The 144179-nt window shown below is 37.6% G+C and overlaps 1 protein-coding gene across 3 annotated transcripts; it reads right to left on the reverse strand.

Annotated features, from left to right (window-relative positions):
* Positions 1-4707: 4707 nt before the first annotated feature.
* On the reverse strand, positions 4708-79253 carry FBXO34 (F-box protein 34). Of its 3 annotated transcripts, XM_079121039.1 has the most exons (3): positions 79092-79253; positions 50572-50654; positions 4708-7957 (listed from the first exon to the last, which is right to left on the reverse strand). In XM_079121039.1, the coding sequence occupies exons 1-3, from the start codon at positions 79236-79238 to the stop codon at positions 5812-5814; spliced, it is 2376 nt and encodes a 791-aa protein (XP_078977165.1). In that variant the 5' UTR covers positions 79239-79253; the 3' UTR covers positions 4708-5811. The 3 variants fall into 3 exon arrangements, with proteins under 3 accessions (XP_078977165.1, XP_078977166.1, XP_078977167.1); XM_079121040.1 differs by lacking the exons at positions 50572-50654; positions 79092-79253 and adding an exon at positions 78678-78814 and having other exon boundaries at positions 4710-7957; XM_079121041.1 differs by lacking the exons at positions 50572-50654; positions 79092-79253 and adding an exon at positions 17761-21670 and having other exon boundaries at positions 4710-7957.
* Positions 79254-144179: the final 64926 nt, after the last annotated feature.

Consider the following 144179-nt stretch of genomic DNA (forward strand, 5'->3'; position numbering starts at 1 on the left):
CATACTCAGGAAAAGCATGCTCCCACCCAGTGTGTAGAGAGACTCCCCATCCCAAGTTACATCCTGGCTAATGCAGGAAGCAAATTTGCAAGTGGATTCATACAGGGCCATCTGCACCTTGTGAAACTCTCAGTAAGGAAAACCCATCATCTCCCCCCATTTGGGGGGTCTGGTGAGAAAATACCCTGCAAAGTTACAGAAATGAAGTGGAATTTCTTAAACCAGGAAAAACCAGTAGGACAAACTCTTCTCATACCAGTGATTTTTTTTTTTTGATGAGCCTTTGTAGGAAGGAGTGGTGGGGAGAGTGTAAATGTGATGGAGACTTTAGCCCACTGCAGAAACTGGTAGGAGGCATTTGCGGACACCCAATAAGCAACACACAGGCTAGAGCCAGGTGAGTGAAAAATCCTCAGGGGTTGTAAAGGTTCCAGGGGCTGAGGCGTCAATCCCTCATTGTTGTTCCTTATGCCCCTACCCCTTGAGTATGCCATTTTAGAATTTTCTGTATGACTTAAAAGATGAGGCCTAGATTTTGAGGAAAAGTGCTTTCCTGCCCTTTTTAGCAGCTTATTTTCTGGAACGAAGTATATGGGGATCCATTTGTAAGTGCTGTGGTTTGTAAGTATTAGATGGAAAGAGGCATCTCCAGCATAAGGCGATTAAAGAACGATAGGAGCAGAGCACCTGTGATCAGCAATTTAATAATTGCCTTCCAAGTAGGGAGGACTATTTAGTGACCATAGGGAGAAATACCTATATTCTGGTGCAGGGCCACTGGTACTATCTTAAGGGAATTCTGCTACCCCTCTTGATGGCCTTCAAGGTGCCATTCCACTCACCAGAGCCTGAGCATCTACAGAGTTCGCCATACCAGAGCTCTTTCATCTCTCCAGAGCCTTGCTACCCGGTGGTCCTTTGAACTGCAGAATCGGCATCACCTGAAATACAGGTGTTAGAAATACAGGTTCTTGGGGCTGCAGTTGTGGCTCAGTGGCAGAGTGCTTGCCTAGCATGCATGAAGCACTGGGTTCAATCCTCAGCACTTTGTAAAAAATAATAAAATAAAGGTATTGTGTCCACCTACAACTAAAAAACTAAAAAAGAAATAAATACAGGTTCTTGGGCACCATCTCAGACCCACTGTCAGAATCTCTAGCAATTCACCTGCACATTCATGTATAGAAAACATCAATATAGAGCTGCACTGTCAGATGGAAACAATGTAACCCATGTGTGTGGGTCTCATTTAAAAGTTGAGAAACATGAAAATTATATATTTTAACATATCCTAAAGTATTGTTTCAGCATATTCTCATGTTAAAAAAAAACGGATAGCTGGTTAAATATTTTACAATATCTCAACATGGAACTAGCCAATTTCAAGTGTTGAACAGCTACCTGTGGCTAGTAGCCTACGCAGGGTGGCACAGCTTCTGCTAGAACTTGGTGAGCACCTTCTCAGGTATGCATTAAGGGCCTCCCAAAGCTCAGGTTTTAGGAAACAGGTTCTCTTTGCTGGCATTCGTCCTTTCTCCTTTCCCAGCTGCAACTCTAGTGGCTCTACTCCCCTCAAATAGCACAGGGTTAAAACCACCATCTAGAATTGGGCAGTGGTGGGAGAGGAGGGATGATAACTTGCTGAGGTTTTGCCTAAACCGATTTGATATAAATACACTAGACATCACCCAATGGTGCCTAACCACAGTGTTTGCTCTTCCCATGATCTTGTGCAAACATTGGCTATGACCACAAACTTCATAGTGAGCGAATCAGAAGGGACTGCACCTTTCCTGCACAGGTATTTCCACGGACTCACAAGAGACTGCATCACTAGCTTATCTGAACCCCCAGGAAAGATGGGGCTAGAAAGGATCTGATTCCACTGGTCCCTGATACTGTGCAGAAGAGAATACCTTTAAACATGACATTGTACCTGATATACTATGATATATGATAACTAGTTCTTATTGGTGCCAGCTACAGTGTACACAAAAGAGGTTTAGTACAGACTGTTTATGAAGCAGACTGGATGAAGGAAGACACACAGCCAGTCTGTTGAGTAAAGGAAGGATGACAGCAATTGAAGCTGTGGAAATGCCTGGGAAGACCCACATAAAAACTGTCCTAGGCAGGCCCACAGAGGTGCTGACAAGTCCCAAGTTACAGGGGTGGCTGGACAAGGCTTAGAAGGGACCCCCAAGGTCATGCCATAACCATCAGCCTGCAGCTACTGGCGATAATAGAGCCTAGATTATACCAAATGCTTGACAATGACTGTTGAAGAACCACCACTTCCCTCACCCATGGCTGCTGTGGGAGCTTCCCTATACACAAGAGGCTCCCTCGACCAGTGATGAACAGAAGATCACCCAAGACTCCTCTGTCCCCCCATCCCTTGAGCTGCTCATCCTAGGTAGAAAACTAGTATGGCCCTGAGCAGTGCAAACCTGCCAATAGCCCTCACATTAAGAGGGTCACTAACAAGGCATGCAATCATTTCACGGAGTGTACTAGCTGTTTCCAAGTCAGTGCAGTGGTCAGAGCTTCATATGCAGTGATAACATCACATGTGCATGGATATGTGATGGTCCATGTGCACAAGGTGCTGGAAGGAACCAGTGACCATGGTGAGTGGAGGTATGGGGTAGGTTTCAGGAGGTACCTCCTAAACACAGGGCCATCAGGGGGCTTAGGCAGGATATAACAGTTACTTTGAGAAAAGGCTGAAAAACCAAATTTTAATTGTAGCCCTTGTTCCTTTCCAATCCACACCTTCCTTTTGTCTCTGGTCTCATTGGCTAGGCAGGGGAAAACTGAACTGCCCCAGGGACAGGAGGAGGAGTTGATGACTTTTTTTTTTTTTCTTTTCTCCAAATGATCGAATGAGTGCTTCACATGGGAGATGGGAGAGATATGAAGCCAGTATGTCAAAAGACTGAGCAAAAGCTGAAGGGGTGTTTTCTTTGGTGAGTATGGCGAGGGGCTACAGTCTTCGCCTTCCTAGCGAAAGTCTTAAGACTTTGAAAGTCTTAAGATTCTACAGCAATGGAGGAAAGTAGCACTGTACTGTGGCAGGTATTTTCACCACTAGGGGGCCCTGAAACAGTCTCAAAGTGGGCAGCTTATACTTGGCTAGAAATGAAGCCCAGTGAGGGTGTGCTCTCTGATGCCACCTGCTAAAAGCATCTACCATTTAAACAGAGCACTGGGAGCCAGATCTTGGTGCACAGTTCAAAACAGGTCAACAGTGACTTTTTAGGCCCCAAGTACTGCATGCCAAGTGCGGTTGGGGCATTCCTGCTGTGCCTCTACTCTTGGGCAGTTCAATCCCTTAAGAGAAGCTTTTGTGTTCCACGTGATAACCAAATCAGGAGTAGCTGACTTATGAAGACCATCCCAGAGTTGTTTATCCTGTGTCCACATTGGGCACATGATAAACCACAAACAGCAACAATGACAGCTGATGTTACAGGGCACTTTACATGCAGCTGAACATGAGTCCTGTGTATGTTATCTCCTTTGATCCCAAATATAAATCACAACAAACTTATTAGGCACTTCTGAAGTGTACTGTTCACTTGAGCCAAGAAGACCCTACGATTTAAAGCATTTTTCAACATACCTCAACTGGGGTGAGACGAGGAAAATCACAATCTCTTGAAGGTAAGGTGAGCTGTTCTTAAGTCTCCTGCTGGTCCTAGATAATGCCCATGAACCTGCAGGCCAGCCTAGCATGGTGTGTGCCTGTCGGGAAGATTCACTCACCAACAGACACTGTGTTCAGTTTTAGTACCCCTTTTTGAGGGAGGAAGCAGCTACTACTAAGAAATCAAAATAGATCCCAATCTGGACGTCACTCTGCCCACCCGCTGCCTCAGCCACAGGTTAACATGGCTGAATGTGGTCCCTGCCAAATTAACACCCTTCTCCTTTGAGACCATTACAACTCTCGCTCATCACTTTCCCATCTGTTCTTCTAAACCCTGCAGCTCCCACTGGCTGCAAGCATTTGGGGTGAACTCCTAATATCAAGCCAACCTAGTCCCCCCCAAAAAACAAAGAACTTTTTTTTTTTTTTAATTGGTGCAATTTAGCTTTTCATCTCCCCACCAACCACAACTCTCTGGGGCCTATCCTTTCCCACCCAGCGCCAGCAAGCATTATGTGACCATGGCCGGCAGAGATCTTTAATGACTTCTAAAATGATTATGCCTGAACACATTGTAAGGATATCTTAGGAAACATGATAGGTGCTGGGCAGACAACAAATTCAAAATGTGTTAAGACTGCAAAAATTTAAGCTTATGTATTAACCCAGGAGTACTCTACCACTGAGCTACATTCCCACCCCTCCCACTTTTTTGAGACAGGGTCTTGCTAAATTGCCAAAGCCGGCCTCCAATTTGATCTTCCTGCCTCAGCCTCCATAGTTGCTGGGATTATGGGTGTGCACTTCTGTGCTCAGCAGATTTTTAAAAATTTTTTTGCTGTGCTGGGGCTGAAACCCATAGTGCCTTGCACATGCTAGGCAAGCACTCTACTACTGAGCTACAGACTAGTGGGCCCAGATGCTCTCTTTTCTGTGACAAGGAAAAAAATTTTATCTCTACTTTCCCCAACAACTCAATAAAAGCTTACAAAATTTCTTCCAACTCAATCCACAACAATCTTTTTCAGCATTATATAAATTTTAATTTTAAGAGGTTGAAGAAATCTTTGCAAAACAGATTTCATTTAAGATGCAATTTTATTAAGTTTAAAAAAAAATTGTAACCAGACAGAAAGGATAAAGTGAACAAGAATGTTATAATCTGGCTATATAATATTCTCTCATTCTTGGTGGATCACTAAAATATAACAAGGGATTGTTCTTTATGCTAATTTTAAGGTCGGTCCAGTTAAACCATTATTTGGTATCCTTTCAACAGGTTAACCTCTTAACTATTTAGAGTTTCTTCTCAGAAACATTCATATATTATACAGGAAACATTCATAGTTTGAGAAACATTCATATTTTATACAGGATGTACAAATTTTGAGACAAGACAATTTAAAAAAAAAAAAACAATTATAGCCGCAACACCATCCTAGCTGCATTGTGGTGATTATGTTGTTTAGTCAGCTGTCCATCATATACAACTGTATTTTAATTGTGTTATTTACAGCGGGGCTAAAGCACTCATCTAAAGGTAAAGGCACTCGGGTTTAATGTGCACTTTCACAGCCCTATGCAAACACAACCATTATATACACTGTAAACACCACAGGGCATGATATCCATCTTCAATCACAAAACATCAATCTCACAGGACCAAGCATACAAGGTCTAAAGTAAGGTGCCTGACTCTTCCTTTTTAGGTATACTTTTCATCCAAGGGTATGTTTTTTCATAGAACACTATTCACTTATTTCAAATATGGCGCCAGTGCTAGAAACATTTCTGGAACCTCTGGGAACTTCCTGCAGAGCCTGCGGTGAACTCCTCTGAATGTCCTTGATGGTGGCAAGCCGTCATCCTTTGAAAAAGGTTTTGATGACAGCAAACAGGCATAGTTATTCGCAGCTGAGTGAATCAAGCTGTGGGATACCACCCTGGATCAAATGTTGAGGCGCCACTATAAAACCATGAGACCAGTTTTCTTATACAGCTGGTAAGTTCAGAGTTTAAAAAATGCCTGAGTAATGGCAGTCCTGATGGAGTAAGTACAGACTTCTAGAGTGATAACTGAGGCAACACTCACATGAACATTTTATCTAGGTGTTTCGTGGTTTAAAAGATCAGTCCTTTTGTTGCCTCTCCCCTGGTCTTTAGTATTCCTCTTCGGTTTCAGTTCCTTTTGCTTTCTTATGGATTGCCCGATTAAAGCTGTGACAGGCAGGGACCCAGTGGTTGTCATGAAGCCCCAGCTTACAGCCAGGAAAGCCCTTCTGAGACCGGTGGCAGCACATCCAGTACCCAGGCCCATAGGGCAATGCTTGGCAATAGGGCTTGGGATGCCACCGGCACAGGGATACATCCCCTTTCACATATTTTTTCTTGCACTGCTTGCACGGGTCTTCTCTATACCGTGGATCTCTAACCCAGCGAGAATCTGCTGGCCTGATGTTGTAGTACTCAATGATGAACTTGAAGTAGCAGCACGTACATTTAAGAGCCACTAAACTCCTGGTGGGAAGTAACCTGAAGATTTTCACCATAATGTGGTGGGGCAGAAATGCCATGTACTGCTGAGGCTCCAGAAGCTGCTGGATTTTAAACCTAGTCTCCAGAAAGTCATGAGACACTTGCTTCTTCCAACTGGATACCTCAAGTACAGGTAATGTACCTTCTGCTGCAGAGGTTGGTGGTGCAAGTGGCTCAAGTGAAGCACTTTTCTCCTCAGATGCACTGTCGACTTGAGCAGCATCTTCAAGCTGGCTGGCCTCTGAAGACTCTTGTGCTGTGCTTTCATTCAACTGGGAACAGTCTAATTGGTGCTGACCAGGTGGCAAAAAAAACAACATCCCTGGAAGTGGCTCCTCAGGGGAGTTTAAATTAGAAGGCTGGGCTTTCTCTACCTTCGACACAGTGATGCTGATGCACAGATATTCTTTTCTTCTCTGATCAGGATTTTGGTTAGTAAGAGGCACAAGCTCTCTACTCATACGGCTGATAGCATCTGTGGGCAATTCAGTGACTTGGGGGTTGGTGTGAGAAGAAAAAGATAATTCATCAAGTTCCTCTGTCATTTCCACATCATACCTGTTGCTGTTTTTCACAGCAGTATGCTGACCTGGCTCTAATTCTGCCCTGTCCATGTGGAAATTCACACCTGCCGGCAATGAGGGACAGCTCTGAGAAGCACCATCCCAAGACTGATCCCCCTTAGGAGAACAATGGTCAGCTCTTGAGGGGCCACAGTCTACAGACACAGGCTGCACAGGAGTCACCTGAGTGTCAGGTGCCTCTAAGATGCCTTTGTTTGTTTTGCCTTCATCAGCCCGAGTGCTTGCAAGCAACACCCTGCCCACATTTCGACGGAAGCTGTTATTCCGAGACAGGCTTCCAGGCTCACGCTGGCTCTGCTGCTTGAGGCACTCGGACTCCAACCTGGCTACCATGTCTAGGACACGGACTGGTTCACTCTGTGGTTCACCAACCTCAGAATTTCCCCTTTCTGTGGGTTCTTCACAAGCTCCTGGGGCAGAGAACGGTTCAGGGGCAGGAGGCATACTTCTAGATTGGCCAGAAAACCTCACAATGGCAGGTGAGTTTGTGCAGTTTTTTGCACAGCTAGCTAACAGAGCACTGGCTCTTTGTTCAAGGAAGGCAACCATCTGTATAACTGACAGAGGTCTTCCGGCATAGACTCCATCCCCACTGTCATTTACATAATGCACAGAACAGTGCTCGATGCCACAAGCAAATGGCTCAGGCTGGTAGCACCTGCTATTGACATCCCTCATCCTTTCTAACTGTATCTTAGTTTTTTTAAGATCTCCTGATTTTTTCCTTCTTTTAGTAGCTCTCCCATCAATATCCCAGGAGCTTTTCACTTTCATAGATCCTATCCTGTTGCTACACTGGTGAGCTGCAAAGAATGCAATTTTCTCCTTGGTATTTCCAGGTTTCACAACAGCCCAAATATCAAGTGGCCCTTCTTCTTCACCCTGGTGGATTGTTGCAGGTGGCACATTCTTTTTAGTTTTAACATTCAAGCTGTTCTCTGCAGGGCTCTTCCCACTCATACTGCACAGAACATTTGGAGAAAGGATCCCAAAAGGTTTTCGAGATGATGCTTTGTTACAAGAAGCTGAAAGAAAGACACTTGGTTTTATGTAGCTAGCTTTGCATTTTTCATCATTTATAGCCTTTTGATGGCTCGCAGGAATTCTCAGAGTGTCCCTGCAGACTTCCAGAGGACACTCTTTCTTCTGGAGTTTCCAGTATGGCTTTAGGTGCATAACAGAGGCCCTATAGGAGAGAAATACATAATTGATTGGGACCAATTTTTTAAAAGAGGTTTCTTCTATAACTTAGACTCATAGTTCTAGCAAGTAAGAGAAACACTTTCTACTGTTTGCTAAATCTTCAACACTCATTTCAGATAGGTTTTTTGGGGGGTCAGGGTACTAGGCATTGGACCAAGCGGAGCTTTAAAAACTAAGCCACATCCCAAGTCTTTTTAATTTTTTACTCTCAGACAGGGTCTCACTAAATTGCTTAAGTCCTCTCTGAGTTGCTGAGGCTGACCTCAAGCTTGCAGTCCACCCACCTCAGCCTCCAAAGTCACTGGGATTATAGGCATAAGCCACCACATTCACCTTCAGCCAGTTTTTAATGCATAGATCAATTATAATAAAACCAAAATAACCACTTTTCATGGTGTCTCAGCCAGAAAATAAATTCGTTTTGGCTCATGAGTTTCAGAAACTGATATTCACATTTTATACAATAATCCTTTAAGAAAGCTGAACTTACTTAAAACACATGATAGGCATAGTACATAAGAAAGGAAAGTATAAAAGGAACTCCTCCACAATGCCTGGATTTCTAAACATTTTTTCCAGGTCATCACAACTAACATTTCATTGGTTGTATATAAAAAGGTATTATATTGCCTTCTAAACTATTCCCATAGATGTGTAGTCACAGGCTGGTGGGAGTGAGGCCACAGCACCTGCAGATCTAAGAACAGGGCAGTTTTACCTATTCTGGACCACTGGGACAATCTCAGGTTTATATCTTGTGTGACTCGGCATATTCCTTTTGATTTTCTCTATAACATTTAAGTGGCAGGACTATGGCAGCTTCTGCATAACTCCTCTCAGATATTGCTCAAGAATGAAAGTAAATATGTGAGCTGTTCTGCATTGCACAAAGTAAGTGACTGGTTCAAGTTTATCCTTCATTTCAACTTGTAATTCCATGAGTCCAGTCTCGGCTAAATGAGGAAATATGGATATGCCGTCTTCTAGCCAAGTAAAAAGCAAGCTTATATTTAATGCACAGAAAGTTTTTAAAAAGATACCCCTAAAATAAATGTGTGTGTGTGTGTGTGTGTTTGTGTGTGTGTGTTAAGGTGGACACAACACTGTCCAGGCTGGAATCCAGGAGTGCTCAACCAATGAACAACACCCCCAAGCCCCCTTTTTTAAAGTTTTATTTTCAGACAGGGTATCACTTAGTTGCCGAGATTGGCCTTGAACTTGTGATCTTTCTGCCTCAGCCTCCAAGTCCCTGGGATTACAGGCATGTGCCACCATTCTCAGCCAAAATTTTATCAGGATCTTTCTGATCTTTGACAGTTTATATCTTAACCCTCTATACTGATCTTTCCCCTTTCTGCATTATAGCATTTTTTAACATTTATATCATTATATTCTATAATTTATTTTCCAAACAGAACCACTCAGATGTTTTCAAGAACAAGATGATATAAAAATGAATAAAAAAAGACACATTGAATGCTGTCTCACTTTGCCAACTATTTTCTGGTTCTTCATATCCCTTCAACCACACTATAAGTAAAATGGAAGAAATGAAGGTTGTTGGGGGGAAAAGCAATAAATTCTCACATAATGATCTCATTACAGTGTGTCTGTGAATAAATTTAAAATTTAGCAATATCTGCTGCTCTGCATTGCACAATATGTTCTCTTCGCCTTCCTCCCACACACACTATTTTAAGTGCTATTATTGACAGACAAGGACATTAAAAAGAAACTAGGGAAAGTTTTTGTTTGCATTTAACCTGTAAAGTCAGCTCAAATGGCAATTGCTGTATACATGGTTATAGCAAGAATGAACACAGGACAGGATCCCAGGGAAGGAAGTGGGGAAGCAAAGGTACAATGAAGGAGAAAAGCCAATAAAGATACAGCAGTCAAAAATGAAAGGTGACTGCTCGAAAGTAGGGGTGATTCTGTAGGGCCCCTAAAGGAGGCACAATGTTTAGACACTTGACCACGTCTTCTGCTGATTGAAAGCTGCCTGGGATTAATGTTCCCCTTTCCCTTGCTGGGATTGAAGGTCCTTAGGCAGAAAACAGATACGTAAGACTTAGAGAAACTGCAAAAATCTGAGTTTTGGTTGAAATCAGTGGTGGACTAGAAGGACATGATGCAGAGCAGCAGGGGTATCTGCTACAAAAAGCCATAAAAATAAAAACTTTAGCCAGGCATGGTGGTGCATGCCTATAATTGCAGCAGCTTGGGAGGCTGAGGCAGGAGGATTGAGAGTTCAAAGCCAGCCTCAGCTGTCTCTAAATAAAATACAATAAAGGGCTGAAGATGTGGCTCGGTGGTTAAGCACCCCTGGGTTCAATCCCCAACACAAAAAACAAACAACAACAAACAAACAAACTTTTTAACAGATTACAACAGATGATGGCACATTCCTCACACCCACCTCAGCCCCTATCCCCTACCCATCAGATAGGCACAAAGTTTCAGCTATTTCCATGGTTGCCAATCTTCACTATTTATTTTGCAGTACTGGGGATTGGCCCTGGGGTGCTCTTATCACTGAGCTACATCCCAAGCCTTTATTTTTTTTTTAAATTTTGAAACAGGCTCACACTAAATTGCTAAGGTTGTCCCCGAATTTGGAATCATCCTGCCTCAGTCTCCTCAATCACTGGAATTATAGGAATGCACCACCACACCTGGCTATTTTAAAAGTTAACTATAATGAAGTTCCACTTTCTTGCAATTAAATAAAATGCACACTTATAGCACCTATATATCAGTATTCCTTAGACTTCCAAAAAGGCCCTTATAAAAATAAAATTAGGATCCCTGGGCCCAATGAATCAGAATTTCTGGGATTGGACCCAGCATCTGCTTTTAACCTTACACTGAAATTGAAAGGAACTTTGATAGTAATTTGTTAGAACCAATGCAAGAGTGTCAGTGGGGCTCTGTATCTGGGCTGGGGTGCTGGGCTACAATATGAGATAAGTGGAAATATCCAACAAGAAGCCAAGCTGGTCAGACATAGTGATGCACATCTGTAATTCCAGAAACAAGTGGCTAAGGCAGGACAATTCCAAGTTCAAGGTCAGCTTGGGCAACATGTTGAGATCCTGTCTCAAAATATCACTGCTGATAATGATGACGATAATAATAATAATAATAATATAAAAAGAATCTTGAAACCATTACTACTAGTTGATAACTTCAAAAACTTAGTCCATCAAGTTATAAACCTAAGTCACTCTCATGTAACTCCTGATATCTAATCACTAAGACACTAAAGTGTGTGCTCCTTTTCATCGCTAGTACAACTGTTAGACTTCAAGCAGCCATCTTATCTCTGCAGCACTGTTGCTAGTTATAGGAGAGGCTACCTTCTATCAATGCAAGGTAGGGTGCTGGGCCTACCACAGCCAAACTGAGCTTCACTCCTGCTTTGCCCTACTACACTTCTTTGAAATCTTGTTCACAGAACCATTACCACAGGACCAGATGTGTGAAGGCCAAGTCTCCAATAACCTCTATTCCACAAAACATTCATTTCCTTCTACTCATTGATCAGAAATTTACTATCCACTCTGAGTCTGTATACTTCTGCCAGTTGTTTTTTGTTGTTGTTTTGTTTTCTACAGTTATAAGACATAGTTGCTGCTTTGAAAAAGAAAAGTAAAGACAGTTACGACAGAATGTGTTGTGTCATTAAAAGGTAGAACAAGTGTTGTGAGAGTTGGGGCTGGGGGGGAGACAGAGAAAAGAGGAGTGCGGGGCTGTCAGCATCAAGCTCAGTCTTTTATTTTAACCACTGAATCATACATCCCTAACCCTTTTTATTTTTCATTTTAAGATAGGTCTCACTAAGTTGTTTACAGCCTCACTAAGTTGTTGAGGCTAGCTTCAGACTTACAATCCTCTTGTCTAAGCCTCCTGAGTTGCTGGGATAACGGATGTGTGCCACCATGCCTGGCCCAAGCTTAGTTCCAATGGCATAGCAATAGGTCTGAGAAATCCTGACTTTCTAAGATAAGCCCTGAGGAAGATCTACAAAATTCAAAAATAGGTGATACTTCTGGGAAACTCGGGTAGGTGAGAAACAGTCTGAGCTAAGGCACTGAGAAAGGAGAGATGACCAGCAAATAAGCAAGAATCTGACTATTCATTAAAACTGAAAAATAAAGGAGAGTCATCAAGGATGAATCTTCATCTTATGGTTTCTGTAATGTCATGAAGTGTGATTCCTCCAAGTAAATGGTGACAAGGTGGCTGATTAGATTTGGAACGGAAGGTTCCATTCCATTTCTCAGAAATGTTGGGCCTGAGTGCCTGCAAAATAGAGATACCAAATAGGCAGACTAGTCAAGAGAAATGGGAGGAAAGAAGAGAGTTGTTACAGAAATATTTCAATAAAGAAAAAAAGGTTTCTGGATAGAGAACACAAGTATTTTTTTTAGATTTCATATAATGAATGTGTTACTTTTTATGATCAGGAAAAAACATACATAAAAGGAAGGAGCAGTCAATTGTAGACTCTGCAGCAAGGTCAAATACGAATAGTGTCGAGTTGGTGGTGGAGCTCTGGCTCTGGCTGTAAAGGAGAAAGTCTCTGCATCACCTTGAATTCCTTCCAAGAATATGGTGAGATTAACAATGAATTAAGACTTGAATAACTTTACTCTAGTGATAGCCAAAATTAAACCATCCCAAATTTAAGTCACAGAAGATAATCGAACTTTGTATTTTTAAAAAAAGAAAAAAAGATGCATATGGATAAATGCCAAAGCCTAAAGAGTCAGAGAGTAACTCTTGCAGGTAGAGGGGTAAACCTGATGGACAAGGAATAAAATGGCAATGTGTGTTTACAATAGGGAAAAGAACTGAGATTTCTCAAAGTGTTAGTAGGAAGCCATAACATCAAAGGCAAATGCCAAGTTCCTAACCTGTCTTTTAGTCTTCAGCCCTATCAAAACAGGTTAGAAAAAAAAGCATTTGAAAGAGAGAGTTAAAATTAAGTAAATTCACCAGTTGTAAACACTTCTAGAGAACATCTTTTAACAGCCTTCTTCACTGGACTACTACACAAATGATTAGCAATTCCAGCAACTACTTTCATTTATATATAATGAATTCTTATTTTTGCAAATGAGAAAGCAGGAGTAAAATTTTGAAGACCCACAGCTAGGTCATGAAAAAACTAAGAATTAGATTTACAAAGCAGTATCTTGGAGCTCTATGTTCCCTATTTTAAAAAAGAGGGGTCAGTTGTGTAGAGGGAAATGAGGGGTAGGAAGGGGGAGGAGGGAAGGAAAGATTATGTGATGAGATAAACATCATTACCCTATGTACATGTATGATTACACAAAAGATAATCATACTTTGTGTACAACCAGAGAAATGAAAAGTTGTACCCATTTGTGTACAATGAATCAAAAAATAAAAAAAGAGGGGCCAGGCACATGCCTATAATCCCAGTAGCTCAGGAGGCTGAGGCAGGAGAATTACAAAGCCAGCCTCAGCAACTTAGTGAGTGAGGCCCTAAGCAACTCAGCAAGAGCCCATTTCTAAATAAAATACATAAAAAGGGCTGGGGATGTGGGTCAGTGGTTAAGCGCCCCTGGGTTCAACCTCTAGTGCCAAAAAAAAGAAAGAAAGAAAAGAAAAAAAATGGGGGGGGGGTGACCATGTATTTTAAAAAAGCAAGTTTGCTAGTCACAGTGGTATACACCTGTCGTCCCAGTTACCTAGAGGTTGAGATAAGACACCAAGTAGTTGGGACTAAGGTGTGTACCTGGATATAGCAAGACCCTGTGTCACGAAATGAAACTAAACTGCGTGCAACTATGATACAAAATTAAATAATTCTGATAGCATCATTTTAAAGAGCTTCTATCTTTCAAATTAGGTCAGTTTTTCTTAAATACCACAGAAAACCCCTACACAGAACAATGATACATTAAAGTAGACATATCCTATCACATAATAGTCTACAAGTATGTGAAAGCTACTTCCATGGCTATTAAATGGGAAAACATGCCAAGACCAGGAGGGTGTGAACACAGGCAAAGACACAAGAAAAGACTCCCCCTTCCATATGCCTCCAAACACTGACAGAATGCACCCAACTCCCACAGAGCACTAAAAAAAGCTGGGGGTGCTGGGGACAAAAAAAAAAAAAAAAAAAAAAAAAACTATAGGTGAGAAACGACAGCTCTTCACTGAGCTCCAAAACATTGAGGGATAATTTTTTTTTTGTTTTCAGGAAGAGAATTCACTTTTTCTCTTTTGAGAGTGCCTCACTATGTTGCCCAGGCCTGGTCTTCAACTTCTGGGTTCAAAGGATCCTCTGCGTCACTTCCCTGAGAAGCTGGGACTACAGGTATATATGCCACCACACCCAACATTAAAGAAATATTCTCTTTGTAGAGAGAGAAATACTCTCTACAAAGGAATATTCTCTAAAGTCCTTTATTATTATCTGTTAATAGGTACTGAATAATATCAAGAATTGCCTTTGGAAACATGCAGTTTTCAGTAACTCTTTGTTCATTAATTTCTGTCTTAGAATTCATAATGGTATTTAAACATAGTATCTTCGAGGTTATTTATGGTATAAATTCTATATCATAAAGACCAAACAACTCTCATTTCCAGAATATAATGAAAGATTTATGATGAAACTGATGGGACAACAAAGTATATAAAATACATTAAAAATAAATATGACAAGTTGGGGAAGAGCAATTACCTTGCTCTTTACCTTGCTCTTCCCAATTTGATCACGTAGAATTGACACCCAAGTATTTAGAAATACTAACATTAATGAAATTATTCAGGTAAACGAGGGTCACCTCTGCCTTTTTCTTGAAGTAGGGAGGAAGGCAGAGAGCCTGGAAGAAAGAATGCTTGGCTCAGGCTATTGTGAATCATTACATAATAGTTCTGGATAGGGACAAATTGAAGTATTATGTTTGGTTATAACTTACCATTGCTTATCTAAGTTAAACCAGTGCGGTTATTTCCTATTGTTCCTATGACATAATGCCAAATACAAACTCTAGCATATCGAAGTTACCTAAACAGATGAGAAATTATAATTGCAAGATGCTGCAAAAATTAACATCAAAATCCAGATAAAATGAAGAAAATTAAAGTCCAAAAAATCATTAATATATTGATACATGGGGGGGTTGTTGAGTTTTATTTTTTAATACATTTTTATTTGTTCTAGTTAGTTATACATGACAGTAGAATGCATTTTGACACATCATACATAAATGGAGTTTAACTTCTCATTCTTCTGGTTGTACATGACGTAGAGTTACACAGGTCGTATAATCATATATGCACATAGGGTAACACTGCCTGATTCATTCTATCATTTCTATCCCCAGTTTCCTCCCCTGTTTTGGGTTTTTGTTTGTCTGTCTGTTCTAGGGACTGAGCCAAGTGGCACTCTACCACTAAGCCATATTCCTAGACCTTTTTATATTTTATTTGAGACATGGTCTCACTAAGTTGCCCAGGCTGGCCTTGAATTTGCAATCCTCCTGCCTCAGCCTTCCAAACTGCTGGAATTATAGGTCTGCACCACCACACCTGGCTGAATGATTATTTTAGATGAGACAACCTTAATATGGAAAATGGGGGAATGGTGAGAATATGGTGTCCACCCATACTATACAAAGTATCTCAATCAGATCGCTAGTTTTGTGTTGAATCCAAAAAAGTGTCAGTGACAAGATGAAGCACCTGAAAACAAAACTGCTATTTATTGAGATTAATAATACCATTCTTTTCTTTACTTTTTTTTTTTTTTTTTTTGTACTGGGGATTGAACCCAGGAGCACTTAACCACTGATCCACATCTCCAGCCCTTTATGTATTTTATTTAGAGACAGGGTCTTGCAGAGTTGCTGAGGCCGGCTTTTGAACTCTCAATCCTCCTGCCTCAGCCTCCCAAATTGCTGTGATTATAGGCATGTACCACCATGCCCAGCTAACACCATTATTTCCTAAAATTACTTAAAAATTAAATGTCTGGGGCTAGGATTGTGGCTCAGTGGCAGAGCACTTGCTGGCATGTGTGAGGCACCACATACAAATAAATAAAGGTTCACTGACAACTAATAAAAAAATTTTTTTTAATTAAATGTCTGAAGACTTACTGGTGAACTAATGGTGAATTTTATCTCCACTAGTTTGTTCCCCTTTGGTACTGGGGACTGAACCCAGTACCACTGAGCCAGTTCTTTTTATTTTGAGATGGGGTCTTATTAAATTGCTAAGGATCTCACTAAATTGCTGAGGCTGGCCTGGAACTTGTGGTACTCTTGCCTCAGCATCCTGAGTTACTGGGATTAAAGGCATGTGCCACTACTTTTCTCCACTTGAATTTGTCTTCTATATCCCTTTACCCAATCAACAGTCCAAGTGTATTTCCAAAGTAGATTCCAAAAATTAAGGAAAAATGATAATCAGACTTATTCACTGCACATATATGTGAAAAATTAAGAGTGCCAGGCATGATGGCACATGCCTGTAGTCCCAGCAACTCGGGGAGGCTGAGGCAGTAGATCGAAGATTCAATGTCAGTTTCAGCAAGATCCTATCTCAAAATTAAACACAAAAAGGGCTGGAAAATGTAATGTGGTAGTAAAGCACTCTTGGTTTCAATCCCCAGTTTAAAAAAAAAAAAGAATTGAGAGAGAAGCCTGCTCACCTAGAGAGCACTGAAGCACTGAGCTTAATCAAGATCTGAAGAAAGAAGAAAGGCAATAAGAATGCATGAGGGAAAAGAAGTTAAATACCTGGACTACTGAAGAAAATCTCCCCTAATCTCATCCCAGATATTCTTACATGCCTCGTTGAGCAGGTCAACCGCTAGTCCTTACAGTAGATTCTGATCTACCATCTCTCAACTATTTGCTTTAAATAAAATACTTATGAAAGGTTTAAACATTCAAGAAATGAAGAAGCATAGAATTATAAATAATAGAAAACTATATTAAACATTCTAGAAGATACCAAGTGGTCTTAGACACTGCTGGATAATAGTCAAATGTAAAATGCAGCATTTATGAAGTGAGATTTTACTATAACACCACACAAAGCCACATTACTGTCAAGCTTTCCTTCTACCTCACTACCACCCCCCAAATTGCTCAATTTATAAATCAAGGTCTTTAATAATACCAAAATTACCTGTAATAATATTTTAGTAGAGACATATTTTAGACTCTATTGTTCCAATTCCAAATCAAGCCTAGAAATGTTTTTAGAAAATAAGCACATGAATTCATTTTAAAAACTTACATAAGCATGTAAGATTTTAATACACCTATTATATATTATCCAAATAGTTTGGGAGTGCAAACTAAACCTGATTATTTTTAGCTGGGAAATAAGCCCCAGTAAGCACAGTAAAACAACTTACTTATCAATGAACTATAATAGGGACCTGAAGTTATTTGGCAGTAACTGATTACTCAATATACTGCAAATCTCAACCCTAAATCATATACTGTGTTTTAATCACTGCTACCAATGCCATAGAGAATAGTAATTCAAATGAAATTACAGTTAAAGTCATCGACTATCTTAAATAAAATTTCATTTAAGGTTTTGATTAAACATAAATGAGCTGGCCATGCAGTATTCCATGTCTATACTCCCACCTACTCAAGTGGTTTAGTCAGGAGATTTCCACGTTCAAACCCAGTCAGATGAGACAAATTCCAACAAAAGAGAGGGAGGGAGGAAGGGAAGGAGAAAAAGAGAGAGGGTGGCACTGGGCAGGCTGGCACACACCTGTAATCCCAGGGACTCGGGAGGCTGAGGCAGGAGAATCACAAGTTTGAAGCCAGCCTGGACACATTAGTGAGACCTTGTCTCAAAATAAAACATAAAAAGGGAAAGAGATGTATCTCAATGATGAGAGAGACAGTCAACCAACTATACAATTTGTGGATCCTGAATCAGATGGACATGCCAAAAAAAAGTTGTGTTTGTGTATGCATTTTAAAGTCCTCATCTCTTAGAGATACATCCTAAAATATTTTCAGAGTATATGATAAGATGTATGGAATTTTCTTCAAAATAATACTGGAGAGAAGAAATGATTGGGAGTATAGATCAAACTAAACTGCCCATGAGACAGGTTGTTGAAGCTTGAAAGCTAAGTAGGAGTTTATCATTCTACTATTTCTGTACAGAGCTAATTTTTTCCATAATTACTAGTTTGTAAAAAAAGAGAAATATATAGAAGCAACTGGAAAACACTGAATGAATGAACCTTGAAAAGGTCATTATGCACACACAGGGTGATGAGCATGCCTACTGATTTAAAGTGAGGAAATCTTGGAATTCAATGGTTTCCTCCATGGGGCATCTCTCTAAGAGCTCATTCCAAATCCCTCCCTACAAAGCTCCAGGCTGTCTGATGCACTCACTCTTTCCTGGTTCAGACAAAGGACACCAACATAAATTCCTGCCCTACTCCACACCAGTTACTGAAAACCAAACAGGAAATAAGTCAGAAAGCAACTAAATAAAATGAATGAGAATAACATACAAAAGTCAATTAAAAAAAAAAAACTAATAGAAAACCATGATTAAAAGCAATCCATTTCCTAAATGCATGACTTTCAATCCTTCATTCTAAGGATTGAAATGAACAATCTAGTTAGTAGTGAATTACCTTGCTTGAGTACACTAACTTTCACAACTTCAAGATAAATATAAATTAAGCATTTAAATGAATGCATAGGAAACTGAGTTTCTTGTAAAGATACCTTGTAAATTATTTCATAACAGTTGTTGCCTCCCACATTCATCCATGGAGGAGGAAGTGATATTACCATTTAAGTATTAGTAATGATTTATTCATTAATATTCATTAAGCACTTACCATGTAGCTGTACACTATTCTAAAGAGCTTCATTATTTATGTGTATGTATTAATTTCATCTTCAGGACAACTTTATTAAATATATTATCATTCTCATTTTATATATGTACAAATGACCAATTAAAGTGTATGAACATTTTTAAATGATTTACAAGGGATGATCCATCTTAGACTTCTAAGTGCTGGGTCATTTTTAAAACAACTTTGTGTGTGTGTGTGTGTGTGTGTGTGTGTATGTGTGTGTAATTTTTCTTTTCTTTTTTGCATTAGGGAGCTACCACTGAGCTATACTCCCGGCCATTTTTTTCTTCATTACTGGGGACTGAACCCAGGCACTTTTTTTTTTTTTTTTTTTTTTTTAACCACCAAGCTACACCTCCAATTCCTTTTTATATTTTATTCTGAGACACGATCTTGTTAAATTGCCCAGACTAACCTTGAATTTGCAATCCTCCTGCCTTAGCCTTTGGAGGAGATGGAATTACAGGCATACACCACTGCACCTGGTTACAGTCTCCTTTTATACTACTTTAAACAAAGCCATATCTGTGTGTTATGTACATCTATATACATATCCATAAATGTAGTAATTAACAGGACTCAATGGTAGAGTGCTTGTCTAGCGTGCATGAGGCCCTGGATTCAATCCCCAGAAAAAAATTAAGAGTCACAAAAGTCAAATGAACTGGGCACAGCTGAGGCAGAAGAATCACAAGTTCTAGGCCAGATTTAGCAATTTTCCAAGGACCTAACCAACTTACCAAGACCCTGTCTCAAATAAGAAGGGATGGGGATGCAACTCACTGGTAAAACACCCCTGGGTTCAATATTCAGTACCAATAAAAATAATAATAATAAATAAAAAGTCAAGTGAGTTACCTAAAAGATAATTAGCTGTACAGAGGTTCCTAATGACAGTACAGTGTATTTATAATTATATTTCCTAAACCCTCTAATCCTAGAGGCTCTCTCTCTATTCTCTATTCTCTAAAAAGAAATATAACAAACAAAAGTCACTTCAAATTCATTTTAACAGAAGTCTTTCTCTTTGGCCCTGGAAATGATCAAAAATGACTGAACATACACAAATCCACACTGAACTAAAGTCAAAAGAAAGCACTGAATGCTATCAACTCCTTAAAGGCAATGTTTCTGTCTGGTTGTTTTCTTTGTTTTGTTTTAAATATTCCTAGCCTTTTGAGACAGCATCATGTAAAGTTGCTGAGGCTGGTTTTGAACCTACAATCATCCTGCTTCTGCCTCTCGAACCACCCATCTGATCTTCTTATGGATTCTACACAGGATGAAACACAGAACACTTTTCACCTGAAGCATGTTTCAATGAAAAGTGAACACCAGAATCTATATACTCTACAAGAATATTCTAGTAGCCAGGCAAGGTGACAACACAACTGTAATTCCGGGGACTTGGGAAGCCGAGGACGAAGGATCTCACTTGGGTGACGCCTTAACAAGACCTTGTCTTAACATAAAATGAGCTGTAGCTCAGGCGAGGGGCACCTGAGGGGTGGAGTCGGGGACAGGGGACAACAGCATTCCAGGCTCCAGCTTTGTCAGCAATCTGGTCTTTAGGTAAGAAGGGAAATAATGCTACTAACGAACTCCTTTGACTGAAAATACAGACCCTTCCCTGTCCCTCAACCTGCTGCAATGGATCAACTTAACTTGTTGGGTAGGAAACCCATTTTACAAGGCAAGCCACTTCCCTGTGGGAACCATTTCATTAAATCCTATTCCCCAAATCACACCCTACCTTCCACAAGAAAAGGTTTGCTCTATCACAAGTCTTCCCTATTTCTTTATGAAGTCTCCCCATCCTCTCAGTCACCAAAGGTTGGTAATAACAATTGTCAATCTTTTTTGGACAACAGACCCTTTTTGGAATCTGACAAAAGGTCCAAGTTTTCTTGGACCAAGGAAAAGAAAAAATAAAGCACACACAATTTTGATAAGGTTCTAAAGAAATCTCAGGGCTTCCGATTAAGAGCATCCAGCCTTAGTTTTTTAGTTCACGTTCAAGGTGTCCTGGTCCTGCCCATTTGACCTTTCTCGTCTCCCCTGTTAACCACTCTACCTAATGGAATTTCTAAAACTACTCATCCAACTGGGCCCTTCCTTGCCCAGGTCTCATCCATTACCTCCATCCTATTCACAGTATTAACGAATGGCTACTATATGCCTCCTTTGAATTCTCAGAACTGTGTCTCCCCTGGGACACTTATCCCAGGGATTTGACCTTTACTCCATAGTTGGGACAATCTTATTCTTTTCAGTCTCCTTCACAGAACATGCAGCACAGTGCCCTGTACACAGCAAGCATTCATTAGTATGAATCCATGCCAAATCTAAGAACTTCAGTCAATCACCAAGAATCTCAAGTAAAACATTATGAGAATCCAATACTTGAGCAGCCCAGGACACTAAGGCAATGAAGCAACTCTACCCATCACTTCCTGATCTAGCATTCTGCATTCTCAGAGATGAGAGGCAAACAAGATAAACAGATGATGGTGTACAGGCCCCATAGCTACCAATCTTGCAAAAAGCAGTTGGGCTTGAGTACAAGCTCCCCCAACCTTGACCCCAGCAGTCCAGTTACCTAAAAACATTCCTTTACAGTATCAGATTTTAAAGAATATCCTACTCGCCAGTCTGTGAAAACAAACACTTCCACAATAAAGTTGTTTAACTTAATACTATTAGTTTAACTAGAGTTAAAACCCAAAGTTCACGTTGCTAATAACCTCCAGGACAGAATAACCTAGACACGCATTCAGTTGTGAGTTAGGTTACCTCTCTCACATTTTTAAAGTTCCAAACCATATCCTTTTTTTTTTTTTTTTTTTTTTTGGGGTGCTGGGGATCGAACCCAGGGCCTTGTGCTTACAAGGCAAGCACTCTACCGACTGAGCTATCTCCCCAGCCCCCATATCCTTTAAATATTAAAATAAGTTCCAACAAAAAACACTCTAAAGTCTCCCCATGATTCTTTTTTGTGTATTTTTAGTTGTAGATGGACAGAATACCTTTATTATTATTATTTTATTTATGTGGAGCTGAGGATCGAACCCAGTAACCTCATGTGGAGGAGGCAAGTGCTCTACCACTGAGCTACGGCCCCTCCCCATGATTCTTTACTATATTAAACACAGCTGTCTGGGGTTATGTTTACACAGTTTTTTTTTATTTTTAAAGCCAGCACTGGCACTAATAAAATTTCTGATAAACAGATTTCATACATCCAAACCAAAAAGGAAGATGACATCAAGAAGCTTAAAAATACTTCTATCTTTAACATTTGTGTTTTAAAAACCTAAGTAAACTATGTCATATGTTTTGGGTTTTTTTGCAGTGCTGGGGATCGAACTCAGGGCCTTGTGCTTGAGAGGCAAGCACTCTACCGACTGAGCTATCTCCCCAGCCCTTGTTTTGGCTATTTCTGTGTAACACTTTTATACATATGTATTTTAAGACCACATATTTTATTAATTACTTCAATAGGAAACCTCAACTTCCTTAGTTTTAAATTAATTATAAAGTATACATAGCTCATATACAGAATCTTTAGTATTTTAATTACTAACAAATCAAACCACAAAGGAGAAGTATATAAATCAAATTTCAGGGCTAGAATCAGAGATGGCAAAACATATCAAACAGCAAAGGTAACAATGGTGTAAAGGGAAATGTAGTAAAGTCAGAAATTATTACACTCCCTTTACCCCAAATTTCTAGTAATAAGCCTATTCCTCTTTTCTATTGCCAATCTTACAGAAAAGGACTATTAATGTAAATAAATATCAGTAATCATGATTCACAAACTGCTGGAATTTTTGACTCATGGGTCTAACCTCTTCCTCTCCACTGCAAAGCAGGGGCTCCTACTGCTAAGGCAAGGTTGCTTTATAGCTAATTACAGCCCACATGTGGTAAGAGAATGAGAAAGCACGAGCACGTACACACACACCTTCCATAAGCACCATAGTACCTGGGCTGAGGCACGTTTCAAACCTACAAAGTATTTTCACAAACATCTCATGTGGCTCTCTTTTCTGTTCCTAAATTTGGATTGGTGGGTACTGTACCAGCTCATGCCTCCTCCTTCCCAATCTCTATCCACTAGTGGTCCTCAGGTCAGTATAAATGATGTCTTAACCTTTCAATATTTTTGTATTCCACAATCTGCAACCATTATGCAGAAAAGGAGATAAAAGCTCAGAAAATGATACTTGCTCAAGATGATAGTAGCCACAGATGTTGCTATTACATTAAAGGTCAGCATTTTCTGATACACTAAAAATTCAAAACATAACACATTTTACATTAAAAATATGAAATAATGAGGCACACCAAGTTCTTGATATGAAAACATTCAGCAATATGTCTTACTTCAGGAACATTCAGTCCCATCACAAATAATACAAAACCCCTCCTCCCCCAGTTTTAGAAAACAAAGTAAAAGACTATGGGCAAAAGAGCTTTTTTTAAATGAAAACGTCTTCTACAATGACTAACAAACTTGAATGGGAAGTAAAATAGAAGCTAACCTGTGTTACCTGGGATCTTAGAGAGGTGATAGCCTAGCTGCAAGTTTCTACTCAAGTAGACCCCTTAAAAGTCAATTCATAACCTGATGGCTTGGAAGGTTAAGATAGGAGGATCCCAAGTTTCAGGTTAATCTCAGGAACTTTTAGCAAGGCTCTAAGTAACTTAGGGTGCCATGTCTCAAAACTAAAATAATAAAAAGGGCTGGGGATGAGACACAATGATAAAGCACTCCTGGGTTAAATTCCCAGTACCAAAAATAAAGTCAGTTCATTCTGTTTTATGTAACACTTTGAAGAAAAAACTTTTTTTTTTTTTTTTTTAACTGAGGACTGAACCCAGAAGCACTCTACCACTGAGCTATATCCTCAATCCTTTTTATTTTTTTTTAATTTTGATACCCGATCTAAGTTACTAAGACTGGCCTGGAACTTGCAATCCTCCTGCCTCAGTCTCCCATGTAGCTGGCATTACAGGCATATACCACTATGAGAAGCAACACTTACTATTTCTACGAGAATGGAATATATATACAGTTAAAGTATTAATCTTAAGGACAAACAGGATGATCTTAGTTCCTAAATATGTTTAAAAATAATTAGATAAGCTTTAGTATGCTAGAAATCCTGATTTAATGAAGGCAAAATGAAAGTCAAACAATGCAAAGAAAGGTTTCAATATCAGTTCAAACAGAAAAAAGGGTGAGAGTTACCAGAGTATCTTTTTAAAATGACAAATATACAGAGTGGGTGTTAGTATTTATACTGCATGTATCAATTTAGTTTGTCCAAACCAATATTAGTTAAATTAATATCAAAATATTTAAGTATTATATGTATATTATATACAAATAGATTTTTTATAGTTGCATACATAATTACATAATAATGTAACAGAAAAACTAGAAAATTGTATCTACATTGAAGGGATACTAGTAAAATTTGCAAAATACTACTCTAGATCACAAATTCTTCAGTTCAGAAAAGGATGAGAATAACATAGAGAAAGCTATTAATATATTCAGACCACAGAGATGTAATAAAAACCACAAATAAGGTGGCAATTTCCAGGCTTAGCCTCCTTCAGATCTGTACTAATGTAATGGTGCTCATATTCAATGTACATAGTAAAACCTACAGAGATTAGGTTATTTTAACTCCAACTCTTATCCTTGCTGAATTTTCTTCCATTTCATATTAAAAAAATAAAACAATTTTCAGTCTCTAATTTGCATGTTCCAGTAAATAATTTCTCGTATTCATACCACAGTTTGGGGAACTAAATTATCAATTAAATCTTTTATTCATTATTCACTGAACATCTACCTATGTACCAAGCACTTTTTCCAGAGATTGGGGATACAGAAATAAAGTACAAAAATCTCCATCCTCATTGAATTTATATTCTAATTGGGAGAGAAATTAATAAAGTGCACAGTATTTAAAAGCTCAAGGGCTGGGTTTGTGGCTCAGTAGTAGAGCACTTGCCTAGCATGTGTGAGGCCCTGGGTTCAAACCTCAGCACCACATAAAAAAATAAAGGTATAGTGTCCATTTACAAAAAAAAAAAAAAAAAAAGTTTTTTTTAAAAAGCTCAAGGGCTATGAAGAGAAGGGTATGTGTTATACTACTCACAAATGATAAATTTAGGTAAAAGATTTCAGAAAGCTATTTTATAGTCAACCAGTTCTTAAAATAAAAATTTTGAAAGAGAAATAAAACTCATTTAAAAAATGAGTGCCTATTTATATATAACAAATCCAGAAATTGAAGGATAGCTAAATAATAGACACAAAATGGCACAGAAGTCAGTCTTTTGGAACTGAAGCTAAACTGATCCTGATCCAAATCATTACTAAAGAACTCAAATTTGAAAGAAATTTTAGAAGAACATTTATGCAGTCTCACCCAAAAAAACTTAAATGGTAGGGTGAAACAATATAGAAAGCAAATACCCAGCAATCAGGTTAAAAATCAAAATGTTTTTAGGTCACGCTTGTTAGCAAGTGATTAGTGTAGAGAATTTCCCAAGTTTACAACAATAAAACTAAACTTGAGCAGAGTGTGTAATCCCAGCAACCTGGGAGGCTGAGGCAGGAGGATCGCAAGTTCAAGGCCAGTCACAGCAATTTAGTGATACCCTATTTCAAAAATTTAAAAATAGAAAAAGTTGAGATACAGCTCAATGGTAAAGCACCTCTGAGTTCAATTCCAAGTACAAAAAAAAAAAAAGAATATTGGAAAGTAAAAAGTGATATCATGGATATCTGATACTCTAGGATCTACACTTTTTGCAGGGAGACCCCCAGTAACTTAGTAAGACCTGTCCCAAAATAAACAAAAAGAGCTGGGGATGTACCTCAGTGGTAAAGTGCCCCTGAGTTTAATCAGTTTAACCTCCAATACCAAAAAATAAAATAAAAATTTAAAAAGAATTTAGCATGAAAATGAAGGCTAGCTCTCGGCACAGTGAACCAAATCAACTTTGCAAGACCCTGTCTCAAAATTAAAAACAAAAGTAACACACACACACACACACACACAAAACCTGATTAAACATTCTTTAAGATCATCTACCTGGTTTATTAGATATTTCCTTCAGTTTATGAAACAATGGATTTTCATATTCTTCTGAGTTGAACTAGTTCCCTTAACAATTCTAAATCTTTCCGGGTGCTGATTTGTTAGATTGCTTCTCCTAAAGATGCTTAATCATCCATCACTACCCAGTTCTCCCAAATTTCTGCCAATCATCTCAAAGTTGACTACACTTACTGAATAAGGGAGCCTACTTACTGAAGATCTACTTTTGCAACAAGTTATTCCACTGAATTAATTTAATTTTATTTTTTGGTACTGGGGATTGAACCCAGGATTGTACCACCACTTTTTTTTTTTTTTTTTTTTTTTTTCTTTTTTTTAAGATAGGCTCTCCCCTAAATTCCTCCCAAAAGCAGACCTGGAATTTGTGATCCTCCTGCCTCAGCCTCCCAAGTAGCTGCGATTACAGGTATGTACCACCACACCTGGTTTCCTCTACTGAGTTTATTTCAAATAGTTTTAAGGTTTGAGAATGGGAAAATATATGAGGAAAGAATTAAAAATACATATTAATTTTAGAACTAAACTGCTTTTTATGCATAGTTTGCATGAATCTCCATCAGCCCATTCCTAGACCTCTAGGGAGTGGTTCTCTGGGTTTTATGGTAATTCTCCACTCCATCTTCCCAAGAGCTTCTAATTAACTTTATAATCAGTTCTAATAAGACTGAATGATATATTGGGGAATCATTTGAGGAAAACGCTAATTTTGTTTACTTTTTTTTTTTTTTTTCTTTTTTTTAGTACTAGGAATTTAACCCAGGGTGTTATCACTGAGCTGCCCACCTCCCCACTGCCCTATTTATTTAGGTACTTGGGACTGAACCCAGAGGAGCTTTTCCACCGAGCAACATCCCCAGTCCTTTTATTTTTTAGACAGGATCTCAATAAGTTGTTTAGTGCCTAAGTTGTTTAAATTGGCCTCAAATTTGCAATCCTCCCACCTCAGTCTCCCAAGTCACTGGGATTACAGGTATGTGCCACCTTGCCCAGTTGCTTATGATCTGTGAAGAATACTAAGTGCACAAAACAAAATGTGCACAGCTGAACCTAGCCCCAGACAAATATACAAAATACATGCATGCACACATTCCAAATATCTTTTTAAAAACACAGATGTTAAGCACACACCTTGCCATAAAGTTTTCCTGGACAGTTTAAATGCCCAGTAAAGCCAGGCACCGTGGACACACCTGTAATCCCAGCTTCAGGAGGCTGAGGCAGGAGGATCACAATTTCCATACAGACTCTGCAACTCAGTGAGACCCTGTCTTTAAAAAAAAAAAAAAAAAAAAAGGCTGGGGATGTAAGGATGTAGCTCAATGGTAAAGTGCCCCCAGGGTTCAATCCCCAGTACCAATAGACAAAATATTAAAACTAAGTGACAAATATAAATAAAGGCACATCCAAAACTATAACACACTTAGAACAGATGGTACAAACTGGGACCCACCACTTAGGCAATTTGGACTAAATTTAAAAATCACTTTTTACTTGTGTCTCACACCCTAGACCTTCTCTGCCACTTGTCTTCAATATCAATGGTGGAGGGTGGTAGAGAGTAATGAGCCTTAACAACAAGCTACTTGATTATCCTCAGGCAAATGTAAAGTCCATCTGGATTTGTTTTGGAGTCTCTGAAATGTGATAGAACCCCAACTCAGGGCATTTTGCTTCCTCTACAATATATCTGAGCAATGATTTCTGTAAACTAAGTATGTTTACGCACGCATTGAACAGGGTGTGGGGTCTTACAAAAAGGATTTTGAATCTAGAACCTTCTAAAACCAATGAACCAGAATCCTGCCCCACGTCAAGAATAAGCTGGTTCCTTGTTACCATGGCAATGAACATCCTATGAACAGAAATAATTTGCCATTTCCCTGAAAATTCAAAGCATTCTATATCTTTATTTTTATCAGGAATGAGGTGGGAGGAGCAGGAGAACCAATTGTGGTGTATATTTATAAACATATAAAGAAGTATGCTTCTTGGCTCTGAATAACAGGATTTTAAACTGTTAATGTACAGTAAAAAAACAAAGGAAACAGAGAGGACCAAAGAAAACAAGTATAATGAGAACTAATATGTACAATTCTACTCCATCACAGTACTCAGCATTTTAGATTTTTCAAAACAAATGGAGGTTTTCAGATTGGTGACAAGTATAGAAAACACATTAAAAAATCCAGAAGGTTCCTGAGCAGTAGTCTGGCTGGGAAGAAACATCCACTGAAGTAAGTAGGAACCAACAAAGTAGTGTGCTGGCTGATGATACTGAAATGTAACAATTTAAACACAAGAATCCATATTTATCTAAGTTCTTAGAGATAATATTCACCTCTGCTGTACAGTGAATATTTGTGCCCCACTCCCTAATTCTTATATTGAATCCTAATCCCCACTGTGATAGTATTTGGATACAGGACTTCTGGTGTATGACTGGATCACAAGCATGGCTGCAGCATGGATGGGCTGCTGCCCTTATAAATAAAAGACCCAGAGAGCTCCCTTTTTCCTCTGAGAAGACAGCCATCTAAGCACCAGGAAGCAGTCTTTTATCTGTATTTGCTGACTCCTCAATCTAGAACTTCTCAAGTCTCCAGAACTGTGGAAAAGAAATCTGTGTTATTTATAAGCCACCCAGTCTATGGTATTCCTCTACAGGAGTGTGTGTGGGTGGAGAGGTGCTAAATTCATCTTTTCAAAGAACTCACTCTAATAACTGTGGGGCCTCATCTTTTTGTGTGTATGTGCAATACTGGGGATTGAACCCAGGGCACCCTACCATGGAGATATATCCCCAGTTCCTTTTTTATTTTTATTTTTGGGGGGTACCAAGGATTGAAATCAGGACACTTGACCACTGAGTCACGTCCCCAGCCCTATTTTGTATTTTATTTAAAGACAGAGTCTCACTGAGTTGCTTAGGGCCTTGCTTTTTGCTGAGGTTGCCTCTGAATTTGTGACCCTCCTGCCTCAGCCTCCTGAGTCACTAGGATTCTAGGCATGCACCATCAAGCCCAGTCCTCTTCAACTCTTAAAGGTCCCACCTCTCAACAGTGTTACATAGGAGAGTATTTCCAACACATGAACTTTAGTGGATACATTCAAACCACAGTGAGCACATATTCCCAATAAAAATTCTTAGCAAACCAGGGATAAAAGGAAACTTATTTAATAAAGGGAATCTACCAGAAACTTACAGAAAAAGCATACACAATGACAAAATATTTTAAAATTCCTATATAGAACCAAAAATAAAAGGTGACAAAAATCACATTACCAATTAAAAAAATAGCAAAGGAGATAGAGCTGTCATTACTTCCAAACTACATGTTAAATATAATTGGAAATTATTTGGTCTACTAGTAATACCTCAATAAAACTTATAAGATAAAAAGATTAACATTTTTAAAAATATTTATCACAGGACTCAGCAATTTCACTCCTACACACAAAAGAACTCAAATATTTATTATAGTAAAATTTACATCAGCACTATTTAAAATAGTCAAAAGGTGAGAACAATTTAAAACTTCCATCAGCAGATAAATATATAAACAAACTGTGGTATACCCATTAAATGGAAATTATTCAGCCATAAGAAGGAACAAAGTCTTTACTCCCAGCTATTTGGGAGGCTGAGACAGGAGGGTTACTTTAGCCCAGAAACTGAGGACCAGTCATGGCAACACAGTCAGACCCCCTACTCAAAACAAAAGGAGGATTAAAAATGGATACACACTGTAACATGGATAAACCTTGAAAACATCACATAAAGTGAAAGAAACCACACACAAAAGTTCCTGTTATATAATTCCATTTGTATGAAATGTTCAGAGATAGAAAGTAGGGGCAACCACTCAGGATGGAAAGGATGGACTAAATTGTTGTGGAGTGATTTCCTGAGTTTTGTGTTTGGGGTTTTTTTTGGAGGGGGAGCACAACAGGGATGAAAATGAAATTCTAGAATTAGACCGTGGTGATGGTTGCAAAATTTTGTGAATTCACTAAACACTAATGACTGTTCTCAATAAAAGGATGAATATTAGTCAGGCACAGCTGCACACACCTGAGCAACTTGGGAGGCTGAGGTAGGAGGATCACAAGTTCAAAACCAGCCTCAGCAACTCAGGAAGACCCTGTCTCAAAATAAAAAATAAAAAGGCTGGGGACATGGATCAGTGGTGGAACATGTCTGGGTTCAATTCCCAGTACTTAAAAAGAAAAAAAAAAAGTATGGGAGAATGATTTTATATCTCAGTGAAAACCCCTTCTTTAAACAGACACAAAATACTGACCTATTTGACTAAACACAAATTTTAAACTACTATTTGGAAAAAAGACTCCATAAATTTAAAAGACAAGGAAGAATCAGAAATAATATTTGCAATACACACAAAGGATTAACTTTCATATTAAGTAGTTTGTCCATGTCAATGGTAATAGAAAAACAAAATATTTTAGCATAATACCATTGGTATAAAGCAAACAAAACTGAAAAGAACATAGGTTGTTTATGAATGCACAGAAAGATGTGCTATCACTAGCAAAATGGATATTTGGGGAGGCAAGGTGTGGATATATACACATATATTTGAATATACATAAATATATGCATTTGTTTCAATGTTGTTTGAACTTCTGACCATAAACATGTTAATTTTATAACTTAAAAATTAATTTTAGATGAGAACAAAATCTGCATGCAACTGAGGGAGACTGAAAATTTTCTCCACAGCTTTACAGAGAATGGATATAAAATAGGTACTCTAGAAATAGCTATTGATTCATTTTCTACATTAAAAATGATGAACACCTGCTAGGGCCTGGCATTGAGTTAAGCTCTGGGAACCATTTAGAAATGCTGCAATGTGTCTCAAAAACTTAAAAAAAAAAAAAAAGTCACGTGCCTATTTTGGGCAGCCGTTCAAGGAAGCTATGCTTTCCCCTTTTGGGGGGAAGGGATGCAGAAGAGTAGATGTGTCAAGCACCTGCCATTTATAACATGACCTGGTATATTCCTGATAATTATGATCTTTTTTTTTTTTTTTTTTGACACCTCACTGAAAAGAAAGCAAAGAGCCTTGCTCCTCTAAGTAACTTTCTTATTTTTAAGATTCTTTGACTTCAAAAAGTCTATGGTCTAAAAATCTCTAAATTTAAAAGTTCCAAAGTAATCCTTGTTCACTTTCTCTACTTTTTACTGTTTGTTTTTTTCAAAAGTTGACTAAAAACAACTATCATAACATTATTAGTTAATCAAAGGAAAAAATATTTTAGTGAATCACAGATATTTTTAATTATGATTTAATCCACACTGGTCTATTTTTACAGTTGACAAGTTCTCATTTTATCAAAACCATCTGCTATCTGAATGGTACCCCAGTTTTTATGTAAGTTTTGACAAAGATTATGACTGTGCATTAAAAACTAAATTTTCTCATCTTAAAAATTTATTGAAAAAAAAAAAAAAAAAAAACACCCACTATAAGAACATAGAAAAAAAGAACATGCTGAAAGTTTGGCCAAAAATTCACCCTTCCATTTCGTTTAGGGCATTTCAAAAAAGTGAGAGGGATGGCAGCAACTTCTGGTTATTCCACCACTTTGAAGCTGACTGTGTTATAATCTAGGGTTGAGAAACACAGCTTGCTGAGTTTTCAGGTCAAGCAGGCAATCACCAAATCTGACAAGGTCCAGTGCCTAAGTGAGCTTTTCTAACACCTATATAATTCCCCCCAAACTATGCCATCAAGACCCCTCCTTATTCATATATTTCCTATTTCACATATTTCTTACAAGCAATGCCAAGGCAAGTGCAGTTTAGCATCTCAGGAAGAAATTTTGGCAACCCAGCAATCACAGAACCTAGATAAATAGGCAAATCAAATTTTTCACTGACATGACTGTTTAAACATCCAATAAGGTGATTTAACAGTTGTACACTTGAAATAATTTTCATACAGCTACAGTTCAGAAAAAAAAAAGTGCTTCCAGATGCTACATATATTTTTCCTGAGCATACAATCATATAGAAGAAACCTGGCCCGATTCTTTTGCTCCAACCCTTGATAAACAGAAGCCTGTGCTTCCAAGGCAATCACCAGAAATTACAAAGGACTAAAAACAAAGCAGCCATTAGCCCACATAGAGTCGGGGAGAATGGGAAGTTGAATGGAGGAACAATGGAAGACCATTTTGTATAAATGGTTAATAAAATTAAGCAGCTGCATATTCCTATACACTGAAGCTTTAGAACTATTATCTTGAAGCTGGGCACTTTGGCACTGGCCTATTATCCCAGCTACTTGGGAGGCTGAGGCAAGAGGTTTGCAAGTTCAATGTCAACCTGGGCAACTTATCAAGACCCTGCCTCAAAACAGAAAATAAAAGGGCAGGGGATATAGCTGAGTGGTAGAACACTTGAATATCATGGGCAAGGTCTTTGGTTTAATCCACAGTACTGCAATTAAAAAATATTACCATCTTCACAACTCTGAACCAGGAGGTTCACCTAGACATCTACCTTAATTTACATGTCCAGTGTCAAAAGGAATTTGATCGGATATTTGCTCCTTTTGTAACAACTATCACTGTCTTGAACCACACACACACACACAAGACTAAAAATGTCTGTGTACATACACACACACACCTGTCTACACACTGGTGGAAGGAGAAAGAGAAAGGGCTGGGGTATAGCTCAGTGGTAGAGTGTATGCTTAGCATGTGGTAGGCCCTGGGTTCAATCCCCAGCAGCAACAACAAAAAGTAAATATATACATTTCTCAAAAGAAGGATTTCTTTTCAGGAATTTCAGGAATTTCTTAATAGCCTCCAGGACCCATACCCACACACCCATCTTTCTGAGGGATCACAGTCATTTTTTTCTATTTTTATTTATTTATCTTTTTACTTAAGTTCTGCCTTGTAGTCTATAACCTTTCTTCACTAGGCTTATAGATAACCATCAATGAACAAGAAAGGAGAATTCAGAAGAATATAATTTTGAGGCCTACTGAGAAATTAAAGGTAAAGAGGGTCTAATCAACCCAATCAAATCAAATCCCACAATCACAAGACTGGAAGACATAATATATGAAGGAGTAATAAATGCCTACTTCAGAGTAGATGAGACTACCAGGTTATCAAGCCCAGTTACTCATGGACAACTGGAATCGCCAAACAATTTAGGACAATGGATAGGTATTACTGAAACACTGTTTTGTGTTTCCTTTGTCCCCTTCACATTCATAAAACAAAACAAAAAAAATAGTCATTTGGTTCGACATCTACGGATGGTTACTTCTTTCTTTAGAAATGAAAACTACCTCAGAATAAGTAAACCTTTCCCTGTCTACATCTATATGATTTGCAAGCCAACAGAAGATTTTAGGCCAATTTTGAACCCACTTAAATTGGTAATGTTATTTGTTTACCTACTTTTATCAAGAATTTTATCCCAGACTTCTGGGTAAAGATATCTGTGTTGATCCTTCCCCAAAGACCAAGGGAAAAAAAACAACTTTTTAAATTTAAGACATAAACCCATAGGTCCCAGTGTGGTGCATACCTGTAATCCCAGTGATTCAGGAGGTTGAGGTCAGATGATGGAACGTTTGAGTCTAGCTTTAATGAGACCTGTCTCAAAATAAAAAATAAAAGGCTAGGGATGTAGCTCAGTGGTAAAGTGCCTCCCACTCCCCACAAAAAAGAAAAGCTGGAGATTTCCAGAAAACTTTTTGAGGCAAGAAAAATAACTGAATAAAGAACTCAGGAGACCCAAGAATACTGAATTTTAAAGCAACCACCAGGAACATTCCACCAAATTTAAGTAGCAGGGATAAAATGAGTAACATTTTTCTGACATGCAGTACACAATTCTCAGATCCTCTCTCTTGCTCTTGTAGCCAGGCAGGCAATTCCTCTTCTCTCATAATTGCAAAAGGCTTAAAGTTATCTCCAAAGAGCACTAAAACACAGGGTAATCTAGGCTAAGGATCACTAGGTAAAGTGAAAGCAGTTAATGGTGTTGGGAACTCAGAAAACCATTTTGGGAGACACACTGAGTACCTTAAACTAAAAAAATAAATCAATCTCCAACCACAGTTTCTCACCACACCCTGTCCTCCCAAAGCACAAGGACAGACTTATCCCACTAAAGAAAGTTCTTCTGAAGGGAATGAAACTGTCATGAGCCCCACCACCACCACCACCACCTACAATTTCATCAAAACAGGGAAGACTAACTTTTTAGACGACGAGTAATACTATACCCAGAGCGCCAATTATGCCACTGTGCCTGGCATAATTTATACTTTATATAATTTTTAATAATTGTCACATTTAGCAGCTGGCAATCAAAATTTCTGAAAATTTAAACATTTCTGACAAGTTAAAATGAGCTAGCTCTAATACACCACAACCTTAGCCCCATCTACCAACACCCTTACCAGTAGGTTGACAGTCTTCACTTTCAGGCAAGAGAAATTGAAAGAATCCTCTAGGGAATATGAGAAGTCATTAGTATAAGAAGAAAAATGTAAGGACACTGAAATTTTCCCAAACTAAATTTGCCCAGCCAGATCATCCAATACTGAAACTTGGTATGTAAGCCCAACTCGCATATTCAGAGCTTCCAATCAAATTTCCAGAACCACACTCTTTAATATGAGAAAATATTAAGAGCTGTTAGACATCCCTAGCACAAAAGACAGATAAAAACAAAAGTTGGAAAAAAGACCAGTCAGTTTTATTGCATGTGATCTGGGCAACCCCACAGTTATCTTGACTTAGAAGAGCCTCATCTTTGATTTAATGTTCTGCTGTTGCTGACCTCTAATTTGTCAATCAATATTCAACTAGGAGCTCCAAGTTTACATTCTGTTCTAAGTCCTGCGAATTATGTAGCCAATTCTTAGAAGACTACGCAGCGTAAGAAAACTGAGTAAAACCAGATCACCAATATTCTCAGAAGCATAAGACACACAAGAACATAAACTACCAAAAAGAAAAGAATAAAAGGAGCCTAAAAGTAAGAGTGAGCCCAAGCATGCTTTCTTGGTGATTAAAAATCTGTCAGAAAGTAAGGTTCTGATGATGTTCTTCATGGAAATAGAAAAGGCAGTCATGAAATGCATTTGGAAAAATAAGAGGCCTAGAATAGCCAAAACAATCCTCAACAAGAAAAGTGAAGCAGGAGGCATCATAACACCAGACTTTAAATTACACTACAGAGCTACAGTAACAAAAATGGCATGGTATTAGCACCAAAACAGACATGAACACCAAAGGTACAAAAGACACAAAGACAAACCCACCTAAGTACAGTTATCACACATTAGACAAAGACCATAAACATACATTGGAGAAAAGATAGCCTCTTTAATAAATGGTACTAGGAAAACTGGAAATCCATATATAATAAAATGAAGTTAGATCCCTATCTCTCACCCTGCACAAAACTCAACTCAAAAGTAGATCAAGGACCTAGGCATTAGAACAGGGACCTGGTGCCTACTAGAAGAAAAAGTAGGTCCAACTATCTATCATGTTAGCTTAAGAACAAATTTCCTCATAAGACTCCTAAAGTGCAAGAAGTAAAATCAAGAATCAATAAATAGGGGTTGGGGTTGTGACTCAGTGGCATAGCACCTGCCTAGCACGTGTGGGGCACTGGGTTCGATTCTCAGCACTGCATATAAATAAATGAATAAAGGTTAAAAAAAAGAATCAACAAGTGAGATAGTATCAAACTAAAAAGCTTCTTCTCAGCAAAGGAAATAATCAAGAACATAAAGAGAGAGTCTACAGAATAGAAGAAAAATCTCTGCCATGTACACCTCAGAGTATTAATCAACAGGATACAGAAAGAACTCAAAAAAATTCACACCAAAAAAACAAATAATCCAATCAATAAATGGGCAAAAGGAACTGAATAGGCACTTCACAGAAGAAATATAAATGGTCAACAAACATGAACACCACCACTAGCAATTAGAGAAATGAAAATTAAAACTACACTGAAATTTCATCTCACTCTAGTCAGAATGGCAATTATCAAGATCATAAGCAACAATAAATGTTGGCAAGGATGTGAGGGAAAAGGAACTCATACATTGCTGGTAAGACTGCAAACTGGTGTGACCACTCTGGAAAGCAGTATGGAGATTCCTGAGAAAACTTGGAATGGAACCACCATTTGATCCAGTTAGCCCACTCCTCAGTTTATACCCAAAGGATTTAAAATCAGCATAATATAGTGATGTAGCCACATCAATGTTCATAGAAGCTCAATAAATAATAGCTAAGCTATGGAACCAGCCAAGGTGCCTTTCAGCAGATGAATGGATAAGGAAATGGTGGTATATATACACAATGGAATATTGCTCAGCAATAAATAAGAATGAAATTATGGCATTTCCTAGTGAATGGATGGAGCTGGAGACTATCATGCTCAGTGAAATAAGCCAAGTTCAAAAAACCAAAGGCCAAAAGTTCTCTCTGATATGCAGACTCACAATAGGTGTGGTGGGGGTGGGAACTGGAAGTGGGCAGTGGTTGTGGGGGTGTAGGTCACTGGATTGAGGGGGGGGGAAGGGAGGGAGCTGGGAATGGGAAAGACAGTAAAATTAATCAGATATAACTTTCCTATGTTCATATATGAATACACCACCAATGTAACTCCACATCATGTACTACCACAAGAATGGGAAGTTATATTCCATGTATATATGATAGGTCAAAATACATTCTACTGTAATGTGTAACTACAAAGAAAAAAAATCTGTGTTAGGGTTAGAGTTAGGGTTAGGGAGGGGGGCAAGTATGGAGGAAGAAAGTACTGTATAGAGGGTAAAGAGGGGTGGGAGGGGTGGGGGGAAGGGGAAAAAATAACAGAATGAATCAAACAACATTATTGTATGTGGATTTATGATTACACAAATGGTATGCCTTTGCACCATGTACAAACAGAGAGGCAACATGTATCCCATTTGTTTACAATAAAATAAATAAATAAATAAATAAATAAAGGGAAGGTGGAAGTCATAGTGTACTTCAAAAAAAAAAAAAAAAAAAAAAAAAATCCAAAAGACGAATAATCTCACTGATAAGCGGTTGATGACACATAATGGGGGGTAGGAGGGGGGGATAATGGAGGAAGGAGGGACTGTATAAGGGAAAAGAGAGGTGGGAGGGTTGGAGGGGAGGGAAAAATAACAGAATGAATCAAACATCATTACCCTATGTAAATGTATGATTAAGCAAATGGTATGCTGTTACTCCATGTACAAACAGAAACAACATGTATCCCATTTGTTTACAATAAAAATAAATTTTAAAAAAAAAAAAAAAAAAAAAAAAAAAAAAAAATCTGACAGAAGAAATAAAATTGTTGAATACAGTGGCTTCTTGGAGGCTGACACAGGATAATGGCTTAAACTCAGGAGTTAGAAGCTAGCCTGTGTCTCCATCTATTCCCCTCCCCCGAAAAAAAAAGAAAAAAGAAATGAAAAACTCAATAAAAAAGGATAAAAAAACTGGAAGTTCAGAAAATCCATTATCTGAATAACAGTCCACGAAAAGAACTGAGAGAGATAATAATTTCCAAACTGACAAAAGTTCATCATTAATTACTGACAACAATGAATGGAAGGGCTCATTCAAGTACTCAGCATCATTTGCCTCATCTACTTTAAGGCACATTATTTAAAGTTTCAAACACTGAAGGACAAAGAATAGAACTGATCACAAGGAAATTAGGAATTTAAATGGCTTTGGGCTCCAAGAGCAATTCAGAAAGCAGGGAAAAAAATGGAAAATAATGAAGCATGCCTTTAAAATTTCACAACTTTTCAAGCTAGAATTCTATACCCAATCAATTAAGGATAGAATAAGACATCTTCAGACATTCAATGTTTGGAGAACTAAAACATCCTGCCCCAAGTGTATTCCTTTAACATATTTAGAATTGGTTATTCAGCAAAACTTCAGACCTCAGCATATACAGAACTGGCTATGAAAAGTTTTCCTTCGTGAAAGAAATTTACACAGGGCTGGGGATGTGGTTCAGAGGCAGAGCACTTGCCTGGCATGTGAGGCCCTGGGTTTGATCCCAGCACCACCACACAAAATACACAACATTAATTTCATCTTTAAAAAGGAAAAAAAAAAAAAAAAAAAAAGTCACGTCTACCTACACTAGTAAACAGGGTGCCAGCACAGGTTTCCCTACCTGATACTTCCCTGCCCTATCTGCCTAGAAAAGATGACACTGGATAGATAGTCTGACACCTGACATAGATTACCAGAGATTCCAGTTACCTAACATTTCATCTGCAAACAAGACAACCTTTCCTTGCTGTGTACACCCTTCCTCTGAACCTTCCATAGCCTGTTCCGCATCCCCCACTCCCCAGAAGCCCAAGCCTCCATCCCTTTTGTTAAGACATCTTACCCCTCTCTTTGAAAGTGCAGGATTCCTGTGCTTAGGCATGTAATAAAATTTGTATGTTCTCTTATCTTTCTATTGTCATTTTTTTCATAAACTAAAACTATCACATTGCAACCAACCACCATGAGTTCACATCTTAGTCAAGTGCAAAGCCCAAAGGCACAATCAGGATATAAAAAGAGTAGAGAAGGTTTTATTACCCATAACAAGTTAAGGAGAAGACAGCAGTTATCCACAAACCAATGCTCTCCCCTGAACAAAGGAAGTGGGTGAGATTTTATTCAGAGAGTATACATATAAAGGAAAGCACAGGTAGGGGGAGGCACAAAATCAGTTTAAGGTCATAGAGCACATGTTCAAAAAGGAAAAATGGCAGACACAAACACTTCTGGGCATGATCAGTTTGGCATATATAATGAACCAAGATACCTAAAAGAGTCAGAGTGACTTGGTGACCTTGCCTGGTTCCTCCAAGTTTCTCCAGAGTGTTAGCTGAAACAAAAAGGAACAATTTTGAAGGTGCATTAACAGTTTCAAAGAGGCAGCAACTTTCTCCCAAGTGTAGGAATTTGCCCCTAAAGGTACCACCTTGCTTATCTTCTTACAAAACCTTCAGAGGAAATACAGTAAATTTAAAACTTTCCTGAAAAGGTGTCAAAGTCTAACCCACATGAAGCCTTTCTTAGGTAGGTACTAGGCAAGTATTTACTGCCATAATAAAAGAACAGAGCTAAAGTTCAGTAGCAGGGCACTTGTGCCTAGTATGAATGAGGCCCTGGGTTCAATCTCCAGCACCACAAAATACAATTGAAAAATTGGAGTAAACAAAGAAGGACATGAGATCTAAAATCAAAAAATTAACACAAAGAGGCAGAGAATCCACAAGATGCTGGTGAAGAGAAGTCCCAGGATAATAACTATGTATACAAACAGTAGATAAAGTCCAGATGGGAGCACATCTTCAGGAATATGAAGCTAATGGAATACATGAAGTATCTAACATTCCTGAAAGGAAATCTGGACAAGCTGCAATCTAAACTAATAAGAATAATAGAAAAGTAGTTTGTTTGGTGGTACTAGGGATTGAACCCAGGGGTGCTCTACCACTCAGCTACATCCTCAGCCCTTTTTATTTTTTAAGGAAGAGTTTTGTTAAACTGCAGAGGATGGCCTCAAACTTGCAATCTCCCTGCCTCAGCCTCTCGAGTAGCTGGGATTACAGGCCTCTTCCATCACATCTGGCAGTAAATAGAAAAGGAAACAAGAAAAAGGACAAATTTCAGGGGGAAACCAAACACTTTATGCATATTTATATGAAAGTATAAGTGGTCACAGAATTACTATATGGTTTAAGTGAACAGCCCTTTCAATCTTTGTTGTTTTTTTTTGTAGTGCTGGGGACTGAACCTACAGATGCTTTACCTCTGAGCTGCATCCCCAGTCCTTTTTGACACAATGTCTTCTTAGGTTGCTGAAAAAAGCCTCAAACCTGTAAATCTCTTGCCTTAGCCTCCTGAGTTGCTGGAATTACAGGTGTGCACAGGCAAATGCCACCATGCCTGGTTTATTCTTCACTTTTTGTTTGACAAAAAATGCACTGCTTGTATAATAAAAATGCAATCATCTTATTACATCTGATAATCCAGGTCATCTGTAACTCCAACTATTATTTTTAGATGTTCCCATGTCATATGATAATCTGGCCCACTTCAGGAAGCAGGGTTACTTCAGCAGTTTACCTCTAAGGTATGCCCTCAGGTGACTCCTCATTTCACACTAGTTTCCCTCTGCACAACTTTCTTTCAAAGCAGTGTAAAGAAACTACTTCTACTGAACATTGTGAGAAGTTGGCAAGGTAGCACATGCCTATAATCCCAGCTACTCTGGAGGCTGAGGGATAAGGATTCCAAATTCAATACCAGCCCCAGCAACCCAGACCCTATCACAAAATAAGAAGCCCTGGGGGTATAGCTCAGTGGTTGAGCACCCCAGGGTTCAATCCCTAGTACTACCCAAAAGAAAAAAAAATTACAGTGAGAAACTGAAATGATTAATACCTCTAAAATGGGCCCCAAAATGACAACAAATTCAATTTCTGTGATACTTCTATTATTCCCCACACTAAAGTTTTCAGTATGTAAACATATATTTCAATGTGCAAGATACTGTTATCTGAAAATTGTTTTTAGTTTATTTATAACCTTAAGTTTGATGCTTGCCCAGCTAGAAAAGTTACCATGGTCAGAATTTATAAAACACAGTTCAGATAGTAAGTGCTTCACATCTGTTCACTTCCAAATTAGATGATGGTGACAGTGATGGGACATCATAAGAAGTTTAAGGAGAAATTTGCTTAGCAAAAATTTGAGCCAATCTGCAGACTACAGTCCAGCCAAGGCAGCTACACGTTTTCACTTATTCCCTTACAAGTGATTTGATTTGTTTGAATTTGGTATAGAACCATATCTGGCTTTGAAGAAAGCTAAGCAAGGTTTTACAGCTTATTATGATGACATGCAGGCAGCCATGGAGAAACCCTAATCTAAAAAAGATTCTTTTAGTGCTTAAAATTGAGGTAGGATAGATAAACTTGAAGGCAGGGTCTATTGACCTTTCTCATATTCATTCTGCCTAATGACAATTATGTTGTGTTCCACAGCATGACCTACAGGCTCATGAAACTCTTCATATTCCAACACTAATAAAATACTCCTATGGCATTACTTAAATTTTTCTCTCAAACAACAGAAACAAATTGCTAAGAGAATTCTTCTTAAATTAAATTTTACCAATTTATACAGAAACACATTTCCATATTAGTGGCTGTTGCCAAATTAATTTTATCAAAGCTTCATGTTCACAATGCAGTGCTTTAGGTAAATCATTTTAATTTCTTCCCACTTTTAGAAGTTCAACTGGTTTCTTGCCACCTCCTTTAATTCTCACTGCACCCTCCCCGCAAACAAAAGCTTGAGGGTTTTTGTTTTTGAAACAGCTTACTTTTTCCATCCTGAGTCTTCCCAAACTATTTCAGGGTTCTGACACTTCTGCCAGTGACTAAGTCTCCTTCTGGGAATAGTTGCCTCATTATCACTATTAAAAACAGTCACTTCTAATACTGACTGATAAGGATCTGGAAACTCATTGTAACTTTGGGAATGCAAATCCCACCCTATCCAATCTAAAGATAAATGTATTACAAATGGAATAACGGACTCACCACAGAACAGAATTCCAGCAAGCTCCAGAAGTCTTTTGTGTTCCTATTAAGTCATTGAGTTTTTTGATCATTGATTCTTATGACTATTAAGAACTTGTTACTATTTCCTTCCTTATAACCAGTTAATACATAAATTACTATCAGCTAAGCAAAAAAAAAGAAAACATGGGCACATGCACATACACACACTCAGCAACAAGTTCCCTAATATTTTTAAGGTAATACAGCTTTCCAACTGACCTTCTGTTTCTGAAATATTTTGCACAGTACACATGTTGTATGGGTAATTTTTGTTCTTGGCAAGTTAGTTCTCCTGCTTGGAAAATCAAGAGCAGATAACCTCAAATAAGACGTCTTTTCTACATCCCTCAAATGGAACAACTGCTCGGAAAGTTAGTTCTTGCAAAAAGCATATCCAAAAGAGATTATCAAATTTATTTTTACCCATTACCATTTTGTTTCTATCTAGCATGCTCAGCATTAGAGGAATGTGACATAATCATAAATCCATCATTCTGAAAACCCATGATATTGCTAGAGATAACTCCCCATTCATACACAGCAATAGCTTTCTTTGTTCAGAAGTTTTTTCCCCATCAAGCAGAACAGATCTGGGTCATTTAACCATTTTTGTGTTATAAATTCTTTTGGTAATACATGAAAGTTCTCAGAATATTTTAAACCAAGCCAGGCACTGCCTATAGTCCCACCTACCAGGGAAGCTAAACAGAAAGAATAATTTGAGCCCAACAGTTTGAAACCAGCTTGAGCAACATAGGGAGATCCCATCTCAAAATACTAATAGAAAATTTTTTTAAGAATATTTTGAAGTGAAACACGTGTGTATACATGTTCACACACACAGATCCAATTATACGCTAGGTGCAGTGGCACATGCCTGTAATCCCAGCCAGAGACTGAGACTGAGGCAGGAGGATCACAAGTTCAAAACCAACCTCAGCAACTTAGTGAGACCCTAGGCAACTTTGCCAGACGCTGCCACAATGCACCCCCAACACATACAATGGGCTGGGGATGTGGTTCAGTGGCTAAGCACACCTAGGTTTAATCCCTAGAATAATAAAAATGTTTAAATCCAATTATATGAAAATACATTTAAAATATTTTCCCAGCATGGTGGCCCATGCCTGTGATCCCAGTCACTTCTAGGCTGAGAAGCAGGAGAATCACCAATTGGAGGCCTGCCTCAGCAACTTAGCAAGACCCTATCTCAAAAAATAAAAAGGGCTGGGATTGTGACTCAGTGGTAAAGCACTCCTCAGTTAAAAACTGCCAGTACCAAAAAATAAAATTTTACCGCGCGCACACATTTTGAGACAAGGTCTCACAAAATTGATGACGGTCTAAATTGCTGAGGCTGGCCTGAAATTTATAATCCCCTGCCTCTGGAGTTGCTGAGATTACATAGGTGAGTGCCACCAAGCTTTATTCCCTCGCCTACCCCCCAAAGATTAAGGAATAAGGAGTAACTGATGATTCTGCTTGTCTTAAGTATCTTCATTCTAAATGTGAGTATTGTTTACAGGAAGCCAAAAACATAACCCTCAAATCAAGTAATACTTAGCACATATGATACAATGCAAAAAACAATATTCAAGCTAAAAATACATAATTATAGTTTCAGCTTGCACCACAATTTCATCATGTATAAAATGTAACCAACCCAACTATGAAAGAAACTTTAAAAACCCATTCATGCCGGGTATGGCAGCAACCATCTGTAATTCCAGCAACTCAGGATGCTAAGGCAAAGAGAAGGATTGCAAGTTGGAGGCCTGCCCCATCCTTAGTGAAATCTATTCTCAAATAAAAAATAAAAAGGGCTGGGGATGTGGCTCAGTGGTTAAACACCTCTGGTTTCATTCAAAGGTACCCAAAAGACAAAAAAAAATTTTTTTTCTTTTTTTTTTTTTTTACTAATTTATTACAATCAGTACTGCAAGTTTAAAGGCAAGATTCCATCAGGAATAAAAGTTATTCTTTTTTTTTGATGTACTGTATCAGATTCTGATTTGCTTTATACATTTAATATTTTATGACATCCAGTGGATCTCCCAAAGGACAAACTGACCCTAGAAATAAGCCATTTCAAATAGAAGATGATATGCATAGAACAAAAGGAATCGACTTTGGAGTCAGGCTATAGAAGACATGTGCCTGTTATGCTAGCCAAAATGCTTGTTTCTCTTATCCTCCATTTCTGAATTAGTAAAATGGGAATAATGCTAACAGTCATAAAACTGTCATTAAGGTTATTAAGTATCAGTCCCCTTCTATTAAAAAGGTCAGTGAGAAATATTTACGTCAGAGGCATCTTCCTAAAGCTTTGATTTCCTATATTACAGATGTTTACTTTGTCCTCATACAGGACTTGATGAAGTTACTTAAAATTAGAATAACGAATGGCACAAAATCTTTCCTCCTGTAAGGATAGAATCAGCAATTTAAAAATAAAGCCACTCAAATGACCACAGACATTTTTTTTTTTTCCCACAGACACTCCTCTTTTAAAAAGAACAGTTGAGATGTGTACTGAGCGCAGAAAGGAATTAAAATCAAGTTTCTAAATCAGATAAAAGTAAATAAACATTTGAAGGACAATACAAAATTATTTAATAGCTTAAGTATTATATATACAAGCTTTAAAAAATACCAACAGAGAAAGGTCACTCAACTCATTTTGCTTTGCTTGCCTCCTCAAAAAGAATTCAAAGTGGCCAAGTGTACACATGTCATAGTGACAAATATGCCAAGATGTTTAAGTAGACTAGGAACAATACACAGAAAATACAGCAGGTAGTCCAGGGGACAAAAAAGGCTAGAGGTACAAAGCAACTCTGCTAAAACTAAGGAAGGAAAAAAAGTCCATTATCTGTCATGCCCTTCTGTGGTACCCTTTTATTTGTAGCCATAAATTCAAGTTGTTTAAAAGACAATGGCCATGTTATTACTGGTACCTTCATGCTGTGCCAAAGCACATATTCGTAGCAATTCAGAACAATCAGTCTTGCTTTCATGAGAGCAAAGGTTGCAGCCAAATGAAATGGGTGGATACCATATTAAATAATCTTGAAATTAGCTAATAGGATATAGGAAAAAATGACCCTAATGCCAATGCTAAATTCCCTTCCTACTTTACACAATAAAAAATTTCACTATTTGAAAAGCAGTACTTGAGAAAGACTTCCTTTTATAAAGGTCTAAAAATGGGCTATTTTTAAGCACCAAGATTTGAAAGACCATGTAGCATATCCTTGTATAATCTGTAAACTTAAAATACAGGCCCTGAATGTCAGATTTGATACCATGTTGCAAAAGGATGCTGTGTAAAAACAACTATATTGAAAACCTTGAATAATATATAGTTACTGTAACTCTAGATAAAACTATGTGCTTCAAAAACATTTAATATAAGTGGAAATTGATTGAAGGCAACAAGCTGCAACAAAAAGTTTAATGCCTGGTTTGTTGTATATATTCTACTACTTTTATTCTTCAAGAAACAAATTATTCTCCCATGCTATTTTCCTAATCATAATGAAGCCCAAAACAATTTTTAAAAGTTTTCTGTTCGCATAACTCAACTACTTGGCTTACTTTCAACTAGAATATGAGCTCAAATTGCTTTTTAAATGATTGGGAAAAGAGCACTATGTATTAAATACACAAACACATATTTAAGTATGTCTTTCAGCTAAAATGTAAAGTTTGATAAAAAACTGAGTTACTGTACTACTAGGCCAGTTTGTCATTGTGGCCCAATATTATATTCAATGTATTCCACTGAAATTAATCACTTTGTCAATGGGTTGATTGGCTTCAATGCGAAAATTAGAAAAGGGACAAAAACATCTTCAATGATGATATGCAATCATATCACTATGACCTTATACATAGAGATATATATACAAATTACAAAAATATAAAATACAGGTGGGCAAAGTGGTGCATGACTATAATCCCAGGGACTCAGGATGCTGAGACAGAAAGATCCAGTTTAAGGCCAGTCTGAACAATGTGGCAAAACCCTGTCTCAAAAAAAAAAAAAAAAAAAAAAAAAAAAGTAGTCCTGGGGATAAAGCCAGGCCAAGTGTCATACAACTGTAATCTCAGTTACTTGGGAGGTTGAGGCAGGAAGATCGCAAACTCAAGGTCAGTCTCGGCAACTTACCAAGGTCCTAAGCAACTTAGTGAGACTGTCTCTAAATTTAAAAAATAAAATAAAAAATAAGGGGGCTGGGACATCAATGTTTATAGAAGCTCAATTCACAATAGCTAAACTATAGAACCAAACGAAGTGCCCTTCAACAGAAAAATGGATAAAGAAAATGTGGTATACATACACTGAGTAATGGAATATTACTCAGTCTTAAAGAACAATGAAATCATGGCATTTGTTGGTAAATGGACAGAGCTAGAGAATATCATGCTAAGCAAAATAAGTCAATCCCAAAGAACCAAAGGTTGAATGTTTTCTCTGACAAGCGGATGCTAATTCACAATAAGGGGGATGTGGCTAGGGAAGATAGAGATACTTTGGATTAGAAAGAGTAGAATGAAGGGAGGGGAGAAGGTTTACGGGTAAGAAGGGTAAAAGAACAAATCGGACATTATGACTATGCATATATGATTACACAACTGGTGTAATTCTACATCATGTACAATCAGAAAAATGAGAAGTTATACTCCATTAATGTATGATGTGTCAAAATGTATTCTATTGCCATTTATAACTATTTAGAACAAATTAAAAATTTTTTTCAAAATAAAAAATAAAGGGCTAGGGATATAGCTCAGTGGTTTGAGTGTCCTGGGTTCAATCCCCAGTACCACAAAAAAATACTTGGTATTTTAGGTTAGGTGATTGCTAGTACAAAAGAAATCTACTGTTCCTATTTAACTGATAGGAGAGTTAAAAGGGCGTGTCTTCTCAGACCAATTTTTTCAAAGAACCACAAAGGTTCTTAGCACAGTTTCTGCCTAGGTTCAGAATCTCCTGCCCTAATTTACTCTAACAGCAACTGATTGTGGTAATTTCTGCCAAAAATACAAATATGAAATAGGTAAAAATCATGTTTATTTTTTGGTGGAGACTGAACCCAAGGCACAGGCTCTACCACTGAGCTACTCCAGTCCCACTTTTTGTTTTGTTTTGTTTTGTTTTGTTTTTGAGGATAGTACAGGGGATTGAACCCAGGGATGCTCTATTAATGAACCAAATCCCCAGATATTTTTATTTTGAGACAGTCTCGCTAAGTTACTTAGAGCCTTGCTAAATTGCTAAGGCTAGTTTCAAACTTGCGATCCTCATGTCTCAGTCTCCCAGACTCTGGGATTATAGGCATGCACCACCACACATGGCTCTAGCCTCACGTTTTTAATACATCTTTTTAAAAAGTACCATGAAAAACCAACCTAAGACCTCCAAACCTAGAAAGATGATGTTAATAAAAACAGGCTAGCCCCTGTTTACAGTGACTTTAGGCAAGAATCATTTATTTGTGATTGACACCATGTCTTTAAACTTACTAGGCAAGAATGAGGCAAGAAGTTTAACACTCGCAAAATACAGAACAGATACAGCTCACATTCCAAAAAATGGTATTCCCAAAAATCTGCCCAAAGCAAATGTTTACATATTGTTTTTTTTTTTCCTGGGGGGGGCGGGGCAGGAGGGATATGCTCATGCATAATAAAGAAAAGCATATGTAGAACATTACAACAAACCTTTTCTAAATTATATATATACATATGTATGTGTGTGTGTGTACACATATATTTTTAAAGAAAAAATAATTTTAAATAAAGAAAATATAAATAAAAAATTCAATGTTTTATGTATTGGACTCTAACTAAAGGTCAAAATGAAACACAATGGTACATGCCTGTAATCTCAGCTAATGGCAAGGCTGAGGCAGGAAGATTCCAAATTCAAGGTAAGCCTGGTTAATGTATGAGTCCCCATTTTGAAAAAAATAGATAAAAAGGGCTGAGGATTACTCGGTGGTGTAATGCTTGTTGGTTTGATCCCCAGTGTTGTGCAGGGAAAAAAGAAAAAAAGGTCAAAACAATTTAACTGAATATAGCAAATTAACATATCATTCATATCTGTCAGAAACTGCTATCTCTTGATATTTGTGGATGCTGAATATTTTGTTGCTTTTGTTTCGTAATCAACTGACAATTGTGGATCAAAGAAACACTCATGTTATCCAGACAAAAGAACATTATTGCTCAAGTTCTCAACAAAACAAAGTAGTTGGTGAGGGCTGGGAGGCTGAAATACAAAAGAATTCAATGAAGGATTCTACAGCCTTCCTCCCCCCATAACACTTTCGATTTCATCTAATTAGCACCTCAATATATCCTTAGAGACATTTTCTCAGATTAGAGTGACAGTAATGGTGTCAACAAATTAGGGGGCTGTTATTTCAAATAGCAAACAATCTATTATTCACAACATAAAAAGTATAATACTCAATGCAGGGTAGATGATATTCTTTTATTGACAGAATGAGGTTACGTAGTAAATGCTAAAATAAAGCAAAAACAGACCTAACGTCAGTTTTATTAGAACTGAGATATTTACTACTCAAATTAAACAATTTCATCCCTTTAGTAGCATGTCACTTTAAGCAATAAATCCAAACACTATTATTCTTTTTGTGTACCCTTACAAAGTAGCAGATGTTTGTTACATAAAATCCTGTTTAATACAAATTTTTTTTATGAAAATGTATCATTGAGGCCTTCTTAAGTTTATATAAAAATATATCAGGTTGTTTATCACTTAATTCAGCTTAGTCTTAGGATTCTTCCTACATAACTATGCTAGCAATGTTTCTACACTTGGTTAATGCACTAGTTATACTCCTCATATTAAAACTCTTTATAACATAAACCAGATATGGTGATGCACTCCTGCAATTCCAGCCGACTAGGGACATTAGGATTGCAAATTCAAGAAGAGTATAAACAACTAAGCAACACCCTGCCTCAGGATACAAACTAAAAAAGCTGAGAATGGTAGCTCAGTAGCAAAACAACCCTGGGTTCAATTCCCAGTACCGGGGAGGGGAGAATCAATGTTAAGAGGAAGTAATATACTCTCCAAGTCTAAAGTAAACACATTAAATACTCGGCTACAAAGTCCAATTACATAAAGCTAAACAGACTAGGTTCTGAGAACCAAGAAAGATAAATTCTAACATACTTAAAAGTCTCCTAAACTTAATCTACAATTTAATTCAATTCCTGGCAAGTTAAGTGAAGTATAAAACTTCAGTTCCTAACTTCAAAAACTAATGGAAAGTGTTCACATTGGGTGAAGATATTCATTTGTGTAAAAAACCCATCCAAATCCCTCAAACTTTTTTTTAACCCCCCTCCCCGCCCCCTTAGTACTGGGGATTGAACCCAGGGGCAATTTATTACTGAGCAATATCCACAAACCTTATTTTTTGAGATGGGGGTGTGGCTAAACTGCTGAGGCTGGCCTTGAACTTATGATTCTCCTGCTCAAGCGTGCACCACCATGCCCAACTCAGACTGAATACTTTTGATAATATCATCTTAAAGTCTGTCTTTCCAAAATCATGAGATGCAGCTGAAGTACAGGTTCTTTTGTCTCACTAATTGGAAGAATGAGACCCACAGACAATGGAGGGTAAGAACAAAGTAACTATTTTTAATACAGAAAGAAAGTGAAGTTCCCACAAGGTTGAATGAGTAGCTATTGTCTAGGGGTTTCTTTTTCTTTATTTTATTTTATTTTATTTACTTACTTATTTTTTTTGGGGGGAGGGGGTATTGGGAATTGAACCCTCACTGAGCCACACCCTCAGATCTTTTTATTACTTTTTACTTTTTGGTACTGGGGACTAAACCCAGAGGTGCTTAACCACTGAGCCACATCTCCGGCCTTTTTATATTTTTATTTAAGAGACAGTCTTGCAGAATTGCGTAGGGCCTCACTAATTGCTGAGGCTAGCTTTGAACTTGTGATCCTCTTGCCTCAGTCTTGTGAGCTGCTGGATTACAGGTGTGCACCACCACTCCCTGGAAGTTATTTAACTCCTTAGGAAGTTATTAACTCCTTTAAAGTTATTGGCTAGTGACTTCAAGGAGGGGAGTTTCTATATCCAGAGTGAGACATGTACCCCCTGTACAATCAGTATGCAGATCACGAGCCCTATGGCTCATCAGAAACTTTATACTTGAAGTTGGGTATATATGGATAAAAAACAAGGAATTGTTGCAATCAAAGTTCCCACCCTGTATAGCAAATCATATTTCTGGCTGCTGTTCTCAATAGTCACTTCTTAATACTACCATAATCTGGATATGGTTTGAGGATACACCCTACTGGCTCATGTGCTGGAAGTTTGGTCCCTAGTGTGGTGACGTTGGGAAATGGTATGGACTTTTTAGGAGATTCTCCCCTACTGTGAGGGTCCTAGATTACTGGAGGAACTGATAATCAAAAAGGATTAAGACAGTTCTCTAAAACTAAGTTACTTTCAAGCCTGTTCACATAACTATCAATCCATGCTAAGGACAAAATCCTTAAGGAAAAAACAGCTTAAAACATTGATTTTGATTTTCGAATATCAGCAAGACTCAATCACCAGGAGGGCTTTTTAAAACAGATGGCTGGGCTCCACATCAAGACTTTGATTCAGGGCTGGGGATACAGCTCAGTTGGTAGAGTGCTTGCCTTGTAAGCACAAAGCCCTGGGTTCAATCCCCAGCATGACAAAAAAAAAAAAAAAAAAAAAAAAAAAAAAAAAAGTTTGATTCAGTAAATCCAAGTGGAGCCTGAAGTTTTTCATTTCTAACATATTACCTGGTGACACTGATATTGCTGGTCTGAAGAACTACACTTGGAGAACGAATGGCATAGAAGAAAGCTCTACAGAACACCAGTACCTAAAGCAGAAGACAGGGATCTTAACGAGAGCCAGGAGGAGTACAAAATGAGGTAGGACCTACTCTATTTTTATACAAGTCACCAGCAACCTCCCAATTGATAATCCACTAAATACTTAATGATTCCTTAAAATCACTAGCTTCTACTGCAACAAGGAAACTGTTGCCATATGCCAGGCATATCTGACCTCTATGACCTGACTATCATCTTTGAAATACCACTCTCAACTCCCTTGATGATGCTTTTTTTGTTCGGTCTCCTCATCTTCTCTTTCCTCCTTCACACTTCCAAAATTTCAAAGGTCTCCAGAATTCTGAGTCCTCATTATGCAAGTTCTTCCAAGATAATTTTACCTAATCCTAGCAACTGATAACTCTGAATGCCATCTACCTGCCAGTAACTTTTTCATACTTCATTTTCAGTGTATTATTTGAGTTTCAGATCCTATTTTCAACCACCAGCCCCTTTCCATATTTTCTCTTCAAACAGCAAAACCATCTACCCAGAGACCCAAGCCAAAAATTTCCTAAAGCAACGATTCTCAACATTAGCTGCATATTAAAACCTTGTGGAGCTGAGCACAGTGGCATGTGCCTATAATTCCAGCTACTCAGGAGGCTGGGGCAGGAGGATCACAAATTCAAGGCCAGTCTTGGCAACTTAGTGAGCCCGTGACTCAATGAAAAATAAAAAGGGCTGAGGATGCTGAGGATGCAGCTCTGTGGTAGAGCACCCTGGAGGTCCTGGGGATTGGGGCTGGGCACCAAAAACCTTGTGGGGAGTAGAAAGTGTAATAATATAATAATCAAGTGTTATGTCCTTAACATATGGATGTAAAGTGCTTTGCAAAACACTACATGAACTCAATAAATGGTAGCCATCAGTAAAAACAACTTCTCTGAGTTTTTTCTGAAGTTTTAGATCAGAAGAATTAATACTTCCTCAAACTATGTTATTAAAAAAGAAGATTGAAACTATTTAAAAGTCCTCAAAAGTAAAACATTTAAAATTTGGGTTCAAATCCCTGTTCCCTATTCCAATTTCTTCCTAATGCTATTTGGTGTTAACCCTTATAGCTGATTTATATAAGGAATGAAAAACCTTGTTAAATGGATGTTATCACTGGTACCATGAATTTCTAGTTGAAATTTGGTACACACACAGAGATAACACCAACCAGTGAGTCAAGTCCATTGTTCACAGAGCCAATCAAAAAGACATTGGGGAATCATAAATAGGAAAAAGAGATGTTAATACATTCAAAACTAATAGGAGAAATATTATAATACAATGCTAAAGTATTTGAAAATGAGATTCAATTTTATAGTGATACCACCTTTACTCTTTGGGTGCTATTTTGTATTTCTAGTATTTTTTAAAGAGTGGCCAAAGTTTCTAAAACAGCTGCTATCTTTCAAAGTATAACACCACTTTGCTTGTGCCTCGTACCCAATAAAGTTATTAGCAAGTCTGTTTTTCTCTCTTTTTTGGTACCAGGGATTGAACTCAAGGGTGTTCAACCACTAAGCCACATCCCCAGCCACTTTTTGAGACAGGGTCTCAGCAGATTGCTTACAGCCTTTGCTAAGTTGCTGAAGTTGGCTTCGAACCCACAATCCTCCTGCCTCAGCCTCTGAAACCTCTGGGATTACAGACCTGTGCCACCATGCCCCGCTATTTTTGTCGAAAAGATGTGCAGAGATGGGCAGATAGTGAATCAGTAACTTCATTTAAGGCTGTTGAATCCTGCCACTTTAACCCAAGACAGTAAGTTTCTAAAACTTCAGCAGAAAAGGATAGCTGTCAATCTGGAATAGGTCATAAAACCACAAGAATAAAAGACATCAAGAATTCGGGCCAGGCATAGTGGCACATGCCTGTAATCCCAGCAGCTTGGGAGGCTGAGGCAGGAGGATCATAAGTTCAAAGTTAGCCTCAGCAACAGCAAGGTGCTAAAAAAACTCAGTGAGACTCGTCTCTAAATAAAATAAAAAATCCAGCTGGGGATGTTGGTTCAATGTTTCAGTGCCCCCGAGTTCAATACCTGGTACAAAAAAAAAACTCGGATTAAAGTAAAGAGTGAAAGTTGATCTTATTTGGCTGTTTGCTTTTCCTGACCAAACTAGTGGTATATTCATGTTACCAATGGATTAAGATATATTTTAAAATTTAAGTATGTATGAAAATACCATTACAACATATAACACACTAAAAGACCATTCTGTTCCCAAAAAAAAAAAAAAGTTTACTGTCACATAACTGGAGAGAGACTTAAAAAGTTGCTAGCTGATACAGAAATCATAATGTTTATAGTACAATTAGAAGCAGGAGGTTACACTCTCTGTTTTAAGGATTCTGCCTGAATGTATGAAACAGCCATATGTCCACATAGGAGGGAAAGATGGATATTATTGTTCACAGTTATGAAAAACTAATAATGTAGATGAAGGGGAAAAAATTAAGAGCTTTTTCCAGTTTTATTTTTCTACATTTGGAGAAATCATTAATATATACATATTTAAACTATTTACAACATGATATAGGTCCATTTTACAACCAATTACCTAAGAGTTCACCAAGTCTAAACCTGTCCAACAGTAGGGAATTCAGTAACTGCTCAACTTTGGAGAGCTTTGCCAATGAACTAATATGCTTTTCAAACTTTACAGACATAAACCAAAAAGAGGAAATGTATTTAACACTTGTCATATTATTAGATCATTATATATACAGGGTCTCAATTTCATGGGGCATGGAGAGATAAATCAAGTGCTTTCAGCAATACCAAGCCAGATGATACAACTAGAAACCTTTCTCAAGTATCCACCTGGATTCCCAGCAGGTCAAGCAATTCAATCCACTTAATTGATTAAATTAGCAAATTCAATCCACTGGGGGTGGGGGTGTAACCTAGTGGTAAAGTGCTTGCCAAGAATGCACAAGGTCCTGGGTTCAATCTGCTAAAAAGAAAAGAAAAAGTATATATTGGCTAATACAAATGGGTCTCCAAACAAATTGCTTAAAGGAAATGAAAATCTTTTTTTTTTTTTTCCCCACTCCTCTGTCACACCCAAGAGTAGTATTCTACTGTGTTAGAATAACCAAGGCTACTGTGAGAACCTTCTATTCCAGGTAATGAATTGTACAATGTCCTTAACTCTGTTCCATTAGGCTCAACAGACCTCTCTGCCATCACTACACACTCACACTACAGTTCAAAAAGAAAATACTTCTCACCCATCTGGGGAAACCAACATATTACAAAGAAACCAGAATAGCAAGGGCTTTCCAATGGGTTAACTGAAACAATTCTTTACACCAGCCCACAGAAGCTGTATAAATGACAAGGAAATTGAAACTGACTTTTTAACTACCCTTTCACTACCCTTGTACCCAGGTTCATTCTTCTGAGTGCACATTTCTCCTCAGGCAGTCCTGTGGCCTTGTAAAAATGGCTTCTAGCCCCCACATTCACAATACTTGTCTGAACCTGTTGAGTTCACAGCACCTTTCTTGTGTTTCAAAACCTGTCATGACAAAGTGGTTCAATCTGTAAACCCTAACTCACTGACTTGTTCTTTGACACCCAACCTCATCCTCTGAACTGGGTTCCCTAAAATACCTGCCTTCTATTTAAACTTTCTACTGAAGCAAGAAAAGTTTCACAATTATGACCATGTTTACAGAAGAGAAAACTAACATTCAAATGTCTCTTCCATACTTGATACTGTGCTGTGTACTTTCTTATTCCAGACCAATCAAAGGCCATTGATACATATATTGCTCTCATTTACACTACCACTACTTCATATTTAAGAAAATAAAACAATACTAGGTACTGTATAATGTTAGTAAAGAAGATTCTTTTTAATGTTTCCCTTAACTGCTTTTCTGTTGTTATTGTATAAACAGTAATGCATTGCTGTGCCAAGAAATCTGGTTTGTAACTTCTAATTAACTATTATCTCACCTCATAAATTCTGTTTTACCAAAAAGAAAATGTCACACCTTAAATGGTGACTGTTTTGTGTGCTTTTATATTATTTACATCAAACTCTAAAATTTACAAAAGAATTACCTTTGTATCTTCAGATTACAAGAATATTTGTATGTTCAACAGTGATTTAACAGCTTAATACAAACAGATCATTCTACACATAATAGTTGACTCTGGGGAAGATACCCAAAGTACTGACTTCAATGTATAGCTTTTTGAACCATTTTAAACTTTAACCATATGTGTATACATTGTACATTCTAAAATAACATTCGGTCACTAGTTTATAGGAAATACAGAGTACATAAAAACATGATGAACTACACCACAGAGATATAATCATTAAAATCCAAATTCTGAGAAACTCTGAAAGACAAATAAAGCCTGCTTCTTTAAAAAAAAAATAAAAACTTCAGGGGAAAGGAAAAAAGAGGTAGTGAGGTGGAATCTATAGACTACAAGGTACTTAAAGATCATTACCAACCAATTGCAAGGTAGAACCCTTACTATATAAGTCTTGATTCAAATCACCAAAAACAATGACATCTGAAACAACTGGAAATTAGAACACTGGGTATTTGATATTATGAAGGAATGAAGTAGCGATAATAATACTGTGAAATAATATCAGAAAATTTCCCAAATCTGAAGAATGAAATGGAAAATCAAGTTCAAGAGGCTTATAGGACTCCAAATACACAAAATTACAACAGACCCACACCAAGGCACATTATAATGAAAATGCCTAACATACAAAATAAAGACAGAATTTTAAAGGCTGTGAGAGAAAAGAACCAAATTACATTCAGGGGGAAACCAATACGGATATCAGCAGATTTTTCAATCCAGACCCTAAAAGCTAGAAGGGCCTGGAACAACATTTTTCAAGCCCTGAAAGAAAATGGATGCCAACCAAGAATCTTATACCCAGCAAAACTTACCTTCAAATTTGACGATGAAATAAAATCCTTCCATGATAAACAAAAGCTAAAAGAATTTACAAAAAGGAAGCCAGCATTACAGAACATTCTCAGCAAAATATTCCATGAGGAAGAGATGAAAAACAAAGAAGCAAATCAGCAAAGGGAGGAATTATCCTAAAGGAACTGTCAAATAAAGGAGGAAACAAGTTGTGTCAAACAAATAAATAAATAAAATTTAAAAAATGAACCAAATGATCGGGAAACCAAATCATACCTCAATAATAACCCTGAATGTTAATGGCCTGAATTCATCAATCAAAAGACATAGACTGGCAGACTGGATTAAAAAGAAAGATCCAACAATATGTTGCCTGCAAGAGACTCACCTCATAGAAAAAGATACCCATAGACTAAAGGTGAAAGGATGGGGAAAAACATACCATGCACATGGACTCAGCAAAAAAGCTGGAGTATCCATCCTCATTTCCGATAATGTGGACTTCAAGCCAAAGTTAGTCAGAAGGGATAAAGAAGGTCATTTCATACTGCTTAAGGGAAGCATAAATCAGCAAGATATAACAATCATAAACATCTATGCCCCAAACAGTGGCTCATCCATGTATGTCAAACAAATCCTTCTCAATTTTAGAAACCAAATAGACCATAACACAATAATACTAGGTGATTTTAACACGCCTCTCTCACCACTGGACAGATCTTCCAGACAAAAATTGAACAAAGAAACCATAGATCTCAATAACACAATCAATAATTTAGACTTAACGGACATTTATAGAATATACCATCCAACCAAGAGCGAATACACTTTCTTCTCAGCAGCACATGGATCCTTCTCTAAAATAGACCATATATTATGCCACAAAGCTAATGTTAGCAAATACAAGAAGATAGAGACACTACCATGTATTCTATCAGATCATAATGGATTGAAGTTGGAAATAAATGAAAGAGTAAAACACAGAAACTATTCCAACATCTGGAGATTAAACAATATGCTATTATATGATGAATGGATAACAGAAGATATTAGGAAGGAAATTTAAAAATTCTTAGAGGTAAATGAAAACAAAGAAACATCATATCAAAATCTCTGGGACACTATCAAAGCAGTACTTAGAGGGAAATTTATTTCATGGAGCGCATTTAATAAAAGAAGTAAAACTCAAAAAATAAACGACCTAACACTACAGCTCAAAGCCCTAGAAAAAGAAGAACAGAACAGCACCAAAAGTAGTAGAAGACAGGAAATAGTTAAACTCAGAGCTGAAATCAATGAAATTGAAACAAAAGAAACAATACAAAAAATTGACAAAATAAATAGCTGGTTCTTTGAAAAAATAAACAAAATTGATAAACCCTTAGCCACACTAACAAAGAGAAAGAGGGAGAAAACTCAAATTACTAAAATTCGGAATGAACAAGGAAATATCACAACAGACATGAGTGAAATACAAAACATAATTAGAAGCTATTTTGAAAATCTATACTCCAACAAAACAGAAAACCTCAAAGACATCAACAGGTTTCTAGAGACATATGGATTACCTAAAATGAACGAGGAGGACATACACAACTTAAATAAATCAATTTCAAGCAATGAAATAGAAGAGGTCATCAAAAGCCTACCAACAAAGAAAAGTCCGAGACCAGATGGGTTCTCAGCCGAGTTCTACAAAACCTTTAAAGAAGAGCTCATTCCAATACTTCTCAAAGTATTCCATAAAATAGAAGAGGGGGGAACCCTCCCAAACTCATTCTATGAAGCCAATATCACACTAATACCTAAACCAGACAAAGACACATCGAGGAAAGAAAATTTCAGACCAATATCCTTAATGAACATCGACGCAAAAATTCTCAACAAAATTTTAGCAAATCACATACAAAAATATATGAAAAAGATAGTGCACCATGATCAAGTGAGTTTTATCCCAGGGATGCAAGGTTGGTTCAACATCAGGAAATCAATAAATGTCATTCACCATATCAACAGACTAAAAGTTAAGAATCACATGATTATTTCAATAGATGCAGAAAAAGCATTCGATAAAATACAGCACCCCTTCATGCTCAAAACACTAGAAAAAATTGGGGTAGTGGGATCATTCCTTAACATTGTGAAGGCCATCTACACTAAGCCCATGGCCAATATCATTCTAAATGGTGAAAAACTGAAAGCATTCCCCCTAAAAACTGGAACAAGGCAGAGATGCCCTCTTTCACCACTTCTATTCAACATTGTTCTTGAGACTCTAGCCAGAGCAATTAGACAAACCAAAGAAATTAAAGGGATATGAATTGGAAAAGAAGAACTCAAACTATCCCTGTTCGCTGATGACATGATTATATATTTAGAGGAACCTGGAAATTCCACCAGAAAACTCTTAGAACTCATAAGTGAATTCACTAGAGTAGCAGGTTACAAGATCAATGCTCATAAATCCAATGCATTTCTATACATAAGTGATGAATCTTCAGAAAGAGAAATTAGGAAAACGGCCCCATTCACAATAGCATCGAAAAAAATTAAACACTTGGGAATCAATCTCACAAAAGAGGTGAAAGACCTCTACAATGAGAACTACAGAACACTAAAGAAAGAAATTACAGAAAACCTTAGAAGATGGAAAGATCTCCCATGTTCATGGATAGGAAGAATTAATATTGTCAAAATGGCCATACTACCAAAAGTGCTATATAGATTCAATACAATTCCAATTAAAATACCAATGATGTACCTTACAGAAATAGAGCAAGCAATGATGAAATTCATCTGAAAGAATAAGAAACCCAGAATAGCTAAAACAATCCTCAGTAGAAAGAGCAAAGCAGGGGGTATCGCAATACCAGATCTTCAACTCTATTACAAAGCAATAGTAACAAAAATGGCATGGTATTGGTACCAAAATAGACAGGTAGATCAATGGTACAGAATAGAGGACACAGACACAAACCCAAATAAATACAATTTTCTCATACTAGACAAAGGGGCCAAAAATATGCAATGGAGAAAAGATAGCCTCTTTAACAAATGGTGCTGGGAAAACTGGAAATCCATATACAACAGAATGAAATCAAACCCCTATCTCTCACCCTGCACAAAACTCAACTCAAAATGGATCAAGGACCTCGGAATCAGACCAGAGACCCTGCATCTTATAGAAGAAAAAGTAGGTCCAAACCTTCAACTTGTTGGCTTAGGACCAGACTTCCTTAACAGGACTCCCATAGCACAAGAAATAAAAGCAAGAATCAATAACTGGAATAGATTCAAACTAAATAGCTTTCTCTCAGCAAAGGAAACTATCAGTAATGTGAAGAAAGAGCCTACAGAGTGGGAGAATATCTTTGCCACTCATACTTCAGATAGAGCGCTAATATCCTGAATCTATAAAGAACTCAAAAAACTCTACACCAGGAATACAAATAACCCAATCAACAAATGGGCTAAGGAAACGAACAGAAGAAGATGTACAAGCAATCAACAGATATATGAAAAAATGTTCAACATCTCTAGTAATAAGAGAAATGCAAATCAAAACCACCCTAAGATTCCATCTCACCCCAATTAGAATGGCAATTATCAAAACATAAGCAACAATAGGTGTTGGCGAGGATGTGGGCAAAAAGGTACACTCATACATTGCTGGTGGGACTGCAAATTAGTGCAGCCACTCTGGAAAGCAGTGTGGAGATTCCTCAGAAAGCTTGGAATGGAACCACCCTTTGACCCAGCTATCCCACTCCTCGGCCTATACCCAAAGGACTTAAAATCAGCATACTACAGAGATACAGCCACATCAATGTTCATAGCTGCTCAATTCACCATAGCCAGAGTGTGAACCAACCTAGATGCCCTTCAATTGATGAATGGATAAAGAAACTGTGGCATATATATACAATGGAATATTACTCCGCCATGAAGAATGATAAAATTATGGTATTTGCAGGCAAATGGATGAAATTGGAGGATATCATGCTAAGTGAGATAAGCCAATCTCAAAAAACTAAAGGACAAATGATCTCGCTGATAAGCGGATGAGGACATATAATGGGGGGTAGGAGGGGTTAGCGTTAGGTCTAGGGTTAGGTTTAGGGTTAGGGATAAGGAGGGTGGTAAGAATGGAGTAAGGAAGGACTGTATAGAGGGAAAAGAGGGGTGGGAGGGGTGGGGGGAAGGGAAAAAATAACAATGAATCAAACAACATTGCTCTATGTAAATTTATGATTTTTAATTAAAAAAACAAAGACAAAAAGGCATGAAAAAAAATTATACATTTAAATTAAATTACTTTGTCCAGGCCAAAAAAAAAAAAAAAATTAGTCAAAAAAAGTATCAAAAGGAAATAGCATAAATTTAGGATGTCAGCATTTGCCTAACAGGATCCCCAAATGAACAACAGCAAAAAAAAAAAAAAAAAAAAAAAAAAAAAAACACTAAAAGGAATAAGTTTTAAAGAAATATGAATTTTCCAGAGCTAAAAGAGAAATAGGTGCTTACTTCGACAGCACGTAGAATAACAATGAAATAATACAGAGAAGATTAGCATGGCCCCTGCACAGGATGACAAGCAAATCTGTGAAACATTTTTGAAAACAATATTGAGACTCCTTAGAAAACTTGGAATAGAACCACCATTTGACCCAGTTAGCCCACTCCTTGGTATATACTCAAAGGATTTAAAATCAGCATACTACAGTGCTACAGTCACATCAATGTTCAAAGCAACTCAATTCATAATAGTAAAGCTATGGAACTAACCTAGGTGCCTACAACAGATGAATGGATAAAGTAAATGGGGTGTATGTATACACATTGAAGTATTACTCAGTTATAAAGAATGAAATTATAGCATTTTCCAGTAAATGGATGGAGCTGGAGACTATTACACTAATAAGCCAGTCCCAAAAAAACCAAAGGTCCAATGTTCTCTCTGATATGTGAATGCTAACACACAATAAGGGGGCGGGGGGGGGGGGAGGCAGAGATTAGAAGTTCATTGGATTAGACAAAGGGGAATGAAGGAGAAGGGAGCGGAGGACAGGAGTAGGAAAGACAGTAGAATGAATCAGACATAATTTCCCTATGTTCATATTATATGAATACATGACCAGTGAAATTACATACCACGTACAACCACAAGCTTACTCCATGTATGTATAATATGACAAAATATATTGTCATGTATATCTAAAAAAAGAACAAATAAAAAAAAATAATAGAGGAACAGGTTAACAGATATAGAAGTCTTCAGATTAATAGGCCCACTGAGTGCTCAAATGAAAAGAAACTAAAACATATCCCTGGGACATTTCTAGTCCCAGCCACACTAATATTTCAGTTTTAGAAAGAAGGGGTTGGAAGCACTCGCAGTGGTTGAGAGTGTGTTACCTAGCATGATCAAGGCGCTGGATTCAATCCCCAGCAGCAAAAAAAAAAAATAACAAGAAAAACATTTTACAGTATTTTCCTCCACTAAAATTGGGTAAAAACACCAAAAAAAAAAAGTACTTAACTAACATTGATATATTTACACATAATTTCCTGCAATTGCAGATTCAAACATATGCCCCTAAACCACCATGTTTTAAAACTAAAATTAAAATTAGTTTGACACTGGAAATAAAACAAAGTATATTCTGATGCTCCTTAGAACAGAAATATTTTTATAGCAATTATTTTTATTTCTTGTAAATATGCCCTATTCTAAGAAAAAACAAATTGCTAATTTTCAAAAAACATTAAAAATCAGAATATGCTAATCAAAATTTTATATTGAATTTTTTTGTAGAGGCAGTGGTAAACTATCCTCATTAATACAATTTTATGTAAAATTATAAAAGAAGTTTCTCTTAAAAATCCAAAACAGCAGGTCCTACCCATTGTATTAAACTTTCTACATAGCTATAGGATTGTTAATTTTGCCTTCCTGCTGAACCTAATATTTAGGGGACAAGGAGGAGCATACAAATTCTGCCCCAGAATGAACTAAATCTTTTTGAACTAATAACAGGAGCCAACTCTGGCTTCATTTAAAATAAACAAGTGGGGGCTGGGACTGTGGCTCAGTGGTACAGCGCTTGCTTGACATGTATGAGGCACTGGATTCCATCCTCAGCACCACATAAAAATACATAAATTAAAGGTACTGTATCCATGTACAACTAAAAAAATTTTTTAAATAAATTATTTAAAAGGGTTATGGGTAAAGCTCAGCAGTAGAGCACCTGCCCAACATGTATGAGGTTCCATCCCCAGCACTGCAAAACATATGGATAAGATATACTTATTTTACTTAAATTAGCACTGGTTAACTACCCCCACCCAGTTAACTAGGATTGAATCCAGAAACACATTTATCAATGAGCTACATTCACAGCTTTTTTTTTTTTTTTTTTTTTTTTTTTCTGGTGGGGGGAGCGGTACTGGGTATTTAACCTAAGGGCACTTTACCACTGATACGTGGTCCTGTAATCCCTAGTCACTAGGGAGGCTGAAGCAGAAGGATCATACATTCAAAGCCAGTCTCAGCAACTTAGAAAGACCCTATCTCAACATAAAAAATAAAAAGGGCTGGTGATATAGCATCCCTGGGTTCAATCCCCGTACCAAAAAATGAATAAATAAGTGAATGAACAAATAAATGAAGTAAGTAACGAAAATAAGGACAGGGGATATAGCTTACTGGTAAAGAACTTGTCTAGCACGTACAAGGTCCGTGGTTCAATCCTCAGCACCACAAAAATAAAAACAAAAACAAAATAATTTTAACAGCTGGGCATGGTGGCGCATGCCTATAATCCTAGCGGCTCCAGTGGCTGATGCAGGAGGATTTCAAATTCAAAGCTAGCCTCAGCAACTTAGCAAGGTCCTAAGCAATTCAGGGAGACCCTGTCTACAAATTAAATACAAAAAAGGGGTGGGGATGTGGCTCAATTGTTAAGGGCACCTGAGTTCAATCCCCAGCACCAAAAAAATAATATATACATACACATATACATATATATATACACATACATTTAAAAAAATATTTAAAATGTAAACTATTTTATCACTAAGTTTCTCATGTTAACATTCATTTCTACCTTTACTTGTATAAAGCTGCTCCCCTGCCCTTTCTGTTGCAGCCATTTTCCCCGCCTCCCAACCACTTGTCAGTCTGTGAACATCCTAGCTAGCTATTGGTTCATCAATCAGCTTGCAAGGATCCTTCTCTGATATTGGTCCCCTGTTAGCCCAGCAGAATTCAACTGTTCACTGTAGCTACTGGGCCATCTTTTCTCATCCTTCTGTCTCTCCTCCTCACTCTCTATCCTCCTGGCTTTCCACACTCTCTAGCGGGCGCCCTTTCTCATTCTCTTTCTTTTCCTCCCATTTTCTCTCTTACCCTGCAGGGAGACACTCTGTTTGCTTAATAAACTCCCTTATGTGATTTCCCGTGTCCCGCGTGGTTTCCATGGGATTCCTTACATTACTCATGAGGCAAAATATTTTCTCAGCATCTTGAAAGGCACTTAAAATACAGTGGACAAATAGACTAAAGTTCTCAAGGATTAACATTGATAATAAGGCAATAAATAATAGTCATAATAAATTGTGTAGAATATGTTTCAAGGCAGTAACTGCTAAGGGTTAAAAATAGATCAACAAAACCTTTCCATGTCAACCCTCCACTTTTCCACTAAATTATACTTCTTATAAAGCTGAACAGTTATAACTTGCTTTCTTTGCTGAATGTAATATTTAAGGAAGGTGAAACATAAGAGAGATTAGAAATACAGGGTAAGAAAAGCAGTTGCAATTTAAATAGGGTGGTCAGCACTGACCTCCTTGAAAAGATATTACATGAGGAAAGATTCTAAGTAGGTCAAGAAAATAGGTATGAAGATTTATGGAAGGGAATAACATTCTAAGCACAGGGAAGAGCCAACACAAATAGCGATGCAAACACGTCTGAGTGATTAATAACACTGCAAACTGGTGAAAGTACTCTGGAAAGCAGTATGGAGATTCCTCAGAAAACTTGGAATGGAACAATCATTTGACCTGGATAGCCCACTCCTCAGTATATACCCAAAGGACTTAAAATCAGAATACTATAGTAACGTGGCCAAATCAATGTTCACAGAAGCTCAATTCACAATAGCTAACCTAGGTGTCCTTCAACAGATGAATGGATAAAGAAAATGTGATATATAAACACAATGGAATATTACTCAGCTATAAAGAAGAAATAAATTATGGCATTTGCCAGTAAATAGATGGAACTGGAGATTCATGCTAAGTAAAATAAGTCAATACCAAAAAGTCAAAGGTCAATGTTCTCTGATATGTAGATGTTAACACACAATAAGGGGGATGGGGATAAAATTCACTGGATTTGACAAAGGGGAATGAAGGGAAGGGCAGGGAAATGGGAATAGCAAAGACAGTAGAATGAATCGGACGTAACTTTGCTATATTCGTATATGAATACATGACCAGTTTAACTCCACGTCATGTACAAGTTCCCATCCTACAAGAATCGGAAGTTATACTCCATGTATGTATAATATGTCAAAATGCATTCTACTGTCACATATGACTAAAAAGAACAAAATTTTTAAAAATATCAGCAATTGCTATTAGTTTCTTATTAACATATCCCTCTTCCCCTAAAAAAAAAAAAAAAAAAAAAAAAAAAGATTTATAGAATTTGACCTCTAGATAGAAGGGATGATACCCTAGTGGAAGTATCTCCAAGAATTTCATCCTAGGTCAAGAACTTTAAAGTTTCTTTACATAAAAGAAATGACACTTTCAAAAGTACTAATAATGGCATATTAATACTTAACTCCTCTCCCACCCCAAAGGGTCAAAACATTGGTACTAGAAGTCTAATCACTTTTCCATTAATTTCCCAAAATCCAGTCCAATGAGAAAAGGACAGGATCAATGCATATGCCATGTTCAGGGTGCTATGCCATGGGCCATGAAAGCTAAGTGACAGGTTTCTGTTCTCCAAGGCCTCCTGGTGTTGTATGAGAAAAACACACATCTTTTCCTTTTTTTGAGACAAGGTCTCACTATGTTGTCCAGGTTGGTCTCAAACTCCTAGGCTCAAGCTTATCCTCCCATCTCAGCCACCCAAGTATTGGAATTACAGTCCTTTTTAATAAGGCTCCCATTTCCAATTTCAAAAGGAAATATAGCTCATAATACCATATAGTATTTACTCAGAAAATTACTATGAGGACTGGGGATGTGGCTCAGTGGTAGAGAGCTTGTGTAGTATGTGTTGAGACCCTTGGTTTGATCCCCAGCACCAAGCCCTCCCCCCCAAAAAAATTGAAGAAACATTTCCACATGCTAAGAAATGTACATTAGAGAAAACAAAGGACAAAAAAGAAAAAAAAAAAAAGCTAAATTAGCCTTATGCCCTAAATTCCCGTTTTGTTTTATTTCTTGTGTTTCAATATGGGGTTATCACTACGTTGCCTAGGAGAGCCTCAAAATCCTGGGCTGAAGTGCTACTCCTGCTTCAGCCTCCCAAGCAGCTGGAACTAAGGTACACCACCATGCTCAGCTAATTTTGCTTTTGAATTAAAATAACAATTTCTTCCAGGCATGGTGGACATGCCAGTAATCCCAGCAATTCTAGGATCACAAGTTCAAAGCCAGCCTCAGCAAGTTAGCAAGACTCTGTCTCAAAGACAAATAGAAAGTGCTGGGGATAATGGTTTAGTGGTTAAGTACTCCTTGATTCAATCTCCAGTACAAAAAAAAAAAAAAAAAAAAGGTAATACCTAAAAAACTCCACTCTTGTTTTCCTGTCAGTTTACTGTGAAGTATTAATAAGCAGGAGGTTTCTATTTCCCTTAACCATCAGTTTCCTCTTACAATTGATCTAAATAAAATGCAAACTCCCAACACTGCACTACAATGAGCTAGCTGCGTAATCCATGTTTTTAAGGCATGTACATTAGGGCATTAGGGTAGAAGTATATTCTCTCTCTACCTAAATGGCCAATCAGGCAAATTAGAGCTACCCTCTGTCATTTTTTTACCTATGAAATTGACAAATATAAAACAGTCAACAGATTTGAAAAAATAGGTATACTCTCCAACTACAAATACTCTAACCCAGTATTTCACTTCCAGGAATTTATCCCACAAAATAACATAAGAACAAGGTTGTTCACTATAGCACTGTTTGTAATAGGAAAAAAAATTAAAAAATAAAACAATAAAGACTGCATTTCCCAGTAGCCTCCCTTTCTTTCAGATGTGGCTGTGACACTAAATTATAGCTGTTAGACATAACTGAAAGTGCCATGAAATGGCAACTTAGAATTTTTTTTTTTTTAAACCTTCCTTTTAAAAGGCTGACATGTAAACTCTGCCCCTTCTTCTATTCTGCAGCTTGGAGAGGGTACAGTAGCTGGAGATCCAGTTAGGTCAGACAATGCAAGTAGAACAGTAATAGTAGAGAAAGATCCCAGATATGTAGAAAAGTGACAGTGAGAAAGGAGGACAGAATGGATGGCTCTCTATATTGACTGTGGCATTTTACCGCGTGTGTATATGCAATTGCCAAAACTCACTTACTATATATGCATTTTACTGGGCTCATTATGCCTCAGTTTAAAGAGTGAGAAAAAGCTCACCACTGTGAATGCTATACTACCACTAATACATGTTCCTAATCTTTTACAGGAGAAACAATTTTGTTGTTTAACAAGCCACTATTATTTTAGATTGTCTCATAGATACCCTCTTCATATGCCAATATGTAAAGAATGACTAAAAATCTGTTAAATAAAAAAAGGCAAGATAACATTATGTAAGCATGCTACCAAGTGTGGGTGTGTGTGTGTTTTGAGGCAGGGTTGATAAATTGGTCAGGCTGGCCTTCAACTGTCATACTCCTGCCTCAGCCTTATGAACAGCTGGAATTACAGGTGCGCACCACCACACCCTGCTACCTTTTGTTTTGAACTATGTAAACAAATTACTTACCCAAAAAATAAATGTTCTTTAGACTATGGTTTCAAGATGATCCCACACTCAGCTAAATTACCAAGAATCACTATATATTATGAAAATGACAAAAGAATAAAAAAGTATGAAGGGGAAAAAAGGGAATGAGAGTGCTGAAAATTCAGTATTTTTGAAGGAAAAGAGCAAGAAAACATTTTAACCAAAAGGAGAAGCACTGGGGCCATTTTGCTGCTGTAAGTATATACTACATCTTTACTTTACCATTATCTGCTCATACTGTTGAAGCAACAAAAGCAACTAACTAATTAAAAAAGCCAACAAGCCTTTTCTCCCATCAGCTGAAGGAAGCACACAAGTTTCTTCCTTGCAGCAGTACAAATTCTGAAGAACTAAAAACAAGAACATTTTGTAAGTCCTGTGAATCAGATTAGAAACTGAAATAAAGTAATTGAGAAATGTATCATGTTGACCATCCTTTGTTATATTTTCAACATTATCTTCAACTATTACCTTTTGCATGACACAAACAAAATAGTCAACTTAAAATTTAACTAGACCATTCTCCTTTCTTAAAAAATATTTTTAGTTGTATGCAGATACATATCTTTATTTTATTTATTTATTTTTAGGTGGTGCTGAGAATTGAACCCAGTGCCTCACACATGCTAGGCAAGCACTCTACCACTGAGTTGCAAACGCAGCCCTAGACCATTCTTAAATAAATCATTTAAGTCAACCTATTTTTATGTATCTATGACTAGTGTATCTAATTTTATATTCCATTTTTCTGTACTTATTTCAATGGGATAATTAATTACATTGTATAAAGTACTCTTCCTTTACCTTAGAAATATCCATAAAATTCGCATTTTTCTTTTTTGTTGTTTTTGTGGTGGTGAAGACGAACCCAAGGCATCCTGCAAGCTAAGCACACACTTTACCACAGAGCTATATCCCCAGCAAGTCCCATTCTGGCACCAATGCTAGAAGATTACCATCTCAGTCATAAGGTGGAAACCTCTGGGCATCTACTGATCCATTCCAATTACAAATAACCTCTTAAGCAATAAATACATTTAAACTCATAAAGGTGACATTTATCCTTTTTGTTTAGTAGCAGCATATATATCAAACTATTGGGATGAGGATGTAGTTCAGGGATAAAGAGCACTTGCCCAGCACAAGTGAGGCCCTGAATTGAATCCCCAGCACAGTAAAACACCAACGTAAAAATATGATCAAATTGTTTCTAACAAGGCTCAAGTGTCACAAACAAAAATCACCCTTCAGTAGCCAAGACTAGGAGTGTAGCTCAGTGGTCGAGAGCTTGCTTAACTCGCTGGCAGTCATGGATTCCAGGGGAAGAGAAGGGATGAGGGGAAGAAGAAAAAAAAAATTCTGTGTGTGTGTATGTGTACTGGGGACAGAATACAGGGATGCTCAAAACTAAGCCACATCCCCAGCCCTTTTAATTAATATTTTATTTTGAAACAGGATCTCTCCGAGTTGCTTAGGGCCAGCTTTCAACTTCTGATTCTTCTGCCTCAGTTTCCCAAGCTTCTGGGATTACAGGAGTGGACCACACGCCCAGCAAGGGGAAGAAAATTCTTAAACTTGGTAACCGGTTTGGAAATTTTGTTCAGGGCTTCTAGAACACTCCTAGACACAGACAATACTCATCAGACCTTTCAAAGTAAGTGCTCATGAAATAAAGAGTACACTTTCCAATACAGTTATTCTATAAAACAGTTTCAGCAAAATAAAGTGATATTCAAATGTGGAAGGTTCAAAGTAGACATACATTAAAATACAATACACAGGGAAATTAAGCTTTGATCCTTTCATACAATACAAATGGCAAATGTCTTAACAATATCTGACTAATTTCAGTGAGGTTCACAAATGAAGGGTTGACATGGTTTTCTCCTAAAAGAGAGAAAAATCTTACTTCTGCCAAGAACATTAAATTGAATTTATATGGAATCCTCAAGAATGTTACCACTGTCACTTTAATAAACCAATAAAACTAACATGCTTTCCAAGTAGAAATGTAGGAAGTTGCTCATTTTCTTAAAAAAAGAAAAAAAAAAAAATGGGAGGGGAAAAAATTTTCTTCTAATTTCTACTAAGTTATCAATTTGAAAAAGAAAAAACTGACTAAATAGGGGACATAAGAATAGTTTGTGAGTAATTATGTAGCTTTACAACTCTTCATTCTCTAGATTTTAAAACATGACATTAAAATTCAAGAAAGGTAAGGTGAAGATTCACAAAACAACAACTACAATTAAGAACTAAGGTGACTTTCTAGTAACATACATAGCAAAATTTTAGGTAAATGGAATCATTCATAATAGAGGCTAAATCAAATGAATTTAGCTTAAAATAATTTATCTTTTATATTCAAGAAATAAAATAGTAATCTGGCTTAATTTTTCACTGAAGTCAGGCACAGTGGTGTATGCTTGTAATTCTAGCAACTCAGGAGGCTGAAGCAGGAGGATTGCAAGTTCAAGGCCAGCCTCAACAAATTTAGGGACGAGCATGGTGGCACATGCCTGTAATCCCAGCAGCTCAGGAGGCTGAGGCAGGAGGATGGAGAGTTCAAAGCCAGCCACAGCAAAATCGAGGCACTAAGCAACTCAGTCAGACCCTGTATCTAAATAAAATACAAAATAGGGCTGGGGATGTGGCTCAGTGGTTGAGTGCCCCTGAGTTCAATTCCCAGTACTCCCCAAAAATTTAATTAATTAATAATTAATTAGAAATTAAAAAATAAAAATAAAAAGGGATAGGGCTATAGGTCAGTAATAGAACACACCTGGGTTCAATTCCCAGTACTAAAAACAAACGAAAGAAAGCATTAAATTTTCCTTAAATTTCAAGGCCAAATTGTTAAAAAAATATAGCTCTAAATCTGCCAAATATCTGGTTAATAAATGGGGTGCAACCATTATATTAAGTTTTTTAAAAACTGTCAGAAAAACCTTAAAAATCACTTATTACTAAACTATCTCTGGTGCAAGATTAGGATGCACAGATACTTGTGAATATACACTAAAACTGAATAGATCAAAGACCAAATTGACACACATTTCTTCATAATGGTTTAACAATTGTTTCTCCAGTGTGTGTGTGTGTCAGTTGATTTGTGCAATACAGTCAGAAAATTACACTTGAGAAAACTTATTGCAGCATTGCCAAGTATGGATTTAACAAAATTTAATCTTGTGTCTGAAGATTCTGCACTATTATTGGTTTTGTTATCTGATGTGCTTTCCTTAGCACTACTCATATGTATTTACCATTAGTACTACAGTGCTCTACAAACCACATAAGTTGGTTTTCAGAAATATACTGACAAGGCATAAGCACTAAGAAGTCTAGGCTCCTGGTTCACAGTGTGCAAGAGGACAAAGGTGTATCCATGTGCCACTGAACACACTGCTGCTCTGTTTACCGTTTAAAGGTGTGACAAACAGAATTATACCATGCAACAATTACACGATATAAGGTTACAAACCAATTTCTGGACCAAAAAAAAAAAATGATGCAACAATTACATGGTGTTGACAATTATGCAGTGAAATTCAGTACTGCAAATTTTAAGTGTAAAAATATTTTATGCTATATAATCTTTAAAAATACATAGGTAACCATAATGTAAAATTGTATTTAAATTTGGGAAAAAGTTACATCCTCCTACCAGCTAATAAAAAATTGAACTCTTCAGTAAAATTAATATTTGAGTTTAAAAGAAACAGTAATAAGGGGCTGAGACTGTAGCTCGGTGGTGAGTGCTTGCCTAGCATGCACAAAGCCCTGGGTTCAACCCCCAATACATTTAAAAAAAAAGAAACAGTAATAAAAAATAAGTTCTTAAAGAGTGCTTGCTATTTGTCAAAGAACATAAGATTTATAAAACTCTGCTAGGAAAAAAGTGACAGAAGTTAATGTACTTGGCAGAATGCTGACATGTGCAAGAAACACACATTGTGCTTCTTTCTAAGAAATAAATTCAAGATAATTATTATCACACTAAATAAAATGTAGACAAAATGTTGCAAGATAATGCTTCCTTAAAGTCGAAATCTCTCAGATCCTCTTTAGACTTATTTTCAGGATACATTCTGATTAGCTCTGTGTTGTACCCCAAAGAGCTAAAGTATCACTGTGACAGAGTTCTTCATCTAGAAAAGACGACAACCTTGAACTACAGAAACCTACTTCCTACAGTGACTGGGGATTGTGAAAGTACTGAGAATCTCCAGAGAATAATCCTGATGACTGAACTTGAAATAAGATCTCTTGTCCTAATTTGGAAACAAGTCCAACTCAGATGTTCTCAGACAATACAGCGAATGTATCTTTTGAGATACACTTATCAAAACTCATTTCATCTTCAGAAACTCCAGTTCATCAATAATTCCCTTTTGTAGTTCCAAAAGTGACTTTACAGCTTCAAATAAACAATTCTACAAACAACACTTATTTTTAAAAAAACAAATGAACACTTTATTATGATACTAAGGACTGAACCCAGGGCATTCTATCCCAAAGCTATATACTCACTCCACTTTTTTTAATTTTAAGGCAGGGTCTTCCTAAGTAAGTCGCTGAGGCTGGTCTTGAGCTTGCATCAGACCTTTTTATTTTGTATTTTGAGACAGGGTCTCACCAAGAGACTAATTTGCTGAGGCTGGCCTCAAACTTACAACCTTCCTGTGCTTTGGCCTCCTGAATCACTGGGATTATAGGCATGCTAAATGGCACCCAGCATGAAGTCTTAAATGAGATTTTTTTAAACAAGCCATAAAAACCTAGAGCAGGTTCTTGTTCAAGAGAGTAACATTATCCCAAATTTTGTCCAATTAACTGAGCATCTGTGCACAGAGACTGGAGAGTAAATAATTATGAAAACCAGAAAAAATTAGAGAACTTTAAGTTCAGAACAATCACTGGTCTAGACATATGCTTCCAATACAGGAGCTAATCAACATGTGGTTTGAGACTTAAAATATCACTCACCTAACCTGAGTTGTTTAATATAAAATGCACATCAGATTTCAAAGACTTCACATGATAAAAAGACCATAAACTACTTTGATATTTTTATATTGATTATGCTGAAACCATAACTTTTGGGATAAACTGTGCTATATAACATAATTTAAATTATTTTCACTCAGGCTAGAGAATGCAGTTTAGTTGTAGAACACTTGCCCAGAAAGTACAAGGCCTGGGTTCAAACCCCAGCACTGCAAATACATGTACATATACATTTTTTCCACTCTTTTCCTTTAAAGGTGGCTAACTAGAAATTTTTTAATTACACATAAGGCTCACACTGGTTTCTACTGGAAAGTACTGCTCTCTATTGTTATCTCAACTTTTCTGACACTCTCACTCCCATCATGAATGTGTTCTCATTAGTATGTTTATATATTTATAAATGTGATACATAAATTCTATATACTTTTATTTACAGTATAAAATGTACATAAAAATGCCAAAAAGAATTTAAAAATAGAAGTTTTAATTGTCTTCTTTTTGAAATTCAATGGACTATCCCATACATTCCACACTGGAGACTGAGGGTATTAGCAGAGATTAAACAAGAAAAAAACAAACCCAAACAAAAGATTCACTAAAAATTTAATGACTGGTTAACTATGGATATAGATGTAGGCATGACTTAGATAGGATGGTAACTGAGAAGCCTAAGCAATAAGGGTTGGATTATAAAGTGCGACAAAGGGTCAAGAACACACACAGCTTTAGACAGTCTTTACAAAGATTTTACATAAAATCTTCTCTGGATCCTTAAGTAAAGGCCTATCTCAGTCTGATGGTTGTTATATAAAAAAAAGTACCTTAGCCAGTCATGGTGGGTAAGCCTGTAATCCCAGCAACTGGGATGCTGAAGTAGGAGGATCCCAAGTTTGAGGCCAGCCTCTGCAACTTAGCAAGAACCTATCTCAAAGTAAAAAGCAAAAGGATTGGGGATATAGTTCAATGGTAAAGTGCCTCTGAGTTCAATCCCAACCTATAATCCCCCCACTGAAAAAAACACCAGACTGGGTAATTTATAAACAGAAATTTCTCACAGTTCTGGAGATTAAGAAGTCCAAGAGCAAATGCACTTTAAATTCAGTTCTGGTGAGAGGTCATTCCTCTTAAATGGACCCTTTTTTAGTGCTGTATCCTCTTATGGTAGAAGGGTCAAAGGATTCCCTCATATCTCCGTTATGGCACTATGCCTACTCACAGGGGTCCACACTCAAGTACTAAACATATCCTAAATCCCACCTCTTAACATTATTACGTTGGAAACTGGGTCTCAACATGAGTTGTGAGGGAGGGGACACATTCAGATCATAGCATTTCACTCCTGGTCACCCAAAATTCACACCCTCTCACAAGCAAAATACATTGTTTTTCCAAACAGCCCCAAACAAACATCTTATTCCACCAACTCAAAAATCTGACGTCGAGTCTCATCTAAATCAGATACAAGTGAAAATCAAAAATGTGATTCATCCCAAGGCAGATTCCTCTCCAGTCATAAGTCTGTGAAATCAAACAGGCTATGTGCTTCCAAAATACAATGGTGGATCAGGCACAATTCCAAAAGGAGAAAGCAGAAAAAAGATTACAGGTCTCTCCAAATCCAAAACCCAACAGGACAAACGTTAAATCTTAAAGCTCCAGAATAATCTTCTCAGACTTTATGTCCTGCCTTCCAGACACACAGTGCTGGGGATTGGGCCCCCAAGGTTCCAGGCAGCCCCGCTCTCATGGCTTTGCTGGGCACATCACAAGTTGTAGCCCTCACCAGCTGGGCAAAAGGTGCCTGCAACTCTCCCAGGCTGAAGTTACTAGCAGGTAGCTAGCTCTTCAGGGGTCTTGATGGCAGCCCTGACCTAATGGCTCCACTGGATATTTTCCCTGATGGCAGCTTTCCAATGGCCTCAGTCCTGTGACAGTTCTCTGCCTCAGTGCCAAAGCTCTCCAGAGCATCTTTTGAAATCTAGGTGGAGGTAGCAATGCCCTCAACTCACACACACAGTTCATGTACTCCACCCTGGAAGGAACCACATCACACAAAGTTTATGATCTATGGCCTCCAGAAAGGTGGCCACAGTGGTCAGCACGTATCTGAGTGCACAGGAGCCACAGCTAGGACAGCCAAAGAGTGATATGCTGGAAATGCAGGGAGGAAAGACTTGAAATCATTCTGCTTCCAAAGCCCTGGCATTCAAGCCTTGTAATAGGCAGGACAGCCCTGAAGACCTGAATGCCTTCAGGATTACTACCTTGATAAATAGTACCTGGCTTCCAATTACTCATACTAGTCTCCTTAACCACATGTGTTTACCTGGCCACATCCTGGCCACTATCTTCTGAACATACTTTCGTTATTTACAACAAGGGCAGGTTGAGAATTTGCCAGATCTTTTTTAAGTTCTCCTTCCCTTTTGATTATAAATTCTGTCTTTAACTTGATTTTTATCTTTTCTTATTATTAGTCAAAAGAAGTCATGTGCACCTAACACTTTGTATTTCTTCTGCCAAGTATCCTATTTCATTGCTCAGAAGTTCTGCTTCCACAAAACACAATTCAACCAAATTCTTACAATTGTCTTTCCTCTAGTTTCTAAGATGTTCGTCATTTCCACCTAAGGCATGGTCAGAATCGTCATTACAGACCATACTTTACCAATAGTCTGTTTGTTACAATTCAGGTAATCTCTAATTTTCAGGCTTTCTCTACGGTTCTCTTTTGAATCCTCTCCAGAATCATCCTTAAGGTTATTTTCATAGCAGTGTGCCCTAAAACTCTGCTGGTCTCTATTCGTTACTTAGTTCCAAGACACATACACATTTTTAATTACCTGTCACAGCAGCATCCCACCTGTAGGTACCAACTTTTGTCTTCATCCACTTGGGTTGCTATACTAAAGTACCTTACCCTGGGTAAACAGAAAGGTGTTGCTCAGTTTTGGAAGCTATGAAGTTCAAGATCAAGGTAGCGGCAGATCCAGTATCATTCCTCACAGATGATGCTTTCCTCCTGTGTCCTCACATGATAGAAGGGGCAAAGGGTTCTCTCAAGCCTCTTTCGGAAGGACATTATTACCATCACCTCCTAAAGGCCTTGCCTCTTGTGTTCGTTTCTTTCTATTCTTAAGACCTAGCCTAGTTACCACCCAAATTTGTTAACAAAGTAGTCTAAACAGATAGTTTCACTGACAAATGGACAGAAAGGCATATAGATGGTAAAGCAAATATAGCAAAATATGAATTACAGAATATAGATGGTATTTAAGTACTTGGTGTACAAAACTTCTACATTAATTTTTCACTATAAAATGCTAGGAAAAGAAAGCAAAGACTAGAAATGAAGACTGTGAGAAGTTCAAGTATTCTCCAGGTTTATAAATGAAATGGATTCACTTGAAAGAAAAAGATATATTATGTGCCTGAGAGTGGAACAAACAGAACAGATATTTCTCTACCTCTAACTTTTTTTAGACTGCAAACACAGACTAGTGGTCTTGAGCACTTATTCTTACCTCAAACAAAAGTGCTACTAGCTAAGCTTTATTCTTTCTAGGACAATCCATATCTGTAGAGTCAAGAACCTTTGCCTATTTTGTGCCATGATAATATACTTCATATTTTATCTGAGTTTCTAACACCCACTTAAACTGACCTTCAGATGAAGAAACATCTAGTCAATTTGGTATAATATAAATGGATCATCCTCTAGAAAGGCTAGATTCTAGCCTTTCAGTCCCAAGGTTCTCTACAACAATGTCAAGAGTTCTTGCAGCAGACCCTGGAAGAAACTAATTTTATCCATGTCATACTCCCTGGCACAAAGACACTCAAAAAAATGTTTCCTGGATGAAGGAAATTCATGCTTTATAATGTTATAATCACACTTATAACAGGTGCTTAGTTTGGAATTTACACATACATTGTGCTAAGAGAAGAAAATGTACAACCTAGTTGTCTGAAGTTGACTAAGGGAATATCTAGAACCTTCTTCTGTACAGCACTAATTAAAGGATGGAGTTGGCAATGAAAGGCTAATAAGTTCTTTTAACTAACACTGTTAAAAATAAAAATAAAAAAACAACCACCAAACCCTACATTTTAATTATTAATGGTCTCCTGGATAATACCAGTAGGTTCATCAGCTTCAAAATACCATAAGCATGAACTAAAAGGGAGAAGACAAATTAGGTAAAGATAAGAATTGACAGGAATTCAATTTTCAAATGACCCAAATGCATTTGGAGCTCATCTGTTCTTTTCTGTTGTTGCTTCCAAAGGACTGCAGATCATGCACTTGCTGAATTTTGCCTTTGTCACACATGACCTAACAAGGAAGGCATTCATCATACCCTAGTAGCTTCCCCTAAGTATCTGGTTCTAAACAGCTGCAAATTTTGGAAGGTAACACTAAATGATGTCTCTCAAGATAAGTATGTTCTTTCACCAACAAATATTAAAACAAGATTGCAGTCTACTAGAATATCAAAACTGCAGAATTAAACTGCCCAAATTTTAAAAATAAAGTAGAAACTGTAAGAATTAAGACTTAAGCATTAATGATTGACCCAATAAACATGTTTTAAAGAATTTCTAAAATAAAGCACTCTCATTCATTACACTTGCTTTTAGCCATGAGAAAATGCTGTATCAGTAACAACAGATTTAGGGTTGGGGTTGTGGCTCAGTGGTAGAGCACTTGCCTAGCATGTGTGAGGCACTGGGTTCAATTCTCAGCACCATATATAAATAAATGAATAAAATAAAGGTCCATCAACAACTAAAAATATATAAGATATTTTAAATGACTGATTTAGTCCCTTCAAATGCTGTGAATAAAATGATAAAACATTTTAAAATAATTTTTAAGCCTGATCTCTAACTTATACATAACCATTTATAATAAGTAAAAACTGCTTGCTAGACCTGAATCTGCAAAGCGTGGGTGAAAAAACATCCTGCCAAAAGTAGAAACAGACTATAAAAAATGTTCCATAAGAGTTATGACTTGTTATACAAAGATACACATAAGCGGGCTTTTTTTGTACCTGTCACTGCTCCTCAGTCACATCAGAATACACTGACAATTATCCTCCACTTATTAACTCATGTTCCATAAAGGAAAATGCACTACCGTACATTATCATGAACTATATTTTAAAACTCACATTTAGTTTGACTTTCATCCCTTCCTATTTATACTAAGACACATTAGAGTCATATAGCCTGCCGCAGAAGGCTACTACTTGGTAAAGACTAATGGGGTGTTCCTTTTTGTACCTCCTTCATTCCATCAACACCTTGTGACCATTCTTTCATGTTAAAGGGGTAAGCTGATTAACACCCCCTTATCAGCTGCTGCACGTTAATTAGATACCTGTAAGTCTTGAAGCTCCAAAGTCTCAAATTGTTATCTTTAGGGCCTTCACTTAACATTGTCACATTACAATTCCTAATTTCTTAAAAGGAAAAAACAGAATTAACAATTTTCAGGATTACACACAACAACATCAAATTCCCAAGGTTGTGGAGAACAGCAAAACAGGATTTATTGGAAAGACTTGTCTTGTGAATGTCCCATCAAATCCAATTGTAAGAGACTGGAGGCATAGCTCAGTGGTGGGTGCTTCTCGAAGGAAGCCTCAGTTCACTCCCCAGTACTTCACCCCAAAAAACCCAATAGCAATTAACAGTAGTAATTCTGCTTTTATTTCCTGCATTAATGGGCATGATCTAACTTCCAACCACATACTGATGCAAAAATCCAGAAATAATGTTTCATTTGCTCTAAGGAGCAAATGGAGAGCAGGAAGTATTGGAAAAAACAAAACAAAACCTACTATTACAAGTCAAGGTCAGTGAGGAAGGATTGAGGACTCCTACCCAAGTTTCCTGCTGAAAACACTAATTGTAATTATGCTTCAATTTCAAGTCAGCTACTTTTTGTACTAAATTCTATTTACATGATTCTTCAGAGGAGGAAATGATGAAAAGTATTGATACTCTGCAACAATTTGAAGAAGGACAGCATGGCAGATGACTAGATCTTGTTCCAGTATGACCTCTTTTGAAAATTATGGAATAAAAATATTCATAGGCAAAACAAATCACTTGTTTTAAGACTCTGTAATTTCATATTTGAAAGCACCACTGACAAAATTTTAGTTACCTGTTCAGACAAGCAGTCCTGGGATATGTTATTAACTTATAGTTCAGTATTAGTAAGAAAGCAAGAAAAGGGCTGTTGCTGAGCTATAACCACAGAAAACCTTCAATTATCCATAATTGATGGGATGGGGGGATACACAGGAACAAGCTGGATAAATTAAGTTCTCGTGATTATTATTTATTAAGAATGTTAAAAAAAATGTTAGATTAATTCAAAGTTCCCTCTTTCACAATACAAAAAGTTCATTTAAGATCAGCTCTCCTTCCTCCTGGTCATTCCCTAACAAAAATGCTAACAAGCACATATCTAGCCAAAAAAAGTAAGGCAAACTCCAACTATTTCTATTTTTTCAGCAATCCCAATCACCAACCATCAAATTATGAGTTTTAGTTTTCTGAAAATCACTTACATTGAACACCCCAACGTCCTCTCTTCCCTACCAAAACCCTCCTACCCTAATTGGAGATTTTTCTCAATCAAATGTCTCTCAACTGTACTAAAAATGACTGAAGTTAAAGCAGTTGACAACTATTACAACTAAAACTGGAAAACGCTGATATCGAGTAACTTTCGATTCAAATCCGCTGCGATTCCAGACGTTGATAGAAGACTGAACTTCTTTTTTCTCCCCCATGGGTCCTCCTGGCCCTCCCGCGAGCCAACGATCCCGCTCAGGGTCTGCTATGACATCACCGCCCCTCTCCTGGAAACCCCTGACGTCACAGACACGCGGACCCACAGGCACTATGACTTCATGGTCCACTGGCGCGGAACTGCAGTCGACCTGCGCCAGCCCGGAGGGGCCAGGCAAGCATTCGCCTCGGTCCTGCCCGGTCCCCGAGGAAGGTTAAACGATAAGCGCCAGCTCACCTGCGCTGGGGCAGGGAAGGACAGCGTGGCCGAGCCCAGGCGGGCGCGACCGGGCGACGCGACCCCACTTCCTCACCGCCCGAAGGTGGAGCGCCGGTCGGGTGCCTGCGCACGGCCTATCCCCGATCCCCCGGCTCCAGGGACCCGGGACCCCGCTCCCACCCGCCGGCCCCCACGACCCTCAGCTGGCCCGCACGCGGTGCAGGGCGCCCGGGAGGAGGCGCGGGCCGTGGGTCCCTCCGGGGTCGCGCCGGGCGCCGCGAGCCCGGGACCCGCGGGCGGCACCCCCGCCCCCACCCGCCCCGCGCCCCAGGAGTGCCGGCGGGCGGCGGGAGGGGGCGGGGAGCGGCCACGGTGGCCGCCGGCCCGGGCCGCGTTACCCCTCGCGCCCCACTCCACCCGGCCCCGGCCCACCTGTGCTCCTGCCCCGGCCGGGGCCTTGCCCGGGGCTGCACCAGCCCGATGAGGAGGAGGCAGCAGGCCTGGCTCGCTCCCTACAGCTGAGGCTGACCGAGCACCCAGCGCGGCGCGGCGAAGCCCAACGCTCGCCCCGAAACCCATTTGTTTGGCTAAAACGGCGTGACGTCACGCGCCGGCCCAATCGACGGTTGGCCGGGGGAGGGGCCTTGGAACCAGAGGGTGGCAGCGCCCCCTGCCGGACACTGGAAGAGCTGAGCGGGGGAAGGGGAAAGACGAGGGAGAAGCACCTCCTGGCCGCCAAGTGGTGGAGAGGAGCAACTGGGGCGCGAGGAATCCAACCCCCAGGCTAGCCAGAATGGTAGTAACGCCAAGGTTCAGGCCACAAACATGGCAAGTTTATTAATATTCGTGGGTAGACCAGCAGCTATACCGTTATTAGATACTATTAGATATCCTAGTAGATTTGGGTCGCAATCTTGGTTCTGTTGCTTGAAAGCTGATATTCAAAATTCTAATTTGCAAATCGAAGGGTTCAGGAGAATCCCTTCTTTAATTCTTTCTCATGCAAATTGTGGCAGGAATAGCAGTCCAGAAGTAAAAAAATTTTGAGGTTGACCATCTCAAACTGTTAGTCTACTGGAGCTTAAGTGTATGCTAATTTTGAATATAGAATAGGTTTCTAATTCTTTATATCAAAATCAGAGGGCCAGTGAAGAGGCCTTTTATCCTTGATTCTTATAATAATTATCACTGTTTTCATTGTAAGAAGTCATTTTAACCACATTGGACAATAAAGAATTGTGAGGACAATAAGGAAAAATTCCTCACCCTAATCCACACTTAACGTTTGCTGTATTTTCTTTTACACCTTTTACCCCATGAGTATTTATTAATAATGTGCTCTTAGTGTACACACAACTTTGGATCCTGTTTTTACACTTTTATGAACATTTTTCATATTTATACATAAGCTTCATAACAACTGCAAAAAAATTAAATGAACATATGTAATTTACTGCATTAATTCCCTATAATTGGACATAACTTTTTTTTTTTCTCTTCTTACCATTATAAAGAATCAGGGAACTGGGGGTGTTAACTCAGTGTTAGTGTTCTAGCATGCACAAGGCCCTGGGTTCAGTCCCCAGCGTGGAAGGAAGGAAGGTGGGAAGGGTAATTTTGATTGTAGTCAGTCCTTTAAAAGCAGTTTAGACCAATTATAAAACTACTTTTATAAAATATATGCATAAAATCTTAAATATGAAAAGATAAATATAAAAATATAAAGAAAATAAATATGTCCTATAATCTCACCACCAAGAAATACTCAAGAACTTCATCTAGACCTTTAACTACATAAAATTTTAATTTGAGGCATACATCTTGGGCTTCAAACTATATGTCTTATTTAATATATGATCAATATTAGCTCAATATATCATGCCCATTTTAAACTTCTTTATATCATATTTGGCTCAAAATTATAAAATTTCAAAGTGTCCCTTTATCTCAATTCTCTCCTTTTTAAGGCCTCATGATTCTGCTAATTTTCCCCTCTTCTCAGATGGACCTTATTTTATTGAACATACATCTTCCATTTGTATATGTAATATCCCCTGCTACATTCTAAACTACTGGAAAATATGGGTTGTTATCCTATCTACCAAAGAGTCTCATGCTTCATTCATGTTAGGGATCTGCACTTTTCTCCAGATGGTAGAGAAATGTGGTCTTCATTTTATAATGGTATTTACTACATTTATTAATACCCAGCATTTATTTCATTTATGACATATGATCCAGGTGTTATGCTACATACATTACATATATTGTTTCATTTCATCAGAAATATACTTCTGTGAGGCAAGTAGTGTTACAGATAAGGAAACTCAGGCTTGAAGAGTTAAATCATTGATCTTGATCTTGATCAAGACTGCACAGATAAAAAATGAAATTTTAAAAAAGGATGGCACAGATGGTATAAATCCAAATAGCAAAGATTCCCGAACCCTTATCATAATGTCACTATATTGTTATTGGGAGTTTCATATGAACCGAAAGCTTTACAACTACAAGACAGGTATGGTAGTACACCCTCTAATTCCAGCTACTTGAGAGGTTTGGGCAGGAAGATCCTAAATTCCCAGTCAGTCTGGGCAACTTAGGAAGATCCTGTCTCAAAAAAATAAAAAGGGCTGGGATGTAGCTCAGTGGTAAATTGCCCCTGGGTTCAATCCCCAATATGAACAAAATAAAAATTAAAAGAGACATTGCAGCTATAAAGCACAACACAAATCATTGAAATGAAATGGCAGCAGTTTACATGTGGATGGCACATTAGATATTGTCAAAAGTTCCATCTGAGTCTGTGTGGTCAAGTACAGGTGCTTCTCAGACTGTGGTTTAAAATTGGGGCTTGGGGGTTTTGTTTTTAAATATTCGTTGCATTGTGAACTGATTATTTTGTAATACATAAAACTGAAGTTACTATAAAAAGAAATTAGTGAAAGCACAAATTATTGTTAAAGTCAGTAGGCGTAAAATTACTCTGTCGAATTTCTAGTAAAGGGCTCAAGGTGTAGCACAGTGGTAGAGTGTTTATCTAGCAGGTACAGGCCCTGGATTCCATCCCTAGCACTGCCAAATAAAATTCTTCTAAAAATTGCCAGTAAGGTTTCTAAATTCATGCACTCAATTTCTATTCTTGTTATGGTCTAGCCAGTGGACTACACTGAATACTGAAACAGGGAAAAATGGAAAGGCAGTGTAACCGCATTAGCAAACCCCCCCCTTTGATTCTGTTTCTTTATCTGTGTGATGGGATTGGTCCCTGAGAAACAAGACCAACAGAACCAATGCAGTAAGTGATGCCACAAGCCCTATGATGCCCTCAGGAGGGAGCACCCAAGGTGGGTATGGGGTGGGGGCACGGTGAGGTCATGGAAATGATTGGAGCTAAAAGAACAAGAAGACTGAGGTGTCCCGAGGTGACACACTAGCACAAAAGATCTAAATATATATAGTAAATAACTGCAGTTATTCCATTGATGATTAGAAATTACTGTCTCAAGCGAGCAAATATTGTATTTAAACCCAGTACAATGGTTTATCTTGTAGACAAGGTTTCATCTCTGCTCTCTGCTCAGGGGGAAAAAAAAAACTACCACTTATGGCTTAATAAGTTCATGAAGTGAAGATCAAATAAGAAAAGAGAAAGAAAGTGCTCTCAAAAGTTTAAACTTAGACAGGCATAGCGGTGCACGCCTACAATCCCAGTGACTGGGGAGGCTTGAGGTAGGAGGATTGCAAGTTCAAAGCCAGCCTCAGCAAAAGTGAGGGTCTAAGCAACTCAGTGAGACTCTGTCTCTAAATAAAATACAAAATAGGGCTGGGGATGTGGCTCAGTGGTCAAGTGCCCCTGAGTTCAAGCCAAGGTAGCTGCCTCCCCAAAAATTTAAACTTTGCAAAGGTAAGGTGTGCATTTAACTATGCCTAGAATATGATCATTGGAGCATGTTTGAAGCACTGAGCTTATTCCTAAAACTCATGCAGGCATGAAACACAGTGGTAGCAGTGGGTGACTGGGCAGGGACTACTTAGCCATGAGAATGAGAATGTAAGTATCATTCACAATAAATAGGACATCCAAACAAAAACAGAAGGACCAAGACCGCAAACTGTCAAGAGATATGGGCTAATATCATAATTGAGACTTGGGATCATGAGGGATGTAAAATTGAGTAAGTATTGAAACCAAAACCAGAAAAACACCAGAAAATCAGAGTTCTTATCCTTACCTTTTGGATTTTGTGCCCCTATTAAAATCTGATAAAAACTAAGGTTTCTCTGCTCAGAAATAAAAAGGCACAGAAGTTTCAAACGTTAATTTATTTGTTATTTTTTGTTTGGTTGGTTTGGTTTGGTTTTGGAGCTACATCCCTAGCCTTTTTGTTATTTTGTGACAAGTTCTCACTAAATTGCTGAAGCCGACTTCAAACTTGAGATCCTCCAGCTTCGGCCTCCTGAATCACTAGGATTACAGACATGTGCCACTACTCCCAACTTCATTTAAGTCCATTAGGTCTTGCTTTATGGTCACCTACACTCTTATAAAGGGAATTAAAAAACCATGTAGAGTGATGATCAATAGCCTCCAATAGCTTCAGAAGATAGGAAAGTAGGATGGACCTATATCCTTGATGACATCATTGAAACACTGATTTAACCCATCCTTGAGAGTCTTGTCATGTGAAATAATAAATTTTATTGCCATTTAAATCATTTATATTTTTTTTTAGGGGGGTAGGGGGCAGTAACCAGGGATTGAACCCAGAGGCACTTTACCACTGAGCCACATCTTCCTTCCTGTTTGTTCATTTGTTTTTAAATTTCGAAACAGGGTCTCACTAAGTTGCTTAAGATCTCATTGTTACTGAGTCTGGCCTTGAACTTGCAATCCTCCTGCCCCAGCATCCTGAGTAACTGGGATTACAAGTGTGTAACCCCAGGCCTAGCTATAGGGGTTTTGTGTGCTGGAAAACATTGTAACTGATATGTATTTAATATTTTTAAATTTTGTTTGATATGTTGAATAGAAAATAAAATGAAGGAAGTAAAGACAATGGCCTACTCCTTTGGGAACAAGCTCTATAAGTGTCTAGAAATAAAATAATTTTTGCTTTGCTGTGCTTCCAGAATAATCTTTAATTAATGACACCAGAAAATGATAAAATTGGTAGGGAAAAAAACATTGTCAATTCATAAGACTGTGTGTTCTAAATAAATGAGCAGGAATTCATGTGACATTTTTAAATCAGAAAATGACATTTTCCAAGATTTGAAATTTAATTTGGAGGAGCCTGTAGCAATAACATGAGACATATCAGACTACCCCGCTTAAACATTTTTCAAGCACACCTAATTCATAGTAGCCTGCTGTAGCAAAGGAGGAGCTACCTAGTTAAAATAACCTAGTTACATCAACTTGCTAAAGTGATCCAGGGAGTGGATTTTGCTCAGAAAGGGGTACTTTGAAATAGTCGGAAACTTATTATGCAGTTTGGAGAGTTTGCTGACATTTTCTTACCAGGCATAATGATGATTTGAATGAAGTCTTGCTTTGAAATAGCAAAAAGCACAGAGCTCAGATGTCAGCATTCCCTTAGAAAAGAAAAATAACCCACAATACTTTGGGGTTATTAAGACGCAATCTGACAATCTGCGTGTATTATTAAATTCGCCCTATGTTTTCCTTTCTCTGGATGTCCCTCCCCTCAACAAAGTATATCTTCAAAATTGTGCAATGATGACTTTATAAAATTACTGACGGTACGGGCATCTGATTGCTCCCTTTGGTTTGTCCTTCAAAAGTCCGTTCACTGGAAGCTTGGTCCCAGTGTAGTGGACCCTTTAAGAGGAAGTTCTTTGTGGGATGTGACTGGATCATGACCATCCTAGAAATGGAAGGAATGCTGTTCTTTTAGAGTAGATTAGGTCTCACAGGAATGAATGAATTCCCAAGAGAGCAGACTGTGAAAAAAGAGTGAACCTGGTCCCTCTTCAATTTTTTGCCTCCTCTCTTGCCACGTAAGCACTCTCACATACAATCCTCTCTTGTGATGCCATCCACCAGCATGGGAACCCTTCCAGACACCACTACCATGCTGTTTGAGCCTTCCAGCCACTAGAATTATGAGCCAAATAAACTCCTTTTCATTATATCCCACCCCATCTCAAGTATTTTGTTATAGCTACATAAAATGGATTCAGACACTCCCCTTGATTCAGAGCTACTTTGGTTCTATTATCTTGGAGTCAATATTTTCACACTCAGATTATATGCTTCTTAATATCCCATTGCTCCTGTGGCTCTTGCCATCTGTTACTTTCATTGTTGCTGCACTTTGCTAGTTTTCTGTATGTTTCCTTCTCTCTTCTGCCTCTGTCCTGACTCTGTTGCCCATATTTTTTACTTTCCTACCAAAACACTTGACTTTTATAGTCATCACTAAGACTCCCGTTGGTCTGAACATGGTATCACGCCAATCTGGGCACTGAGCATTGGCTTGAATCCTCTCCCTTTCTCAGCTGGTTCTTCCCTTGCCTACTGTTCAGAGACTACTTTTCCATGACTGCATTTTCACATTTTTTTCTTTTTCACATTTCCAGTATTGCCAAAGCTCCAGCTCTCATTCTTCTGAAAAAACTAATGTGTGATTAATTCGTGTGGTTACTAGCTCCATTCTCAAGTTCATTAACTACTTCTCAAAATGTCCTAAGTATGTTGTCACATCTGTACTATTTTGAGTATAGACATGCTTAAGACTTAATTTTCTGCTTTCAGGAAGTATTTGTGCTGTGATAATAAAAGCCCTGTTGGAACATCACGGGAGCATTTTTTTAAGCTCCAAAATTATTGACTAAGCCATCCTTCTATCAAGAGTCTATTAAAAAAAAAAAAACAAAAAAAAAAGAAACAAACAAACAAACAAACAAAAAAGAGTCTATTCAAAGCATAAAGTGAGTAAAATTGGTATTTATTATTTCTTCCATTTCTATCATTGCTCTTCACTTTACAAGCAGAGAAGAGGCAACAGCCATGGTTTATACCTATGTGGTCACATTCACCTACTCCAACATTCATGCCCCTGTGACTTCTTCCCTGACTCCCTAAACAAATCAGTCATTCCCACAGTCTATGATCTCACAGTACTTTGTTTCCACTAGTGCTATTTCATGCAAATCTTGTTTGCATGATTTATCTCTGTAGTGAACTGCCCTTCTCCCTATATAAGTTCTTTTTAAGGGCATACACAGTGAGTGGATGAATGATCGATGAGAAGAATTTCATTTGCTACATCAAACTATTCAGGGGTAAATATACCTTTTCCATTAAATGCCACCTTTGTGGATTTTTACATAAATGGAACAAAATTTAAGAGTCCCACCCTACCCAAAGGTCATAGCTGTGTGATCCTGAAAGAGTTAGTCTTCCCAACCAGAACATTAGTAGAATCTTGGTGGCCTTTCTAAAAGTTCATGTTACTTGGTTCTTCTTCATAGGGAAAATGACTTACATGTTCCCTCCACAGTTAGATGCCAAATATTACCAGAGTGGAACTCATTACCCATGGATGGGACTACAATTTTCACAATGTTGTCAAAGATTAATTATTTAAATCTTTTTTTAAAAAAAAAGATTGTTATATTTTAATAATTTTGTAGCAAGGGTTGTTTTCTTATTTGTTTCCCAAGCACAGTTTAATGTGTATTTAGGAAGCAATTGAACCTAACAATTTTAAATAAAAATTAAAATATCTAAGTGGTGAATGCATGGGTGTTTGCAAAGTATTCTGAAATTTCAGTATTCTGAAATTTATTTCATAAATATAACAAGTAAATGCAAATTTTTTCATTCACAAAGTTTAGAGAGGTTGTGAAGAATACTCTTGAGGGGAAAATATAACTTATTTATTATTATCTCTTGGTATTACTGACATGAAGGAAAAAAAAAAAAACTTTTATTTTCTCTTCTTATCCCAAAGCATTTGTGAAACATAGACTATTAGGCAAACATAAAAATCTTACCATATAAAACAGACAATTCTTTGTTACGTGGAAGAAGTGAAGCTAAGATTTTCATCTTGACATACCCTGGCATTACCGCTCTGTTTCCACTGGAAAGACAATAACAAATTCCAGGCCACCTGGAATTTGAACTCTAGGGGCAAATGGTCCTGTAATGCTGTGAGGAACACACACTGGCAATGTGACAAAATATCAAAGTTCTTTTCTTTCTTTCTTTCTTTCTTGAGAGTGGGGGGATGGGGTTTGAACCCGGGCTTTACCACTGAGCTATTCCTTCAGCCTCCAAAGTTCTTTTCTCACTTCTAAATCATCTCCTATCAACTTCCTTTCTGGTTGGTTCCATGCCTCCCAGAGTCGTACCCAAATAAAGCACAGAAATCCATGTCTGACCTATTACGAAGCAACACAATTCAAAGAGGAACCAAGCATAGACGAAGAGCCAGTGAGCCAAGAAACACAGGAGAACCCACACCTTTCCATCCTGTCTCTTTCTGGCAATACAGCAAAGGCCTTGTCTGCAGTCATCCCACCAAAAGCTGGAATCCTTGACCTCAATGCCTTACAGAAAATAAATTTAAAATATATTGTTAGGGTTAACAAAGCCTTGGCCAGCTCTAAAGAAAAAACTGAGTAATCGTCAACATGCTTTATTTTTGCCTAAAAGTTTTCAGTCTTATGGAGAAAAAAGAGGCATCATCTATGTCCAAGGTGGCACCCCAAATAAAGAAGTAATTCTACGATAATCTTAGGCACTTGATGGAAAAGGAATTAGTAACACCAAAGTATACTTGGGGGATTTCTAGCTGAGAAAAGGCCTGGATTCTGTGCAAGGCATTCTACAGTCTTGTCACCTGCTGCTCTTTACTTGCCTCTAGGGAGAGAGGTCCCAGTAGATGAGAACTCAGAACTTAACAAAATAGATTGGTTTTTCCTTAAATAAATGATCAAAGCCTTTAAACAGATCAAAGCCTGAGTGAAAGGCAGTGGTTCTTGACCTTGGTTTCATACTGGAATCACCTAGGGAACTTTTGAAAAGTAAAATGCACAGACATTGCCCCCAGACCAATGCAAACAGTATCTCTAGAAGGAGGAACCCAGGCACCTGTGACTCTGATGAGAGAGGAAGAATTACTGCCATAAGGACAAAAGTGTGACAATAAAGTGACTCTGCAGAGAAGATTTGATTTGTATAGCATGGCCCCTTCGTGGTGTATACACTCCCATTGTGGCCAATTTCAAGCAACTCAAAGTGAAGACGCTCAACGCGGAGTTGGAAAAGATGTGCATAATCAGCTCTCACCATATCCCGTGTGCTAACTCAAGCGCACCACAGTTAGGAGCTTTCCAGGAGGAGGTTACGATAAAGGGTAAGAAAGCAACATATCGTGTCCTCGGGTTTTTCTGCCCCTCTATAACATCTAATGGCTGACAGGAGGATGAGGGAAGGACCACCTGGACCAGTGGCTCTCTGGAGTATATCAGTGGGAGGAGCGCAAGGATGAGGCCTCCCATTCCTGTGGGGGATACACATCAAGAAGGAGCTGGCCTGAGGGAAGGACCCTTTTTCTGGGACCCTGACTCTAGGAAGGTAGCAAATGATCCTTACAGGACACTGGACCTTGGATCTCTATAACATTAGAGTTGGATTTCTTCTTCCTTGGAGATGTGATCATCATTAGTGTTCCCCAGGGATATCTTGTTAGGCCTTTGCCAGATACCCCATAGGTAATGTCAGCAGTTTATGCATCCTTTTCCAAACACCTAAATGCATACATTTTCTCTTCTTAAATCATCAAGGTTTCTTTCAGCCAACAGAGCTTGATTATCATGAACCTTTCTTTTTGTTTCTTGAATAGCAAGAATTGAAGCCAGAAGCACTTAACCATTGAGCCACATTCCCAACCCTTTTTAAATTTTTTTATTGTGAGACAGGTCTCACTAAGTTGCTGAGGCTGGCTTTGAACTTGTGATTCTCCTGCCTAGGCTGACCAAGCTGCTGGGATTACAAGTGGGTGCTGCTGCACCTGGCTCATGAACCTTTCTTTTTATTTTTATATATTTATTTTTTTCTTTCTTTTTATTTATTATTCTGTTTTTCTTTTTTCTTTTCTTTTTCTATCTTTTTTTTTTTTTTTACTGGGGATTGAACTTAGGGGCACTCAACCACATCCCCAGCCCTATTTTGTATTTTATTTAGAGATAGGGTCTCACTGAGTTGCTTAGTACCTCGCCATTGCTGAGGCTGACTTTGAACTCACAATCCTCCTGCCTCAGCCTCCTGAGCTGCTGGGATTACAGGTGTGCACCACCACGTCCAGTTTATTATTATTATTATTATTATTATTATTATTATTATTATTTTGATACTGGGGATTGAACCTAGGGATGCTTAACTACTGAACCACATCTCCAGCCCCTTTTATTTTTTATTTTGAGAATCCTTCTACAAGGATAAACTAGTTTTGATAATAACCAGCAGTTTTTTTTTAAATTTTTCTAAAAGAATTTTGGATTTGATTTTAAAGGCGATCGGCTTGTCACATTCATGACTGATCTTTACATCTGCTTTAGAAAGATTCTGCTCTCTGATTATAGGGTAAACTACCTCTAAATTGTTTGAGGTTTTTCTTTTTGGTGATAATTCATTTCCTTTTCTTGATGCAATTCTGAAAGAACTTGAAATGTCTGCCAAAGCTTTGGCTTCTCTCTTCCTGGTTTTTGTTTGTTTGTTTGTTTCTAATTGGCAGTCACACTCTGACTGGAGACTTTAAAAAGGATCATTAAATGTATCAACTAATTTACCTTCAGCAGTTAATTTACTGTACACTTAGTTTCCTTTTTCTTCAAAGAGGCTTTAAATAGGTAACTCAGCTATATTAATCCATTTCTTCACCCTCCTTTGGTGTATCCCAGATCCCACCATGTATGCTTTCTCCTCCAGGAACAGCAACCCCATCTCATATTTTTAGAACTTATCCCCCCCCTAGATTTGTCCTGACTTTATCATTTATAATTTGTGCACTTTAGAGTTTCTAACCTTTTTCTTCTGTTGAATGAGTTCATTCATTCACTCTTCCATTCCATTCTTCCCCTTCTTATAAGCATAGCTTTAGGCTTGCTTGAAAAGCAGAATTTTCATCCAGGGCCTCTTTTAGTGTCTCTGATGTTGTTTTCAATTTTTTCATGTATTTTGAAGGTTGTTTTGGTTTCTCCTACTTGAAATTTTATGTATTTTGATGCACCTTCTAAAGATGGAGTCTTACTTTTTTCATTTTTGCAGTGCTGGGGATGGAACCCTGGACCTCACACATACTACATAAATACCACTGAGCTGCATCACCAGCCTCCCCCATACCACCCTTTTAAAGAATTTTTCTTGAGACAGGATCTTGGTAAGTTTCCCAGGCTTGCCCAGAACTTGTGATCGTTTTGCTTCTGCAGAAATATTTTAACAATACCAGTAATAACAATGACCAATACTAATTTTGATGATTACATTGTGATTTTATAGGTAAATATCCTACACACCCTAAAGCATTGGGAGATATTGGGGTATCATGCTGGCAACTTACTCTAAATGACTTAAGATTTTTAAAAGTTTTTTTATATTGTGCATGCAACTTTTCTGTAAAGTTCAGATTTTTTAAATTAATAAACTTTATTTTAGGGTAGCTTTTAGGTTCACAACCAAATGAAGCAGAAAATAGATAGTTCCCATATACCCTGTCCTCACCATGTTTATGATCTTTCTGCCTCCACCTCTCAAGTTACTGGGAATACATGTGCACCACTACAACTGGCAAGACTGAATCTTCTTTATACTGTCAATCATCAGCTCAATTTGTTCTAAGGGTGCAGATTTCTCTTTTATCAATTTTTTCTCAAACTTTTTAATTTAGCCTCACTGTGGACATTCCACACTGCAGTGGTATATTTGCTGAGCCTACATTGAGATGTCATTATCACCTACAGTTCATAGTTTATATTAGGTCTCACTCTTGGTGTTCTATATTCTCTAGGTTTGGACAAATGTATAACGACATGTATACACCATTGTGATATTATAAAGAATAATTTCATCACCCTAAAATATCCTACGTGCTTTGCAAATTCATTCCTCTCTTGCAACTTATTCGTAGTAATGATTAATCTTTTTTCCCCCATACTGAGAATTGAACCCAGGGGTACCTACCACTGAGTTACATCCCCAGTCCTTTTTAAAAAAAAAATTTTTTTTTTTTTTTGAGGTAGGGTCTTGCTCAACTGCAGAGGCTGGCTTCAAACTTCAATCTTTTTGTCTTAGCCTCCCAAATAGCTGGGATTACAGGCATGTGCCACTTCACCCTTCATAACCATTAATCTTTATTTTTTTGGTACTGGGGATTGAAATCAGGGCACTCAACCACTGAGCCACATTCCCCAGCCCTATTTTACATTTTATTTAGAGACAGGGTCTTACTGAATTGCTTAGTGCCTCACTTTTGCTGAGGCTGTCTGAACTTGCGATCCTTCTACCTCAGCCTCCCAAGCCTCTAGGATTACTTATAGGCATGTGCCACTGTGCCAGGCTGAAGTAGGCTTTTAATAATTAAAACTATAACTATGAATACTGCTCCTTCCCACAGCAATCCATGAGGACCTGGGCCTGATCTGAGGTCCCCTGGCACAGTGTTCCCCAGGACAAGTGCACCATCCTCACTCTGAACCCCTCAGGTTGCCAGGAGCCTACAGGTCGTTCTGCAGAATATACGTTTGTACATTTCACCCAGAACAAACCAGTGGCTACCACATAGAACTCAATGGAGGTAGCAGGAGGCTAGTATAACATTAGCCAATGGTGCTTCCTTTCATGAGTAATTATTTTATTCTAAAGCTCTAAAAACTTTATCCTGACTACAAAGGTTACAGAAAACTCCCTATTCTCAGTTTCTTGGTTTTTGATGAAATTCAGTAGTGACTCAGGATTCGACAGTAATGATCTTCAAATGTTAATAATGTCAAATGTTGATAATTGTTTTTTTCCTGGCCTTTGAATATGAATGGGGCAGGGTATTGGAGTTGTTATGGAAGGTCTTCCAAAGAATTTCAGCTTACTTCACTAATTTTATCTTTTAGTGAAACTAAGGATTAGGGGCCAGATCTATAGCTCAGTGGTAGAGCACCTCCCTAGGGTTCAATCCCCAACACCACACACACAGATACACACACACACACAAATCACAGTCTGGGGGCTGGGGTTGTGACTCAATGGTAGAGCGCTTGCCTAGCACGTGTGAGGCACTGGGTTCCATCCCCAGCACCACAAAATAGAAATAAATAAAATAAAGTTATAAATAAAAGAATGTACAGTCCAACTGTTAGCAATGAAAGTTATTTTCAATGATTCCTGCATGTAGTGTAAAATGTTTGATGATACAGAGGCCCTTCAGGTGCTGCTGTTCAGAATGATAATCTCAGCAGGTACAGGGAGCTGGATAGAAAAAGACAGACGTACTGGGCCACGTGAACAGCTTCTCAGTGTGGAGCCTGTTCCTTGAGCCATAGGTGGCCTAGGCCTTGTCCAATCAGTGAGTAGCTCTGGATAATGAAACTGGATCAGCAGGAAATTGGTTGATTTTTAACTTGAATAGGAATGAGTTGGCCTTGCTTGTGTAGCTAATCTGGACTGGGCTGGGTAGCTGTGCTAATCTTGGCTGGACTTGCTCATGTGTCACAGGGTCAGCTGTTATAGGCTGGGCTAGGAGAGCACAAAGAATATGTGGACCAGTTGGGACTTCAATTGATGTAGGCTGGCCCTAGCTGTGGACTAGACTTTGCCCTACCTGTCTCTCCTCCTCCTCCTAGGACAATGGGAAAGCCCAGGGTTGCCTTCTGTTGTTAATGGCAGAGGCATAATAGTCTTTGGAGGGCAATTATCCAATTTGCACTTTTTATTCATTATTATTTAATTAAATTAACTTTTTGTTTTGTCTTTTGTTTCACAGCACTGGGAATTAAACCCAAGGGTGCTCTACCACTGAGTTACATTCCCAGGCCATTTTGGTTTTTTTTATTTTTGAGACAGTCTCATTAAATTGTTGAGGCTGTTCTCAAACTTGCCATTCTCCTCAGCCTCCTGAGTCACCAGGATAACAGGCACGCACCACCACACCTGGCTAATTATTATTTTAATTGTACAAATTATGGAGTACAGGATGATGGTTCAATATATATATTTCCTCCGACTGTAAGATGTCAGCAACTATTCTTTCCTTCCTTGCTTCCTTCCTTCCTTCCTTTCTTTCCAGTACCAGGGACTGAACCCAGAGTCTCACACGTTAGGCAAGTGCTCTACCGCTGAACTACATCCCCAGCACTGCCCTCCCCTTCCGACCCCTGCATCCTTTTTAAAAATCTTATTTTGAGACTTGGGCTTGCTAAGTTTCTCAGGCTGGCCCTGAACTTGTGATTCTCCTGCCTCAGCCTCCCAGGTAGCTGGGATTACAAGGGTGTTGCAACTATTCTGATGACCTTTTCTGTCCATGAAGTTCTGATCCTCGGGGAAAGTAAAGGTTGTCTAGTACCAGAATCAGAGCAGATGGGGATGTCTATTTCTTCTTTCGTTTCTATGTTTCACTTCACCAGCTCTAGAACCACCCATCTTTCCTTGAATCTGTTCCACAAAAAATGCACGTCCTTCACTCTCGCTCTTTCCTCATGCCTTGGAACTCCATTTTGAAACAAAGGCTTGGATGTAATGAGCAGAATCTACATCACTTGCAAGAAGAGAAGCAGGGGAAAGAAGCTTTTGGTCTTATATTGAGAAGGCAGGGTTTCTATTGTGAGGAACCATGACAATGGGAGGAGAACTTCAGAAGATTTGGGGTAGCTTTGAATGACAGATAGTTGTTCACTCTGGTTGTCGAATTTGTCTTACGATCTGGCTAGCTGGGACATATCATTCATCTAGAAAATCAAAACTGTTTGAGATGCTTTATACAAGAATACTAATAGGGATCAAGAGAGATAAACTGGCTCAATTGACTCCTTTTTTAGGGCATCTGAAAGTGAAACATACAAAGGGAATCAGTAGCTAGCAAAAAAGTTGAGTTACAAAAATGGGAGACAGACAAGAATAGGGAGCAGAGAGGCACACCATCTGGTTCAGAGGCAATACTTACAGGACTATTGTGGTCTCACTATATTTACCACAGTATCTGGACTAAGATTCTAGTTTTTTATGGAACCTGACACAAAACTCCCACCACATAAAAGGACCTGAACACATCTCTGTTCTGGCAACCTGAAAAAAATCAACCCATTGCACCCACTTAAAAATACTAAATGCAATATAGAGTAGCCAATTCTGTGTCCAAAGGTTGCTCACTGAATTTGAGCTGATTAATTTGCGTATCATCCCAAAACATCTAGTACTTTTGGGAAGCATTCAGAAGACCCTTATTGAAAATTGAAATGAAGGTGTATGGAGTAAGTGCTTTGGGATTCAGAGTACAGAACAATTACTATTATGACCCCAATGTGCTCTGTATTCTGGGTTTCTCCTCCCATCCTGGACACATCATCTGCTCTTTCTCTGGCCTCTGCTGTTCCTTAATAATATGATATCCAAGGACCTCATGCTCTGTACTCCCTTATCCTGTGGCTTTCCATTGGGAAAGGTCAACAGGAAGCTCTGCTCCTAGTAACAGGTAGAGGGAGAAAGACGGAACTGTATTCCCCACCACCCTCCATGCTTCTGGCAGGGGCTGTGTTGCTCTATGGACACACCCACTGCCAGGGCCCAGGCCTCTGGGGACGCTGCTTTGCTCCCTTATCTCTTCGGGCCTACAGTGGTAATAGTGCTGGATTCCTTGACCCTGCCCACACTTCTGAAAACTGTGCTTTTTTAAGCTCTTCACTGCAACCCATTGATTGCACCATCCAATTCCAACCAGCACTGACTGATACATTATATTTATATTCTAGAAAGGAGAGAATAGTTCCGTACTTGTTCCCAAGTAGTCTTACTACTAGACCTTACCAACTGGGTCATGTTCACACAGTCTAAAATAATGTGCTAAGCAGCCTTTAACTCCTAGTATTGGAGACAGAGAAGTAACTCCTCTGTTCTGTCTATCAGCGCCTCTCCTCCAAATTCTCTCACTGGGGAAAAGACTCAACATGTCCTTCCCCCAACCCCTCAGCAGAGAAGCCTCCTTCCCTATGGGTAGGGTCTTTAACTTTTTAATCTTTCTCCTGACTCCAGGGATCCATTGCTTCTTGTGCCAACTGTCAAACTTCTGACTCAGTCGGGTTCCTCCAAATGAGTTGGGGGATTCTGCATCTCTGGAGGCTCAATGTGGCAAGAGAGAAGAGACCTCCTAGGTGGTTTGCCTTCAGGTTGGGGGATCTGTATAATAACCAGATTATTCACAGGTGAGGTTAAACATCCTGTAGGTGTTTCCTGCACTTGCTGGAAGGCTCACTAGAAGGCTGGGTGAGTTTTGTTAGGCTGGCCTCACGTTTCTAACTCCAGGAAGAATAAGGGAGGAGTGGAAGTCCCCGTCCTACCATCTTAGAAACTACTTTGAGGAAACAGCACTTTAATTTAACTTTGAAGGAGAGATTATAAGAAGGAAAGGGAGATGGGTTTGGAGAACTGAGTAAAAAACCAGTTTGGGAGGCAGCTAAATCTCCAGTTCTGTTTAGATTCTATTTTGAGAGTGGGTCTCACCAAGTTGCCTTCAACTTTGCAATCTTCTGCCTCAGCCTTCTAGGCAGATGGGATTATAAGTATGCACCGCCATGGACTTGAAGGATAAGGGCTTTAAAGGAGTCACCAAAGGTTCTTAGCAAGGTAGGATTTCAGGAACCACATATTAAGTGGGATGGAAGAGGAAAGAGAAGGACAAGTTAAAAAACGAATGCAGTTATCCGGATGTGAATTGTGAAGCTCTGTGCAGCAGTCCTTGAAGGTAGTCGTCCTTGAAAGCATTAGAAGAGAAAAAGCCATGGGTTTGTTATGGGCTTAATTTGGCCAAAAAGATAAAGCAGAAGTTAAGAATGACTTCCAACTTATAAAATTGAGAGACTGAAAATGATGTGCTTTGGCAAGAATGGAGAAACTTCTTATAGAGAGGTGGTTTTCAATGAAACATGAGTTTGGTGTTCAGTATAACGTATTCAGGTGGCTACAGTGCCTCCTAGCACAGGTAGAAATGGAGGTTGATGCACAAGGAGGAGATTGGAGACCTAAATTGTAAAGAGGATTATTTGAAGTTACAAGAGTAAGTAGCACCTCAGAGAAAGACTTCACAGTGAATCAGGAGTCAATAATCAAGCACTGTCATTTATGATAACATATGTGGATCTGGAGGACTATAAGTGAAATAAGCCAGTCAAAAAAGGACAAATATCACATGATCTCACTTGCATATGGAATCTAAAAAATGTCAAACTCATAGAAGCAGAGAATAGAGGGGTGATAGCAGAGGCTGGGGCTGGAGGAGGGTTGGGGGAGATGTTGGTCAAAAGATAAAAATAGTGTTGTGACAGGAGGAGGAAGTTCAAGACATCTTTTGTACAACATGGTGACTGTAGTTAATAACAATGTATTGTGTACTTGAAAATTGTAAAGAGAGTAGATTTTCAGTGTTCTCACCACACCAAAAAAAATGATTCTTGTGATAAAATGCATATGTTCTTTGGCTCAATTTAGCTATGTTACAATACATATGTATTTCAGAACATCGTATTATTCACTCTACATATAATTTTGTCAATTAAATAAATAAAATTTTAAAATAAGTTTACAACAAACTTAGGACATGCCCATCTTCCAGGAACTAGAGGAGAAAACAGCTGTGAAAGGGTCACAACAGAAACAATCTAACAAATGGACAAAGAAAAAAGTAGAGAATTGAGATAGCATAAAAATCCAAGAAGGAAATCAAATGCTATCATGCCTTAGGCATATAATAAATTTTGTGTGTTATTTCCTATAAAAAAAAGAAGAAGAAATTAAAGAAAGATGGATGCAAAGAGTGAGTTTCCAGAAAGGGTAACTTGCATGTTTGAATTTTTAACACATCCATTTCAACCTTTGCAAAATCATCCTTCAAGGTTTGAAAATAAAATTAGAGAATAAAGCAACGGGAGTAAACAGTGTGGAAAAGTTGTTAAACTGGAAACACCTGTCCAAAAAAAGGTCCCAGAAAAAAAATTGATCTACTTTATTTTTCTTTTTTCTTTTATTATTTTGAGACAGGTCTTGCTATGTTGCTTAGACTGGCCTTAAACTCCTGGGCTCAAGCAATTCTTCACTTCAGCCTCCAGAGTAGCTGGAACTACAGGTGCATACCACCAGGCTTGGCTAAATCTACACTAATAAACATTGATATAATCCTGAACTTGTGAGAAGATATCTTTGGATGCAATTAATATAAATTAAGCAATATAACTGGAGGGAATTAACAATATGGAAGGGGAGAAAAGTGGTTCTGGAAGCAATGACCTCCTAGTAGTAAAGATCACGAGTAGCAGATGGAGGCCTCTTCTTCACCAAAAAGATACAAAAAGCCTAGAAGAAATGGTTGATTTCAGGTTTGGGCCAGGGAAAGTACAAAATGTTCTTAGAACATCTTGTCAGGTGTAAAAGTAAGAAAGTACTCAAAAATGGTGATCACATGAGAGAAGAACAAGAGCCAGTTTGAAGGGCTCCCTCCCATTAGATAAATGAGACAATTCAAATGCCAAAATAATGATAGCAATGGATTATCACTCTTTGAATAAAATAGGAATCCATGAGCGCATCCTGAAGTAACAGGTTTGAATGAATAAATAAACAAATGAGGGAGAAGAAAAAGCTTTCCCTTTTAATAGAAAGCCAACTGATAAATGTAGAAAGAATGATTTGTCAACAGAATCAATGGATGCTAAAACTAGTAGGAAAAAAATGTGACAAGGAGCAAGACAGTAACATAAAAATCAAAGTACCTCTCTACAGAATACTTATTAAATTAATAGGTCAAAATACTTAATTTTTTAATGAAGAAATTTGGTTGACATTATCTTAACCAAATGATAAAAGTCCACACTGTTTGAAATAAGACACATTAACATCATTATCTCCTGGTGATGCTCTGAGAAGAATATAGCATTGTTTCTGCAATACTCCTCCAAGAGAACAATGTGAATCTGATAGTAAGAAACAGGCCAGCACAGCAGCACATGCCTGAATCCCAACAGCTTGGGAGGCTGAGAGAGGAGGATAAAAAGTTTAAGGTCAACCTCAGCAACTTAGTAAGACACTGTCTCAAAAATAAATAAATAAAATGGGTTGAAGATGGGTTGAAGATGTAACACAGTGGTAAAACGCCCCTGAATCTTCAGTAACCCCACGACCACCAAAAAAAAAAAAAAGAAAAAAAAAGAAAAAAAAAGAAAAGAAAAGAAAAAAGAAAGAAAGAAAGACAGAAAAGAGAGAGAGAGAGAAAGAAAACTCAGAGTGGCATTCTACAAAGCAATTGGATTATTCTCTTTGAAATTGTGCACTTCATAAAAGACATGAAAAACTGAGGAATCTCCAAATTGATGAAGGAGACATGACAATTAAACACAACAAACATATAGTCTTTTACTGGTTTCTGGATCTAAAAGGAAAGAGAGATTATAAAGCACATCATTGGGGCAATTAGTGAAATTTAATGTAGTCTGTGAGTCTGTAGACTGGATGGTAGTATACATCAATTTAAATTTATTAACTTCAATGGTTGTCTGTATATGTTGCATAATAGGAGGAGCAAGAGGAGGAGAGAGGAGAAGAAGAAGAAGGAGAGAAAAAGCAGAGACAAATATGATTAGATATTTAAACATTATTAGGGAATCTGGGTAAAGGATAAAAAGAAGTCCTTTGTATTACTCTTGAAACTTTCTGTAAGGTTGAAATTATTTCAGAAGAGTTATTTTTAAAAAACATAATGTAAAAGATATTAAATTTCCGTTCATTAAAAGTTACAGGACTTCTGGTCCAGTGTGATAGTGCATGCCTATCACCTGCAACTTGGGAGGCTCAGTTCAAGGTCAGCCTCTGCAACTTAGTGAGACCTTGTCACAAAGTAAAAAATAAAAAGAACTGAGGATGTAGCTCAATGGTAGAGCACCCAAGTTCAATTAAATTACAGTTCTTCTAGGAAGATGAAAGTGGCAACAGAATTTGGATCTTCTTAAATCCCTATATGTAAACAGAGAAATTGGAAAACAAAATTAAAACTCACAGATAACATATACCACAAAACAAGATGGCAAGGCATCCTCTAAAACAAAACACAAACGGGGGAATACATTATCAACAACCACAAGACAGATGTGAAGTTGGTGTTGCTGCAAGAGAAAGGAGAAGGAACCTATAGGAGGTTTGACAAGGAGGATCAGGTGTTTGCCCCAAAGCACAAGGGGTCAATCTGTGATTGGCAACTGAAACTGCGAGGGGTTTTCCCATTTCAAAAGCAACTGAGCACCAAGGGGACCCAATAAGACATACACAGCCTAACCCTTATGAAGTCCCAATACTAAACTGCCAAATATCACTTCCAGGACACATTTCCAGGAAAAACTACTGGGTGAGGGATCAAAATTGATCAGGATAGGGACGACATGGATAAAGTAAAGAGAAGGTCCAGGTAAAACATGAGTTCATAGACAGGAAATCTCAAAGAAATAGCTATATTTTTAACATTACAAAAAAGTATGTCAGTGACCTTAGAAAACCTATTTAAACCAAGCCTCCTTCTAAAAAGTTCAGGAAAACTAATTTTAAAACTAATTTTAATCAAGTAATAGAAAAGTATAGAAAATTCCAGGTTTACTGTAAGAAAGAAAGAGATGAGGAGCAGAGTAATATCCCAACAAAAAATGAAATGCATGCTTATAATCCCAGCAAATTGGGAGGCTGAGGCAGGAGTTTAACAAGTTCAATGCCAGCCTCAGCAATTTAGTGAGACACTGTGTCAAAATAAAAAAGAAAAAGAACTAGGGCTGTAATTCACTGGTAAAGCACCCTTGGGTTCAATCCCCAGTACCAAAAAGAAAAAAAGAAATAGATCAAGGATACAATGTATTTTTTCTTTTCTTTTGTTTTAATTTAGTGTCTGTAGAAACTGTCAAAAATTGCCAATGGTAACTATATTGCAAATCATCCTGGTGGGGTATTGGGAAAATTTTCAATAAACAATAATCATACCTTAGTTTAACCTCATTGGATGTAATACTCCCACTGCACAAAGCTATAATGTATTATTTCAAAATGAACTAAAAATTTTAAAGAGGGGCTGGGGATATAGCTCAGTCGGTAGAGTGTTGCCTTGCAAGCACAAAGCCCCTGGGTTTGATCCCCAGCACCCCCCCAAAAAAAATTTAAAGAAAACAGTATAAAACATTAAAACAATCTATACAAATCAAATTGAGAAAAACTTAGGAATTAGGTTACATAACTTTAGGAGAATTTGAATGGAAAAAAATCATTTTATAAATCAACATTAAACTGCAAGGAAAAGGAGCAACAAATACAACCCTCCCCACACATACCTGAAGAGAAACAGAGGATGAAATGAAAGAAAAGGAGGAAATGAAATGAAAAAAAAAAAACATTTTTAAAACTAAAATAATAATAATAATATATTTTAAAAAGAAAAAGACAAAAGATGCACAATAATGTGGCAAGCCAGGCATGGTGGTATACATCTATAATCCCAGCTACTCAGGAGGCTGAGGCAGATGAATTACAAGTTCAAGGCCGGCCTCCGCAATTTAGTAAGACCCTTTCTCCAAATTAAAAAAAAAAAAAAAAGGCTGGAGATGTAGTTTAGCAGTAGAATGTTTGTCTAGCATGCACAAGTCCTGAGTCCAATCTCCAGTACAAAAAAAGAGAGAGAGAGAGTAGCAAATATTGACAATAAGCAAAAAAGAATATGCAACATACAAACAATGGGAAATCCTTAAAAAGAAAACCAGGGGACAGAAGAAAACAGATGATAAATACTATAATTTGTGATTAATGGTCTGCAGGGCTGGAGGTTTGGTCCATGATAGAGTGTGTGCTCAGCATGCATGAGACCCTGAAGAAAAGGAAGACTGAAAGAAAAGCAAAGTTTTCTGAGATTTAAAAAAAAAAAATGATATTACATATTGAAAGAGCACTACAGGTATCCCCTTCAAGAGCACACCCCCAATGATTAGAAGACCTCCCACTAGCTTCACCTCTTAAAGGTTCCATCACTTCCCAAGAGCACCATGGACTGGGAAATAAACCTTTATTTAACACATGCGCCTCTGGGTAACACTTATCCAAACCAAAGCAGTTGTTATTCTGAAAATGTTCATGTTGTATGGGGGGGGGGGGGATGAATAAAAATTATGAAGTATTCTAATTTTATCATCTGTTGTTATCTTGAGAATTAGGGTTTCTGGTGTGGAAAAAAGGAGATACAAATGTAATAGAGAAGAGGTTAACTGAAAGCCTTGTAGTTCTGAATTTATAATAGAATTATTAGTATGATCCCATAAAGTATTATAGCTATTATGTTGTCTCAGTCCCTTTTGTGTTGCTATAAGAAAATAATTGAGGCTGGGTAGGAAGGAAGGTTTATTTTGGTTTCTGGAGGCTAGATCAGGTAGCCACACCTGGTGAGGTCTCTGCTCAACACACGTGGCAAATGGTGTTGCAGAGCAGGAGCTCATGCAGGAGAGATAACATGGCAAGAGAGAAAGCAAGAGGGCCTGGGGATATGGTTCATGGTAGAGTGTCTGCCTGGTGTGCACGAGGACCTGGTTTCAATTTCTTGCAACACACACACACACACACACACACACACACACACACACACACACACGGGACCAGACTCACTTTTTTATTGCAACACATTATCTTGGGAGCTAATCCATTTCTGAGAGACCTAACCCACTCAGAGAAAAACAGCATTAATACCTTTGCTAGGGAGGACCCCCCCCCCCCATGACTTAATCACCTTGCACTAGACTCTGCATCTTAAAAATTCCCTACCTTTCAATATTGCTACATTGGGGACCAAGTTTCCAGCATGTGAATCTTGGGGGAACACACTCAGACAATATCTAAACCACAGCATATACAGGCAACATACAAACATTGAAAAGGCTTAGAAACAGTGAATGCATTGTGGTCTTGAAATATCCTTTCCTTCTAAAAGAAACCAGGGTTTCTCAGAGAAATGGCTGGTTCCAGTATTCTAGGTTTGAGGCAGAAAATATTCAATTTGAACCTGGAATATTTTGATAAACTATATTGTTAAAAAAATACTATAAGAGATTGTTAAGAGTCATATACAAGGAGACAATTTGAAGAGGTACCCAGGTACCCATGACCAAAGATGAGATAGTTGGCACTTCTATAAGGATAAAAATTGAAACAGACTAACTTCTCTCAGATATGAGAGTTCATTATGATATTTAAACACTTGTTGATAATCTTCAAAATATGATTATTTTGAAGTCAAAATATCAATTCTTGTATCAAAAACTGGGGAAGTAAAAGGAAAAAACTCAAATATTTTTCCTGTCTTTCCAGTATACCCTGTGCCATTAGGTAATCAATTAGTACATGAAAGGAAGCATCTTATTTTATGATTATTCCAAGCAATTGCTAGAGATTTAGATCAGTGGTACACACTTGCTTAGCATGCACAAGACTGTGAGTTCAGTTCCCAGCACTGAAAAAAAAAATTGTTTTTCAAAGTAAAACATGGATACAGCCTTATTAATTTTGGTTTGAGATGGGGTCTCATTAATTTACCCAGACTGACCTTAGCCTCCTGAGTCATTGGGATTACAGGCGTGTGCCACCTTGTCCAGCTGTTTTTTCTATTTCTAAGGAGACATGTATAACAATTTTATTAAACAGAAGATATGCCTGTCTCTAACAGCAAACAAAGGAATCTGTTGCATTTATCTTTTTTTTTTTTTTTTTTTTGGTATCAGGGATTGAACCCAGGGGCACTTAACCACTGTGCTACATCCTCCACATCCTTTTTTTGTATCTTATTTAGAGACAGGGTCTCACTGAGTTGCTTAAGACCTCACTAATTTTCCGAGGCTGGCTTTGAACTCACAATCCTCTTGCCTCGGCCTCCTGAGCGGCTGGGATTACAGGTATGGACCACTGCACTCAACTGCATTTATCATTTTATAATACCCGCTGTTCAATGTATTCAGGAACTTTGTTCTATTTATCACTCTATTTCCAGTCCCTAACATAGTGCCTGTAAGTGCTTAACATGACTTTGTGAATGAATGAATGAATGAATGAATGAATGAGTGATTTAATGATTAACATGGAAAGCAGATAAAATTAAGTACCTTTTGTAGAAAATAAAAATTATATTCATTTGTAATTTTGTTGAAAGTCAGAATAATTGCCAAGTGTGCCGGCACAATACCTGTAACCACAGCTACTAAGGAGGCTGAGGCAAGAGGATTACAGTTTTGAGGCTGGTCTGGGCAACTTAGTCCGACACTGTCTCAAAATTTAAAAAATTTTAAAAAGGGCTGGGAATGTAGCTCAGTGGTGGAGGTGGGGTGCTTACCTAGCATGCCATGAGGCCCTGGGTTTGATCCCCAGAACTGGAGAAGAAAAAGAAGAGAAGGAGGAGGAGGAGAAAGTGCAAAAAAGAAAAAAGAAAAGTAATGACCTCATTAGTAGATAGAAAAATCTGTAAGCTGTACAGTAATTCACCATCCTTTCATCTGCAGGCCACACAGTGGCCTAATGTATAATCTTTCATATTGAATTTCCAGCAATAAACTGCAGAAATCGTTATGTAAAGAGACCGATAGTATGGCAGTGCTAAATTTGATTACATTAATGAACAATGTATAAATTAACTGCTTCTAGAAAATTGCCTAAACTTTCATTTTACTGTCTGAAAATTTACTTTCCACCTTACAGATCTGAGGAGGCAGTAAAACATCAGAGTTAATTAAGATCACAGGCTTTGGTGTTAGGCAGTAACACCCCATTCTACGTATTTCCTTCTATTCTTTTGGAGGAAATTTTAATTCCACAACATACTGTGACATCATGCTGGAGAAGGAACTAGCGATCATCAGTTGAATTAACATATGCACCAGAGACTCTGCCATAGCAACTGTACCTCCATAGGGTCCCTCCCTTCTATTTATTTCAATTTGGCATTTTGACAGAAAAAATGATCTCATGCATACAGCCTTGGACTAAAATTAGAGTACTATATTTCATTTCCAGTGCTACCTCTGATAAGCCCTTTGGCCATGGGAAAATGATTTAACCTACATTGCATTTACTTCTTCCTCTATAGCAATGACAAAATCCTGACCCTAGGGGAAGCAGATAAAATGAGGGGAGGGGGGAATAACATAGAATGCTGTTCTTTGTCTCAATATATTAAGGGGGCAGCAGGGTGTGGTGGAAAGAAAATTTGGATTCTAGTTCTGATAAGTCACTAGATGGCTGGTAACCTTGGACACATTATTAACTTCCATGGGCGAGAATCTAGCTGCTAGATAATCTCTAGGATCCCTTCGGTGTTAGCTTTCCATAACTATAATGAAATACCTGAGATAATCTGCTTATAAAGAGAAAAGGTTTATTTTGGCTTACAGATTTGAAGGTTCAAGTCCATGATTGATTAGTCCCATTCTTTGGAGGCTGTTGTGAGAAGCTTATCAAGGCCAGAGTGTGTGGCAGAACAAAACTGATCATTTCATGACAAGAAAGCAAAGGAGAGGGGCTGAGGAGATAGCTCAGCTGGTAAAGTGCTTGCCTTGTAAGCACAAGGCCCTAGGTTCGATCCCCAGCACCAAAAAAAAAAAAAAAAAAAAAAAGCAAGCAAAGGAGAAAGAATGAATGGACCCATACTCAAATCTTCTTTGGAAGCATGCCCCCAGGGACAAGACATCCACCTCTTAAAGTTTCCATGACCAGTATCATCACCTTGGGGACCAAACTTTTAATACATGGACTGTTAAGGAACATTTATCCAAATCATAGCACCTTTAAACTCTTGAAAAAGTCTAAAATTCATCCAAGCCCAGGGATACACACCTGTAATCCCAGATACTTGGGAGGCTAAGACAGGAAGAGCACAGTTTGAGGTCAGCTCAGCAACTTAGCAAGAACCTGTCTCAGAATAAAAAATACAACAGGCTGGGGATGTGGCTCAGTGTTAAAGCACCCCTAGTTTCACTCCCAGTATGGGGTCAGGAGGCGGGAAGGGACAGAATAAATCTTCAAATTACTGAAAAACCAATGTCTAAGATTCTAGTCATTACTCTGGGCATTGTTCAAGTCTCGAGCTTTTCTGTAAATTGCTCCTTCTTATTGTCTCTTGTTAAGGAATTTGAGGGGGTTAATAACTCTCACTCAAATGATAAAGAATAGGACACACTATAAGACATTAGAGATTGGTAAGGCATATACTATCTTTATTATTAAGAAAGACTAGCCGATGATATGACATTTGCCTATGGACAAGTGAATATCTCCAACCTGAACTCCACATTTAGAAGACAGTTCCACCCGTCCAGATCCAGATATTTCTGGAGTAACCTAGCCCTTCTCAAATGGCATCAAGTATTAGTAAAATTTATGGAATGAAAGAGCAAAGTGTGGGTTCCCTGAAAAAAACTCAATACTCAGAGAAAGGAAGAGGATGTGGTTAGACTGTGTTATGCCCATTTGCTCCTCTAAATTTACCTATTAAGTTGTGTGGGAGGAGTGGGTGAGGGCATGCATAGAACCAAAAATGTTGAACTAATCTGTGGGTCTCCACAGTGAGGGAAATGTCAGGTGGGGCAATAAAAATCCCCTGGTCCCCCAACATTCCCAAACCATTGGCTGTCTTTACCCATTGAACTTAAAAATGAAGCCCATGGTCAAGAAGCAAGACAGTCCTTCCCTTTGAGAGGGAAAGGATCAGCATAATTTGCTCCTTCTTTCTCAAGGCTGTTTTTCCAGTCCAGCTACAGCTGGGCCCTCGGACCAAAGTATACTCAACAGTCATTCCAAAAGCGAGTGGCACTAATCTGATATTTGGCAGAATACAGGGTCATTTGATCCTCAACCAGATATCTATCCCAGGTTTGGTTTTGGTGTGCTTTTTGCGATACTGAGGATAGAACCAAGTGCTCTATAACTTTGCTACATCCTCAGCCTGTTACCGCAGGTTCTTGAGGTAAATATTTAGATGAACCCAGCTTTCGGCCACTGGCATCTATAAAAGTCAGATTTCAACCAGAGAAGTAAAACAAGTCCATTTGTCTATTACAGGAATTGGCTTAGCAATTGTGGGCAGCTAAGCAAGCCTGAAGCCCATGGAGCAGGTAGCCCTCCACAGGAACAGGCCAAAACTGATTGTCCACGGGCTGCCAGGAAGGAAGATCCAGGGGGAAGGGAGAGTGATTGCAAACCCCACTGCTGTCTGCAGTCTCTGATCTCAAGGGGGACTAAAGCCCCCTCCCTTCTAATAATAGTGAGATATCACTGACTGATATGATTCTCCTATTTAAAGTATTCAATTTAATTGATATCCACAGGGCATTGGTTCCAGAAATCCCCATGGATAGCAAAATGCATGAATACTTTAGTCCCTTAGATAAAATGGTGTGGTATTTATATATACACTATGTACATCATCCTATATATTTTTAATTGTCTTTAGAATTTTATAGTACCTGAGAAATTATAAATACTATGTAAATATGCTATATTGTTTAGAGGATAATGACAAGAAAATGAACATCTGTACATGTTTAGTACAGATAAAATTTTAAAAAAGAGATTCTAGGGAGGCTGGAGGTGTAACTCAGTGGTACAATGTATGTTTAGCTTGCACAAGGTCCTGGGTTCAATCTGCAGCACCAAAATATCAAATCTGAAGGTATGGATCCTATGGATACAAGGTCAGACATTATTACAAAAGCTGTTAGTTTTAGAACATTCTCATCACTCAAAATGAAATCCTGTACCCATTAACATATATCCCCTTTTCCTACCAACACCCCCCCAAACACACATACCGCACCCTCAGTCCTAGGCAACCACTTTCTGTCTTTACAGATTTGCCAGTTCTGGACAGTTCACACAATGAAATCAGAGGATAGGTAGCCTTTTGTTTCTGACTCTTTGACTTTGCATAATGTTCTCAAGATTGACCCATGTTGTAACAAGTAATAGTACTTCATTCCTTTTAATTGTCAAATCATATTTTGCTGTGTAATTATGCCATTTAAACCTTTATGCATTAATGATTTGATAAACATTTGGGGTGATTGCTATTCTGGAGGATGTTGCTATAAACTTTGGGGTAGACATAATTTTTACCTCTTTTGGTAATCTGCTTAGAAGTGAAATTGCTGGAATGTGGTAACAGCTCTATTTTAATATTTTGAGGAACTGCACAACTGTCTCCTGGGCTTAAGTGATCCTCCCACCTCTGCCTCCTGAGTAGCTGGGACTACAGGTAAGCTACTGTATCCAGCTTTACTTTTTAAAAAAATTTTAACCATCCTAATGAGTGTGAAATGTTCTCTCTTTGTATTTGCATTTCCCTAATGACAGATGATGTTGAACAATTTTTCACACCCTTTTTGGCCATACATATATCTTCTCTGGAAAATGTTTATTCAAATCCTTTGCCCATTTTGTAAATAGGGTTACTTGTCTATTTATTGTTGAATTGTGAGTTCTTTATATGTTTTGAATACAAATCCCTTCTCAACCATATGATTTATAAATTACTTTCTCCTATTCAGTAGGCTGTCTTTTCACCATCTTGATGGAATTTTTTGAAGCACGAATGTTTTGTTATTTTAAAGAAATCCAATTTATATAGTAAATCTCTTTTGTTGCTTAAGCCATTAGTGTCTTATCTAAGAAATCATTTCCTAATCCTAGATCAAGGAGATTTACTTCTACATTCTACATTCTAGAGGTTCAGCTCACACATTTAGATCAACGGTCCATTTTGAAATTATTTTTGTGTACAGTGTGGGGATTGAATTTCATTCTTTTGTATGTGGATATTCAGGTATCTCAGCCTCGGTGTTGGAAAGACTATTCTTTCCTCTGTTATCTTGGCACACTTATCAAAAGGCAATTGACCATAAATGTAAAAGGGTGTATTTCTGGATTTCCAATTCTATTCCATTGATGTGTAAATCTATCCACACACAATACCATATTATCTTGGTTGTTATAGCTTTGTAGTAAGTTTTGAAATCAGAAAATGTGAATTCTCCATATGTGCTCTTTTTCAGGATCATTGTGACTATCATGGGTCCTTTGCATTTCCATACAAATTTTAGGACTAGCCTCTCAATTTCTGGGAAGAAGGAAGCTGGGATTTTAATGGGGATTGCCTTAATATGTAGATCAATTTGAGAAGTATTGCCATCTTAATAATATTAAGTGTCCTGGTAAATGAACACAGGTGTCTTTCCATTTGTTTATGTCTTTCTTTCTTTGTACAATGTTTTCTTTCTACAGTGTTTTATGTAATACACATTTTATACCTCTCTTGTTAAAATTTCCCCTAAGTATTTTACTCTTTTTCATACTATGAATGGAATTATTTTCTTAATTACATTTTTTGACTTTTTTATATTTTTTATTTGTTCTTTTTAGATATACATGAAAGTAGAATGTATTTGGACATAGTTTACATACATGGAGTATAACCTATTCTGATTTGGATTCCATTCCTGTGGTTGTTCTTAATTTCATTTTCAAGTAGTTTGTGGCAAACATATAGAAATACAATTGATGTATTTATCAATCTCGTATCCTGCAACCTTGCTGAACTCCTTTATTAGTTCTAATAAATTTTCAACAGATTCCCTAGGGGGCCTCACACATGCAAGCAAATGTGCTACCCCTGGCCATGTCCCCAGCCTTAGGATTTTCTATGAACAAGATCATGTCATCTCCTGACAGAGATAGTTCTACTTTTTTCTTTCCAATCTGGATGCCTTTCATTTAATTTCTTGCCCAATAATCTTGGGAAAATCTCCAGTAAATTGTTTATTAGAAGTAATGAGGAGGTTGAGTTGCTGGCTGCTCTGTGGAGTGAAACCAAGAAAGCAGACAGGCAGCTTCTCAGCAAAGTTGCTGAACCAAAAAAAGTGGGGGGACTTTAGTGGAATTTAAAGCTGGACATTCAAAGCAGACTGGGAACTCAGAAGGTTGACTATAATTTAAAAAAAAAAAAAAAAAAAGGAAGAAATCCACTGCATAGCCTCTGCCACAGCCAGGCTGGAAGTTCCAGCCAGAGTGGTCCCTCCATGAGCATAGTGCAGAGATAAGGGAATTAAAGGAAGCTGCATTTGGGGGAGGCCTAAGGTGTGTCTGGTCATGGAGCATTTAGAGATCAAGGACATTACCTGGCAATCCTGAAAGACATGTTGCACAATATCTGTATACAGGAAAAGAAGCCACCATCTTTAAGGTGGCTGTGGAGGAGAAAATAAGAAATCATTTTGCAGCCTCTGCACAGAGACCATCAGTTGAGGGGGTAGATTCCTGGCAAGCCTGAGTTTGGCCTAAAATACAGGTCCAATAAACACACACTGCATGACATACAGTGCGTTTAAGTGACCAGGAGACAATCAGATGTGAAAGAGTTTTACGCAGGAGACAACTGGTCTCTGAAGCCCACCTGGCTCTACCCCTCACCCTCCAATTCGACTGGCTGGGTGAGGTGCCTCCGGCAGGGAACGGAGAAGGGCAGTGGTAGGAGAGATTGGAGACTGAACCAAAGAACAGGAAACATGGAGTCCAAAGATGACATAGGGGACTAAGAATTAGGACCCCCACCACCACCACAGGTGTGGAACCCAGGAGAGATCCCTGGGGTGCAGTCTTCCAGTGTGGACCAGCAAGTACTGGGCACTGGAGGTGGCTGATTTAAAATCTCAGACCAATTAGCATTCAGGGAAGAGCCTGGAGCCCACCTAAACCTAAACCCTGCCTCCAGGAATTCAGCCTACAGGATGACCTCTCTCACTCCAGCAACCCAGAGGGTGGAGCACCACAGTCCAGATGACCCCACCTAAAGCTGCTGAGAAGAGAAGCTGAGAATATTTTGAACTCCAACGGAAAGAATTCTTTTCATCAATATCTGTTTTATTCTTTTTCTTTGTTTAATTGTGATCTTAATGGTACATGGACATTTATACATATTCACAATTTCCTCATTTCTAACATTTTTGAAGACATTTATTTTTCATGGATAAGTTTTTTTTGCGTGTGAACTAGAATATTTGGTTAGTATATTTTAATTTTGCTTGGTTTTCCTTTTTAATTTATTTAAATTTTTACTTTATGTATTTTTTCTCCTACTCATTTCCTTTGATTCTCTTTTCTTCTGCTAATAGCCAATCTCTATTGTTCTCTCTTTCACTCTTCCTTTAATTTTTTTACTTCCTTCTCTCCTCCTCCCTCATAATCATCACATTCTATATCACTTATGTTCTCTCCCAGTCCACCATTTAAATTATATAAACCCTTTAGCAAACTTGCTAATTTTTAATTATTTATTTATTTTATTTTTTACAGACTGCATTTTGATTCATTGTAACAAATGGGGTACATCATTTCGTTTCTATGGTTGTGCATGATATAGATTCATACCATTCATGTAATTGTACATGTACATAGGGTAATGATGTCTGCCTCATTCCACCATTTTTCATACCCCCCCTCATTTCCCTCTACATAATCTAAAGTTCCTCCATTCTTCTCTAACCCCCACCAACTCCCATTATATATCATCATCCACTTATCAGGGAAAACATTCAGCCTCTGATTTTTTGGGATTGGCTTAATTCACTTGGCATGATATTCTCCAATTTCATCCATTAATTTGAAAAATGCAAAGAATCCAATCAATAAATGGGCCCAGGAACTGGACACTTTATAGAAGAAGACATACAGGCAATTCATAAATATATGAAAAAGTGTTCAATATCTCTAGTAATTAGAGAAATGCAAATTCAAACACTTTAAGATTTCATCTTACTCCAATTAGAATGGCTATCAATAAGAACACAAACAAAAATAGATGTTGGCATGGATGTGGGGAAAAAAGCACACTTTTACATTGCTGGTGGAGTTGTAAATTGGTGCAGCCATTCTGGAAAGCAGTGTGGAGCATCCTCAGGAAACTTGGAATGGACCCACCTTTTTACCCAGTTATCCCACTCCTCAGTTTATACCCAAAGGACTTAAGATTAGCACACTACAGTAACACAGCCATATCATTGTTTATAGCAACTCAATTCACAATAGCTAGATTGTGGAACCAACCTAGATGCCCTTCAACAGATGAATGGATAAAGGAACTGCAATATATATACACAATAGAATATTAGGATCAGACTTCTTTAACAAGATTCCCAAAGCAGAAGAAATCAAAACAAGAATCAATAAATGGGATGGACTCAAACTAAAAAGCTTTTTCTCAGCAAAGGATACAATCAATAATGTGAAAAGAGAACCCACAGAGTGGGAGAAAATCATTTCCACATGCACTTCAGATAGAGCATTTATCTCCAAAATTTATAAAGAACTTACAAAACTTGCTGTTTTTATTGTAGGCAATAACTGATCATATCATTTCCGTATATTGTGATAATTAATATTGTAAGATGTCATTGGAGGAACTATTTGGCTTAATGCTGTATATTGTTAGCATTGGTTGTTATTATTTGTCTCCCCCTAAACAGTGATGTACTGGAAACCTTCAGGGACACTATAAGTTCTATAAGTAGAAACTCTACTACCTCAGATCCATATTGTTAGATGGGGACAAACAAGCAACATGAAAAAGCAAGGGAACATATTGCCTCAAACGTACTCCAATAACAGAATCCACTGACACCACAATGGAAGAAATGTCAGAGAAAGAGTTTAGAAAGTACATAGTTAAATTGATCTGCAAGGTAAAGGATGGTATAAGAAATGAAACCAGAGGGTAAATATAGGAAGTGAAAGAACACTTCAATAAAGAGGCAGAGATCCTGAAAAAAAAAAAAAAAAAAAAAAAAAACCACAAGCAGAAATCCTTAAAATGAAGAAAACAATAAACCGAATTAAAAATTCAATAGGAAGTATCACCAACAGACTAGACCACTTGGAAGACAGAACTCAGGCAATGAAAACAAAATATATAATCTTGAAAATAGAGTTGAACACAGAGAGAAAATGTTAAAAAACCATGAACAGAACTTCCAAGAACTATGGGGTAACACGAAGAGACCAAATTTAAGATTTATCAGGATAGATGAAGGTGTGGAGATATGAACCAAAGGAATGCCAATCTTTTCAATGACAATATCAGAAAACTTTCCAAATCTAAAGAATGAAATGGAAAATCAACAACAAGAGGTTTACAGGACCCCAAATGTGCAAAATTACAACAGACCCACATCAAGGCACATTATAATGAAAATTCCTAATATACTGAATAAGGATAGAATTTTAAAGACTGTGAGAGAAAAATATCAAGTTACATATAGGGGGAAACTAATTCAGATCTCAGCTGATTTCTCAACTCAGACTCTCAAAGTTAGGAGGTCTTGGAATAACATATACCAAGCTCTGAAAGAAAATGCTGCCAATCAAGAATCCTATATCCAGCAAAATTAAGCTTCAGATTGGAAGATGAAACAAAAACCTTCATGATAAACAAAAGTTAAAAGAATTTGCAACTAGAAAACCTGTACCACAGAACATTCTCAGCAAAATATTCCATGAAGAGGAAATGGAAAAAAAAAAAGTGAAAACCAGCAAAGGGAGGAACTACATGAAAGGAATAATCAATCAAAGGAGAAACTGAGTCAAATTAAAAATCAAAATTACCAGGAACACAAATCATATCTCAATAATAACCTTGAACATTAGTGGCCTAAACTCATCAATCAAAAGACAGACTGGCAGATTGGATTAGAAAACAATATTCTGTCTCCAGGAGACTCACCTCATAGGCAAAGACATCCACAGACTGAAGGTAAAAGGATGGGATAAAAATCTCTCACATGGATCATGTAAACAAACAGGGGTTTCTATCCTCATATTAGATAAAGTGGATTTAAGCCAAAGTTAATCAGCAGGGACAAAGAAGTTCATTTCATGTTGTATAAGGGAATTATATGTCAACAGGCATAGCAAGCATAAATATTTATGACCCAAACAATGGAGCATCTACTTACATCAAACAAACCCTCCTCAATCTCAAGAATCGTATAGACCACAACACAATAGTACTGGGTAACTTTAATATGCCTCTGTCTCCACTGGATAGATCCTCCAAACAAAAACTAAATAAAGAAGCTATAGAAGTGAAAAATACAATTGATAATTTAGACTTAACAGACATATATAAAATATTTCATCCATCAATGACTAAATACACTTTCTTCTCAACAGCACATGGATCCTTCTCTAATATAGACCATGTTATGTAAGCTATCACGTATGTTGGCATACGATTGTAATATTACCTTAGTATATTTTCAGCATCTGTAGGGTTATTCTGATAGCTCCCTCTCCATTGATATTAATTTGGGGGGGGGTCATGCCAGGGATTGAACTCAGGGGCGCTCAACCACTGAGCCACATCCCCATCCCTATTTCGTATTTTATTTAGAGACAGGGTCTCAATGAGTTGCTTAGGGCCTTGCTTTTGCTGAGGCTGGCTTTGAACTCAAGATGTTCCTGCACCACTGGAATTACAAGAGTGTGCCACTGCACCCAGTCATTGATATTAATTTTTGTGTTCTTCCTTTTTTCTTGATTAGACTTGTTTGACTTTTATAAAACGATAGCTGTATTAATCCTTCTGTATTTCATATATTTCTGCTCCTACTCTTATTTTTCCTTCCTACTACATAATTTGAAAATAATTGATTGGTATTCTAGCTTCTTTCTATACAAGTTCTTTAAGCTGTAAAGGTTCATCTGAGTACTGTTTCATCCCAGATATCCTGATATTTTAAGCTTTTATTATCACTTAGTTCAAAGTACTTCTTGTGCTTTCTTCCTTGACCTCTGAAATATTTATGAGTGTGCCATTTAATTATGAAATAGTTGATGTGGGTGTGTGGTTCTGTATATCTTAAGGTGATTGATTTCTAATGTAATATATCATGCATGAAACACAGTCTAAATGATTTCAAATTTAAAAAAAGGAATGGAAATACTTTTTAAATTGATTGTATTGGTCACATACATGTCAAAACTATCCAGTTGGGAAGGGGGCATGGGAGTAGGAACGACAGTAGAATGAATCAGACATTATTACCCTAGGTGCATGTATGATTACATGACCCGTGTAACTCTCCGTCATGTACAACAAGATAAGTGAGAAGTTATACTCCATTTATGTATGACATGTCAAAATGCATTCTACTGTCATGTATAACTAATTAGAACAAATACAAAAATATGAAACAAAACTGATTAAATAAATCTATGAGGGAAAAAAAAAAAGAAGTAATGAGAGTGGACATCTTGTCTTATTCCTGATCTTAGGAAGAAAACATTCAGTATTTTACCTTAAGTATGTTTGTTATTGTTTTATTATAGGTGCCATTTTTAGATTGAAGAAGTTCCCCTCTGTTTCTGGTTTGTTGATTGCTTTTATCATGAAGGGGAGTTGAATTTTGTCGAATACATCTGTTGAAATGGTCATGTAGTTTTTTAGGGTTTTTTTTTTTTTTTTTTTTTTGGTACCAGGGATTGAAACCAGGGGCACTTAACCACTGAGTCACATATCCAGTCCCTTTTAAATTTTATCAAGAGACAGGGTCTCACTAAGTTGCTTAGGTCCTGAATAAGTTGTAAGGCTGGCTTTGAACTCATCATCCTTCTGCCTTAGCCTCCTGAGCAGCTGGGATTACAGGCATGTACAACCATGCCCAGTCTCATGTAGTTTTTTTTTTTTTTTTTTAATATATTTATACTTTAGTTGTTGATGGACACAATACCTTTATTTTATTTATTTTCATGTGGTGCTGAGGATTGAACCCAGTGCCTAGCACATGCTAGCTAGGTGAGTGCTCTACCGCAGAGCCACAACCCCAGCCCTCTCATGTAGTTTTTATCTCATATTCTGTTGATATAATTTATTATATTAATTGATTTCAGACATTAAACCAACTTTGTATTTCTAGAATAAGTACTACTTGGTCATGCTGTATGATCCTTTTTATGTATTGCTAGCAAACTGGATAAATCCATTTTATTGAGGATTTTTGCTTCTATATTCAAAAGAGATACTGGTCTTTAGTTTCTTCTGATTTTGGTATCAGGCCTCGCAGAATGATTTGGGAAGTGTTCTCTCCTCTTCTGTATTTTGGAAGAATTTGTATTAATTCCATAAATGTTTAATGGAAATTTCCAATGAAGCCAGCTGGGCTTGGGATTATTTATTTTTTAAATGCCTTCCAATTAATTAAGTTAGGGCTATCCAGGATAATCTCCCTTTTGATTAACTTAAAGTCAACTAATTGGTGACTTTTACTAAAACTGCAAAATCCTTTCACCATAGCACCTAGCTTATATTTGATTGAATAACAGGGGGAGAGTACGTGTATGCTACAAAATGCTGCCTCTCCTTCACCTTTCAGTTCTTAGAAGAACTCTGTGGTCATTCATCCTCACAGGAAATATGCAGAAAGTGAATTTCTGAACACTGTAATTCAGTCTAGCCAATTAGACACGTCCCAAGACCAACAGTTTCTAAACCGATAAATGCATCAGAATCATCTAAAAATTTATTACAAATACAGATTTTGGGGACCCACAAACATACTGAGTTAGAATCTCCAGAAAAATTTCTTTTTTTATGGACCCAGATTACTAATAGACTGAAATTTGAGAATCACTGCCTAATAACAATTATAATGGATGCAAATAAAACTATTTGAAAGATTAATATCCAGAATATACAAGGAACTCAGACAACTCTACAGCGTAAAAAAAAAAAAAAATTATTTTAAAATGTCCCAATGACCTGAACAGACATAATAGAAGATATGCAAATGGCCCACAAGTGTCTAAAACAAAATGTTCAACATCATTAATCATCAAAGAAATGCAAATCAAAGCCACAGGGAAATATCTTTTCACCCCAGCTGGAATGGTTATTATCAAAAATACAAAAAAATATAACAACTGCTGGCAGTTGAAGGGGAACTCTCATACACTGTTGGTGGGAATGTAAATTAGTACAGCCAATATGGAAAACAGCATGAAGGTTTCTCAAAAAGCTGGAAACAAAACTATCATATGATCCAGCAATCCCACCACTGAGTGTACATCCAAAGGAATTCAAATCAGTATGTCAGAGAGACACCTGCACTTGCACTTTTATTGCAGGACTACTCACAATGGTGAAGATATGGAATCAGTCTAGGTGTCTATCTATGGAAGAATGGACAAAGCAAATGCAGTACATATACACAATGAGATATCGGTTAGCCATAAAAAGAATGAAATTTTATAATATGTAGTAACATGAAAGGAATTTGAATAAAATAGTGTTTACCAGAGCCAGGGAAAGACAGAGGAGACAAGGGAATGGAGAAAGGATGGTTAATAGTTATAAGGGTACAGTTAGATAGGAGGAATAACTTGTAATGTTCTATGGCACAGTAGCATGACTATGGTTGATCAACTAAGTTTGATAGCAATTAATCAAATATTACAAGGTAACTAGTAGAGGGGCTGGGGATGTAGCTCAGCAATAAAGCATCCACTAATCATGTGTGAGGCCTTGGGATTGATACTCAGCACCACACACACAGACATACACATATACAGAAACACACTACAACTAGTAGAGAGGATTTTGAATGTTCCAAACACAAAGAAAGGATGTTTGAGGTGATATGTTTACCAATTGCTCTGATCTGATCATTATACATTGTATACATGTACCAAAATGTTTCATGGTACCCCTTAAATATGTACAATTACTGTATCATTTTAAAACAAAATACACTTTGAAAGAAACATGAAAAATTTAATAATTCAAATAATAGCTTTTCCCATGTCTTCCCAGGTACATTATTAGAGCATCATAACTGTCTTGTGAGGTAATGAACTAGAACGACTGCTTAAGGATGAAGATTGGAGACTGAGAGAGTGAGAAACACACCTAGGTCACACAGCTAGTTAGAGGTTATACTCAAATGCAGGTACTCTACCTCCAAATTCTGTGTTCTTCTATTCACACATGACAAGCTGTAAAGTCAACATTGGTTGCTTCATGAAGAACAAGGCAAGAAGATTTAGGAAACTCAATTAAGCACCATTGCTCTAGTTCTCAATGATGAATTTATAGTATGTGCTTCTCAAATTAGAAAGTGATTAATATCAACCACCAGCTGCTATGAGTTTAAGAGCATGGAGAACATGTTACTAACCAAGATTTATTTACAAGTTCCAGATGTGAAAGAGGATCTATTAGCTGTTTTTCTATACACCATCAAAGATGATAATAAAAACAACTTAAGACATTAAATTTAAATTGTTCTCAGGATTTGCAGGTTATATTATGCTCCTTTTTCTTCAAAATGTTGTCAATATGTGCAGAGAGGAAAAAATCAGGATAATTTCTGAAACAGGGATGAATAATTCATTCTTAATTGTATCTCACTAATAGATCTGTTGTCAAATTAAGTTATTTTCGTCTTTGATTACTTATGAATTCCTAAAAGGATTGGCATGATTTTCTACTGGCATTTACATTCCATGCACACGATTTCACAGCAAAGGCAGAGCTCAGTCAATGCTTTTAGCAAATATTTTCACTCATTGGTAATTATAATAAAATTAAGTATCTTTCATAAGCTAATAAATTAACCAGTTAATATCTAGTAGGAAATAAAATAAACGGATATACCAATTACTACCCATCTAGATTATTAATTTTAGACCTCACTACTTGAAACAGTATCCTATATTAGTCAAGTTCAGCAATTGAATGAATAATTACATGTGGTTTCATGTCCTATAAAAAGATTTGCAAACATTTAACTAGTACTGTGTTAGAATGGAATAAAAGAGGCCAGGGTTATAGCTTAGTGGTTAAGTGTGTGACCAGCATGTACAAGGACCTGGATTTGACTCCTAGCACCACAAACAAACAAAACATGAGGAAAAGGACAAAACAAATAGAACAAGAAACCAAAACACACACACACACACACACACACACACACACACACACAAGCAACAGGCTAATATTGATGAGATTTAAACAGCAAGAAAAAAAGGCCATGAAGTTCATCTTGAAATGCTGTCCTGTAAAATTTTTGTTTCTAGGTTAAGATATAATGACCTTGAGGAAATTTCACTTTCTCTCCCAGAACAAATGCCTGCTTCCCAAGCAGCTACCCTAAGTACAACATCTCCATCATCAAAAGCAGCTGTCACTTCCCATTTAGGGTCTGAGTTTACCCACTTCACCTTAAAGCTGAAGTCAAAGGAAGATAAGTGTCAGAGAAAGAGAGGTAGATGGTGAATGGCAGACACAGATTTAGGGAATGGAACTCACCATAAAAGAAGGCCCAGTATAAACGAGAGATGTTACAACACAAATTGTAACCAAGAATGTCTTAGAGTTTGTTTAGAGAATAGTATTATGACTACTTTACTATAAGAATCTGAGGAAACTTTGTAAACTAAGGATGTCTTTCTGTGTGTCTGGAGTAAAGACTCATTTGCTTTCTATATATTCCTTTTATTAAAGAAATTCAGGGGCTGGGGAGATAGCTCAGTTGGTAGAGTGCTTGCCTTATAAGAACTAAGGCCCTGGGTTCAATCCCCAGCACCCAAAGAAAAACAAACAAAAAAAACTCAGGTATGACCAAAGGAGTTTTAAAACTTGGCCACCTTCTAAACATTGTGAACTGTTGAAAAACAAAATGACTATCCTCCCTAGGATTTAAATTTTTCTAATGTGAGGGGCTCTCTTCAAAGGAAATCTCACATAAAAATTGGAGGAATACTCATCTCAAGGAATACTTCATTTTGTATATAGATGGTGAAAGGAGATAATCCCTACACCCACACCCAGAGACAGTGAATAAACTATCATTAGATCTTATACTGTTAAAAGTTTCACAAAAAAGTTGAATGTGTAAAATAAGAAAATACCCCACATTGTTTCAGAAGAAGTAAACACAGCATCAGCTTAGGTCAAGAAGCAATTCCTGATTTACCACACCTGCAACATTCCTGGCTCCCTCTGTAATTTATTGCTTATTTATACAGGATAACTCTGAAGATGTCACATCTGGTTATCCCTCAGGTTTGGAGTTTTTGTTTATTTTTAGCTGGGATGGCATGACAGAGCTAGATGCCTTGGGTAAGCTTATATTGCAAAAACATTTTAACCTAAACTATGTTACAGCTAGGGTTTTCCTGAAACTTAAAGATTGACTTGATAAGAAAGAGAAAATCAACACTATTTCAGGAGGAGGAGAAGGAAGATAGGAGGAAAAAAAGCATCAGAGGACTGGAGTTGTGGCTCTGTGGTAGAGCACTTGCCTAGCACATGTGAGGCACTGGGTTCGATCCTCAGCACCACATAAAAATAAATAAATAAAATAAAGGTAGTGTGTCCATCTACAACTAAGAATATATTTTTTTAAAAAGGAAACATCATCTGGGACCCACCAGATTAAATGTGTACCCTGGACCTGATAGTTATTAATGTTGCTATAGATAACTCAGTTTTGTGCAATGAGCAAAAACTTTCAAGGAAGACGTATGGCTATTGCATAGTTTTCCAAATATGTTTTCTGAATTTAATTTGACTTTACTTTTGGCCCCTCTTAATACTTGGCAGGCAAAGTGTTGTACAATCTAAATAGAATTCTGCTGCAGGATTACTGGATTTCTGGATCATTAACACTATTCTCTTTTAATTTCATTATTGTGAAACAAAACAAACAACACAAAACAAATTATATTTGTGACTTAAGTTGGAATAATCACGTACTACCAAAAGTGAATATAGCCAGGGCAGTGGTGCACATCTGTAATCCCAGTGGCTCAAGAGGCTGAAGCAGGAGGATAGAGAGTTCAAAACCAGCCTCAGCAAAAGGGAGGCACTAAGCAACGCAGTGAGACCTTGTCTCTAAATAAAATACTACAAAATAGGGCTGGGGATGTGGCTCCGTTGTGAAGTGCCCCTGAGTTCAATCCCTGGTACCCTCCCCCATAAAAGTGAACATAAACACAAAAACCTTGAAGCATGACAACACACGGGCGCGCGCAGGAACCCTTTCCCTTTTATCTTACTCTACTGATCTTTCTACTTATTTACATTTTTAAAAAATTATTGTCTTGTGGATATACATAACGGTGAGTTTTACTGTAGTATATTGATATATATACATTGGAAAATTAGTTCCGGTTCATTCCACTGTTTTTCCCTGCTGAAATTTTTGAACCCACACCTAGTTCAGGTCCGTATGCTGTTGGTTTCTGGGCTTTTGGGTGCCACCACCTGGCAAGTCAGCTGTACTACTACTACTTGATTCCTTTAAAGAAGGGTTTCAACAATAGATTTCCAAAATGAAAAATGATGACTCTCGGGGCTGGGGTCCTAGCTCGGTGGTAGAACACGTGCCTAGCACGGGTAAGGCACTGGGTTGGATCGTCAGCACCACATAAAAATAAAATTAAATAAATAAATAAAAGTTATTAATTTTTTTTTAAAAAGTGATGACAGATTCTGATGCAGCTGACAATTAAAGCAAATGAACTAATATTCCTACTAAAACAATAAAAATGCTTGCATTCCAAAAATAAAGGGTTTAGGATTAGCTAGATTGTTATAACACATACATTTATAGTTAAGCATGTAACTTTCTCCTGTGTATTTAGCATATAAAGAAAAAAAAGTTTTGGGATGGAATCGACATAAGAATATGAACATTATTGAAAAAATTCATGATGTTCAATCCCAGCAGGCCAACTTTGATCTCTGATCTCTGTACAGTCAAATGGTAAAGAAGGCTCAGTATATATTGTGAACACCAAAGAGGCAAATGTTGATTCTTTAAGGAAAACTTTCCCCCAAATTATTTTAATCAGGTTCAGTCTTGAAAAAAGAACAAGAGCATGGAAGGCAACAAGAGTGAAGGACAACCATTCAAGTAGAAGGAACAGGAAAAGAGAAAGGCATAGGTAATGGAAATTGGACCCATTCATGAACAGAGAGAAGTGCAACATGGTTAGAACACTGTCCATATGGAAGTTACCACTGGGAAATAAACTATAAAAGGAAGATCAAGTCCTACAATGGATTTTCTAGGACTTGAAGTTTTAGCTTCATCCTGAAGGGCAGATAAGGGGAGACTTTGACTTCAGGAGTTGGTGGAGTGAGGGAGAGAGGGCAGAGAGGGGACAGTAACTTGAGAAGGGGTACACTTTGATAGGAGGAACAATTTCAGTGTACTATAGCAGAGGAGAGTAACTATGCTTGACAACGATTCATTGTTTATTTTAGCTGACTAGTAGAGAGGATTCTTAATGTTCTCAACACAAAGGAACGGCAAATATTTGAGGTGGTAGATAAATTGATTACTCTGATCTGATCATTATACATATGTCCATGTATTGGAATGTCATACCGTGGCTGAAGGTATACTCAGTGGTAGAGCACTTGCTGGGCATGCACCAGGCCCTGGGTTTCATCTTTATATATATATTTTTTTTTCTTCTTTTTTTAGTTGTCAATGGATCCTTTATTTTTATTTTTTATATGTGGTGCTGAGTATGGAACCCAGGGCCTCACACATGCCAGGCAAGCACTCTACCACTGAGCCACAACTCCAGCTCTTGGGTTTCATCTTTAGCACTGCAAATAAATTATAAAGAGTTGGTCAAAAGCAATTGATAGAACAGAATTTTGGGGTTTTGCTCTACTTTATTTTACTTTAGGTTGAATAACCACTTTCTATTTGTTTAGCATAGGAATTTTATTGCCTATAGGCAGCATGACTTTGTGTTACTTCCCCTTTTTACTTTATGAGGGGTACGTGGGACAGTTAAGCAGCTTTGAAGATTCACAAGTGTCTCATTATTCTGACTTAGACATAGCTTCTGCACTGGGTTTGCATGAACTAATATACTATGATGTACTATATAATAACCTCTGTTCATTTTCCTTATGCTTTAGGTAAGCAGATGTTGCAAATATTATCACCCGCTGGTTGTAAAAAAAAAAGCCTTGAGGCTGGTAATGTATAAAAAGTATAAGATTACAAGCAAGCAGCTTAATAAAACCTTCAAATTTATGGATATATTTTTTAATAATTGCACTATATTCTTACTAAAAATTGCTGTCATTCCCTTTGAAATTATGCCATTCTATAACTGCTGCATAACAGTAACAGCTCTTAAAATGTACACTAAAATGTTTGAAGGCTCACTAGGGATACATCTTTCTAATAGATCCTTCCAGTGAACATTTTAGGATAGGGAGAAAAAGAGAACCAAAGCACTGATTTTACCAAAAACTAAGGAAAAGTATACAGACGATAAAATAAATGATTTTGCACATACATGCAGTGCACAGTGAAGATTAAGATGGGAAAGAAGAAAGTAGATGGTGCTTAACAAAGTTTTATTCCTAAAGCAGGAGCAAAGGCTCCATTCCTAAAGCTTATTGCAAAGAATCTCTTAATGAAAAGGCTCTATTTAGGTTAAGGTGTAGACTATGGACTATGCACATATAATTTTTCCTTTTGCAATGGGGTTTCACTGTGTTACCCAAGCTGGCCTGAAAGTTATGGGTTCTAATGCTCCTCCAACAACTACAGGCACATGATCAGCTTGTGCATGTGTGATCGACTTCACACTTCCCACTGAAATTTCAAGAGTTATATTTTTTCTGTTTTTTAAGATATTTTAATTAGTGCATTATAATTATACATAATAGTGAGATTCATTGTTAAATATTTGTACATGCACACAATGTAAGAATATAATTCTGTCAATTTCATTCCTGGTTGTCTACCTTTTCCCTCCTCTCCTCTCTGCCCTTAGTCCCGTTCCTCCATTCTAATGGTCTCTCTTCTATTTTCATGAGATTCCCCCCACTTTGCTTTTTTTCCCCCCTTTTCTCTTTCTAGTTTACACATAGGAAAGGAAATATACAAGCTTGCTGAGTTTGGCTTATTTCACTTAATACAATGCTCTCAAATTCTTTTTTTTTTTTTTTTTGTAAACAAATGGGATACATGTTGTTTCTCTGTACATGGCGTAAAGGCATACCATTTGTGTAATCATAAATTTACATAGAGTAATGTTGTTTGATTCATTCTGTTATTTTTTCCCTTCCCCCCACCCCTCCCACCCCTCTTTACCCTCTATACAGTACTTCCTTCCCCCATACTTGCCCCCCTCCCTAACCCTAATTCTAACCCTAACACTAACCCTTCCCTCCCCCCCATTATGTGTCAACCTCCACTTATTAACGATATCATTCGTCCTTTGGCTTTTTGAGATTGGCTTATCTCACTTAGCATAATATTCTCCAATTTCATCCATTTGCCTGCAAATGCCATCATTTTATCATTCTTTATGGCTGAGTAATATTCCATTGTATAGATATACCACAGTTTCTTTATCCACTCATCAATTGAAGGGCATCTAGGTTGGTTCCACAGTCTAGCTATTGTGAATTGAGCAGCTATGAACATTGATGTGGCTGTATCTCTGTAGTATGCTGATTTTAAGTCCTTTGGGTATAGGCCAAGGAGTGGGATAGCTGGGTCAAATGGAGGGTCCATTCCAAGTTTTCTAAGGAATCTCCACACTGCTTTCCAGAGTGTCTGCACTAATTTTCAGCCCCACCAGCAATGTATGAGTGTACCTTTCTCCCCACATCCTCGCCAACACCTGTTGTTGCTCGTATTCTTGATAATCGCCATTCTAATTGGGGTGAGATGGAATCTTAGGGTGGTTTTGATTTGCATTTCTCTTATTACTAGAGATGTTGAGCATTTTTCCATATGTTTGTTGATTGCTTGTAGATCTTCTTCTGTGAAGTGTCTATTCATTTCCTTAGCCCATTTATCGACTGGATTATTTGAATTCTTGGAGTAGAGTTTTTTGAGTTCTTTATAGATTCTGGAGATTAGTGCTCTATCTGAAGTATGATTGGCAAAGATTTTCTCCCACTCTGTAGGCGCTTTCTTCGCATTGATGATAGTTTCCTTTGCTGAGAGAAAGCTTTTTAGTTTGAATCTATCCCAGTGGTTGATTCTAGCTTTTATTTCTTGTGCTATGGGAGTCCTGTTAAGGAAGTCTGATCCTAGACCAACAAGGTGAAGATTTGGACCTACTTTTTCTTCTATAATCTGCAGGGTCTCTGGTCTGATTCCGAGGTCCTTAATCCATTTTGAGTTTAGTTTCGTGCATGGTGAGAGATATGGGTTTAGTTTCATTCTGTTGCATATGGATTTCCAATTCTCCCAGCACCATTTGTTGAAGAGGCTATCTTTTCTCCATTGCATATTTTTGGCCCCTTTGTCTAGTATGAGAAAATTGTATTTATTTGGGTTTGTGTCCGTGTCCTCTATTCTGTACCATTGATCTACCTTTCTATTTTGATACCAATACCATGCCGTTTTTGTTACTATTGCTTTGTAGTAGAGTTGAAGATCTGGTATTGCAATACCCCCTGTTTCACTCTTCCTGCTAAGGATTGCTTTAGCTATTCTGGGTTTCTTATTCTTCCAGATGAATTTCATAATTGCTTGCTCTATTTCTGTAAGGTACGTCATTGGGATTTTAATTGGAATTGCATTGAATTTGTATAGCACTTTAGGTAGTATGGCCATTTTGACAATATTAATTCTTCCTATCCAAGAACATGGAAGATCTTTCCATCTTCTAAGGTGTTCTTTAATTTCTTTCTTTAGTGTTGTATAGTTCTCATTGTAGAGGTCTTTCACCTCTTTTGTGAGATTGATTCCCAAGTATTTTATTTTTTTCGAGGCTATTTTGAATGGGGTAGTTTTCCTAATTTCTCTTTCTGAAGATTCATCACTTATGTATAAAAATGCATTGGATTTATGGGCATTGAATTGTAACCTGCTACTTTACTGAATTCACTTATGAGTTCTAAGAGTTTTCTGGTGGAATTTCCAGGTTCCTCTAAATATATAATCATGTCATCAGCGAACAGGGATAGTTTGAGTTCTTCTTTTCCAATTCGTATCCCTTTAATTTCTTTGGTTTGTCTAATTGCTCTGGCTAGAGTCTCAAGAACGATGTTGAATAGAAGTGGTGAAAGAGGGCATCCCTGCCTTGTTCCCGTTTTTAGGGGGAATGCTTTCAGTTTTTCACCATTTAGAATGATATTAGCCATGGGCTTAGCATAAATGGCCTTTACAATGTTAAGGAATGTTCCCACTATCCCTATTTTTTTCTAGTGTTTTGAGCATGAAGGGGTGCTGTATTTTATCAAATGCTTTTTCTGCATCTATTAAAATAATCATGTCATTCTTGACTTTAAGTCTATTAATATGGTGAATTACGTTTATTGATTTCCTGATGTTGAACCAACCTTGCATTTCTGGGATGAAACCCACTTGATCATGGTGCACTATCTTTTTAATATGTTTTTGTATGCGATTTGCTAAAATTTTGTTGAGAATTTTTGCGTCGATGTTCATTAAGGATTTTGGTCTGAAATTTTCTTTCCTTGATGAGTCTCTGTCTGGTTTAGGTATCAGTGTGATATTGGCTTCATAGAATGAGTTTGGGAGGGTTCCCTCCTGTTCTATTTTATGGAATACTTTGAGAAGTATTGGAATGAGCTCTTCTTTAAAGGTTTTGTAGAACTCGGCTGAGAACCCATCTGGTCCCGGACTTTTCTTTGTTGGTAGGTTTTTGATGACTTCTTCTATTTCAGTACTTGAAATTGGTCTATTTAAATTGTTTATGTCCTCCTCGTTCAGTTTAGGCAATTCATATGTCTCTAGAAACCTGTTGATGTCTTCGAAATTTTCTATTTTGTTGGAGTATAGATTTTCAAAATAGCTTCTAATTATGTTTTGTATTTCAATCCTGTCTGTTGTGATATTTCCTTGTTCATTCCGAATTTTAGTGATTTGGGTTTTCTCTCGTCTTCTCTTTGTTACTGTGGCTAAAAGTTTATCAATTTTCTTTATTTTTTCGAAGAACCAACTATTTATTTTGTCAATTTTTTGTATTGTTTCTTTTGTTTCAATTTCATTGATTTCAGCTCTGAGTTTAACTATTTCCTGTCTTCTACTACTTTTGGTGCTGTTCTGTTCTTCTTTTTCTAGGGCTTTGAGCTGTAGTGTTAGGTCGTTTATTTGTTGAGTTTTACTTCTTTTATTAAATGTGCTCCATGAAATAAATTTCCCTCTAAGTACTGCTTTCATAGTGTCCCAGAGATTTTGATATGATGTTTCTTTGTTCTCATTTACCTCTAAGAATTTTTTAATTTCCTTCCTAATATCTTCTGTTATCCATTCATCATATAATAGCATATTGTTTAATCTCCAGGTGTTGGAATAGTTTCTGTGTTTTACTCTTTCATTTATTTCTAACTTCAATCCATTATGATCTGATAGAATACATGCTAGTGTCTCTATCTTCTTGTATTTGCTAACATTAGCTTTGTGGCATAATACATGGTCTATTTTAGAGAAGGATCCATGTGCTGCTGAGAAGAAAGTGTATTCGCTCTTGGTTGGATGGTATATTCTATAAATGTCCGTTAAGTCTAAATTACTGATTGTGTTATTGAGATCCATGGTTTCTTTGTTCAATTTTTGTCTGGAAGATCTCTCCAGTGGTGAGAGAGGCGTGTTAAAATCACCTAGTATTATTGTGTTATGGTCTATTTGATTTCTGAAATTGAGAAGGATTTGTTTGACATACATGAATGAGCCACTGTTTGGGGCATAGATGTTTATGATTGTTATATCTTGCTGATTTATGCTTCCCTTAAGAAGTATGAAATTTCCTTCTTTATCCCTTCTGACTAACTTTGGCTTGAAGTCCACATTATCGGAAATGAGGATGGATACTCCAGCTTTTTTGCTGAGTCCATGTGCATGGTATGTTTTTCCCCATCCTTTCACCTTTAGTCTATGGGTATCTTTTTCTATGAGGTGAGTCTCTTGCAGGCAACATATTGTTGGATCTTTCTTTTTAATCCAGTCTGCCAGTCTATGTCTTTTGATTGATGAATTCAGGCCATTAACATTCAGGGTTATTATAGAGAAATGATTTGGTTTCCTGGTCATTTGGTTCATTTTTAAAATTTTGTTTATTTATTAGTTTGACACAACTTGTTTCCTCCTTTATTTGACAGTTCCTTTAGGATAATTCCTCCCTTTGCTGATTTGCTTCTTTGTTTTTCATCTCTTCCTCATGGAATATTTTGCTGAGAATGTTCTGTAATGCTGGCTTTCTTTTTGTAAATTCTTTTAGCTTTTGTTTATCATGGAAGGATTTTATTTCATCGTCAAATTTGAAGGTAAGTTTTGCTGGGTATAAGATCCTTGGTTGGCATCCATTTTCTTTCAGGGCTTGAAAAATGTTGTTCCAGGCCCTTCTAGCTTTTCGGGTCTGGATTGAAAAATCTGCTGGTATCCGTATTGGTTTCCCCCTGAATGTAATTTGGTTCTTTTCTCTCACAGCCTTTAAAATTCTGTCTTTATTTTGTATGTTAGGTATTTTCATAATAATGTGCCTTGGTGTGGGTCTGTTGTAATTTTGTGTATTTGGAGTCCTATAAGCCTCTTGAACTTGATTTTCCATTTCATTCTTCAGATTTGGGAAATTTTCTGATATTATTTCATTGAATAAATTGTTCATTCCTTTGGCTTGTTTCTCTAGACCTTCCTCAATCCCGATAATTCTTAAATTTGGCCTTTTCATGATATCCCATAGTTCTTGTAGATTCTGTTCATGATTTCTTACCATCTTCTCTGTTTGTTCAACTTTGTTTTCAAGGTTAAATATTTTGTCTTCAATGTCTGAGGTTCTGTCTTCCAGGTGTTCAATCCTATTGGATATGCTTTCTATGGAGTTCTTAATTTGGTTTATTGTTTCCTTCATGTCAAGGATTTCTGTTTGGTTTTTTTTCAATATCTCTAACTCTTTATTGAAATGATCTTTTGCTTCCTGTATTTGCTCTTTTAACTGTCGATTGGTGCAATCATTCAATGCTTGCATTTGCTCTTTCATCTCATCGTTTGCTTCTCTGATCATTTTAATTATGTACATTCTGAACTCCTTTTCTGTCATTTCTTCTGCCATGCTGTCATTGGGTTTTATTGATGTAACATCTAGATTTGTTTGCAGCATTTTCTTTCCTTGTTTTCTCATATTGTTCAGGTATCAGTGGACCGCTGAGATATTGCAGATTTCCTCTATTGACTTACAATGTCCCTGAAGATTTCTATATGTATCCCCCCTTAGCCTTCAGTAGGCTGAAGTCTTGGAGGAAGTTGATAATGCAGTGCTCCACAAGGAAGCTGCCTCTCTAGGAGTGGTGTCCTTCAGGTGGGGTATAATCCCTGCTAGTGGGCAGAGGTGCCTCCACTTGTTGACCAATGGTCATCCAAAGGGGACCTAGGCTGCGGGCTGAGGCAAGGCCTGTTTGGGCCTGAGTCTCTGGTTTTACCGTCCTTGTGGGGAAACCTCACCCAGCAGGGAAGACTCACCCAGTGGGGAGGTCTCGCTGGTCAGTTCCCTCCTAGAGGTTCCCCTCAATTTACAGCTACCGCCTGGGCTGGGCTGCCTTCCTCTGCAAAGTTCCCAGGGGCCCGGCCCTGCCTCCTGGGCCTGGGAGCCTCACCCTTCGCAGATGAATCTCCTTAGGCTGCCCCTCCTTAGAGAATCTGCCCGCAGGCCTGGAACCTTCGCTCCACCCTAAGCCTGTCTCTGTGCGGCTCTTCCACCCAGAAGCCTCCTAGATCCTGGGACCCTGCTCTGCACCTAATCGCCTGGCTATGCGGCCCCTCCTCTGAGCAGCCACCTAGGGCCCCGAACAATCGCTCTGAGTCCCAGAGACCCGCCACAGGCCTCTTCCTCCAGACAGCCACCCAGTATTCTGGTGTGGTCACTAGGAGTCCAAGAAACTCACTTCGTGCCTCCTTCTCCCACCAACCACCCGCAGCCCTGGGCAATCACTCACTCCAAGTCGAAGCGACCCTCCCCGTTCCTCCTCCTTCTCCAGACAACCCCCCAGGTGTTCAGGAGCGGTCGCTCTGAGTGGCTCTGAATCCACGTGACCCGCTGCACGGGTCCTCTGGGCAACCGCCCGGAGCTCCGTTGCGGCCACTCAAGACCAAGCGACCCACCACGCTTATCCTCCAGGCAGCCCCCCTGTGTTCAGGCGCTGTCACTTCAAGTCCAAACAACTCACCACTCGCCTTCTCCACCGAGCAGCCACCTGGAGCACCAATGCAGTCACTGCAAGTCCAAACGACCCGCCGCGCTCCTCCTCCTCCTCCTCCTACTCCTCCGGGCAGGCCCCGGGGTTCAGAAGTGGTCTGAGTTCAAATAGCTCGCCACGCAGCCCCTTCTCTGGCAACCGCCTGCAGCTCTGGTGTAGTTACCCCGAATCCAAGCGGCCATGCTCCTCTTCCTCCTCCTCGTCCTCAGGGCAGGCCCCGGTGTTCAGAAGCGGTCGCTTAGAGTTCAAACAGCTCGCCGCGCAGCTTCTCCTCTGGCAACTGCCTGTAGCTCTGGTGCAGTCACTCCGAATCCAAGTGGCCATGTTCCTCCTCCTCCTCCTCAGGGCAGGCCCCAGTGTTCTGAGTCCACACCTCCCCTGGGCTCTCCTCGCCACTCCTCCCCCGGGCAGCCGCCGGAGCCCCAGTGGCTGCTCCGAGTCCCAGCGCTGTGCCCAGCGGCCTCCCCTATGGCGCTCCCAGTTGTCCGCGTTCATTGCTCCAGCGGGGGGAGGGGCGTCTCGCCAGCAGCTCTACTTCACAAAGTTCCCTGCGTTCCGGGACCACCGTCCCATCCGGGACGCCTTCCCAATGGGTGAGAGTCACCCGGCTGCTTTGAGTTGGTCCCAAGCGTCTCAATACCTCCTCCCCTGAATCCCGAGTCCTGGAGCAACATGAAATGCAGCCACCCTCTAGGCCACCATCTTGAAACCTCCAATGCTCTCAAATTCTATCCATTTTTCTGCAAATGTTACAATTTTGTTCTTTTTTGACTGAATCAACTCCATTATGTGTATATGTACTACATTTTCTTTATCCATTCATCCCCATAATTCAGCTAATGTGAATTATATTGCTATAAACATAGGTATGCATGTATTACTTACTATTGCATGCTGACTTTAATTCATATGTGTGTGTGCATGTATTATACTGGGGATTGAACCCAGAGGTTCTCTATCACTAAGCTATATCTCCAATCCTTTTTATTTTTTATTTCGAGACAGGGTCTTGCAAATTGCCACACCTATCCTCGAACCTATGATCCTTCTTCCTCAGTCTCCAGAATAGCTGGTAATACAAACTTGTGCCACTGTTTCTGGCTGACTTTAATTCTTTAGGAGAAATACTAAGGAGTGGTATAGCTGGATCATGTGGTGGTTCCATTCCTAGTCTTTTGAGGAATCTCCATACTGATTTCCATAGTGGTTGTACCAATTTATAATCCCACCAATGATGTAAAATATTCCTTTTCCCTATATATCCTCTCCAGCATTTATTATTACTTGTATTATTGTTGTTTTATTTTGTTTTGTTTTTTGGTACTAGGGATTGAACCCAGGGGGTGCTTTACCACTGAGCTATATCCCAACACTTTTTTAAATTTTGAAACAGGATCTTGCTAAATTACCCATGCTGGCCTGGAGTTTTCAATCCTCCTGCCTCAGCTTCCTGAAGCACTGGGATTAGAGGCATGTGCCACCAACTGATAGCTGCCATTCTAACTGGAGTGAGAGAAAAATCTCACTGTAGTTTTTCTTGGCATTTCCTTAATTGCTAAAGATGTTGAACATTTTTTCACATATTTGTTGGCCATGTCTATTTCTTCATTTGAGAATGTCTGTTCATTTGCCATATACTGTTTAGTTTTTTGAATTTTTTATATACTCTGAATATTAATCCTCTGTCATGAGAGTAGTTAGCAAAGATTTTCTCTCATTCGGTAGGTGCTCTCTTCAGGCTCTTGTTTCCTTTGTTGGGCAAAAGATTTTTAATCTGATGCTATCTCACTTATTAATTTTTAGTATTATTTCTTGAGCTTTAGGAGTTCTATTGAGGAAGTGGTTGGCTGCACCTATATGGTGGAGTGTTGACCTTGCATGTTCTTCTGGCAGTTGCAAATTTTCTGGTCTAATTTCTAGGTCTTTGGTCAATTTTGAGTTGACTTTTGTACAGGGTGAGAAATAGGGATCTAGTTTCATTCTCCCACCTATGGTTAACTGGTTTTCTTAGTACCATTTGTTTAACAAGCTCAAAGACAATTATTTTTTAAAACATCACAGTGGAAAATAACTAGAATATCATCAGTGTATCCAAAGTTTTGAGAACTATATGGAAAATAAAAAGCAAATGAGTTGTCATTTCCAGAAAAAAAAAAATTTTAGATTGCATCTCATAACACCAAAAACAAGTCATTTTTTTCCCCCAAGAAAACCTCAGATAAGCTCCGGGTCAGTATTAGCAGAGTCAGAGGAGTAGGCTGTGGGCAACCATCAGTGTAGCTCATCAAAGATCCTTCATGGTGAGAGTACTGGGGCCTGAGAGACAAATCGAGTCCAGATTTTCAATAACTGCAGGACGTGGATCTCCCTCCCAAAAAATCATTAAATGAGATACTTTGTAATATTAAAAGGATAATTTGGGCTGGGGATATAGCTCAGTTGGTAGAGTGCCTGCCTTGCAAGCATAAGGCCCTGGGTTCAATCCCCAGCACCGCAAAAAAAAAAAAAAAAAAAAAAAAAGGATAATTTACAATGAAGTTGTAACATTTGTGTACCAAATAACATAACCTCATCATTCATAATGCAGACACTGTAGGAGGTACAAGGAGACTAGACAAACATGAGAGGTAGACACTTTGATTCACCTCCCTTAATTTATGTTGGAGCAAGTAGACAAAAAGCAAGTAAGATTAGAGAAGAAAGTGGAGTAAAGATATCTTTGAAGATCCAAAGAAAAAAATTTTAGGATCAACATTATTATTAATTAAGGGTTAGGACACAATAAAGACATTTGGGAAGTAAAGGGTTCACCATTCAAGCTCCCTACATTAAAAAAAAATAAATCACTTGAGGAATTCTTCAGTATGAAAAAAAGGAATCTAAGGCATTAGGTTATATAATAATGATGGCAATGAAGTGGACCAGGAAAAAGCAAAGAAAAGATTTAGGCAACAAGTTTAGGATTAAGTTTCCTTCTAAATTAGTCTAAATCACAATATTTCATTTATAGTGTAAAATACTTATGTAATCATAATATTGTATTGCAATCTATTTATTTTTAATTTTGAGGATCAAATAATATCCAAAGCACAGGAGATTTAATAATTATACTAAATAATAACACATAAATAACCTTGAAAATTTAAGCTATGTGGCAGGGCATAAATCTCAACCAACATCCTTTCTGAGATCCTTCAGAAAACTTGGAATGGAACCATCATTTGACCCTGTTATCCCACTCCTCAGCTTATACCCAAAGGACTTAAAATCAGCATGTACAGTGATACATCAATGTTTAGAGCAGCTCAACTCACAGTAGCTAAACTATGGAACCAACCTAGGTGCCCTTCAACCGAGGAATGGAAAAAGAAAATGTGTGTGTATACACACACACACACACACACACACACACACACACAATGGAATATTACTCAGCTTTAAAGAATGAAATTATGGCATTTGCTGGTGAATGGATAGAGTTAGAGAATATCAAGCTAAGCAAAATAAGCCAAATCCAAAAAAACAAAGGCCAAATGTTTTCTCTGATATGCAGATGTTAATTCACAATAAGGTGGGTAGATAGGGAAGAAAAGGGTTAATTTATATTAGGTAGAGAGGAGTGAAAGGAGGGGAGGGAGTATGGGGGTAGAAAGGATAGCAAAGTGAAACAGACATTATTACCTCATATACATGTATGACTGCATGACTGATGTGATCCTACAATATATAAAATCAAAAAATGAGAAATTACACTCCATTTAAGTATGATCTATCAAAATGTATAAATGCATTGTCATGTACAACTGATTAGAACAAGTTAAAAAATTTAAAACAACTCAATATACAAGAAATGTCACCTTATTTTCTACACTTTATTTAATTTCTGCCTCTGGAAAATATCATCTCTTTCTCTTTCTTCCTTCATAAGTTCTGCTTGATGGAAAATGTAACCATAGACACTGTATTAGTCAGGGTTCTCTAGAGAAACAGAATCAACAGGAAGTGTGTGATAATAAAAAGGGGATTTATTAGATTGGCTTATACAACCAGAAGCTGGATAGTCCACAGTGGCCATCTGCAGCTGGAGAGCTGAAGAACCAACTGCTGTACAGTCCAAGAAATGGGAACCCCAGTACAAGAAGGATCAACAGTGCTACCCTAGTCTGAGACCACGACTTCTGGAAACTATCTGGAGAATCACTGGAAGCAAGAGTTTGATATCCTCAGATGATCAAAGCAGAAATCAAGAACCCATTCAAGAAGAGCACAGCTTGCATCTGCATCTGCTTCCTTGTTCTTTCAACTTTTATTCCATCCAAGCCACCATCCTGTTGGGCAGTGCTGCCCCACTGAGGGAGGGTCTTCAGTTCACTGTCCCACATTCCAATCATTCCTAGACAGCCCTCATGGATACACCCGGAAGCCTCTTAATCATTGGTATCTCTCAATTCAATCAAGTTGACAATTCAAATTAATCATTACAGACACTGTTGTAATTTCTCTGCTTTCCCTGTGTCTGTTCAAGGTACATAGTTGTCAAAGCATCAGAGAGTGGGGAGACCTGCCCCCCTAGACCTGAGTAATCTCTACTCCCAAATAACTGAGAGCCTCAATGAATGATGACTTTCAACACTGCAGATCTCTGCTCTTTTGGGGCCTTTGGGACCCCATGTGTGAATGGGCCTGTACTAGGGTCCCCCAGACATCTGACAGCTCTAATCCTTGGGAGGCTTGCCCCTCCCTGGTCTGTTGGGCTCCACCATGAAGCAGTGTTTGAGAACCACATATCTTCTTGCTGCCACACCAAGTCTCTGGAATCTCTGAGGAGAAACCTCTCTCCAACCTCTACTTCTCCTAATCAGCATGTGACCTTCCTCAAATCTCATGGATCTCACTGAATTTGGGCTTACAGAAAATAAAAGTCTGCAAAAATATTACCAGCTGTTCTCCTCCCTGTCCCATATCTCCTTGAAGTGATAAAATTCACAAGCCTGTTATTTACTTGAATGGAGAAATGGAAAAGGGAAATATAAATTAAATCAAAAGAAATTAAAATAAATGTAAAAATAGTATCATACAATATTATTCAGACACATGGTAATGTAACTAAGAATATTTTCATACATACATTCTAATGACTATTCATGTTTCTTGATATACATATTCATTCTCTAAACCAGCCCAAAATTTAATACTAACACTGACCTTACCCCTATACCTAAACCTAATTTAACATAACAGCATATATATTAATATGAATACTTGTCATTTTTGACTTGTATATTCAAGTAGTAATGGTATATTTGCATATGATATAATATATTCATACATATGGTTTATCCATGCATTCCCAAAATAAAAGAGTATTTGTAAACTCACTTTAAACCCTTCTGTAAATCCAAACATATGTATGTTTTCAAATGCATTTTCAAGAGTACATTCTTATGAATATTCATGTTTCCGGATATACATAATCATTCCCTATCCTTAACCTTAACCCTACACACTGTTTAAAACTAACCCTAACCTTACTACTTTACCTAAACCTATATTTACATAAAATCATATATAATAGTATGAGTATATATGTATATTTTATTTTATGTATTCAATTATCAATGGTATATATGTATTAATATTATATAGTCATATATAATTTATCCATGCATCCCCAAATTTAATAATTGTATTCATATATTCACATTAAACCCTTTCCTATTTCAAAACTATATATTTATATTCATTTACATAAATATTTTTGTGTTCAAAATTATGAATATTCATGTTTGCTATTATACATTTTGATTCCCTAACTCTACACAAAATTTAATAGTAATTCTAAACATACTCTTGTACCTAAACCTAATTTAACATAAAAGCATATGTAATAAAATAAATATTAATGTGCATTTTAACTTACACATTCAATTATCAAAGGTATATTTGTATATACATCACATATTAATTTACATAATTTATCCAGGCATCCCCAAAATGTATTCATAAGACACATTAAACCTTGCCCTATTTTAAAGCATATATCTTTATATATGTAGTCACACATATTTTCACGTGTACATTCTTATGAATATTCGTTTCCCTATACATAATCATCCCCTAACCCTAAGTCTAACCCAACTCAAAATTCAATACTAACCCTAACCTTAACCCTATTCCTAAACCTATATTTACTTAAAAGCATAAATAATAATATGAATATTTTGGTGTATTGTGATGTATGTAATCAATTATCAAGGGTATATTTGCATATGTGGTACATATTCATATATATGATTTATCAATGCATCCCCAAATTTTAAAAATGACTCAATATGAGTGACTTTAAATCCTTCCCTATATCAAAACATATATATTTATATAGTTTTCATACATATTTTCATGCATACATTCTTATGACTACTCATATTTCCTGTTATACATATTCATTCTCTGACCCTAACCCCATACTACACACTATTTAATAATAACCCTTACCTTACTCCTTTACATAAACCTATATTTACAAAAAGCATATATAAAAATATGACTATTCATGTGTTTTTATCTTATGTATTCAACTATCAAAGTTACATTTGTATGCATGTTATTATATAGAAAGATATAATTATGTATATTTGTATACATATTATTATACATAAAGATATAATTTATTTATGCCACCCCAAATTTAAAACAAGTGTATTCAATTCAAAACGGATCAAGAAACTAAACCAGGAACACTGGCCTAGGAACTAGACCAGAGACCCTGCACCAAATAGAAGAAAAAGTAGGTCCAAATCTTCATCATGTTGGCTTAGGACCAGACTTGCTTAACAAGACTCCTAAAGCACAAGAAATAAAATCAAGAATCAATAAATGGATGGATTCAAACTAAAAAGGTTTTTCTCAACAAAGGAAACAATTAATAACATGAAGAGAGTGCCTACAGAGTGGGAGAAAATCTTTACCACACACACTTCAAATAGAGCACTAATATTCAGGATTTATAAAGAACTCAAAAACTTAACAACAAAAATACAAATAATCCAATCAATAAATGAACTAAGGAACTGAGCAGATACTTCACAAAAGAAGATATACAATCAATCAAAAAATATATGAAAAAATGTTCAACATCTCTAGTAATTAGAGAAATGCAAATCAAAACTATTCTAAGATTTCATCTCACTCTAATTAGAATGGCATTATCAAGAATACAAGCAACAGTAAGTGTTTGGTGAGTATATGGAGAAAAAGGTACACTCATACATTGCTGGTGGGATTGCAAATTTCCGCAGTCACTCTGGAAAGCAGTATGAAGATTCCTTAGAAAGCTTGGAATGGAATCATCATTTGACCCAGATATTCTGTGGTATATACACAGAGGACTTAAAATCAGTATACTACAGTAACACAGGCACATCAATGTTTATAGCAGTTCAATTCACAATAGCTAAATTGTGGAACCAACCTAGATGTCCTTCAATAGATGAATGGATAAAGAAACTATGGTATATGTACACAATGTAATATTACTCAGCCCTAAAGAAGAATAAAATTATGGCATTTGCAGGCAAATGGATGGATCTGGAGAATATCATGCTAAGTGAAATAAGCCAATCCCCAAAAAGCCAGAGGGTGAATGTTTTCTCTGATAAGTGAATGATGATATATAATGGGGGGAGGGAGTGTGGTGAGAGAAGAATGGAGAAACTTTGGATTGGGCAGAGGGACATGAGAGGACGGGAGGGGTCACGGGGTGGAAAAGATGGTGGAATGAGATGGACATGATTATAATATGTACATGTATGATTGCATGAATGGAAAGACTCTACATTGTGTACAACCAGAGAAATGAAACATTGTACTCTATTTGTGTAGAATGAATAAAAATGCATTCTGCTGTCATGTATAACTAAATAGAACGAATAAAAAATTAAAAAATTAAATAAGCATATTCATAAGACTCATATTAAGCCGGGTGAGGTGGCACATGCCAGCAACTTGGTAGGCTGAGGCAAGAGAATCACAAGTTCAAAGCCAGCCTTAGCAATGGTGAGGTGCTAAGCAACTCAGTAAGACCCTGTCTCTAAATAAAATACAAAATAGGGCTGGTCATGTGGCTCAGTGGTCTAGTTGCCCTGAGTTCAATCCCTGGTACCAATCCCCCCTCCCCAAAAAGACACACATTAAAACCTGCCCTAGGGCTGGGGAGATAGCTCAGCTGGTAGAGTGCTTGGTTCCCAAGCACAAGGCCCTGAGTTCGATCCCCAGTACTGCAAAACCTGCCCTATTTCAAAGCATATATGTCTATATATGTTTTCATATGTATTTTCACATATACATTCTTATGAATATTCATGTTTCCTGATATATATATTCATTCCCTAACTCTAATTCTAACCCAAACCAAAAGTTAATACTAACCCTGACATTACTTCTATACCTAAACCTAATTAAACATAAGAGCATATAAAGTAATATGGATACTCATTTGAATTTTGACTTAATACATTTAATTATCAATGATACATTTGCATGTTATTTTATGTTCATATGTATAATTTATCCATACATTCTCAAATTAAAAATGTATTCATATGATTCACATTAAGCCATCCCCTATTTCAAAACATATGTTTTTATATGTTTTCATAATTATTTTCACACATACATTCTTATGAATATTCATGTTTCCTGATATTCATATTAATTCCCTAACCCTAACCCTAATTCTACACAATATTTACAATGAACTGTAACTTTTCTCACCTAAACTTATATTTACATTAAACCATCTTTGATAATATAAATATTCAGGTGTATTTTGACTTATACATTTATCTTTGTATATATATTATTATATATTCATATATATAACTTATCCATGCATTCTGAGATTAAAAAATAGTGTTTTCATAAGACTCACATTGGGTTGGGGTTGGGGTTGTGGCTCAGTGGTAGAGTGCTTGCTTAGCATGTGTGAGGCACTGGGTTTGATTCTCAGCACCTTATAAGAATAAATGAATAAAATAAAGGTCTATCAACATCTAAAAATTTTTTTAAAGACTCACATTAAACATTTACATATTCAAAACATAAATATTTATATATTTGCACATGTATATTCTTATGAATATTCATGAAATGTTTCCTGATATACATATTCATTTCCTACCCTAAATGGACCCCAAATTTGATACTAAACCTGACCTTACCTGCATACCTAAGTATATAAATTAAATATAAAAGTATATAAATTAATATGAATGTTTATGTGTATTTTGACTTATAAATTATCAATAATATACTTGCATATGTTATTAGATATTCATACATATGATTTATTCATGCAACCCCCAATTTTGAAAGTGTATTCATAAGAATCAGTTTAGGCTGCAAATTAGTGCAGCCACTCTGGAAAGCAGTGTGAAGATTCCTTAGAAAACTTGGAATGGACCCACCATTTGACCCAGCTATCCCACTCCTTGGCCTATACCCAAAGGACTTAAAATCAGCATACTACAGAGATACAGCCACATCAATGTTCATAGCTGCTCAATTCACAATAGCCAGACTGTGGAACCAACCTAGATGCCCTTCAATTGATGAGTGGATAAAGAAACTGTGGTATATATATACAATGGAATATTACTCAGCCATAAAGAATGATAAAATTATGGCATTTGCAGGCAAATGGATGACATTGGAGAATATCATGCTAAGTGAGATAAGCCAATCTCAAAAAGCCAAAGGTCGAATGATATCGCTAATAAGTGGATGATGACACAAAATGGGGGGAGGGAAGGGTTAGTGTTAGGGTTAGAGTTAGGGTTAGGGAGGGGGGCAAGTATGGAGGAAGGAAGCACTGTATAGAGGGAAAAGAGGGGTGGGAGGGGTGGGGGGAAGGGAAAAAATAACAATGAATCAAACAACATTACTCTATGTAAATTTATGATTACACAAATGGTATGCCTTTATGCCATGTACAAACAGAGAAACAACATGTATCCCATTTGTTTACAATAAAATTAAAAAAAAAAAAAAGAATCAGTTTAAACCCTACCCTATTTCAAATGATATACGTTTTTACATGGGTTCATGCATACATTTTTATGAATATTCATATTGTTTGACATACATATTTGTTATCTAACCCTAACCCTACCCCAGATTTAATACTGACCCTAATATTACCCCATGTCTAAACCTAATTTAAATAAAAGCATATATTAATATGAATATTCATGTTATTTTGATTTATATATTCAATTATCAATGGTATATTTGCATAAATATTATTATATACTAATGTATATAACTTATTCATGCATCCCCAAAGTAAAAATATGTATTCAAATGATTCACATTAATCCATTCCCTATTTAGAAATATATATATTCATACATGTTCTCATAAATATTTTCACACATTCTTATGAATATTTATGTTTACTGATATACATATCAATTTCCTGTCCTTAACCCTAATCCCACACACTATTAAAAATTAACCCTATCCTTACTCCTTTTCCTAAAATGATATTTATGTTAAAGTGTATATGATAATATGAATATTCATGTGTATCAAATTATATATTCATTTATTGAATTGTATATTCATCATTGTATATTCATAAGTATTATTATACATTCATATATATGATTATTCATGCATGCCCAAATTGAGAAAATGTATTCATACAACTCACTTTAAATCTTTTCCTATTTCAAAACATATATATTTATATTTTCATACATATTTTCACAAGTACATTCTTATGAATATTCATGTTTCCTGATATACATATTCATTCCCTAACCCTAACCCTATCCCCTACATAAAATGTAATATTAATCCTATAATTACCCCTATATCTAAACCTAATCTAATAAAAAGCATATTACTATGAATATTTACATATATTTGACTTATATATTCAATGATCAATGGGATATTTGCATATATATCATTATATGTTCATATATAGGACTTATTCATGCATCCCCAAATTTAAAAACTGCATTCATATGACTCACTTGAAACTCTTCATTTTTTCAAGATATATATTTACATATGTTTTTATAGATATTTTCACTCATACATTCTTATGAATATTCATGTACCCAATATATATATTCATTCCATAACCCTAACCCTAATGCTATCAAAAACTTAATATTAACCCTAAAATTACCCATATACCTTAATCTAATTTAGCATAACAGCATAGATATTCATATGAATAATTATATATATTTTGACTTCTATTTTCAATTAGCAATGGTATATTTGCATATATATCATTATATGTTTATATATACAATTGATTCATGCATCCCTAGATTTACATAAGATATATTCATATAATTCACTTTAAACCCTTCTCTATTTCAAAAACACACATATTTATATATTTTTCATACACATTTTCATACCTTTCTATGAATATTCACATTTCCCAATATAAATATTCATCCTCTAACCCTACTCTAACAAAACCCCAAATTTAATACTAACCCTAACCCTAACCCTAAACCTAATTTAACATAAAAGCATTTATATTAATATAAATATTTATATGTATTTTGACTTATATGTTAAATTATCAATGGTATATTGCCTATATATTATTATATATTCATGTATGTTTTATGCATGTATCGCCAGGTTTTAAAAATGTGTATTCATACTACTCACTTTAAGCCCTTCCCCATTCCAAAACATATATATAATATATATTTTCATACATACATTCTTATGAATATTCCTACTTCCTAATATTCATTCCCTAACCCAATTCCAAAATTAATACTAACCCAAATTTTGCTCCATACCTAAATGTAATTTAACATAAATGTGTATATATATTAATATGAATATTTGTGTGTATTAGGACATATATTCAATTATGAATACTATATCTGCATATATACTATTATATATTCAAACATATGATTTATTGCCAGGACCTGCATGGCGAACCTGAGAAACTGGTGAGGGGCAATGGGTAATTATGAAAAACACACACACAGAGATTGGGAGAAAGCTGGGATCAGGTGGAACACTGCACTCTGATGGAGAAACAGTGACTGAAGAGCTGGCCCAGCAATTTCATTTATACAGGTTCTCAAAATCGAGCCTGGGATTGTGGCTCAGTGGTAGAGCACTTACCTAGCATGTGTGAGGCACTGAGTTCAAGCCTCAGCACCTCATATAAATAAAATAAAGGTATTGTGTCCATCTACAACTAAAAAAAAAATATTTTAAAAAAAGTTCTTTGTTCACTAGAAAGTTACTAGGCTAGAAACATTCTTGTAGCTATTTCACTGTTACAATGTTTGGAGCTTCCTGCAGGACTTCAGGAAGCCCATTGTTCAAAATTTCTACTAAGCAGGTGGCCTTGGAAGTTTACAGCACTGGTGAAACAATGTAGTTATCTAGCTATGTTCAGAATCCTCTATCTCTGGGAACTGGCATCTGAACTCAAAGCTATGAGTTAAAGAATTCTATAGCAAGCACAGAATTCTCCCTTTTAACAGGGGTCACTGTTTTAGTCAACTCTTTCACCCCTGTGACTAAAGGAGCTGACCAGAACATCTGTAGAAGAAGAAGAATTTATTTGAGGTTCACAGTCTTAGAGGTCTTAGTCCAAAACAGGCCGCTCTGGGCTCTTGGTGAGACTGAACATCATAGCAGGAGAATGTGGCAGAGAGAAGCAACTCAAAAGCAGAGAAAAGACTCTTCTCCCATACAAACATATACCCCAAAGCCACGCCCCAATGCCCCGCCTCCTCCAGCCACACCCCACCTGTCTCCAGTTAATCCCATCAGGGATTAATTAACTGATTAGTTTAAGGCTCTCATATCCCAATCATTTCTCCTCCAAACCTTTTTGCATTGTCTCACATGCAAGCTTTGGGGGACACCTCACATCTAAACCATGACAGTCACCATCAACTGGGCAGTTTTCAAAAGGTAGTTTCTCATTGAGAAATTCCTAGGAGCAATGTCGCCTCTATCCTGGGTTAGTTCAGAGCAATGATTCATTCACCACTCCTGACATCTCCCTCTTATTTATTTTTTAAGTGTAAATGATGGGCTGTTATTTGAAGTTCCCAGATATCTCATCTGAAATATGGCAACCTATTAGTAGCAAACATGTAATTCCAAAAATGTACCATACCATATGTTTTAACATATTCCAGAAATTAAAACAATTTAGGTCATTAAGTATTTGATTATCAAGCCATGTGGAATCCACAGAATCAATTTGACTTTCTTGAATATCTTGAATATGATGACGTTGTTCCGTATGGTCCAGACTATCATTATTTTTTTGTCAAATGTCCATTATATGACTTTTAACTTGCTCCCAATCCCATTATACTTTGCTGTTATACTTTGCTGCTATGGCACAGTCATATCTAGTTAGCATGGTAGTGAAGCTTCTGTCTAAATTTAAGGGTGGCAAGTTTGTTTCCTATATTAATAACTGTAGTTTCCAAGGCATTTAATTTAGTCTCTAATTTGTCACCAATATCTGTCTGAGTTTTGTAGAGCTTGGGAAGTTTTCTGAGCCAAATCATTAACAAATTGAGTATCTTGAGTGCTTTTGGATAAGGCTATAGCAGAGGTCATGACAGAGACTAAAACAGATATCAAAGTGACTATTCTGATTACAAGACCAAGAGCAGGTGATGCCTTCCGAAGTGGGCATTAATCTGTTGCAGGACTTGAACTTCAGTGTCAGAATACCAGGGCTCTGAAATATTAGCTGAAGTCATAACAAATGAAGGTTATTCATAACAAATAGGTTGTCCTCTATTATATCTAGTAATGTAATTAGATTATAGCTTTGACAAGTTGCATGATAACTTTTTCCTATTGTTTATTTTTATATTGCCAGAAATTAAAACATGAGAGGATTGTACATAGGTTCATAGTCCATAAGAGGAACCACTTTACAATCCTAATTCACAAGATCAGGTAAGGGGGTGCTGATAAAATTAATAAAATCTAGGATGGCTATCAAATGCCACAGATCTCTTTGTATGCCACCACCACTGAAGGTCAGAAAATTAAAAATCCCCCAGAGGTCATGGATTTTTGGTATGGGTACCCCTTATCAACTCTGTGAGACCAATCCAAAATGTATCCATTACTGCCATATTGGCCAAATATTAACATACTCCACCCATTTAGGACAGGCAACCAATTCGGTTGAAGTGATTAGGACAGTAAAGTATTGGTGGATGCTCCATGGGAAACATGGCTATGTCATTGAGGAGTCCCATTTTTATAACTGTCTGGATATGGTTTGTCACATCCCAAGGGCCAGTGATTTTGGCTCCCCCATATGCTGTTTTATCCTCCAGGGGTCACGTGTGTGTGTGTGTGTGTGTGTGTGTGTGTGTGTGGCTGGGGATCAAACCCAGGGCCTTAATGCTTGCAAGACAAGCACTCTACCAACTGAGCTATCTCCCCAGCCCCTCTGGAGTCACTTTTAAACAGCTGGTATTTTCATTGTGGGACCAAAATATAGGAAGACTCCCATTATACCCAGTATAATTAAATCCAACTGAATTAACAGGTGTACTATGTTTGTTTAAAAAGCCTCCCATCATGTGCATATCATTAGCAAATATTGGAATGGATTCCCCAGTCCACACAGCTGGGTGTACTAAAAGGAAGTAAGTCCAATAGGTTTTCCAATGAACTTTTCTTACCTGAAAGCTCAATAAAGCCAGCATACCACAAACATGGTGGCTGGAGATTTAATACCTCCCTGTTGATTGACCATGTGTTCTACCTGATACATCAGGTTCTTCAGTCATTCTCATATTGTCAGTTTGTTATTCTGGGTCTGTCAAGTCCTCTTCCACTTCTTCTTCCCTAATGTCTTTCTCCCAGTGAACATTTGGATCAACATGTCTGGTGTGAGCTTTAGTCTTTTGAAATAAGGCTTGAGATACTTCATGGTGAT

This window comes from Sciurus vulgaris (genome assembly GCF_902686455.1).
Source record: "Sciurus vulgaris genome assembly, chromosome: 2".
NCBI lineage: Eukaryota > Metazoa > Chordata > Mammalia > Rodentia > Sciuridae > Sciurus > Sciurus vulgaris.

What these genes read in the sequence shown, in the direction of transcription:
- FBXO34 (XM_079121039.1), bottom strand. Translation starts at nt 79,238, where the DNA reads ATGGGTTTCGGGGCGAGCGTTGGGCTTCGCCGCGCCGCGCTGGGTGCT. An exon ending in CGGCCGGGGCAGGAGCACAG is followed by an intron (nt 50,655 to 79,091) that starts GTGGGCCGGGGC and finishes CTTCTGCTTTAG; the next exon opens with GTACTGGTGTTCTGTAGAGC. An exon ending in AGCAATATCAGTGTCACCAG is followed by an intron (nt 7,958 to 50,571) that starts GTAATATGTTAG and finishes TCTCTCCTATAG; the next exon opens with GGCCTCTGTTATGCACCTAA.